Source organism: Danaus plexippus, assembly GCF_018135715.1.
Source record: "Danaus plexippus chromosome 16 unlocalized genomic scaffold, MEX_DaPlex mxdp_23, whole genome shotgun sequence".
Lineage (NCBI taxonomy): Eukaryota > Metazoa > Arthropoda > Insecta > Lepidoptera > Nymphalidae > Danaus > Danaus plexippus.
The window spans coordinates 392,248-503,185 of NW_026869851.1; the positions used below are offsets into that span (position 1 = coordinate 392,248).

General features: G+C 33.7%; 16 protein-coding genes and 3 long non-coding RNA genes across 24 annotated transcripts; 12 read left to right on the forward strand and 7 right to left on the reverse strand.

The window, feature by feature from the left end:
- Positions 1–914: 914 nt before the first annotated feature.
- Positions 915–1,529, forward strand: LOC116772072 (uncharacterized). Its single transcript, XR_004353627.2, has 2 exons — positions 915–980; positions 1,287–1,529. It is a non-coding gene; the product is annotated as an uncharacterized LOC116772072 (long non-coding RNA).
- A 5,873-nt stretch (positions 1,530–7,402) lies between these two features.
- Positions 7,403–8,270, reverse strand: LOC116771851 (uncharacterized). The gene is made up of 2 exons (XM_061528008.1): positions 7,986–8,270; positions 7,403–7,889 (listed from the first exon to the last, which is right to left on the reverse strand). The coding sequence occupies exons 1-2, from the start codon at positions 8,025–8,027 to the stop codon at positions 7,530–7,532; spliced, it is 402 nt and encodes a 133-aa protein (XP_061383992.1). The 5' UTR covers positions 8,028–8,270; the 3' UTR covers positions 7,403–7,529.
- Positions 8,271–10,237: 1,967 nt separating this feature from the next.
- Positions 10,238–12,730, reverse strand: LOC116771850 (uncharacterized). The gene is made up of 8 exons (XR_004353615.2): positions 12,582–12,730; positions 12,449–12,503; positions 12,003–12,029; positions 11,680–11,712; positions 11,053–11,079; positions 10,948–10,974; positions 10,683–10,738; positions 10,238–10,311 (listed from the first exon to the last, which is right to left on the reverse strand). It is a non-coding gene; the product is annotated as an uncharacterized LOC116771850 (long non-coding RNA).
- Positions 12,731–16,690: 3,960 nt separating this feature from the next.
- On the forward strand, positions 16,691–18,224 carry LOC116771848 (allergen Tha p 1-like). The gene is made up of 3 exons (XM_032663834.2): positions 16,691–16,841; positions 17,202–17,389; positions 17,880–18,224. The coding sequence occupies exons 2-3, from the start codon at positions 17,203–17,205 to the stop codon at positions 18,065–18,067; spliced, it is 375 nt and encodes a 124-aa protein (XP_032519725.1). The 5' UTR covers positions 16,691–16,841; position 17,202; the 3' UTR covers positions 18,068–18,224.
- A 4,761-nt stretch (positions 18,225–22,985) lies between these two features.
- On the reverse strand, positions 22,986–30,358 carry LOC116772103 (putative odorant-binding protein A10). Of its 3 annotated transcripts, none has more exons than XM_061528004.1 (3): positions 30,332–30,358; positions 23,990–24,119; positions 22,986–23,351 (listed from the first exon to the last, which is right to left on the reverse strand). In XM_061528004.1, exons 1-3 carry the CDS (start codon positions 30,341–30,343, stop codon positions 23,164–23,166), a joined length of 330 nt encoding a protein of 109 aa, XP_061383988.1. In that variant the 5' UTR covers positions 30,344–30,358; the 3' UTR covers positions 22,986–23,163. The 3 variants fall into 3 exon arrangements, with proteins under 3 accessions (XP_061383988.1, XP_061383991.1, XP_061383989.1); XM_061528007.1 differs by lacking the exon at positions 30,332–30,358 and adding an exon at positions 28,537–28,563; XM_061528005.1 differs by lacking the exon at positions 30,332–30,358 and adding an exon at positions 24,415–24,513.
- Positions 30,359–36,867: 6,509 nt separating this feature from the next.
- LOC133320276 (ejaculatory bulb-specific protein 3-like) lies at positions 36,868–37,720 on the forward strand. The gene is made up of 3 exons (XM_061528183.1): positions 36,868–36,886; positions 36,972–37,171; positions 37,460–37,720. Exons 2-3 carry the CDS (start codon positions 36,997–36,999, stop codon positions 37,654–37,656), a joined length of 372 nt encoding a protein of 123 aa, XP_061384167.1. The 5' UTR covers positions 36,868–36,886; positions 36,972–36,996; the 3' UTR covers positions 37,657–37,720.
- Positions 37,721–47,919: 10,199 nt separating this feature from the next.
- LOC133320273 (ejaculatory bulb-specific protein 3-like) lies at positions 47,920–48,806 on the forward strand. The gene is made up of 3 exons (XM_061528176.1): positions 47,920–47,938; positions 48,025–48,225; positions 48,528–48,806. The coding sequence occupies exons 2-3, from the start codon at positions 48,051–48,053 to the stop codon at positions 48,722–48,724; spliced, it is 372 nt and encodes a 123-aa protein (XP_061384160.1). The 5' UTR covers positions 47,920–47,938; positions 48,025–48,050; the 3' UTR covers positions 48,725–48,806.
- A 9,131-nt stretch (positions 48,807–57,937) lies between these two features.
- LOC133320277 (ejaculatory bulb-specific protein 3-like) lies at positions 57,938–63,129 on the forward strand. Its single transcript, XM_061528186.1, has 3 exons — positions 57,938–57,965; positions 62,424–62,624; positions 62,922–63,129. The coding sequence occupies exons 2-3, from the start codon at positions 62,450–62,452 to the stop codon at positions 63,116–63,118; spliced, it is 372 nt and encodes a 123-aa protein (XP_061384170.1). The 5' UTR covers positions 57,938–57,965; positions 62,424–62,449; the 3' UTR covers positions 63,119–63,129.
- LOC133320284 (ejaculatory bulb-specific protein 3-like) lies at positions 58,060–58,775 on the forward strand. Its single transcript, XM_061528209.1, has 2 exons — positions 58,060–58,255; positions 58,549–58,775. The coding sequence occupies exons 1-2, from the start codon at positions 58,081–58,083 to the stop codon at positions 58,743–58,745; spliced, it is 372 nt and encodes a 123-aa protein (XP_061384193.1). The 5' UTR covers positions 58,060–58,080; the 3' UTR covers positions 58,746–58,775.
- A 3,764-nt stretch (positions 63,130–66,893) lies between the features above and the next one.
- LOC133320282 (ejaculatory bulb-specific protein 3-like) lies at positions 66,894–67,716 on the forward strand. Its single transcript, XM_061528195.1, has 3 exons — positions 66,894–66,917; positions 67,012–67,211; positions 67,509–67,716. Exons 2-3 carry the CDS (start codon positions 67,037–67,039, stop codon positions 67,703–67,705), a joined length of 372 nt encoding a protein of 123 aa, XP_061384179.1. The 5' UTR covers positions 66,894–66,917; positions 67,012–67,036; the 3' UTR covers positions 67,706–67,716.
- A 3,756-nt stretch (positions 67,717–71,472) lies between these two features.
- Positions 71,473–72,364, forward strand: LOC116772063 (ejaculatory bulb-specific protein 3-like). Its single transcript, XM_032664095.2, has 3 exons — positions 71,473–71,496; positions 71,585–71,784; positions 72,088–72,364. Exons 2-3 carry the CDS (start codon positions 71,610–71,612, stop codon positions 72,282–72,284), a joined length of 372 nt encoding a protein of 123 aa, XP_032519986.2. The 5' UTR covers positions 71,473–71,496; positions 71,585–71,609; the 3' UTR covers positions 72,285–72,364.
- A 3,690-nt stretch (positions 72,365–76,054) lies between these two features.
- LOC133320274 (ejaculatory bulb-specific protein 3-like) lies at positions 76,055–76,964 on the forward strand. Its single transcript, XM_061528177.1, has 3 exons — positions 76,055–76,078; positions 76,173–76,372; positions 76,670–76,964. The coding sequence occupies exons 2-3, from the start codon at positions 76,198–76,200 to the stop codon at positions 76,864–76,866; spliced, it is 372 nt and encodes a 123-aa protein (XP_061384161.1). The 5' UTR covers positions 76,055–76,078; positions 76,173–76,197; the 3' UTR covers positions 76,867–76,964.
- A 3,666-nt stretch (positions 76,965–80,630) lies between these two features.
- Positions 80,631–81,522, forward strand: LOC133320275 (ejaculatory bulb-specific protein 3-like). The gene is made up of 3 exons (XM_061528179.1): positions 80,631–80,654; positions 80,749–80,948; positions 81,246–81,522. Exons 2-3 carry the CDS (start codon positions 80,774–80,776, stop codon positions 81,440–81,442), a joined length of 372 nt encoding a protein of 123 aa, XP_061384163.1. The 5' UTR covers positions 80,631–80,654; positions 80,749–80,773; the 3' UTR covers positions 81,443–81,522.
- A 3,065-nt stretch (positions 81,523–84,587) lies between these two features.
- LOC133320269 (allergen Tha p 1-like) lies at positions 84,588–85,527 on the forward strand. Its single transcript, XM_061528150.1, has 3 exons — positions 84,588–84,611; positions 84,706–84,905; positions 85,208–85,527. The coding sequence occupies exons 2-3, from the start codon at positions 84,731–84,733 to the stop codon at positions 85,402–85,404; spliced, it is 372 nt and encodes a 123-aa protein (XP_061384134.1). The 5' UTR covers positions 84,588–84,611; positions 84,706–84,730; the 3' UTR covers positions 85,405–85,527.
- A 3,649-nt stretch (positions 85,528–89,176) lies between these two features.
- Positions 89,177–90,795, reverse strand: LOC116772064 (ejaculatory bulb-specific protein 3-like). 2 transcript variants are annotated; one of them, XM_032664096.2, is made up of 3 exons: positions 90,687–90,795; positions 90,288–90,468; positions 89,177–89,428 (listed from the first exon to the last, which is right to left on the reverse strand). In XM_032664096.2, exons 2-3 carry the CDS (start codon positions 90,457–90,459, stop codon positions 89,235–89,237), a joined length of 366 nt encoding a protein of 121 aa, XP_032519987.1. In that variant the 5' UTR covers positions 90,460–90,468; positions 90,687–90,795; the 3' UTR covers positions 89,177–89,234. The 2 variants fall into 2 exon arrangements, with proteins under 2 accessions (XP_032519987.1, XP_032519988.1); XM_032664097.2 differs by having other exon boundaries at positions 90,288–90,480; positions 90,687–90,785.
- A 3,521-nt stretch (positions 90,796–94,316) lies between these two features.
- On the reverse strand, positions 94,317–95,515 carry LOC133320267 (allergen Tha p 1-like). The gene is made up of 3 exons (XM_061528149.1): positions 95,356–95,515; positions 95,025–95,215; positions 94,317–94,637 (listed from the first exon to the last, which is right to left on the reverse strand). Exons 2-3 carry the CDS (start codon positions 95,200–95,202, stop codon positions 94,447–94,449), a joined length of 369 nt encoding a protein of 122 aa, XP_061384133.1. The 5' UTR covers positions 95,203–95,215; positions 95,356–95,515; the 3' UTR covers positions 94,317–94,446.
- A 1,542-nt stretch (positions 95,516–97,057) lies between these two features.
- LOC116772062 (allergen Tha p 1-like) lies at positions 97,058–98,094 on the reverse strand. Its single transcript, XM_032664093.2, has 3 exons — positions 97,937–98,094; positions 97,653–97,852; positions 97,058–97,357 (listed from the first exon to the last, which is right to left on the reverse strand). The coding sequence occupies exons 2-3, from the start codon at positions 97,825–97,827 to the stop codon at positions 97,161–97,163; spliced, it is 372 nt and encodes a 123-aa protein (XP_032519984.2). The 5' UTR covers positions 97,828–97,852; positions 97,937–98,094; the 3' UTR covers positions 97,058–97,160.
- A 2,260-nt stretch (positions 98,095–100,354) lies between these two features.
- LOC133320268 (uncharacterized) lies at positions 100,355–101,823 on the reverse strand. Its single transcript, XR_009753687.1, has 2 exons — positions 101,274–101,823; positions 100,355–100,993 (listed from the first exon to the last, which is right to left on the reverse strand). It is a non-coding gene; the product is annotated as an uncharacterized LOC133320268 (long non-coding RNA).
- A 1,555-nt stretch (positions 101,824–103,378) lies between these two features.
- On the forward strand, positions 103,379–105,888 carry LOC116772065 (ejaculatory bulb-specific protein 3-like). Of its 3 annotated transcripts, none has more exons than XM_032664098.2 (4): positions 103,379–103,463; positions 103,810–103,874; positions 105,334–105,517; positions 105,629–105,888. In XM_032664098.2, exons 1-4 carry the CDS (start codon positions 103,394–103,396, stop codon positions 105,817–105,819), a joined length of 510 nt encoding a protein of 169 aa, XP_032519989.2. In that variant the 5' UTR covers positions 103,379–103,393; the 3' UTR covers positions 105,820–105,888. The 3 variants fall into 3 exon arrangements, with proteins under 3 accessions (XP_032519989.2, XP_061384135.1, XP_061384136.1); XM_061528151.1 differs by lacking the exon at positions 103,379–103,463 and adding an exon at positions 103,470–103,529; XM_061528152.1 differs by lacking the exon at positions 103,379–103,463 and adding an exon at positions 103,633–103,660.
- The last annotated feature ends 5,050 nt before the right edge of the window (positions 105,889–110,938 follow it).

A 110,938-nucleotide genomic window follows, 5' to 3' on the forward strand; every position in this document is an offset into this window, starting at 1 on the left:
TAAGATGTCAATGAACGTATTTACGAATAGTACTGAAGTTTTTACTCAATATTATCTCAGGATTTACTGCAACAGACAATACTAAAAGTCTTAACTGGTAGTAAAATTTTACATCAAGTATTAATGTTATGACATGAGTAAATTGGTGATATGGTCAACTTCCGTAGCTTTGCATCAAATAAAATTCAATTTACTTGTCATGAAAATGAGTTCCACGGTTTTAGACGTGATTAACGTATAATTTTGAATCTCGCTTTAAATCACAAATTTGTGTCTATGGTTACCGTTATAATTATATTGTAAAGATTTAAACGTTCTACTCTTTAATTTTATAAAATTTTATATAAGGTTTATACGTTAGACGTCATGTGGAGTCCAGAAATTTAGTTCCAGTTGGAACAGGTTATAACAGAATAAGTAAAATATACAGCATTTAAAGCAATTTTATTTATTTAGTTAGACCGTTAGACTTTCGTTTTTCACAAGAACAAACTTGCATATATATTTGCGTATATTTGAAATAAGTGTTTCGAGTGAAATATTGTAATAAGGTTTACTCAAAGCGGTCAAATCTGAAATAAAGTATTTGTTAGACGTATTTAATCTTAACTTATATTTAATAATATTACTAAATATCCATTTAAAGTTTATTTTTCAGGTATAGGAGACTTTTTTTTCCATAGAATCTAAATGGGGAATATTGTTTGTTTGAAGAATATTTATAGAATATTATTATTCATATATTTCATAGTATTCATGAAAATAAAGACGACAATTAAAACCATATTTTTTGCTCAGTCAGTCACTAACATAGTTATAAATTATAATTAGTGCAATTTAAATTTCATTGCATTTTATGTTATATGATTAGCACCATATAAATTTACATTTTACGATAATATTCTGTATATATTGAAGAATGTTAGACACATTGATTAATTATTGAAATAACTCACTATTTCTATATCATGGCAGCTAAGGTAAGCGTTTTATATTTGAATAGAAGTAAATTAAGTAAATTTAATATCTAATGAAACGGAGAGGAGTATTTTGACAAAAATATGTTTTTGGCATTAAATTCGACAAACCAAAATTTTACGAAAGTTTTAGTAAGCGATACGGGCTTTAACAACTTTAGAGGCCTTAAAGGATTGTACATAACTTGAAATTTTGGGATTGTCTATAATATGAATGGTGTGGGATTCAAGAACCAAATTGTTATATAATTTTTTTACAAACTCTTAAGGTAATAAAGTATCCAAACACATCGTTTTCTATGGTTTCAGGCAATAACGGTATGCATCTTCGTTCTCTTATGCATCAGCTCTATTAGTACCTCACCTGCTCCTGCATTTGCTGATAACACAAGTAATCAAATCATAGCCAGCGGGGAAGTTTCTTTAATTGCATTAAATGAAAACACTAATAACGGACACATAGAGCTTAATCACAATCAAAACAATATTGAAAAATAATTCAATTGTTTATGTTTCGGGCAATTAAATAAATTTGATGCTGTTTAATATTTACATTGTTGTTTTAATTTAAATATGAGTCTATTACCTACATAGATATGTACATTTATACCCTGTATACCCATACCCTTCATAAGGTTTCGAGTTCAGAAAAAATACGCGTTATGTGATTTCTTAATTCACAATGAGATTTACTCTACTGAAAAATTAAGTAATATCGTTAAATCTTTTTATAAATGTCGGAGCTTATATCATTGGCGTGTGAAGACAAATCTTTTTTCGTCAATACCTCTAGCATATTTTGAGTATTTATATAGATTTTTTTAGGAATTTTTGCATTTTAAAATACAGTTAGGTTGGATCTTTTCTCTTATGAAAAGATATTTACCTTAAGTTACCATTAGTTGATTCTTAATTGCAAGTAGGTACATATGTATGTAATTTTTAGTGATGTATCTTAAAATTTTAAAGTTTCTGTTACATAAAATAGATTTTTGCCAATGATCATCCCTGACTGTTTCTAATTGCAATCGTTAATATATGTAAAACAAAAAACAAATTATATGGAAATTGCGTCCACTTGACACTTTTTGAGTATAAAGATTAATATATAGATATGCGGGTAAAAAGCGACCTTGCAATGCTTAAATTTTTATTGTTTATGGTGTGGAAATTTCCAAATGTCTCTTTAGTTGTAATATGTACCGAATGTGTGCTTTGTGTATTATTTTGAATAGAACAATCTTAAGTTTAGCATCTATTTTGCCAAAAAATACTAGTTTTATTAAAATATTTTTTTATATTAGATATAAAATAAAATAACTAAGAGGAAATAAGTTTAATTTCATATTTACGGTCATGAGAATAAAGAAATTATCAATACAATGAACCTATGATATTATTATCTCTAAAACCACAATTAAAGGTAAGCCACAGCTAAGGAAGAAAATACTGAAATAATTTCATAAACAAGGAGAATTTAAGGTGGATTTTATATTTCAATGGAGAGGATAAAAATATCAAAGCCGCTCACAAAAACACCGTAAATATTTTGACTATGAGGAGGAAAAACTATTAATGATCATAGAAAGCAGGTACCACCTTAAAAAATTTGCTATCAACTAGGAGATCTATTGTCTCATAAAATTCCTACATTGACATATCAACGCGCACCGCTTTAAACGAAGTTATTGAAGTTATATTTTTTTGCAGGTGGGCATCCAACTACATGATTAAAAAATATCCTGTATTTTATAGTTATAATATAAGTATAGTACAATATAATAGGTATGAAACGTATTGACGTGTGTTACGTACGCGCTACATATTATAAAATAAATGAACATCGCCGGGGCAACATCGTTGTATGGATAAAACATCATATAACGAGTGACGCTGCTGACTCCGCGGAACGAACACCAAGCCGTGTGAACCAGAAGATTCCAAATAAGCTCTGGAATGGGATTGCTATCATAACATCGGGGCAATCATGTAGTGTTAGGTATAGGTTATAAGTTTTAATATGTAATTTTTATTATAATATACATATAAGTATGTTTCGTAGTTTTCCTAGAACCTCCGGTTGCCACCTTATATAATTCATGTGTAAAGTATTTTGAAGCTAAGTTTGTTTTATTGCAACTGATTTTATTTCAATAGTTTTATAGATATTTATAGATTTTAAAAGTAGTTTAGTGCGGAATCCCACTAGATTAATAATATTATAATCTTAACCATACAGTCGTACACAGCCTATTTATTTCTTTTTATTTTTCTGCTTTATTATAGTATATCAATGCGTCATACAAAATTGAATAATTGTATCGCTATTGGTCACACAACTTAAATTAAACTTGTCATCTCCGGTGTAGAACCATTGCTTTATTTAAATATCAAGGATATCAAAAGTTAAAATATATTATTTATATTTTTTTTTCAAAAGTAAAGTTTGTGAGTTAAATATGTATTTTAATGTGTTCATGTAAAATATACTTTAGGAAGTATAACAATAGTAGGAAAGCTTTCTTTCTGAGTGAAAATTCATAGTGGTTGTAAATGGATCTTGGTCGGACTTCTGTACTAACGAAGAATACGTATTGTTGATCTCTAGCCACTGTTTAAATGACCCATCAAACGTAGTGATAGAAAAAGTAGGAAATTTCGTTTTCTATTAAAATAACTTTATTAACAAGAATTGCAGGCGACCTCAGTTGCATATAGGTGGTTGAATAATACTGTTTTAGGTTTCTTAAACTTTCACTCCCCCCAGGATGGCTCGGCAGACGCTGGAAGAGGGCGACCGCGTTCCGCCCACCGTCACGGAGTCTGAAATGGAGGCGATTCTGGGTCTGGGTCGTCGACCGGTGGTCGTGCTGAACGAGGCCGGGAAGGCTTTTGAGAAGATCATAGCCACCCGTCTCGTTCGGCACCTGGAGGAAGGCTCGGGACCGGGACTTTCAGAGTCCCAGTTCGGGTTCCGAGCCCACCGGTCGACCGTCGATGCCCTCAAACGTCTGAGGGCGGTGACGGAAGAGGCGGAACGCAGAGGAGAGGTAGTGTTGGCGGTGTCGCTGGACATCGCCAACGCCTTCAATAGCCTCCCACACAGCGCGATACATACGGCACTCGAATACTTCGGAGTGCCCCAGTATCTAAGGAGGCTGTTAGGCACCTCCCTCTCCCAGAGGAGGGTGGCAGTCGAGAACCGGAGGGGGTCCATAGAGTGGTGGACAGTCGACAACGGCATTCCACAGGGTTCGGTAGTGGGACCTGTCCTGTGGAACGTCGGGTATGACTGGGTCCTGCGGAGTCGCCTCCTCCCCGGGATGGCTGTCATTTGCTATGCAGATGACACCCTCGTCTTATCCCGGGAACGGAGCTACAAGGAGGCGACGCGGCTGGCCGAGGTCGGAACTGACCTCGTGATCAGCCGCATAGAGAGGTTGGGGCTTCGGGTCGGAATCGACAAGACCGAAGCCCTCCTCTTCCGCGGGACTGGGCGGAAAGGACCCCCGCCGGGTGCCACCCTCCTCATAGGAGGAGGGAGGGTCAGGGTGAGCCCGACCATGAAATATTTGGGGCTCACTCTTGACGGAGGGTGAAACTTCGTGCCCCATTTCAGGGAGTTGGGGCCGAAGGTCATGAGGACGGTAGGTGCGCTGGTGAAATTCCTCCCGAACCTCGGAGGACCCAGCGCAGCTTGCAGGCGGCTATACTCTGGGGTCTGTCGGAGTATAGCCACGTACGGTGCTCCCGTTTGGGCTGATCGCCCGATGAGTCGCGGGGTCAAGGCCCTTCTGCGCTCTGCGCAAAGGGCTCCCGCGGTGAGGGTGGTTAGGGGGTACCGTACGGTCTCCTGGGCCGCAGCGACGGCTCTTGCCGGCGATCCGCCTTAGGATCTTGTGGCGTCGGTTCACGCCGAGGTGTTCTCTTACGTCTCGGGTAGGAGGGCTCTCGGAGAGAACCCTTCGTCTGAGGAGATCCGGGCGGTCCGCCGGCAGGGGGAGTCGCGCCTTATGCGGGTGTGGGGGGAGGACCTGGCGGGCCAGCCGTACGGTAAACGTACAATTTAAAAATCTTCCTCCAAAAATTTCACGTGTTTTAGGAAGTTCCCTAATGTATAGGATTATTACATAAACTGACTTTAGAAGTCAATTTCTTTCTTGATTACATACCGTTAGTTATCTCAGAGGAATAATTTTGCTCGTTTGGGTTTTCAAATTGCACCGTAACTTGAATTACAGTGAGATATTCGTAAATTTGGTGGTACAGACACACATAATTGAAATTGTAATCTCAAGTTATTACATTAAAAAGCACTTCATATAAGTTACAAAAGAAATCAAGAGTAAGTAGAAACGAACGGGATGACTATGCAAACCTGTTATTCAGGTTTTGCCAGTCGGGAATAGTGCCTCTTGCAAAGGACTGTACTTAAATAAAGTGAGTCGGAAATTTTCTGCGAATTACGGAAGGTGGTGAATTTTAAAGTGGAGGTTGATTTCTTAAGATGATGTCGTAAAAGATTCAATTCAAATTATATTGAATAAAAAACAATGTTTTACTACGATAAGTAACTATTATGGAACCAGTCTTAATAAATATAATATATAGAAACATTTTATCAAACATTTGTGATTATTGTGGGTTATTGAGAATAATAATTTGATAAAGATGTGATTGTTGTAATTTATTTTGACTGACAGCCCTGTGAGGTTAAGCTTATTATCCCTTGTCATTTTGTCTGCACGTCCATAAAACGTATTTGAACAAAGCAAATTCAAGGTTTCCTGTCGAGTTCTCACATCCAGCGGGACAGCGAGTTCTCAACGATCAATTTCAAAACCTAAAGAATTGATATCGGTTGCTTCAGGAACAAACGAAACATGGATTTTCGAGTTGCGCTGCTATTATGCCTTGTAAGTGTAATACGATTTAAAAAAATGTGGAAATTATTTTCATGCAAATTATTAGAGTTATAATATTTTAAGTTTTAATTTTTATTGGTGTATTTTAATATTTCCTTAAATTAAATCCGTATATATAATATATAAGGATTTTGTTCTCTTCTGATGAATAATCGTAATAATAGTGTATTGTATTGCAATAAGATATTCATTTATTAAAATTCAAATTACCTTCATAGCTTACGAGAAATAGTTATTTCTTAGGTAATATTAAATAATTATATGCCATGGTCTCTTGGTTAACAGAAGGTTTACAGAAAATTATATAACAGAAGCACAGATGTTTTCGATAACATATTTTGTGAATTAAAAAAAAGGAGGTATTGTAAAGATTAAACAAATGACATCTAACAGGGCCTACAAACTCACTAGTTGTTTTTTGGCCTCTTCGAATGATGATTGTATTCTCAAATAATATTGGAATAACAATTTATACTATTTAGATTAATAACTACTACCACTATTTTCATATTCAATCATTACAGTTTACCATTACAAGTGTATACTGACAATTGCTATACATCTAAATATCTTTGAGATTTTCCAATACGGGGTATTGTTAATTATACAAATGTGTTTATTTAAAAAAAAATGTATTCGCACGAAATCAGAAAAAATCTATTTATAAAAAAAGAAGTTTCTTAAAATACAAGACTTCTCTCATAATAAGCACAAGACTTTTACAGATATATAGTAAGTAACCCCGTGTGTACCTTCTTGAATTGATTTCATTTGCAGTGTTTAGCAGTATTAGTGACGGCAATTCCACTGGAATCTCAGGCACGTGAGAAACGTGATGTTTTGGAGACGTTGAAAGATACATGGAATGAAGGTGCAAAACTACTGACGAGCGCTGGTGAAGCTGTGTACGACTTAGCACACCCCACTGAGAAAAGTATTCTCAACAAAATGGCCGACATGACGAAAGTGTCAAGGTGATAAAGAACTGTGCAGTAACCAGTTTAACATGCGTCCATACTAGTACGCATTAACTCCTGCTAGGGTCTTATATAAATACAGGTGATACAAACACTATGTTTTTTATTTAAATTGTTTGTAAATTATTTTATATCAATTTATACTAGTCAAGTGAGATAAAATTACATTTGAATAATTTGATGTAGGTACAAGAAATGGGTACAATGTCTGGCTAAATTGGAATATAGGTGGACAATTGATTTAATTGTCTTAAAGATTAACAAACATATAAATTACTATAATAGAAAAAATAATAACAGGAAGTACACAAATACTTTTGCTTAAATTATAAAAAGCAGGTACTTACTATTTAAAAATAACAATTAGGCATAATAATTAGAACTTCACCTTAATGGCTTTTGATTTACACTTAATGATATTTTAATATTTTTTTATGTCGCAATGAAGACGCTATTAGGATATTGAAGAAAATTTTAATGAATATATTGTCTATTAGAGTAATAAGAAGTAAAAAAAAAGGGATTATGGCATAAAAATCTTTATTAAAAAATAAATATAAAAAAATCAACAATAGCGGTGCAACAAGCTACACGGTAATACAGGTATAATCGGTGTACTGTGTCTATAGAATAGTGATTGCATAACTATTTCATACGTCACTTTGGCCTTGAGCGTTTGACTCTATATTGAAATTGACACACCTTCGATCCTCATTGTCAGATCGACTGTCACTGATAATATCTATCAATTGTTCAGTCCTCGGCTGTAGATTTGAAACTGGTCCTTCCGGATAATCTGGCCTTTTTATATAGCTGTCATCTTTTTCTTTGTGTCGAGACGGAAGAATAAATATACCAGCTGTTACTTCTTTGCATTTCTTTTCCTCGTGATCTTGCGCAATTTCATAATTATACCGTCGCAAATCTGATATGTTATACTGATAGATCTCCGACTTGTGTTTCTCCTTGCAAAACATGCAGTACGTTATCCACACAACCAGTACGAGAGCCTGTAAAAATATTAACATTTTTTTTATTAAATGTAAGTCCTTAAAGTATATTAACTAAGTAACAAGTTATAGACTCAAACCTGATTTAAATCTTACCAATACTAATGCGCATATAAATCCAACGATGTAAGTTGTCATTCTGTTTTCAAACGTTTGTTACAATCTGGGACGTTTTAGTGACACGAGTGCTGCAATCGAGATTGGAACTGTCGCTGACGTTCGGTTCGCAGTCGTCGTACTCAATTAAAGCTGGTAGTAATTCTTTTAATGTGTGATGTCATTGGATTGATTAGCAGACCCATCTGCACTGTGTAATATTTCGTATATTCTTCGTAGTTTTAATAAGTTTTAATAGTATCTCCAACACACATACCTCGCTCTGAGGAAAGTTAATGACTGCCTTGAATTAACTGTTCTTGAATTTTTCCTTATAAATTTTATTTATTACTTGATTTTGAATATTCAATTACGATGTTGAATGTCTATTTTATATGTTTACAAATGTCATTGAATAAAAATATTAAAAATTGGAATGTCTGTCTAAATAATATTTACAATTACGGAAATTTATGATCAAATGTTTATTACCTTTGGTAGAAATATACAATCACGTTATGTCGATATCGTATTGTTCATTGTTGTCAACCGCAACCACTCAATTGTTACGCTAAGTTGGTAATAAAATTATTTATTAATCTGGGTTGTAGATTATATTTATTATAACGTAAATAAAATTAGTAAACTACGTCGCTATTCCCTAAATTTATGAACTTTTAGGTTTTGAAGGTTGTTGATTCAGTGTTATTATGTCTTATATAGTTAGTAGTTGCTTATAATATATTTTTAATACCAGAGATGACACCATTACATAAATAATTCAGTCATTTTACATCAACTAACACTATTATAAAACTGGCATATTATTGTAATTTTTATTCGTTCCCGACACAACATTAATAAAATTAAGATAAGGTAAGAAATGTATTCAAAAGATACAGCTCCTTAATAACAAAATATAATTATAAAATAGAAATTTATTCAAAGATGTGCATCCATTATGTTGTGTGGCATGTCGATTGGCCAGAATTAGTCGGAAAAGTTTGTTGAAAATTTAAAGAATGTCAAATAAAAAAGTGGTAGTAGGTATCTGTTATCTGATGGAGATTTCATAGTTCGATGAAAGTATTTTTTCTTATAAAATCTATAGAGTGTATTTCAGGTCATAAAAAATTATATTATAATATTGTGTACTTTTTCAAATATGGGTTCCTTCTAAAAAATTGGAGCAATGTTACAGACAAATATGATTGATAAAATATTAAATGAAATACTTAAGAAAATTATTGGCCAATATTAACAATACTATATTTTTTTTAGATAAAACATGATCTAAAAAGAATAAATGTAAAGGAATCAATTAACGAAACAACAATAAGATTGGTTTTTTTTTTATAAACAAGTAAAGATTTTACTTTTAAAATAGAGAGACACATAACAGAGAAATCGTGGCTCACAAAAGGTTCTGCAAAATTTAATAATTATACGTCTGTTAAAAAACTATAACAGACCTTTATATATTTTTTCATGGAATTAAGTCCTGACCTATAACAAAATGTAGTGCACCATTGAATTAATTAATTCTTAAGATACTGAATCTCTGATGATCCTTAAAATCAGCAAATTTTTCTCTGACAAATTAAGAAGAAGATTAGATTTCTGATTAAGAATAAATTTTTATATGTTGTCGATGCTGTTGCTTTTGAAGTTATTGTTGTTGTTGTTGGTACAGTTCACTTATACTACGACTTTTTAAGAAATACGTAGGTACTATACCCTTTTTTAAAGGCTTATTAAAAATAATTTTACTATAAGATTATGAATTAAATCATTATTTAAGTAGTTTTGTTGAATTTATATGTTATAGACAAAGAATGATAAGCAAAAATTAAGCCTAACATGGATTTCATGGACTAGGTGGAAGCATGCTCATTGCTTTTAGCCAATGAATGTTTTATACCTTATATTACAATAATTAGATAATCTTCATTTTTGTAATGAATATATTTAACTACTAAAAACGAACTATATGATACTAAGTAAACAATTACTTATTATTTAAAGTGTAGGTACATTACACATGGATTTTAAGTAATAATAGAATAAGAAATTACAAAGAAATTTTTGATTGTCTTTTTTTCAGCCAATATCAATTTAATCAACAAGGAAATATATTCGTCAAAAACTTTAAGTGGTCATTAATCAGACAGTCTCCGGGATGCTGCATGCTCGACCCATTTACCTAATATTTTAAAGGTCACTCCGTTGTCCGACTTATAAATGAAAATCACTTATCGGATAAAATTTTATATTCTTAAATATAACAGTAATTTCTTTAGTACGAGGGCTATTTTATAATTGTGTTCTGCAACAAAAAAAATATAAATTGAAATAAAATTGCCATTTTAGTTTCTATTTATCTCTATGTAAAATATATTCGTGAGTTTTTCGAAATTCTTAAATGTAAATAAATGAAATAACTTTTTAATTTATAGTCGTTTCAACCACAATGTAACAAACACTCTCTTCCGTAAAAAAATAATAAAAGCTAAATTTAAAAGTTTCTCTTTGAACCTACTTCAAATTAATTTTGAATTTCATTTTTATTTACTTTCATCTATTGTATTTAATCAAAAACATCTTAATTTATTATCAAGACACATGCTTTTGTTGATCTCAGCGGTTCAGCGGTACTAGTTGTAGTAGATTAAGACATCAACACATATTTATACTTACCATATTGTAATATAACATTGCCTCGTGTTACTAACTCTGTCAGTCTACTACGTTAACTGAAACAATAGATGTGAAAAGATATGAGTATCTCATAATCAATTGATTGTTTCAATGATAATAATCTCAGTCGGATGTTATAATTAAAGCAAACTAGAATTTTTTATATCAAGTCATACAGATAACCTATATTTTATACTGCTAGCGTGTTGTTCTGTATTACCAAAACAAATTAAATGACAGTTATTCTTAATATAAATATAATTACCTTGATCTCCAGAATCCACAATTTTCACTGAAATCATAAAAGATAACTAACTGTATAAAGAGTTACAAATTATAATATAAAACATACATTAGTAATTTTGCTAACCTTGACTATCTGGGTCGTTGATTTTGACTGTAATTAAAACATATAGGTTCATTAGTAAAAATTCCAACTGGATGGATATTTAGAATCACCTACGATTTTTCGTCTAAATATTTCTAAAACTTTAAATTCTTATATACAATTATGATAAATAATAAAAGTAAACATACTTAATATCTTTAATTCTTATCATCTTTAATATGAATTGTTTAAGGAATTTCAAATAAAACATATTATTTTAAATATTTACTTTAAATGAAATACATTTGTGCATGTGTAAAGCTGGCACTTATAGGTAATTATAGTTTCCATAACAAACTAGGCTTATTTAAAATATAAGTATAATATAATATTTTAGGCCAGCTATCCTCATAAACTAATACAAAATACGTACCTGTTTGCGATTTTACCTATGTACTTATGTTTACGTGTCAACTTTAAACTTTAAAGGCATAAGTACCAAATTATTTGATATAAATACTTATAAGAAAATAGGAGTGAAATATGTATATATCAAATTTTCATAGAGGATATGCACAGATGAAACTGTTTGATTGCTTCTTTTTGCTCTTTGGAGTCGTTTTTTTCATTGTCTTTGTAAATAATGTCTGTTGTTATGTTTATAATTACCTTGACTATCCGGATCCGAATCCACGACGTTCACTAAAATTGAAATAAATGTATAGATTGCAGTCAGTTTAAACACTTTATTTCGAATTAAAACTGCTTGTCATGCTAATATAAAAATATTTGCAAGAAACTTATCACTTACTCATAATATCCTAATACAATATTTTATTATTAATGTCATATTAGAACGCTGCATAAGATACATTCAGGCAAATAATAGAATGACATTTACATGGCATCTTAACAATAACTATCAAATATGTAAAATAAGACCTTCGAAAATTGAATTAATCAAATAATATGTTGTGATAATATGCTCCTACCTTGACTGCCATTATCGACGACTGACACTGAAAATAATAATTTTTAAGATGAATATTGATTTATTTTATTCGCAAACTTTATTTTTAAATTAAATAACTAAATGAATAAACTTATGCACTCGTAAAATCAAAGTCAGCTATGATGTGGCATAAGTAAAGTTTTATGTGATAAACGAAAAATATAATTTAAAGACGAAAATTTCCCAGCATTCCATGGATTTAAAGTGCGGGTGCTGGGATTATCGCGTTGCGGACTGAGGGGCTTTAACAGTCCCTGGGACTTGCGACCCAGCTGTAAGTTTAAGGAGCCCTTATCTAACGCGCGTTAAACGCTCTCCTCGACCGTCTAAGCTTCTCTCTCTGCCTAAGTTATAATAAAATTCACGAACGAAATATAAAAATACGCTATGCACAAGATTTGAGTTATGCGAGAAAATTTTACTCACCACCTTGAGGACGGGCGGCAACGATGGCGAACACGGCCAAAAACACAATGAGGATCTGTCAAGATATTTATATTAAGAACATTATATATCTAAAACAATCTATGTATATTTTTAAGTCTTTTTATATACTCACTGTAAACTTAGACATCGTTTGTCGTGTTCAGTATTTCAAACGGTAATGGTTTCCTTTTAATAAATAAATGTTTTGTATCAGATAACCTTTAACCGTAGAAACACATATCTATATTTATCTATAAAATAGTAATAAAAAAATAACTAAAGTGAATTCATTTTAATTCATGAGTAGTTTGATATTCATCGAAAAGTAATATCATGTCAAACTGTCTGAACACAAAAATGAAATATCTGTAAGAAGTATAATTACAAAAATTATTTATTTAGTAGAATCAATCATTTTCAGCTAGTAAAATCTTTGATAAATTAACAAACACACCATGTTTCAATCTAATTATAGATTTCTAAGGAATTGTATATCTGTCATGAACCAGTATATGGATGTTTGTCTTGTGCAACGATTCTTTTAATCACAATGAAGTTGATCATGGAATTTTTCCAATAATATTATTAGATTTATTAAAATATCATCCTGTCTGAACTAAGCTAACATAAAATTTTTTTCTTAATTCAATTATTCCAGAAGCTTACTCAATGTTAATTTCATATTATTTTCGTTACATTAATAAATGTTTGTTAAAGATATAGATCATATAGCCATCGCCATAAACACAAGGCAGTAAAATACAATTATCGCACTGTCGGAAACTAGGTGACCTTCATTCTAAGAATTCAATGGTTATTATTGTAAAATATTCATTGTTGTTCCTTCTAATTATTGTAGAATTTATGATTAATGTATATTTTTTTATAGGTAAACAGAATATCCAAACTAATTACTTTGTAACCGACTTTTATGAGTTAATAATGTTTAAAATTTATTTACATGTTTATGTCAAAGATACTTTCACAGCCTGGCTTTACTTGTAGTATCCAAAGTCTTATTACCTAGGTTAAACCGATTTCTAGACAACATTTAATTATTATTAAACATTGAATGGCTTTGAAAAAGTGTTATTCCAATTGAATTTATCAAATACATGGCTTTATGTGACAACTGAAACCCATAGATCTTAGATTTATAAGAAGTTAAGATTTCGCTGTGTAAAAATATGAAGTGCAGGTTACAATTTTAAGTGAAATATAAAAATCAATACATAGAAGTCATTTAATCAATATTATATAAAATTCTTGTCGCAGCAATGGATTTCCTCAGCAACTTGTTGTCTGTTCAAAGGGACAATTAAATTTTCCACTTATCCAGTATAATAGGAATGGAAGTTTTATGAGTGTTGACCCGTAATATATTGATTATTTCTGAGAATGTAAATTATTTTATTATTAGTTAAATTTACTGACCACAAATGTACAACAATGCATGCAATAAAATCTGAAACAAAGGTAGAAGAACGAGTAATTATCTCAAATATTATTTAAAGTTTATTACTAAAGAAATGTTTAATAAATCTCCTCCTTTCTCTTACCCTATTAAATAATTAATTTAAAGTCAGTTCAAAAGTATAGTAATTTTATATTTTCTGAAAACTCTATAGTTATAGAAGATCTATAGAGAAGATCTAATCATAGGCACAATTTGCTTAATTATATGTAGAAATTATATTAATTTATTTTTATTCTATTTATGTTTTAAATATATAACTTGATAAGTGGAAAGTATTTGTCTTTGTTTCCTTTATTAATAAACGATGACATATAAATTTTTAAAAATATACAATGATGACTGTACTTATTTCAGGTACTTTTTTTTATGTGGTTTTAAAATGATAATTTTCCATCATTTAAGATAATATGAGTAAAAAAGTGAAGAGTGAAGCAGGAATAAAGTTACCTTTGCTATTTTCAATGTAATGTAAGGAACAGATTTAGCAGATGCTAGTGCGGAGGTGCTTAAGAGTAATCTTACGTCTATAAAGCTAGAAAGGTGAAGTCGGCAGAATCACTATTTTTTTATAACAAAATTTAGTGCTCATTTAGGACTAATTTAGTGCTGAATGCAGATATTTGGTGCTGTGATAGGTAGATCAAAAATAAGAACACTGCTAACTTTTAATTAAGCTAGTAGTGTAACGGTCGTAACCGCGCTGTAATACAGTTGCAGCGAGAGGCACATAAGCTAAAAGTAATGATATATTTATTATTTTTAACAATTCCATTATTTCCCGTCGAAGTCTCATACTAGCGCTTAAGAGTGCTGGCGTTATTATAATAATTGTATTTGATTTGAAGTCGCTACCTATCACAGCACCAAATATCTGTAATCAGCACTAAATGAGCACTAAATTTTGAAATAAAAAACGAGTGATTCTGCCGTCTTGACCTTTTTAGCTTTACAGAGGTAGTAATCTTTGGTGTCAAGACCTACAACGGGGCTTGATAGATATGCAACAGCCAGCCTTGTTATGAGTGTCTTGAAATATAAGAGGATTGATTTTCTTATTACATTATAAAAAATATAATTCGTGTACTCAATGTCTGAACTTAAATATCTATCTCAGTATTACCTTCAGTCTGCATCTTTTTAATTTAATTTTAGGAAGTAAGTTTTGTAGTTTTATGAAGGCAAACTAATCGCAATGCGGTAATTTAACGGATATTTAAACTATAAAGCTGAAGATGATGATAGAGGATAACAACCGTGAATGGTGTATAAATAAGGGAATTAGTAATAAAATCACTCACGCTGAGAATTTTAATGGGCGTTTTACAGAAAGGCCGTTGCTGTCTTGTTAGATTTATGATAACAACTGTATATATTAATGATTGTGTTAGTTCGTCATTGTTTAAGGAAGTAAGATTTTGAATATCTTAAGTAAACAAAAATTTTTTCTTGTATTTTTTTTAGTTTCCATACTATTTAAGATTTGAATAACTTTTTTAACATGGGTGGAGTTGGTGAAAAATACAATTTTCATTTTTTCATTTATGCCCATAAGCAAATGAAAACTTACAAAGCTGCCTCTGTTTATAACTTTAAAGTGGACTTTACTATATATACATAAAATACATATATATACGTGTATCAAAAAAAATGGTCAATTGTATAAAAGCATTACTAACGTTTTAATAGAAAGATTTCTAATGTAAAAACATTTTCTATCTGGCATCACAGAACTCAGAAAGCTAAAATAGGTATTTGTACTTAAACACGTCTGTTAGGTTGTATTAGCTAATGTATTAGGGGATATCATTAATTTATTATTGTTTACCTAGTCGAAACTACAAACAACATTTTAGCCCTTTATGAATAAAAATACGAATTTTTAATGTACATTCTTAAAAACAAGATCAGAATTGACTATTTAAAAATTATATTCAATACAATTTCACTATTAATTTATTAAATTTACACAAAAGTAAAAAAAAATAAAATAATAACTTTCAACAATCTCGCTTTAAACTTATCGTGAAATAAAATGTGAATATAACACAAACGAAAGATTTAAACACACTTCGAAAAACTACGATTGATTAACTTATCACACTAACGCGCGTTACAATCGAAAGAGAGTCGTGATCTTTTCTGACAACTTCTTTCTGCTGTCCGAGCCTCTCATATTCCTACAACATAATACTTTAATTTTTTATTTATAATTTTATACATTTTTTATAATTTGTTATGATTTCTCAAAAAATCACTTTGTAATTGAAATGATGGAATAAAATTATCGAATAAGATGAGGACAATTTAATATTTACAGTGATTTGAACCAGATTATCCTGACCGTAATAAATTGAAAAGTCACTATTGTGTATAAATTTTCGCATCTCATAAAAATTTATTTTATTTTTTTATTTACACAATTAATTTTATTATATTCTATTAGTATTATTTCATTATATATTATTACAATATATTTTATTACTTAAATCTTTAAAGCATTATAAAATAAAAAAAATATTAATAATTTTCATAAAAGAAATAAAATGTATATAATAAGACACTTAAAACACAGTTAACCAATGAAAAGAGAAACAACACATTTGAATCACCATTTTTGTGATTAGACTTCATGATTTAAAACCTACAAATTTAATTCACACCTTTTGATGGTAACTTATTGAAAAACACTACTTTGGTTAATACAATCTAAACAGAATTCAATTATACGAGGCTATGTTTTTCTTAGATCAATTCTGAGTCATCAAACATGACATATAATGTTTACAATTATTCAATCCATTGAGTTTACCGACCAATTCGTATAGACATGTTTTCCTTCTGCAAGATCTATATAAAAGAATCTTGAACGATTATACACACAGTATTATCTCAACGAGGATACAAGATACTTGTAACGTAAGTAAGATATATTTTGGAATATACTTGCGAAGTCCATAACTAATCTTGAGTTATTAGAGATTATAAAGCAAGATTTATTCGCTACTTGCGACCATTTTTAACACTGGCAATAAAAAAATATGTAAAAGAAATATTTCTTCAACGTCATACTTAAGTTATAAATATTTTGATAGAGCTCATATAAGTTGTGAAAGTTAAGAGCCATCATTATTATTATCTGTAAGGTTTTTTTTGGATTCGTCCAAAATGCAAATTATTATAAAAAATATTTTAAGCTTTCTATTTTATAACATTTACCTGCATATTAAATTGTAAAGAACAAAACATTTATTCTAAAAGTTAAAACTGTTTAAACAGAATGAAAACTTTTGTCGTGTTCGCTATGTGCTTGGCTGCGGCGCTCGCCCTCCCAGCTGACACCTACAATCCTGAATACGATAACTTCAATGCTAAAGAGCTAGTGGAGAACCCACGACTTCTGAAAAACTATGGCAAATGCTTCCTTGATCAGGGCCCATGCACAGCTGAGGGTTCGGACTTTAAAAGTAAGTATGAGAAAAAATCGATTTCTTACTATAAATAATCTTATTTAACACTATGTAGCAACCCCGGCTTCGCACGGGCTCTTTACAAAAGATATAATTATAATAGCCTATTTAATTTTGAGAATTATTAAACTTAAATTATGATAACTTTCAAATCGTACGCCCGATTTAAATGATTTAAAAAGTAATTTACAGATACTGATGTAGGCTTGAAAACAAAGTAATTTATTTTGATAAGACTTAATACCGTATTTATCTAAATAGCTTTCCTATAAACGCTTTAGGAATGGCAATTTTTAAAAGTTGTAAAATGGATATAACAGTGTGTTATCCTTAAGGTATAGACATATGCCACCGCGAACTTTTCTGTACACCAATATAAGATACACAATTCCACCATATATTATTTTGTTATATCTCAAAGACTTTAGAAACCAAAATGATAATTTGTTAGATATAAATACACTTACAGTTTCTTTTTTTACTACAGAAACAATTCCTGAAGCCCTTCGTACCACATGCGCTAAATGTACGCCAAAACAACGCGAGCTAATTCGCACCGTAGTCCGCGGCTTCCAGAAGGACTTGCCAGAAATGTGGTCAGAGCTTGTCAAGAAGGAGGACCCTAAGGGAGAATACAAAGAATCCTTTGAAAAATTCCTCAACGGCTCAGATTAAGCAATTAGTTTTTATGTGATACACTCAAATATATCTCCAGTGAAATTTTAAATATGGTTTTCAAAAGTCCTTTTGTTATTTGTTTGGATTATAATTAACTACATATTTTACATTTAAATTGTCTTCAGCGTTTCAAATAAAAGTATTTTTATTTCTATATTCTTTTTTTGTCATAATATATACTCCTAACGTCTATAATGGAAGCCTTGAATACTAGGTGGAATTACTGTTAGTGGTGCTTTTCAATTGAACTGCATTTGCTTCTAACATCTTTATTAGTTCCAGATAGAAACTCACGAAACATCACAAGAGTAAAGTACATGCTGCCATGGTCTTTTATAACTTTTGGATCAGTAGGAAATTCGAAGATGGGAAAAATGCCAATGTAAACATATTTAAATCAATCACCTAGAGTGGGATTTTGACATTGGTGAAGGTTGGTAATTATTATAAGCATGAAATTCGTAAAAAAATTATAAAAATTCTTACTAATATGATAAAGTTTCTCATGATGACGATTTAATACTGGATAATCCAATGGATGAAATACAAATTTTTTGTCTGAATGTCAGTGTAATTTAAAAGTCAACAATAGGTAAAATTTACGTTACACTGCATTTATCTAATTTAGCGACAAAAAGGTGGTCGTCAGAAGAGGTCAAGAAATTAATATCAACATCCGAACTAGTGAGGAAAGAGCGATGATTTTTATTTTGTTAACTGCCTCTTCTTTAAGAGTTAATAATTTTTCTTACACATGCTCTTGACCATTAAAAGAGTATATATAATAAAAAATATATATTAATTATAAAAATATTTCTTATAAACTCAGATGAGAATATTTATTGCCAATTGCACGATATACAACTGACATCTTATCTACTTGCTGATACATTAATTAATTACATTCATATACTCTTTTTAACCAGAAGTAATATTGCGTAACTGCTAATTAAACCATCTTTGCGATACTTAATAGTTTAAAATTTATTTCAGTTAAATGTTATTTAAATGATGTTTTTATACTCAAATAAAAAGGATAATTAGTTTTCTACGTTCTGGTTTTGTAAGGTTCTTTTTGTGATGATTCTATTAAATATTATAAAATACAATCATTAGTTATAAATGATATAAAAGGGGAAGAGAAATATAAAAACCAAAAAGGTGGAAAGCCGGGATATAAATATAATGAGTTAATAAGGTTGTTAGGTAGGTGTCTGAGACGCTTTCTAAAAATTTGACTTCTTTTCAAAAAATCCAAACCAATAAAAAATAGCTATTAGTCTCCAAATACCATTTAGTAAACAACCACGACAAATTTTTCAAACTTCACACATTTTAGTGAATTTTCAAACTAAAACTTAACGTTTAATCTCGACTAAAACTCGTGATATTTAATTAGGTTGACGCTCGTGAAGCCAGCACCTATAAAACATTCTTTTAGATCTCCTCTATTAATAATATTCAAATCCGAAGGAAAATGTAGAACAAATCTTAATCTCAACGAATTAAAACATGAAGCCAAAACTTTCTATCTGTTTCATCAACACAAATAACTAATTTTCTTTAACAATTGCATAGTAAAACCGGGGTTAAATTAAGCTTATCATCACTTAACGGTAGAACATCAGATCAGAAGGTTTCTCTGGAACAGATTTCAAGAACAACTCTTGCAGATGACATGTAGTCCAGTCATTATAGGGGTTGACCTCGGGAAATTGCCATACTCAGTAAGCGACCACATAAAAAAATATATTTTGGCATCCTCAAAATTCACGTATAATTGTATGGTTGCAAGTTTTAAAATCAGGGATGAAAGGTCTCAAAAATATATTTTTTACTTTGTTTTTAGTTAGTTTATTATCAATATTGTAGAGAATTAAATTCTCTATTACTTTTCTATTTAACATTTTTTTATATGTTGAACTGTTTTCGAGATAGAAGGCATAGGGTTCGCTTTTAGAAATTTATCGGAAGTCAACTGGTAGTCCCGGTCAAAAACTTGTAATATTAATGTTATAATTTATAGCAAGACGTACAATTATCATTATATATATATTAACTTAAAGGAAAAAAAACGTTTTTAACAACATTTGATAAGCTCCCTAATTTGCATAAACTTGCTTCATTATTCGAAAAAGAAAACCAAACCTTATTTGTAGCTTATAATGCCGAAAAATCTGTGCATAGTGTCGACCACCTCCGTTGTGCCTAGGTTTATTCGACTTCCTTGACTTGCCAGCAACAACCTGGGCAGTTACCAAATATTTCACCAACGCATGGAGCAGCTCACCAACATTTCAATCACGTTTTTTATCAAATTCAAATTTGGTTAGCTAATGATTTCAATCCCCAAGGGTGGAGTTGGACTATGCGTAATGAATTCCTGGAACTTATCATGACTACTTTACCACGTATGCCAGGTAAATTATCTACTTAATACAATATTTTGTAACTTTAAAAGTGGCTGTGGCTCAAGATGTAGATGCAAGGAAGAAAGGGTTACAGTGCTCTTTTGCTTGCGGCCAGTGTAATGGACAAGCTAGTCTCAATGCTATACCATATCAGACCGATATTAATGATAATAGAACCTTTGACCCAGAACACATGAATGACTTGGAGACAAATGTTGTTGAAGGGGAACTTGCAATTCTACATCACAGGGACGATCGCAACGATGAAGAACAAGAAAAAGAAGAGATGAAGAAGAGAATTGAATTTAGAATTTTTTCTTGAAATTTTAATTAATTTGGACAATAGTTAATTTATAAAATGACAGATGAAGTAAAAACATAAATGAAAAATATATTTCTTCTCTTCCTTCTGTATATGTTACCGGAAATGTATGAAATCAAGGAATTGGATTCAAATCCTAGGAAATGTGTACAATTCCGATACTATTTAGGAAATTTATAAAATATTGTTTGAAAAATTATTTAATGAATATGATATCCTACGAAATGTATAAATTTTCTCGGAGTTGTATATAATTGCAATATTATGTAAGGAAATGTATAAAGTAAATGCTTTCTGTAATAATACACGTAGGTAATAATATTTTTTTTATTATAACACTTATTGAGACAATCGGGTAACAGTCATACCATAAAATAATAATAATATAACCTTATCTAACTAATAATCACGAGAAGTTTTTCTAGCATATGTTTTTGCCGTAGAAACTTCTTTAATTAACTCCTTATAACGTTCATTTTCAATAAAAAAAGTGTTTTTAGCGTTTGTTAATATTCTTAATGACGCCAAAGTCCTATAAAATGGCTCTTTCATAAGAGCGATGCGTGATTCTGAATACCCTTCCCTCGTCCCGCTGTCCCCACGTACCAACCAATATCTTAAATGTTACATTTTACATTTTCGATTGCTATTTAGGAAATTTGTAATGTGTAAGTATAGTATAATTTATTTCACACATTTACGTGCGATTTTAGGAATTACATACATTTCCTAGGAATTGTATACAATGACGGATTACATACATTTCCGTTAACATATAAATAAATTTCATACTTATTCGAGGTAACGAACTGGACCGCCGAAACACTTCGCAAGATAGGCCTACGGTTGGTAATTTATGTAAAGCTTATTTGATAGCCTATTAAGATAGAGATATACTCATAGCTCAGGTACAAATAGCAGAACGGTTTCCATCCAGTCTGGTTTAGTGGGTCAATGTGGTGGGACATCAATTACAAAACAGATTTTATCAAAAACAAAAAGCAAAATCCATGAAAATTTATATATAAAAAAAAACAAAAGGGACTAGAAAATAATAAACACTAATTGACATATGTCGTGAAACGTAACGCATAATATAAGAATTTCACCTTAATTCCTCCAGAATCTTACTAAAAAGCACATTAATTATTTCCAGAACCTTAACCTCGGCATCCCCGTGACCAGACACCCTTAATGTTCATAAAATTATAATTTTATTTGCGTTAAAGAATAAAAACGAATTATTGTACATATCGGCGCAAGCAGCTTCAATGACGGATGCAACATGAAAATAACTAAAGGCTGTCATCAATTCTTATAACAACTTATTGGTCTTCGTTACTATTGTTAAAAGTAAAACGAAATAAAAGAGAATAGAACTATGTTTGAATTCTGGTATAAATATGACGTCTGGACGCACGACAACGGACTACAGAGTTCAGCGAGTGCGGATCATAAAGAATGTGATTATGAAGAACCTTCGAGAAATACAAGAACATTTAGAAGAATTGAAGTTTCATTTTAAAATATCTGGAACGTACTGAAACAAGTGACATTAGTGACGTCGGCGAGGCTGGCGTCCTCTCTTTAAAATAATGAATTTGTAATAAATCCGATATATACAATACTTGAGTAATAAGTAAATAGCGTTCCCTAATTAGCGGAACATTTGTAGTCCTTCCAACCCCTTGTCAAACAAACATTGTAAATCTTAAGACGAAATTGACAATAATTATTTTTGAAACAGTTAACAAGTGAAAATTGTGTTGTTATGTGCAGACACTGAAATTGCAATTATTATAATTGTACAAAGCAACATAATTCCAATGTTATATTTTTATAGAATTGCATTTAAAATTACATGACTTCTAAAAGACCAAGATTCAAAATATTTCACATAATCAAGTTCGCTAACAATATTTAACACATATATTTATATATGATGAGCGATATGTCTTCGGTTTATGCACGGTTTTTAACCTAATAAAATTTTATTTTGACCAGCATCAATAAATTGGTACCTGTTTTGAGCTTGACGACATCCGCTTCGAAATTAAATGTGTAAGATTAATTTCAAACGAATGTTAACATTCAGTTGAACAAAAAAGCTTCTCAGGAGATAATCACAATTTGTTATAAATATTTTTATCAATAATAAATATAAATAATAATTTTCATGATATAAATCAAATATTACTTTTTTATTATGGTTCACAATAACTATTTTATTTTTATTATAAATGTGATGTTACAAAGTTGATTTTTTAATTACCTAATACAATTAAATGAAACATTGCTATTAAAATAATGAAGAAAAAGCTGTTTACTGTTAAAATTATAATGCAATAAAGTAAAGACTATTAATCGGATCTTTGAAGGAAATCTTCAAACTTTTGCTTGAACTCCCCTTTAGGATCTTCTTGTTTTACTAGCTCGTTCCATATTTTGGGCAGTTTAACATTAAGAGCTTTAGCTGCTTTTCGGACCATTTCACGTTGCTTCAGGGTGCATTTAAGACAATTTGTTCTAATTGCTTCTGGCATTAGTTCTGAAAACCGATAGACACCACCATGACAGTAAACGTTTATACAAGTAGGTAGCAAAAAATCTATGAATGTTAAATATTTTATGAAAGGCAGAAGTTATACCTTCCTAGATACATTATAAAAAAAAAAACTATTAAAGCAAATAAGTGGGTAAGGAGATATACGATAAATCTTTAAGTCCAACTGATGAAAGACTTGCTGAATTTCTTTAATGTAGAATAAAAAAATTGTGATATTTCTATTAGTCAAGTTTTAGTGTTATTAAATTCTTTAAAATATTATATAAGTGAAAATATTTACAGTACGCTTTTCACAGGTTGGTATGGTCGAACTACATAGAAAGAATTTTCTTTTTTTTAATTCTCTAACCGACGTTAATATGACAATGTGCGAAGATTTAATAAAAAAGGGAACACTCTCCGTATATAGATAGTCTATGTAAACTTGTGGTAAACACACAGATGATAATATTTATACATCTTTATTTTATAAAATTTATTTGAATTATACATAATTATAGTTTATATATCAACAGGAGAAATTGTGTAAATTAGCACATTAAGTATAAGCGAATCAAAATAATAATCTGTAATTTACAGGAACTTAAAATGTAATATATGTAATAGATATGCTCACTTACTTCGAAATTCCCTTCCTTGTGAAGTGCAAGGTCCTTTGTACTCAAGACATTTGCCATAAGATTCCAAAAGTCTATCGTTCTCCAATAATTCGTCAATGTCAAAATTTTCCAGATCAGAGCTATATGTGTCCTGCGTCAAGACCAGTGTTATTAGTGTCGCTAAAATTATAACGACCTTCATTTTGAACAAGAAATTAGTTTACTGTCAAATATTTTCTATGAATAACGCAAGTATTTGAGTTTTATATAGAAGTTGACTAATTAAAATTTTCTCCCCACTAACGTGTTACGAAATCAGTTATTGCAACAACTGCATTTTTAGCAAATGAATCAAATTAAGTACTTATTAAATTTAAGTACTTACTTAATTTGATTCGTTTGTTTAAAATCAAAGTTGTCAAAATGGTTTAAAGAAGTCTCGTTACTCGTATACTAATGAGGTACCGCTCAATGTTGGCAACAATTTTGCTTTGAAATTTATGATCTTTTTGAGGAAGCAGATTTGTCATATATGGTATATGTTACAGAATTAAAAACAGCACAGCACATTTAGCATGCTGACAGAATGTGTTTATTTTTAATAAACTAGCCCAAATTCAATGTTTACATTATTGTCACAAACATTTCCGTATATTTAATATATTTAACTGATATTCCTCACCATAAATATTATATTAAAATTTGCATTACGTGATTAATTATATTGTAATGTATTTTGCTGGCTTAGTTGAATGTGATATTTTATAATACGAATTATATAAAAAAGAATGTATAATATTTAAAATTCTATTTTAGTTTAACTTATTGTTAACTATTTTTGTTCAGGGATTTAACAACAGTAAGTTGAATTAATCTTATAATTTAAATGTGGAACAATAAATTTGCTTTAGTCATAATAATGTACACTTTTTATGTTTTTTTAAGTTTTAGAGAATCTTTGGATTTTAACACAACAGCCTAAACCTTCGCATTCATCTTTTACTCTTTTGCTTTTCCAAGCACAACCTCCCCAGCGGATTTTGATGAAACTTTATGGTAATGTAGCTTAGACATCAAAATATAAGACTATAATTTATCACAAAATGTTGTGTAGTTGCTGCAGGGTTAAGACATAAGAGTGGTATTGTATATATATACTCGTAACACAAAGTATGAATGCTCCTACCGGTTGGATGTCATACCTATAGTTTTTTAAATTGCTCTCTAAAAAAATTGTGGATGTGATAGAGCCTTGCTGTGGTAAAGTAACTACACCTCGAAAATGTTTTGGCGCGGCCGGAGAAGTATTATCCTGTCATAGAAGATCGCAGTGAAGTAGTCTATAATAGCTGCGTTTCGTCCGATAAGTGAGAGAACCGGTTGTCCTTTCCTTTTTCCCACCCTTTCCTATCCCGGGATGTTGATATTGAGAAGACCTCTCGTCATGCATCAATCTAAGTCTATTTTGAGGTGTTCAGTGTGTTTCACTCGTATAGGGTCCAACTGCGGGTTGAACGGGGTCCATACTAGCTAGGTACTAACGACTCACAGAACTCAACTCTCAATTCAGATCAACAGCAATGGTCTTTGACAAGACGGTTATTAGACTATTAGCATCCTTTCATTCTTCCCTTCACCTCAAGGCAGGCAACATATCTGCAACACCAGGTTGTAGATGTCCATGAGCGATATTAACTACCTCTCATAAGGTAGGCTGTCTGCTCATTTGCCACCTTTACCATAAAAAAAGTTACCCGGCCAAAGTAGCAGGGAAAAGTAATTGTATCTAGTGAAACTATGATGATACCTTTATTAATTTGAATTCATTGTTGAGTTGACACAATGAGTCTGCATAATATGAACTTTTAGGCATTTCCGTTATTATTCATGTAAAATTTTGATTACAATTTTAGATTCACGTCCTATTGTAAGCATTGTAAAATATTAATCATAATTGAATAATATCAACTGCTTGATTATTGTTACAGATTTCACAATGAAGACATTTATTCTTATTGCCCTCGGGGCACTAGCTGCTGCAGACCCAATAGATTATTACATCACAGATAATACTGGGCTGGATATAGAGGCGTTAGCAGCACAACCTCTCAAAATGATCAGCTACATTAATTGCTTTCTGGACAGAGGACCTTGCTGCAGGGTAGGAGCGAGTTATAAAAGTAATTAAACGTGCAACATCACTTTGTACTATTATTTTAACCTATGTTATTCCAATAACTAAATTCTATAACATCGCAAGGTTATAATAATTTATGATATATTTATGTCTATTCTTTTTGGGCTGTTACAGAAAATCTTGCAGAGGCGGTATCACAGGCTTGCAGAAGATGTAGTCCAGATCAAAAAAAATTGTTTTGGAGGTTCCTTCATATAATTAAACCTGTATTCCCACAGGAGTACAATGAATTTTGGAAGAAATATGATCCTGAACATATATATTACGACCTCTTGATGAAGGAACTAGAAAAATACAAACCAGTATCTTTACCAGTCTTACCAATACTGTAAAATGTATTAATGTAGCAAGTTTCAGTAACTCGATAAAATGTAACAAAACGAAATATTAAATATGCAATAGGCTATTAAAAATTATTAAAATTCTCTATTGAGTTTCTTTCAGAACAATTACACAGTGCAAGAGCTCACTTATAAATATAATTGATTCATTTGATTGAGGTCATTATAGTGAAATATTGTCGTCCTCGTACTTTCCCTTCACCTGCGGATCTGCACACGCACCTACAGCTAACAGTAAAATTTTATGATTTTTTTATTTTTAAAATATATAAGAGCTCTTCTGAGGTAAAACGTAGTAATGCTGTGTGATATGTATCCCATAGTTTAGGAACTAGTTAAATATAATTTAAGAGCGTCTGTCAGACTGGAGACCTTCACACTAGAATGCTAAGTGTGCAAAGCATCTTGTTTACAAATGATATCAAAATAGTTTAATTTAAAACAATTTTTGTCCTAATATTATTGAAAAAATATTCGGTTGAAGGATTCAATAGTTTGTAACAACTTTATTAATTAATTGGTTTATTTTTCTTTTTACTGTGATTTCATAAACGATTCTTATATTACTTAGACTTAATCAACAATCATATGTTTTCTTACTAGATTTCATAAATTTTTCCTTTCCAACAATTTATAGACGAATTTTAATAACATTATCAACAGTGTGCTTCCACAAAAGTCAATTATGCAAGTCAATCAAGTCAATCTGGTAATTTAAAATATTTTAGACATATGTTATGAAGGTGGATTAAGAATTTTATTTTTAATTAGTTGTATCCGCGACTTTCTACACAGGAAATAGTGACTATGCATTTATTGATTAAAAAATTTAATGACATTCTGACTAGTGAATTTTTGCTTTAAGTCAATGAACGCACATCTTTATATCACGAAATACAATTTATATGTAGTACTTTCTTAATTTTTAAATTCAATTTAAAATCGTAAAATGATAATTGTGATTCTTTACAATTTATAATGTATCTAATCAGATAAGTCTGATAATGGTAATTTAATCTGTACGACTCTCTATGACTACATACACAAGTATATCCTATATAAAATATATTGACTCTTTAACTAATTATTTACTATTTGTTTAATTTACTATACCTAAGAGAATAGGACATTTTAAAGATTTTAAATGTTTTTGACTAGATTTGTTTATTAACATCAATATTATATAATATTCGAGTTCAGTAATCACGAATGCAATTATTGTCTTTATTATGATGAAAAGTTTATATATATATATATATATATATATATATATATATATATGTGTTGGCGCGCTGATTTTGAATTAGTTTAATAATAAACCTAATAAGTAATTCAGTCGATTTGTTTCATAAAAATTATGAGCGGCCAATGCCGAATAGGGCAGCTATTGTCGCTGAGAGTGAGGACGGCCATCGTGCTATGGACAGCCGTCAAACGAAGTGCACAAGTCTAACCTTTTGGCTCATAATCCATTTTCCTCTTATTATTTGAGTGTGATTTTAAATACAATTGTAATGAAATCGAGTAATAAGACGTTGGACAGTACAAGTGTGTTTTTACAATACAAATTGTTACAATTTCAATCGTTACATCGCCTATGATGGATATTTATAGCCGAGACCACCATGAGGCACCACTCTGACGCTCTTAAATATATATACATATTATTAGTCTCTTTTGTATTAATTTCTTACCAATTAATGTCAAAATTCTATAATTTTGTTCATTGTTTTAGAAATTACCTCCATTTATAATTTGTTAGCAATAACAATTTATGATTATTGTTAATTTAAAAGACATTAACAGCCACAAAATTGAAAAATGATTATTTGTAAACGATGATAACTGTTATGAACGATTATTGTGGTTTAAATTGTGTTTCATGTCAAAAGATAGGTAACATTGTTATAAATCAATTATCATTTCTAACAACCGATTAGTTATTTTTTTTATATTACAAAAACTATGTTATTTGCGGTGGTTAAAATTAAATAGGTGTGCAAGTAGAAAATAGGCTCTAAGTTTCTTACACGATACAAAATACTTGAACGCATCGAACTCGTCCGCCGATTTGTATGCGTGTATAGTGACTATTGTAGCAGTTATATCAGTCGTTTTCAAGTAGTTATTTCCTGTATATAAATTGTATAAGATGTATTTCGATAGACATTTACGCAATTGCATCCTGTTCAGTTTTCAAACGAATAAAAGTGCTGCTAAAGCTATGGCAATATATCGATATTGGGCGAACATTCTATGAGCCATTTAACCTTGAAAAAGCGGTTTGCAAGAAATCGTGATGGAATTTTTAGTCCAGGAAGATCCATCAGGTGTTATCAAAAAAAATTGAGTATGAATAATTTCAAGTTTTATTACATGAAAATCCATATCAAACTCAATAGTAATTTCCTGAACAAATAGGAGCCACTTACCAAGCAATTTCAGTACAATTGCAGACATAAGTGAAATACAGAAGAAGAAGAAAGAAGAGAAGAAGAAAAAAAGAAGGAAAATGGGTTTCTCATAAACGGACAGAGGAAAACAAAAAACAAAAAGTTGCCATTTGCATGATTTTGCTTTCTCGATTAAAAAAATATAAATATATTTGATTTTATTTTATATATATATATATATATATATATATATATATATATATATATATATATATTTCTACATAAAAACATTACGGGTGATGAAAAATAGATTTGCACAACAATGCTAAATGTAGGCAAGCATTGGTTGATCCAGACCAGCCATCTCCATCCGTTGCAAAACCAAATATTCATGAAAAAACATTTAATCTGTGTCTGGCGGGAAGGAAAGAATCATTTATCACGAGCTTCTCTATCCTGAGCAAACTGTAATAGCTGAGCTTTACCAGACCCAACAGATCAAATTAAGTGGTGCTCTGGAGGAAAAAAGACCAAGGGACAAGTGATGTGGTTGTATGATAATGCTCGTCCACATGCAGCAAAATCAACCTAGGAAATCTTTTTCAATTAAGGCTGGAAAGTTGTAAATCATTCAGCAATATCATCAGACTGATCCCTTTCTGATTACTACTTATTAAAATCAATGTTGTCATTTTTAAGAGACGAAACCTCTCAGCATTCCATGGATTCACCATGCGGGTGCCGGGTCCATCGCGTTGCAGGGAGAGGAGCTTCAACAGCGTCTAGGACTTGCGACCAGGTGTAGGTTTAAGGGCCCCTATCTAACGCTAGGAGCACTTCACTTATGTCGAAGATGTCCGAAAATCGCTAGATAAATACTTTGCTTCAAAACCGCCAAAATATTTTCATTTTTGTAAGATATATTTCTTTAATAAAAATGAATTGGATAAGAAAAACCTAGTTTCTTCTTGCAATCCAATAAATTATTACTTATTAACCTATATACCTAATACCCCACGTCGTACCATGAATCAGCATATTAGTTAAGGAATAAAATCTTTTTAGTATGCTTTTCACCAGCTATGCTTATAAAAATCAATGCCTTAAAATTTTAGACATGTCAAATGTTTATGTGGCTCATATCACATTGAAGGGAGGAATAAGACGGTGAACCTTGAATATATTTAAATTTTGAAAAATACTTAATGTACATATTTTTAATTAAACTGTTTGAAATAAAAAAATTTAATTTATTATATGGAAATATTTATTTACTTTTTAAGGATCTTTTCATTTTTTTTTCCAAAGAGTATTTTAAGACTTAAACAATCTCCAAATATATATACTACGGTACTTCTATATTTTTTATTTGATCAGACGGTACGTTAGATGGTAAATGATTAAAGGTAAAGAAGGTACCTGAATATTATACCTGTAATCTCATTTTGTAATTCTCTGGGAAAGTGGTAGGTCCACATCCTGCAAGTGAATGAAAATAATGTTCGTGACGCACGTACATTCTTATGATGAAAGGTATATTTACATAAGTGATGTGGACGCATCCTAACCTACGGCCCTTAGTACGATTATGTGACGTAGACACTACGTCAATCAACATTCCAAAATTTTCCCCATAGTATATATGTAGATGTAGAAGAAAAAAAGAGAACTCACGTCCCGTCGAAGGCTTTACAGTTCTAATCCGTCTGTGATTCTGGGTTCGTCTACAATACGACTAAAATGTATTTAAAAATGCGATGATAACTATAAGAAGTAAAATGTAAGATAAGAAAAATATCTGTTATTATTGAAGAATCAAAGATATGTATTTTTATATCGCTCGTCCAGACAGTATATTTAATTCATAAAGTTAAAGAAATAATTTTACAAACAAAATTGTAATATAAACTTTATACTGTATATTAATTTTTTTTTATTATTGTTAGTCTGAACAATAATACTCATAAAAATGATTTGTAATCGATGTTAAAGATACTGACACAATAGTTAGAAAAAAAATCTTTAATTATATTTTGGAGATATATTATGAGGAGTAGTCGTTACATTTTTTAATATGAATCATTGAACTGACTCAATATTGACTCCAGAATGCCGAAATATTTATTATCGACATCGTACTTTTGTTTATACATGAGGTAATCATTCGGAGAGAAAGCTCTAAGTGCTTGCAAAAATTGCCAGAAAATGTGTTTTTGGTACGGGCTACATTTCATACACAGACTCTCAATAGCTTCCTTGGTGACAGCTGTGAAAAAAAATATTTTAAAATTTATAATAAAAAAGCACAGGCCCACAAAAATAAGTATTAATTGCTATGCGGACTAATAAAAACTATGAAATACTTATAACTCATTTTGTAAAAACTTCTAAATAAATGTGATTCCGCCTATTTTGTTTGATATTTTAATATTTTTATACCTTTATACGTGTCATAAACAGGTGTACAAGGTCCTCTGTCTAACAAACAGTCACTGAGTCTCCGCAATTCAAGAGGATCTTTACTTATATGGTCCATATCCAATTTAACGAGGTTGTAATAAGGGTATTCAGCAAACGCAATTGCAATAACCGCAAATAAAACTATAGACTTCATAATGAAGAAAAATCTAGAGAAATACCAACAAAAATACAATTTTAATGAGTAAAAATATTTTCCAATTTGGAAAAAGTATATAAAGACAGATTACATTACATTTTATTTTCTTACCTTATGATTTTATCGATGGTGATCTAGTATAATTATTGTAGAATATTCCAAAATCAGTCTATTTATAACTAGTTTGTAATTACAAAATAAATTACCATTACATTTAAAACAATTAACAGAAATAAGATTAAAAAAAGATTATTCGTAATAGCAATGACAATTTTTAATTACAATATGTGACAAAATGATATTACATCGACCTAATTGTTATACTTTTAATTTACTATTGGGCGCAAATCTTTGTTGCCATCAAACTGTTTTAAAGTAAAATTATTTTTTCTTTAGGAATTTGGGGATATAGCATAAAACAAATGACTATTTCGAAGAGTACTTTGTTAGGAATATTCGAAATAAATATTTAAAAAATCATATAGTGTCAAAACTGATATTAAACTATATTGTATAGGTTTTTATTTAATTTGCTAGTTCCTATATAATAATAATAATAATGTACCCTGTATTGTACACCCTTAAATTAACAATCATAAGAATTATAGTAGACTGAAATGTACAATCTTAGCGACGTTTTAAAGACAACAGACAATGTAGAGTAAAATATACATTAACTTTACCATTCATTATAAGATGTTAATCGGGTTTAGGTTATCTTATTATTTTGTTAAATCACCTATGATCAAATATGTGTTATGCGCAAGATCCATAACTTTATACAGATTTCAGATTAGATCATATTTAATAGTGCAACTCTATCAGAGACGCCGGTGAAGATTTCTATGTTTTTCTATTGATTTAAGTTTATTAGAAATCCTACTCCATACAGCCCTTTAGTTACGCCTGTGTGACAATATAAAAATTTTGTATTCTTCTAATTTAGTACCCAAACGTCTTGTTTCCGAAATTCCAATAACATCAAAGTTTACGTTCTTTAGTTCTTCCTGATAGTTCTATTATACGTTCATAAGACGATAAAGTTCTAACGTTGTATGTATATTTTATAAATAGTTTTAGTCATTCTGGGTGATTGAATAATTTTAGGTAAATTATTATTTGTTTTCTTTGGAGAGTTTTGGTCATAATCTTCCACGCTGACCAACCGGGTTGGGAGATGTTTCTTGTTTTTGCTTATTTGTGTCGTTTCCTTTTTATAATTTATAGTATTCTTCATTTAAATGAAACTAATATTTTCGGATATACTACGCGGATTTTATTATTATTAAACTAAATAATCCCGACGTTTCGGTTACTTTTCAGCAACCGTGATCACGGGCAGACAAGATGTGAATGTATGTCAGTCAGTCCTTGTTATTTATCATCTACCACCATCGATTTCTTAATTTTCTGGCGTACCGCTCTGGATGCTGGCACAATGCGCTTACGGTGTCACGAGGTCCTGCGGTGTGGTCACGGACATGGGTATTTATATTTTTAAGGAGGGGGTCCCAGGTGTTGGGTAGGTTCCAGCCATCTTCTCTATTGAAATGTGGATGTTTTTTAATTTCAATAGCCTCGCGGATTAACCTCGGTATGTACCTGTCTTCTAGAGCGAGGATTTGTGGTTTATGAAACCGAATGTAGTGGCCTGGTTGGTCCATTGCGTGTTCACACACTGCTGACTTCGACGCACGCCTATTTCTGATGTCTGAGATGTGTTCCTTCACCCTTGTACCGATGCTCCTCTTTGTTTGTCCAATGTATGATAAGCCACAATCACAATCAAGTTTGTATACACCCGCTTGTTACAAAGGAATGGTACTCTTGATAGGTCTCAAGAATTGGCTCACTTTCTTATGTGGTTTGTAAATAGTCTTGATCGAAACCTTCTTCAAGATGTAGCCTATTCTGTCAGTAGTATCTACCTATGGTACCTATGGTATAGTACCTATGGTACCTATGGTACCTATGGTAGTATAGTACCTATGGTAGTATCGCAGGTTGTCGCTCAACTGTGGGTGGCTTCAAGTGGTTCTTGCGATGCTGGCGAGGCACGGGCAGGTTGTTGGTGGTGAGAGCATGTTTTACATGCTGCAGCTCTGCCTCTAGGTGGTCAGCATCACAAAGGTATTGGGCTCTCTGTAACAAAGATTTGCCAACGGTAGCTAACTGGATAGGATGGTGGTATGAGTTGCCATTGAGATACCTATCCGTATGTGTGGGTTTCCTATAAACAGTATGTCCCAAAGTGCTGTCAGGGTTCCTAATGACAAGTATATCAAGGAAAGCTAAAGAATTATTTGCCTCTAATTCTATAGTAAACTGAATCTTGCTATTGGTAGAATTAAGGTGGTTAAGAATAGCAGATGTTTTATTTTTATTTCATATTGTGGTGTCATCTACAAACCTTTTATATATTAGAGGTTTTATTGGAGGAAAGCAAAGGGCTGGTAGGAATCCCTAATAAAATATAATTTTTATTATAAACTGGCTAAATTTCTTTCAAAGATATTATCACCACTCCGGGGCCACACAAAGTCATTTGTTAGGTTAGATTAGATAAAAATAAATATATGTGTTTTCGTGATTTTGTTATTTTTAACGGTTTGTGTACTATCTTGCTTTCTGGATGAGAATTATTATTTTCTGGTGAAGTGGAAAGCACCCTTTTGCTATTAGATTTAATGTTCTCAGTTCATCATATTTAATTGTAACTTTATTTCCTTTTTTTTGTCTCTAACTTTACTTGTTCTTACAATTCTCTCGTTTTAATCAATACTTGTTTTGGGTAATCTTTCCTGCAAATAATATTGAATGTCTCTTAAATTACTTTTTTGTTTAAGAATATTGATCTTTATGCCGAGGGTTAGAAAGGTCACAATTTGTGGTCGGGGCCTTTCTCCGGGTTTCCCAACTCTTCTTAACTCTTGTACTTCCCTTGGTTCTATATTAATAGAGAAGTGTTCTTTTATAAAATCAATGAAAAGGTTTGGTAGTCCTTCATATGAGGTTTCCTTTTCTTCAATTCCAAAGAAAACTAAGTTTCTTTGCCTGGCCTGTTTTTCCAAGAAGTATATTCTTTTCTCTTGATTTTCTATCTTTTCTTTCATATTTTCTTGATTTTCTTTAATGTTTAACAATTTTTCTTTCAATATTTTATTAACATTCTGTGTAACTTGTTTTGTTATAGTTTTCCCACTTTTTCTGATTTCCAATTTTTGGTCATCTAGATCTTTTTGTATTTTCCTAAGCGCATTCATAATTTCGTCCATGATTTTCCTTATTTTTACTAATGTTATTTTGTTAGGGTATGATTATAAATGTAAAAGTTGTGAATAGCGCCCTCTAGCGGTTTGACTACAAACTGAGTAAAGATCTACTATGTCGCGGTCGATTTCGTATGCTTTATGCGTATTTTATGCGTATCTTTCGTATTTCACGTTTGTTTCAACAGATGTTGCTGGCTACTTTCTGATTTATGGAATCTATACAAAATTGCAAATCATTCTCTTTGTGGTTGTTTCATGTCCAATTTTCACTATGCTATTTTTTAACTCAACACTTTCACTGTATGCGTTTATTGTAAATGAACACTGCAATAATTTTAGTCTCTGTTGGAAAAGTTTGTCAAAAGTACACAAAACCTAAAAACAGCGGTGATGAACAGTCTAATATTTTCTTAATTGTTTTCGCACTTTTTGATCACTGATGTCTTTGCCTACAATAGATGACGTTTATTGCATTATTTTTTATCGGTTTATATTATTACACTGTCGCAAATAGTATATTCAATAATTTAAAAACTTGTTAAACACGTAGTCAATGTTTACGGCCTTGCGTCCGAATACCCTCTCGTATATAATAATATTATTATATATAGAAAATGTTAAATTATATAAATTTATTTAGGATTCTATAATCAACCACAACAGTAAAAACCACTTCAAAAGATATTTAGATAGTAATACATTAATTATATTTAGTTAAGTATTAAATTAGATTATTGGAAAGTAAATTAAAAATAGTGTTCGTTTATCTACATTAGGTGTTTAGTCGATTTTTGTGCAGATATTAAGAATTTATTATTAGATAGGGTAAGTTAGGAAATAGTATTTAATTTATTTTTTCCTTCTTTGTACTTCCTGGTTTTCTATATTTTAAATGTAATTATTAAATAGGATAGGATAGACGTTTCAAGACGGAGAGACCTTCCTTACGTGCATCTTGTATGACAAAAGTCGAGCTCAGAAGTCTGAAATTGGTAAAAATGAGCATCTAAAGAAAGAAATACATTACGATGTTTTATCCTATAACCGTGAAGAACGACTTTTTCAAGTGAGCATTTATATACAAAGAATTGATTTCCCAATTATTATTTTTTTGATGTCTCTCAATTTTTGAAAGATCCCAATATAAAAACCTGATTTGGTGACTATGAGATCACCTGAGGTATGCAACCTTATAGATAAAAAATGAATTTCTTAAATCAGTCCCAGAGTATTCGAATAATCGCGGAACACATATAAAAAAAGATTCCGACGCATTGAGAAAATAATCTTATTTTTAAGTAGGTTAATAACAAAATTACAAAATCTATCTTGTTCAAACATTATACACCTTAATTCCCCACAAATATACAAGTCGATACACCTCCACCGGAACCTGGGCTACCAGCTCCCAGGGAGAATTTCCAGCTAGCATGCAAACCGCCTCGTGGGAGACAGTGCGGTATCAACGTACAACCCTCAACGCCTTGACTCACTGCGCTCTCTGTGGCGACACCACGTTCGGCTTCGAGAAGCTCCGGTCCACACTGGAACTCCAGGTTCCAGTTTCCAATATGTCGCGCTCGGACAGCCCCCAATTCTAATCCTTGTGTTTTAAGTATGACGTCGATATCTCTCTGAGAGTCATTTAAAAGCCGGTTTCCTTGAGGCAGGTCTAAGCTTTGTTTTGTTAAATCATGTTTTCCAAGACGATGTAACGAATTTTTCGCGTTTTGTTACTTAGTTAAGTGTTTCAGATTTGCTATACGTTCAATGAGATCAAATCCTTAAATTTTGTTTTGAAATATAAAATATAAATAATCATTCATAGAAACAATACCTTCAATCTTCATATATATATAAAAGGTATATTTGAATTATTGATCTGTTTGGTATATAAATATGTATTTGACTAACACATTTCCTGTTTAATGTTCTTTATGATTATTATCGATTCTAAATCAACTTTTTTTACATAAATAAACTATTTATGAATTTCAAATTAATAATTACTATAAATTGTTGTTACTGATCCGAGTATAAATACGAATTACTTTACAACATTTTTACAGAATCCAAACAGTTGGGCTTTGATAGATCGGTAAGGATTTTCTAAAAATCTAAAAATCTAATAAAAATACTAAAATTATTTATAACTATCTTCTATTTATAAAATACATTTTCAGGTGACTCTTCGGATTTTTCATCATAATGAAGACAATAATATTCTTAGCTGTAATCGCGTTTGCGGTTGCTGATCCCGAGTTGTATGATGTTGTTAAATTGGATATGGATAAGATGGAAAAAGACCCTCAGGAATTTAAGAGCTTAATAGACTGCTTATTGGACAGGGGACCGTGCACGCCTGTCTATAAAACCTATCGAGGTATTTATACAGCTATAATTATTGAACATGATTTGCGCAGATTCGTAACATACTATCACTGTATTGGCAACCCGAGAGCATATCCGATTATCAAACACTTTCCCAAGAAGGTGCTTTCACTGTAAAAAGTTATTTATTGTTGAAATAGAAACATAATAATAATAATAATTATTATTATTTTTATTTGATTGTTTGAACAATTCATTTGAAAATTTCAAACTAAATGCCAATTTTAACATAAAATACATTCTCATTGGTATAACTGTTGAAATGTGAAATGTATTTCAGGTATAGTTCAAGAAGCCACTGAAAATATTTGCAAGAAATGCAACCCGTACCAAAAACGTGCTTACTGGCATTTTCTGAGGGTACTCAGAACTACCAACCCAGTGGACTACGAAAACTTTAGACAGAAATTCGATGCCGACAATGTTTATGTCGACATTTTAGAATCGGTATTGAGGGGATTTGCAAATCTGAAGTAAAACTAAAATTATTATGGATTTTTCAAAACTGTTTTTGTTCCTATTATAAATTATATTTTAATGTCCACTGGCAAATGGCAAACGGCAAACCAACAATTTGAAACTATGTTGTGACAATAAACTTTCAGTATCACAATTTATTTGATTTACTGAGTCCTGTTATATAATATTTGTGTATATAGGATTAACATACATTTAAATAATAAGATACCGGGTTATTCAGTGACATGTTCAGTGTCACAACAAAATTTTGGTTCTTAAAAGTTTGCACATGTTCTCAACAGTAATATTTTAATTCAAATTATTTTCAACTCCGATGTATGTTCCATAAACTACTAACGTTTCTCTTGTGGCGCCTCTTATTAAAGAGACAAGGAAAGAACTCATTAATGTTATGCATTACGTTCGATCCTTCTGTAACATGTTTCGAGGTTTCATTCAACCTCAGCTGTTATGGGATGAAGTCAACCTGCCGATTATGGTGAGGTGAGGCTTTCCAATGCTCTCATTGTCCTAGAAGCTAGTTATTATATATTGAATAGCACAATAACTTGTTTTCGAAGGTATCCGTAGCCTAAGATACACATACATATGTATGTGTGTATCAGCTAGAGGATAAAAATAATTCATAGTCTAATTTTCTAATTAAATTTTTCCAGTCAAATTATATTAACAATTTATAAACTTATAAATTCAATGGCTAAGAAGTTACAATTAATTCTATACATATGGATATTAAGAAAAATAGGAATTTGTAAAAGTTGACATGATATTAGTTGAATTTGATTGTTTAATATGTTTACCGATTACTGCATAAAATTTGAAGAATCCAATTGCTATAAATTATAAAATGTGGATAATGTCCCTGATATTTCTAATTCTGGATGCATTGTGAGATTGGCTTTTCTCGTTTTAGGATACACGAACCTATTAATATTCGTCATTTATGTTATACTTATCTAGTTAAAATTCACCTTAAGCTTCTGTCTAGTAGCATTAGATGATAATTGTTTTTTTTTGACTTTCCCGTTGGGTTTTATTACTAGGATAAATCCCAGTACGGTACAAATGATTCAAGGTAAATTAATAAATGATAACTAACTATAATATTACATTTCTACATTATTCGATAATTGATATTGAATATTGTAAACAGTTAGTAACGAAACCAATTCTTAAGTTCTTTGGTGTTTCCGTCAATATTACAATTCGACAGGTAATAAAATCTTTAAACTAAGGTCTATAACAATGATTGACACAAATATTGTAGAAATGAATACTGAGAAAAAATAATAGCAAAAATGTACAGGACACCTTTGGGTAATGTCTTAGTGCACTTGTGTTGAGTATGAAAACATTACTCAAATTGAATATAAAGGTATCATTGCCAACTTAATTGGTGGTTCGGTTGCAATTATAAATTATACTCTTCCTTTTAGAAATATTAGTTTACATCATGTCAGTCTCAAGGAATACAAGAAAATGCAGTATTCATAATAAATGGCGTCAAATTGGCATTTTTTTTACGTCTATAATTGCTATACAAATGCGAGCAAGGTCCCTTACCCAGTGAACAGTCAACGAGTATCTCGAATTCCTAAGGATCTTTACTAGATTTGGGCTCACCCAGTTTATCCGAGTGATACTAATCGAGTTCAGCTTTGCAGTCACATATTATACAATCGTGATTAGGAATATTAAGGTATTCATGATGTTAGATTATCTGAAATTAGAAGAGATGAAACCTCTCAGCATTCCATGGATTCAGCGTACGGGTGCCGGGTCCATCGCGTTGCAGAGAGAGGAGCTTCAACAGTGCCTGGGACTTGCGACCCAGGTGTAGGTTTAAGGGGCCCCTATCTAACGCGCGTGAAAAACTCACCTCCTCTGTCCAAGCTCCTCTCTCTACCTAACCAAATTTGAAACGAACCTGCTAGGGGTCTATATTATCATAGAGAAAACGTTAAATGATATAAGTTTATTTTTGATTCTATAATCAACCACAACAGTAAAAACTACGTCAAAAGATGTTAAGATAATAAAAGATCGTTTTTATTTAGTTAAGTATTAAATTTGATTATTGGAAAGTAAATAAAAAGTAGTGTTCGTTTATCAACATAATGTGTTTAGTCGATTTTGGTGCAGATATTTAGAATTTATTATTAGACTTTTTCAAATGAGCATTTATATACAAAGAATTGATTTCCAAATTTCGTTTCGATTTATTTTAATTTTTAAAAGATCCCAATATAAAAACCTGATTGGATGACTATGAGACCACCTGAAGTATGCAACCTTATAGATAAAAAATGAATTTCTTAAATCGGTCCAGGAGTATTCAAATAATCGCGGAATACACATAAATAAAGAAACCTAATCCTATTTGGAAGTGGGTAAATAAAAAGATTACAAAATCTGTCTTCTAACACTTAAATTCAAACATAATACACCTTACGTAACTTAATGTGTATTTTGTATGCCTACACATGTTAAGAATTTTCCTCCATTTTCGCAAGATGACATTATCAGGCCTTGTTATATACATCATTGAACCATTTGTGAAGTCTACCCTTATATATAAATAAATCAAAATCCTCTCGCGTTCAAGTTACTCGTTCGTTTGTCACACGCATACTTAATGCTAATATTAGACTTATTGGTTTTCTCATAGTTGCCATTGTTAGAACTAGATTAAACTGAAATGGGAACATAGAAAGCACCAGTTTTAAAATGAAACAAAAAACATTGAAATCGCTTGACATAGTCGAAAATTATGAGGTAACGAACATAAAAAGATACAGACGAATTGATAACCTCTTCCATTTTTTAAGTAGGTTAAAAATATTACTTGTTACTTATTTTTGATTTTCATTTTACACTGAATGGAAGTCTACTAGTCAAAAATGGATTTTTAAGAAAGAATTTTAAGTTTGTTCTTATTTTTGGGGTAGAAAAGAGGACGGCAACAGGAAAGGACAGAAAAGGGTGGGAAAAGGGCTTTCCCTTTTTCAGTGAAAGAGCTTTGCCCTTTGGCAACCAGCTCTCTCACTCATCTCGCTTCTATGAGAGAATGGTACTTCCCCGGTCGAGCCAGCCCATGTTCGAGTTGTAGTAATTTGACCACATCTACGCTCTTCACCAACAAAATATTAATGAAATTGAAATCATACAGGGTTGACCTAAAATTGAAAGATTTATAACTTGATCTTTATTAAGACAGATAAAATATTGTCTTTTTAAATGCAATCGTTTCTGAATTGCAATGCATTGATAAGTTAAAATGAAATATTATTTTTCAAAAAAATTTAAGTTATTTTTTTTCATATATATAAAAGGTATATTTGAATTATTTATCGGTTTGGTATATACATATGTTTTTTTTTTTTTTTTTTTTTTTCAGAGTTTTATTATTTAATGGAAACTCTTATGAGGGAAACTAGCGCCCTCTGTTTGATATTGTAACTTACCCTCACCTTAATATTATAAATAGTGCTAGACAGGGGATTCCGTTACGAGCTAAAGCAATAAACATCTAAGTAAAAGTACTGCCTAATTTATTTCTAACAGTAGTTATACAATAATGGAAAGGCTTAGTATCCGAAAACCCTACTTTCATTTAAATGAGTACACGCGAAAATATTAGATTACAAAAACTATATTAAACACAAATACTGAACTTACCATATTAAATGGTGCATGAAATTGAAATTACTATAATGGAATTAACAGAGTCTTTTATTGTTTTTAGCTCATTTATCAATTAATTAACACCATATTAATTTAAGCCAACCACTATTCCTTTCTTTTTTTTTTTTTTTTTTGGTTTCGGGTTGGAAAATCCTCATGGAGCCCCGTCGCACTCGGGGAAGGGCGAAGGGGACTGTCAGACTCTTACTGACTAAAAACCAACCCGTGTTCCTCATGTACCCGTATGTCAAAGGGGCGGGTATCGCCAAAGCATTCGTCGCCACCCCCCCGACAAGTATTGACCCACCAGATGGTCAGGTGGGCCCCGTCAGCCGCTCTGCGGCCGTCACCCGGCCACAGGACTCAACTATGAGGCGCGCGCGGGACACACGCCGCCGCCTCGAAGCCTGCAACTGTTCGGACGACACGATGCCCCGAATCTGTCGTCCACAGGCCGCGCTCTACGGTGGCCGGAATTCGGCCACCCTTCGGCGCCCAATGCGTCTGCTGCGGGAGGGGAGAGAGAAGGCAGCCTCTCTCTCTCTTTCCGCCGCCTCCTTTGCGAGCATCACAGCCTCGCAAAAGGTGGCGACGGCAGACCACCCTGACTCGCTCCCTACCATAGCAGACACTACAGTCGGAAGCGAGAGATTTCCCGCATCACCTATAGCCGCGACCAAGTCACGGCGCTGCTCGGCCCAAGCTGGGCACTCCGCCAACGTATGCAGCGCCGTATCATTGCGGCCGTCACCACAATGGTGACACTGGGACGTCTGCTCCCGGCCTATACGACAAAGGTACTTCCCGAAACACCCGTGTCCGGTGAGTACCTGCGTCAGCCGGAAGCTGAGGGCGCCGTGGCTCCTATTGAGCCACCTCTCGAGAACAGGCCTTACCGCCGCTACAGCGGCGTGACCGGCCGTGGGTTGCGCTAAGCGCGTCTGCCACTCTGCCACTAGGACCTGGCGGAGCTCCGCCCTCCGTGCTTCAATTTGTCGAGGCATCAGGCGTTCGCCTCGCTCGACCGCCTCTACGCGCCACCAATAGAGCGACGTGAGGAGCTTTGGTTCGAGGTCCCAGGGGGGGGATCCGGCTAGGAGGCTCGCTGCCTCAAAGGAGGTTGTACGGTACCCTCTTATGACCCTAATAGCCATCACGCGCTGCGGCCTTCGCAGCGCAGCGACGTTGCGGGCCGTCAGGGCCTCTGCCCACACGGGCGCAGCGTATAGAGCCATCGACCGTAAGACCCCCATGTAGAGTCTCCGGCATGAGCATTCGGGCCCCCCCAGGTTGGGCAGCAAGCGCGAGAGTGCAGAAGCGGTGACCAACAACCTAGGGACAAGCCGTGTAAAGTGCGGCCCGAAGTTCCACCGACTATCGAGGATTAGTCCAAGGTACTTCATTGTCGACTCGACAGCGATGGAGACTCCGCCTACTGTGATGCTTGACCTCGAAGGCGGCTTCATCCTTGGCCCATGGAAACAGATGGCCTCAGACTTGTGCAATGCCACCTCTAAGCCCAGCCGCCGTATTCTTCCCACGACATGCGCGACACCAGCAGTTGCACGTATGGCCGCTTGACGGTACGACTTTCCACGCGCTGTAACTAGCGTATCGTCGGCATAACAAATGACGCCGACACCGTGAAGAAGCGCACCGCGTAGAGCCCAGTCGTACCCTACATTCCACAGTAGCGGCCCCAACACCGAACCCTGCGGAACGCCGCACGACCCCATTCTTCTCGACCCGGGTACACCACAGATCGTTCTGACAAATATGCCTCGACAATGCGTTGTAGGTAACGCGGCACCGCATGGTACCGCAGTGCCTCTCGTATGGTGTTCCAGGGCAAAGTGTTAAAAGCATTGGCGATGTCGAGCGACACCGCCATGACCACCTCACCTCGAGCGACTGCCTCCTCCGTGAGGGTCTTCACGCGCATGATCGCATCCACTGTGGAGCGCCCCTGGCGAAAACCATATTGGTTGTCCGCCAAATCCGGTCCCACCCTTGTCATGTGCTGGACGAGGCGACTGGCGATGATTCGCTCAAAGATCTTACACACTTCATCCAGCAACACGATTGGCCTATACGCAGATGGTGAGTCTGCGGGGCGCCCCTCCTTTTAAGTAGGACCAGCTTTCCTGTCTTCCACCGGCTGGGCAACTGGCCCCGCTCCAAACATGCGGTTAAGAGCCTCGCTAGACGGGGCCCGAGAGCCTTCATGACTAGGACCCAAGCACGGCCTGGAATGCCGTCGGGTCCTGGGGCGGTGTTCCTGATGCGGGACACCGCCACTCTCAACTCTACCCGGGTCACTTCGGGCACGTCATGCTCAATACCATCTTCCGCGTCGGGCTGATTGTGAGGTGAAACCATAACCGGTGGTGTGTGTTCTGGTCTCGACGGAAACAACGCAGAAATCACCTCCTCCAGAAGCTGTGGTTGGAGACTTCGGGACAATGGGGGAGCCCATCGACGCAACTTGCCCCGTACCATGAGGTAGGGGCGTCCCCACGGCTCTCGATCCAGAGTCTCCAACAGCACTTTGTTGGCCTGGGTCTTTGCCTGGACAATGGCTAGCTGAAGGGCTTTCTTCGCCTCTCTATAGCGGTTGTATAGTTCCGCCTCTTCCTGTTCTGCCGTCGCTGTAAAGGGACCACGGCGTCTTCTTCTTCGGAACCTCGCGTACCGACGTCTTACCTGCGTACAAGCGATGCGCAACTGTGCAATCGACTGCGACCACCAGTACACTTGACGCCTGGATGGTAAAGGCCGAACTCGGGGCATACCAGCGTCGCAGATATGCGACATGCTCTCCCGGAACCACTCCGCCTCCTCGTTGATGTTGGTTGGCCTGTCTGGATAGTCCAGCCAAGCCTTCACGATAGAAGCCTCGAGAAGAGCCTCCCTGTCCAGCCGCTTCAACGCCCAACGCGGACCATCTCCAATGCCCACCGGAGCCGCTTGAACCGGCCCAACCGAGGTCTGGGTGGAGACGCTAAATCGAATATATCGATGATCGGACAGCGTTTCTACCTCCTCTAGGACGCGCCAGTCGTGGACAGTGCGCGCAAGATCGGGGCTAGCGAATGAAAGATCCACTATAGACCCACCCCGCTGTCGCACGCACGTCTGCACGGAGCCTCGGTTCAAGAGAAGCAGGCCCTGCTCCACTGCCCACTCTTCCACTAACTCACCCCGCGCATTCGTAGCTGGGGAACCCCAAGCCGTAGATTTGGCATTGAAGTCCCCTAGGACAATCACGGGACAAGGACGGCTGCGATTGATTACCGTGCCCAACTCCAGGATGATATCCTCCATGTCGGCGAGAGAATGGCTGGGGGCAAAGTACACCCCCACAACCATAACTTTTTCCCACATTGCCGCGACATAACCCCGTCCTCGGGTGACCGCCTCGAAAGGAGAGGTGTTGGCGGCAGACCTCATAATCAGCGCCACCGAACAGTTCGTATCGCACACCCAGTCATCCCTAGATGGTACAATATAAGGTTCAGCGACAACTGCCACATCGATCGACCACTGCGCCATACTCTGGAGCAAGAGATCCTGAGCCCTGGCACAGTGGTTTATGTTGGCTTGGAGGAGATGACGTAGGGCCATTATTGTGTGTCCATGGCGGTTGTCTCCTCCCTGACTCTCGGCGAATGTACTGCCGCAACCGGCGGGTGAACCGGTTGGGAGGAGCTGGTTGCCTTCTTGGTCCTATCCGTGATACTAGCCGGTGGATGAGCCGGTTGACTCCTAGTATTGTTCTTCTTGGGCCGGGCACAGGCCTTTGACCCAGTCTGGTGGTCGGCTGGCTTGCCAGATGCCGCACAGATGACACAGTGCGGCGTGGCAGTGCAAGTGCCAGCTTTATGACCGGGCTGACCGCAGCGGAAGCACATTTGGCTGCGGTCTACCCCAGCGGTACAGCGTGCCCCTGCATGTCCTTCTTCTAAACAGCGATAACACCGGTATGGCTTTGGAGCTAGGAGCACGACCTGCGCCGAGACCCATCCAACTAGAAGCCGTTTTTCTTTTATCTTTTTGGCCGCCGCTACGGGACAGCTGACAAGAATTGTCCCGAGACCGGATACACCCCGGCGTATCATGCCCGTTTTTATTTGATCCGGCGGGCATCCTCCCAGCTTGGAGACGGCAGCGGTGACCTCTTCTTGCGTGACAGAATCATCCAGGCCTGAAATGCGCAGATCTGCGCACTTGGTTGGCCTGGACACTCTTACATCATCCGAGCCTAGAGACACCCTAAGTCTATCAGCGAGGGCATCTGCTTTGGGACCACTAGAAGATCCCGATATCTCCAGTAGGCGACCGCCGGTAGCAGTTGTTTTGTACCGGAGACCCGTTATACCGAGATCGCTAAGCGAAATCTCAGCTTTCGCTTTTGCCAGGATCCCGGCATATGTGAGGCCCCTCTCCTCCGCCCCTGGCTTCAGAGTGAGAACCACTGCTGTAGAGCGGGGTATACTGAGCCTCGCGGTCTGGCACTTGTCCGCCGCTTTTTCCTTCTGGCCTGCTTTTTGGCCCTCTGGCGAGCCGTTTTACGTTTTTTGGCGGCGCCCGCAACTGTCCACTCCGCCTCAGCTCTAGTGGAGGGTTCGCGCGTTCCTGACCTAACAGTTTGTACACGCGGAGCCGTATCACCTGCCTTTTTGGCCAGTTTGGCCTCTTTTTTTAACTGCCTATTCGATTTAGGCCCCGCAGTTTCCTTTTGCGAGGCGGCAGTTGGAGCAGTCATCTTTTGTGTGGCAGCAGTCACTTGGTCAGCACGGGGCACTGCGGCTTTGGCCGCATATATCGTCGCCGACGTGCTACGTTGGTCTGCAGCTATGGGGGGACGTAAAATCCTCCCCTCAAGCACCGAGAAGCGCGCGTTGAAACTCGCCATCTCCTGACGGATCAGGCGAATCAATTCCATCTCCTGTGACGTCTGTTGCTTCGACGGCTGTGACGGCAACTGCGGTAGCGGTGTTGCGTGTGGAAGACCCACCTCCCGCCTCAGCTGCTCGCGACGGAAGTTGGCCATCTCTGCCTTGAGCTCTTCGTGCTCCTTTCGGAGCTCCGCCATTTGCGCTGTGAGCTTTTCATTCTGGGCCCGCAGCAGCACCGTCTCCTCCGTTGTAGTGCGAGTTAAAAGCACCTGAGCACTTTCCAGAATGGAGGCCGTGGCCTCTTTAAGTGCTTTCTGGCTGCAGCCGCTAAGGCCCTTGGAGACCTTGCTCACCCTTTTTATTGCTGCAACCGCGTCGGCCATTCTTTGATTAAGATCGGACGCAGGTAGCTCTTCTGCCTCAACTCCTATGTCAGAGACGGCAGACGACGATTCCAACAGGCGAGTGACTCTCCCTTCCATCACCTTTTTCGTCAGAGCCGCAATCTGTCGCTCATCCTCCTCTAACTTTTCGGCGACTGCTGCGGCTTTCATTGCAGCTGCAGCCTCACGCCTGGTTTGACCGATACCAACATATTTGCCCGTAGTAGCGGGCCTACCTCTCCCTCTTTTTTTGGTACCGACCTTAGGGGCTGGCATTACTGTGTCACTTAAGACCGAGTCTGTCCCTGAATCTGCACCCTCCCTCGGGCGTTTGCGTAAGCGTTTTGAATTTACGCTCGCCACACTCATACGGCTTGACGCGCTATCGGAATCCGGCAGCACGCCCATTTGCTCAATTAGTACCAGAGGTACTTTTCCACCCACAACGTCATTTTTTGTGTTTGTTTTATTTAATAAGTTCTCCATTTTGGTCCCACGAGTATAAAGCAAAACAGGTCACCCCGGGCAGAGGCTTAAATACCCGGGTAAGCCTACATACTGCTGGGGGCGGCAGGTACCAGCAGGTGGGAGCGCTAACGACCGTATGCCCAACGACCATTCATCCCCTCGCCGCGCTCCCGAAACTTAGGATTGGGTGGTTTTTTATCTTAGAGGTGTCCTTCCTCTGAGGCCGGGCAGTTAAGCCAAGCCCCTCGACAGCGGCATTAAACATGCCTCCGTCCGCTGTCCGGCCAACCCGAATCAGCGGACCTGCCGAAAGATTTGCTCTTTAATGAATAAGGAGACAAAACAAAGCCAGCTAAGATGCGCCTACACCTAAGCGGGTGTGGTCGCGTCCTCGCCTAATCGACGACTTCGATAGGGCAGGAGCGACCCATCCTGCAGAGCTCCGAACAATAATACTCCTCTAGTCCACCCCCCGAGAAGAGATTATTGGCCGTGACTTACAGTGCACTAGGGCCAGCGACTGCTCCTCTGGGGGATTTTCCGTTAACCTGGACCCAAGGAGGTCAAGCTCCCTCCCCTATTGACTGACTGCACCGGTTACCCGGTGGGCGATGGGGTCGTCACGTCCCGACGCCGGGATATACATATGTATTTGACTAACACATTTCCTGTTTAATGTTCTTTATGATTATTACCGATTCTAAATCAACTTTTTTTTACATAATATAGCTATTTATGAATTTCAAATTAATAATTACTATAAATTGTTATTACTGATCCGAGTATAAATACGAATTACTTTTCAACATTTTTACAGAATCAAAACTGTTGGGCTTTGATAGATCGGTAAGGATTTTCTAAAAATCTAAAAATCTAATAAAAATACTAAAATTATTTATAACTACCTTCTATTTATTAAATAAATTTTTCAGTGAACTCTCCGGATTTTTTCATCATAATGAAGACAATAATATTCTTAGCTGTAATCGCGTTTGCGGTTGCTGATCCCGAGTTGTATGATGTTGTTACATTGGATATGGATAAGATGGAAAAAGATCCTCAGGAATTTAATAGCTTAATAGACTGCTTGTTGGACAGGGGACCGTGCACGCCTGTCTTTCAAACCTATCGAGGTATTTATACAGCTATTATTATTGAACATGATTTGCGCAGATTAGTAACATACTATCACTGTATTGGCAACCAGAGAGTATATCCGATTATCAAACACTTTCTCAAGAAGGTGCGTTCACTGTAAAAGGTTATTTATTGTTGAAATAGAATAAACATAATAATAATAATAATTACTATTATTTAATCGATATTTTTATTTGATTGTTTGAACAATTCATTTGAAAATTTCAAACTAAATGCCAATTTTATAATAAAATACATTCTCATTGGTATAACTGGTGAAAGGTGAAATGTATTTCAGGTATAGTTCAAGAAGCCACTGAAAATATTTGCAAGAAATGCAACCCGTACCAAAAACGTGCTTACTGGCATTTCCTGAGGATACTGAGAACTACCAACCCAGTGGACTACGAAAACTTTAGACAGAAGTTCGATGCCGACAATGTTTATGTCGACATTTTAGAATCGGTACTGAGGGGATTTGCAAATCTGAAGTAAAAGTAAATTTATTATGGATTTTTCAAAACTGTTTTTGTTCCTATTATAAATTATATTTTAATGTCCACTGGCAAATGGCAAATGGCAAACCAACAATTTGAAACTATGTTGTGACAATAAACTTTCAGTATCGCAATTTATTTGTTTTACTGAGTCCTGTTCATAGGATAAAACATACATTTAAATAATAACATACCGGGTTATTCAGTGACATGTTCAGTGTCACAACAAAATTTTGGTTCTTAAAATTGTGCACATGTTCTTGACAGTAATATTTTAATTCAAATTATTTTCAAGTCAGATGTATGTTCCCTCTCTTCCCGCGGGTGTCGTAGAAAGCGACTAAGGGATATATTTACTAGGAAGATGGGCAGTAGCATCTTTCCGGAACAGATCACCTATACTGCGCTTGCCAACCCGTCTGCTAAGCGTGGCGAGTATTTTCAACTCCTCCTTCATGATGACCAATTGCAACGAACGGCCCCGAGTCTCCGGCAGGCCCACTAGCCCGGACTACGGTAGCGGTCTCGGTAACGGTGGGGCTAGGGGTGCGAAGAATCCCCAGCAGATGCCCGGCTACCAATTCACACGACCACTGACCCTGGCAACGCACAGCATACTCACTTTGAGGAATGAAGAGAAGATTGTTGAGCTGGAGGAAGAATTGTGTAAATTACGGTGGGATATTTTGGCGTGGTCTGAAGTTCGTAGAGAGGGCCAGGATACGATAACCCTGAAATCTGGTAATCTGCTCTTCTACCGGAGGGTGACTAACAATCCCAAGGTGGCGTCGGATTTCTCGTCCACCAGTCTCTCGTTAACAACATCATATCCATCGACAGTGTCTCGAGCAGGAACGCATACCTAACATTCAGAGTATCTAGGAGGCACTCATTGAAGGTCGTTCAGGTGTATGCGCCGACTTCGTTACACCCAGATGAGGAAGTAGAGTCTATGGAGTCTATGTATGAGGACATTAGTAGGACCATACATACAAACACACTTCAATGTTGTTATGGGAGACTTTAATGCAAAGCTAGGCAAGAGAAGTGCTTACGAGTAGAAGATGGTGGAATTCGGGCATGGGCAACGGAACCTTAGAGGATAGAGACTGGCGGATTTTCTGGAGAAAGAAGCACTCTTTGTGATGAATTCTTTTTTTCAGAAACCATCTCAACGAAAGTGGACTTGGATGAGCCCCCATGGTTCCACGAGAAATGACATAGACTACATTATGACCGATTAGAGAGGAATATTCAATGATGTCTCAGTCATTCACAAGATGAAAACCGGTAGTGATCACGGAATTGTGAGAGGCACGTTTAATATAAACGTTAAACTGGAACGGTCCCGTTTAATGAAGTCTACGCTCCAACCTACTCGCAGTCAGATCGAAAACCCTCAGAGCTTTCAACTCGAGCTTTCAAACGCTTTGATTGCCTGGAAGATCACGCATCGGTGGACGAGATCAACATCAGGTTCGTAGAAACCGTCCATACGGTTGGGTCTCAGTTCTTCAAGACTCCCCGTAACACTAGACCTCAGAGGCTCTCCGACTGCACCCTTAATGAACGAAGCTTGTATAGATTGCAGTCTCCTGATGCTACTGAGTCACATGGCCAGCTTAATAGACGTATCTGGAAATCCTTGCGACACGACATTCATAACTTCAATACGCGAAACAAAGGTTCCAAAGTGTTCGCAAGAGATATGTCTATTGGGCAAAGCCAGGTGACAAAGTGGAAGCGGGATGATGGCAGCGTAGTGGCTACAAAAGCGGAAGTCTTAAGGGAAGTTGAGAACTTCTATGGACGACTCTACGATTCGGTCGCAAAGCCTGTTTCTAGTACGGCTACAGACCCGAGAGCCAAACTGACCCGATACTACCGAGGATATCCCGGACATCAGCCTGTTTGAGATTGAGATGGCCTTAAAACAGCTAAAGAACAACAAGGCACCAGGGGAGGACGGAATTACTTCTGAACTTCTGAAAGCGGGTGGATCACCGGTACTTAAAGTCCTTCAGAAGCTCTATAATTCTGTCTTGTTTGAAGCTACCACGCCTGAGACATGAAACAAGAGCGTAGTGGTGTTTTTCTTCAAAAAAGGTGATAGCACCCTATTGAAGAACTACAGACCCATCTCGCTCTTGAGCCACGTTTACAAGCTGTTTTCTAGAGACATTGTAAATCGTCTCAAACGCGGTTTTGATGACTTTCAGCCTCCCAAACAAGCCGGGTTCCGAAAAGGCTATAGTATCGTAGACCACATACATACGCTACGCCAGGTTTCACAGAAGACCGAGGAGTATAACTTGCCGCTCTGTCTAGCGTTTGTAGACTACGAAAAAGTCTTTGATTCGGTCGAAACATGAACGGTACTGGAGTCTCTCCAGCGATGCCATATTGACTATCGGTATATCGATGTCCTGAAGTATTTGTATAGAAACGCAACTATGTCGGTCCGACTCCAGAAACAGAGTTCGAGGGCAATTCCCTTAAAAAGAGGCGTAAGACAGAGAGAAGCCATATCTCCGAAACTGTTTACGGTCGCTTTGGAAGACGCCTTCAAGCTTCTGGAATGGGAAGGACTGGGCATCAATATTAACGGCGAATACATTACTCACCTTCGTTTTGCCGACGATATCGTAGTCATGGCAAAGTCGATGGAGGAACTCAGTGCGATGCTCGAAGGCCTCAATCGAGTCTCCCAACGGGTAGGTCTTAAAAATAACATGGCCAAGACGAAACTCATGTCTAATGTCCATGTTGCACCTACCGCTGTTATGGTTGAGAAGTCAGTACTTGAAGTTGTTGACGCGTATGTATACCTGGGACAGACAGTCCAGTTAGGAAGGTTCAATTTCGAGAAAGAGGTCAATCGCCGAATCCAGCTCGGATGGGCTGCGTTCGGGAAGCTTCGTAACGTCTTTTCGTTCAAAATACTTCAGTGCCTTAAAATGAAGGTATTTGATCAATGTGTGTTGCCAGTGATGACGTACGGATCCGAAACGTGGTGCTTCACCAAAGGGCTTATGAACAGACTCAGAGTCGCTCAAAGAGCTATGGAGAGATTTATGCTCGGAGTTTGACTACGGGATCGAATCAGAAATGATGAGATACGTAGATGAACGAGAGTCACCGACATAGCTAAACTGATTAGCTCTTTGAGGTGGCAGTGGGCAGGTCATATAGACCGGAGAACAGATGGATGTGTGTATCAGCTAGAGGATAGAAATAATTCATATTAGAATTTTTAAATTAAAATTAATCCAGTCAAATTATATTAACAATTTATAAACTTATAAATTCAATGACTAAAAAGTTACAATTAAGTCTATACATATGGGTATTAAGAAAAATAGGAATTTGTAAAAGTTGACATGATATTAGTTGAATTTGATTGTTTAATATGTTTACCGATTACTGCATAAAATTTTAAGAATCCAATTGCTATAAATTATAAAATGTGGATAATGTCCCTGATATTTCTAATTCTGGATGCATTGTGAGATTGGCTTTTCTCGTTTTAGGATACACGAACCTATTAATATTCGTCATTTATGTTATACTTATCTAGTTAAAATTCACCTTAAGCTTCTGTCTAGTAGCATTAGATGATGATTGAATTTTTTTACTTTCCTTTTAGGTGTTATTACCAGGATAAATCCCGGTTTAAATGATTCAAGGCTTAATGATTATGATTAAATGATTCAAATTAATAACTGATAACTAACTATAATATTACATTTCTAAATTATTCGATAATTGATATTGAATATAGTAAACAGTTAGTACCGAAACTCAATTCTTAAGTTCTTTGGTGTTTCCGTCAATATTACAATTGGATAGGTCTATGGAAATTATTGACACAAATATTTTACAAATGGATATTGAGAAAAAATAGTAGGAAAAATGTACAGATCACCTTTGGGTAATTTTTTTTTTTTTTTTTTGATGACGCAGGGAAACTCTTTTTACGAGCCGTCTCACCGGCCGGAGAGGATGTGTGAGACTCGACCTGGGCAGGTCCCTAATCACTAAAACCACTGCGAGAGCCATGGGCCGCTATGTTGGTGCACCCCGGATCTGTCAGCGACAGGGCACACCAGCGACCGGCCGGTCCTGGCAAAGGCCGGACTTACTCCCTCGGAGAAAGGGGGTGATCCCGGCAATTAGGACCGCCCCGACGACGCCGGGCTTTCACAGGAGCCGGGTTACCAGCCCGACCCCAGCCCGGGGCGCAGGGGCGCTATTGGAGGAGGCGTTGATATCGCCCCCGGCGCGCCCCCGTCCGTCGTCTGCGGAGGGAGGGTGCATCAGCCGCAACCTCCCGTTCCCGCTCAGATGCCTCCTTCGTGGACCTTTGGGTAATGACTTAGTGCACTTGTGTTGAGTATGAAAACATTACTCAAATTGAATATAAAGGTATCATTGCCAAACTTAATAGGTAATTCGGTTGCAAGTATAAATTATAATCTTCCTTTTAGAAATAGTAGTTTACATCATGTCAGTCTCAAGGAATACAAGAAAATACAGTATTCATAATAAATGGCGTCAACTTGGCAATTTTTTTTACATCTATAATTGTAATACAAATGCGAGCAAGGTCCAGTAAACAGTCAACGAATATCTCAAATTCCTAAGGATCTTTAGTAGACTTGGGCTCAGCCAGTTTAACCGAGTGATAGTAATGGAGCTCAGCTTTGCAGTCACATACTCGTATTATGCAATGGCGATTAGGAATATTACGGTATTCATGATGTTAGATTATCTGAAATTACAAAAATATATTATAATATAGAAAACGTTAAAGAAATAAATTTATTTTTGATTCTATAATCAACCAAAACAGTAAAAACCACTTCAAGAGATATTTAGATAGTAATACATTAATTATATTTGGTTAAGTAATAAATTAGATTATTGGAAAGTAAATTAAAACTAGTGTTCGTTTATCTACATTAGTTGTTTAGTCGATTTTTGTGCGAAATTTATAATTAGATAAGATAGGTTAGGAAGTAGTATTTTATAATATAAAATTATTCTTTCTTTTTACTTCCTGGATTTCTATGTTTTAAATGTAATTATTAAATTAGATAGGATAGACCTTTCAAGACGGAGAGACCTTCGTTACGTGCATCTTGTATGAGAAAAGTCGAGCTCAGGAGTCTGAAATTGGTAAAAATGAGCATCTAAAGAAAGAAATACAGTACGATGTTTCCAAGAGTCATCCAATAACCGTGAAGAAAGACTTTTGCAAATGAGCATTTATATAAAAAAAATAATTTCCCAATTTTTTTTTTGATTTCATTCAATTTTTAAAGGATCCCAATATAAAAACCTGGCTGGAAGATCATAAGACCACCTGAAGTATGCAACCTTATAGAAAAAAAAAATTAATTTCTGAAATCGGTCCAGGAATATTCGAGTTATCGCGCAACATACATAAAAAGATTCCGACGAATTGGAAATCCAATCCTATTTTGAAGTGGGTAAATAAAAAGATTACAAAATTTGTCTTTTTCCACTTAAATTCAAACATAATACACCTTACGTAACCATTACTTAATGTGTATTTTGTATGCCTACACATGTTAAGAATTTTCGTCCATTTTCTCAGGATGCCATGATCAGGCCTTGTTATATACATCATTGAACCATTTGTGAAGTCTACCCTTATATATAAATAAATCAAAATCCTTTCGCGTTCAAGTTACTCGTTCGTTTTTCACACGCATCCTTAATGCTAATATTAGACTTATTGGTTTTCCAATAGTTGCCATTGTTAGAACTAGATTAAACTAAAATGGGAACATAGAAAGCATCAGTTTTGAAATGAAACAAAAAACATTTAAATCGCTTGGCATAGTCGAAAATTATGAGGCAACGAACATAAAAAGATATAGACGAATTGATAACCTCTTCCATTTTTGAAGTAGGTTAAAAATATTATTTGTTACTTATTTTTCATTTTCATTTTAAACTGAATGGAAGTCTAATTGTCAAAAATGTATTTTAAAGAAAGAATTTTAAGAGTTTGTTCCTATTTTTGAGGGAGAAAAGAGAAAGGCAACAGGAAAGGACAGAAAAGGGTGGGAAAAGGGCTTTCCCTTTAAGTGAAAGAGCTTTGCTTTTTGGCAACCTGCTCTCTTACTCATCTCGCTTCTGTGAGAGGGTAGTACTTCCCCGGTCGAGCCAGCCCATGTTCCAGCTGTAGTAATTTGACCACAGCTACGCTCTTCACCAACAAAATATTAATGAAATTGAAATCATACAGGGTTGACCTAAAATTGAAAGATTTATAACTTGATCTTCATTAAGACAGATAAAATTTTGCCTTTTTTAAATGCAATCGATTGTGAATTGTAATGTATTGATAAGTTAAAATGAAATATTATTTTTCAATAAATTTTAAGTTATTTTTAATTCCCAATTTTAAGCTTTTTTTTAACGAGGAAGATCTCTCAAAGACATCAGACTTTGGGGAACAAAGCCAGGGTATGTGGGATTTCCCCCCACAAAAACTCCTAACGTTATGTGCGGGGTGCGTAACCTTTTTTTTCGTATGCCGGGGAATGTGCTCAACACATATCAGGCCCCACGGGGGCAGGGTGTTGATTATGTGGGGATGGTGAAAACCACCTCAGAAGGAGGCAGCCCGACCCACTAAACCCCGGTGAGTCCCTGGGCTCCGCGAAACGAACGAGGCTGCGAGATCGAAAAACGCACCGTAGCCTCGTCAGCGGCTGTCCGTACTTAGACCCACTGCTGTAGAAGAGATATTTTACTTTACATATTTTCACCTACGGAACCCAATAGAGGCGCACAACAGCCGAGGACCTTAAATTAAACTTTGGTGGCAGAAACCCCCGTCCGCCACGCATCAGTCTAGACCTAAGACTCTAAGAGGCTACTGACGCTACCATGTAGGCTCTACGTCGTCGACCCACTCGACTACGACGGATAGGGAAAGCATTACGGTTTTGCTCCCTCTCCCTCTCTGCCGCCTCCTTTACAAGCATTATCCTTTAGGCGAATACCAATACGGCTTGCCAACTCTCTTCATTGCCGACCATCGAAGCAACGAGAGCTGGTAAAGAGAGATCGGGCCTAACGATTTGTACAAGACCCGCTCGAAACTCATTTCAGGCAGGACATACCTGTTGTATATGTTGTGCTGTGTGTTCTTCGACTCTGCAGTGATGGCAAGTGGTCGTAGGCTCTTTTTGTACCACTTGACACAAATACCGACGGCAGCAACCGTGCCCTGTCAGCAATTGTGTCAAACGGTAGGTGAGAGAGCCAAATTTACGGTCAACCCACTCTTTCAGCACCAGGCGTATAGCTGAGATTAGTTCCCGGCTCACGCGTGGTTTCATCAACCGCATCTGCCATTCATCCAGGACCTCCGCATGCGCCGCTTGCCTCCACTGAGCAATGGTCTGCAGCGACGGATCACAGACATAATTTTATCGCGCTAAAGAACGTCTCCTACATACCGCCGCAAGAGCCTCGACCTTCAGGTCCCACGGCGGTACACCAGCAAGGACGCAGGCACCATGATAAGATAGCGTTCGATACGCCCGAGCTCCTCTAAGCGCTAGGATTCGTTGCGGACGTCGCGGTATAGCCAAGCTGCGAGATCCCAGAGAGTCCACCCATATCGGTGCACCGTAGAGCGCCATCGAGCGCACGACGTTTACGTGTAGTCGTTGACATGTACCATCAGGACCGCCAATATTTGGCAGGATCCGCTCGAGACCACCAGCTGCAGCCACTAGTCTTGGGGCCAAGCGCTTGAAAATGTTCCAAAAACGTCAATCGACTGTCCAAGACAAGCCCCAGATATTTGATACAGGGCCCAATGACAATGGAGGAACCATCCACAACAATCTTATTATTTGATGGGGGCTGGTTCCGAGGCCCATGAAAAGCAAGTGCCTCAGATTTATGAAGGGCTACACTGAGCCCCAGAGCCCTTGTTCGGTGCACTATCTGCAACACTCGATTCCGTGGCCAATACCGTTGCCACTCGGTGATTTGGGCCACGTGCTGTCACCAATGTGTCATCAGCGTAGCAAATAACGTTCAAGCCCGGCAGTAAGGACCCACGCAACATCCAATCGTATCCATTGTTCCATAGTAGGGACCCAAGGACCGAGCCCTGTGGAACACCACATGACATTGCTCGTTTATGCCAGGTGCCGTCTTTAATTGGGTAAGTCACCTCCCGTTCAAAAAAGTAGTCGGCAACCATGTCACATAGATAGCGTGGAACATGGTGGTGATCAGGGGATGCTTTAATAGTCTCCCACGAGCGTGTTGAAGGCGTTTGAAATGTCTAAGGAGACCGCCAGCAGCATTTCACCACGAGAGATTGCCTCCTCGGGCGGTGCGTAACCTAGTGTAACTGGGACGTCATGCCATTCATACCTTCACGACCTATGAGTCTCTGAGGACTCCTCCTTCGGTGAGAGTGGTGGGCTCCACCCCACACCTTCCTATCCTTCTCTAGAGTGAAGTACCGGCACATGCCGCTCTCAACTTGATCTCGATCACCAGGAGTCGGATTTCGCCCTCCAACACCCGCAGGCTCCTCTAACTGGGAGGCATTCAGTGGGCATAAGCCTGCTGCCTACGACCAGGCCTTCACCTTCCATTTCTCCTTCGGTGACCTCCTTCCGCAAGATGACAACCTCACAGAAGGAGATCTCCATCGTCCAGACTCTCTAACCGACCATAATCTGAACTACTGCCCGCAGCGAAAGGTCCGCGCCAATCACGAAGGACAATTGGCGATGCTTCGTTTCCCCCGCTGGGCACTCTGGTAATATGTGGACAGAAATTTCCAAGATGATGTTAGGAATTTTTTGCGTTTTATTACCAAGTTAAGTGTTTCAGATTTGGTATCTGTTTAATGAAAGTTAATCCTTCAATTTGTTTTGAAATATTAAATATAAATAATAATCCATAGAAACAATACCTCTTCAATCTTCATATATAGAAAAGGTATATTTGAATTATTTATTTGTTTGGTATATAAATATATTACTAAAACATTTCTTGTTTAATGTTTTTTATGATTATTACCGTTTCTAAATCATCGTTTTTACATAATATAGCTATTTATGAATTTCAAATTAATAATTATTAAAAATTGTTATTACTGATCCGAGTATAAATACGAATTACTTATCAACATTTTTACAGAATCAAAACAGTTGGGCTTTGATAGATCGGTAAGGAATTTCTAAAAATCTAAATTAATAATAATAAATATACTAAAATTATTTATAACTACCTTCTATTTATTAAATAAATTTTTCAGTGAAATCTCCGGATTTTTTCATCATAATGAAGACAATAATATTCTTAGCTGTAATCGCGTTTGCGGTTGCTGATTCCGAGTTCTATGATGTTGTTAAATTGGATATGGATAAGATGGAAAAAGACCCTCAGCAATTTAAGAGCTTGGTAGACTGCTTATTGGACAGGGGACCCTGCACGCCTTTCTTTAGAATCCATCGAGGTAATTATACAGCTATTATTATTGAACATGATTCGTAACATACTATCACTGTATTGGCAACCAGAGAGTATATCCGATTATCAAACACTTTCTCAAGAAGGTGCGTTCACTGTAAAAAGGTTATTTATTGTTGAAATAGAATAAACATAATAATAATTATTATAATTATTATTTAATCAATATTTTTATTTGATTGTTTGAACAATTCATTTGAAGATTTCAAACTAAATGCCAATTTCGTAATAAAATACATCCTCATTGGTATAACTGGTGAAAGGTGAAATGTATTTCAGGTATAGTTCAAGAAGCCACTGAAAATATTTGCAAGAAATGCAACCCGCAACAAAAACGTGCTTACTGGCATTTCCTGAGGATACTCAGAACTACCAACCCAGTGGACTACGAAAACTTTAGACAGAAGTTCGATGCCGACAATGTTTATATCGACACTTTAGAATCGGTACTGAGGGGATTTGCAAATCTAAATTAAAAGTAAAATTATTATGGATTTTTCAAAACTATTTTTGTGCCTATTATTAATTATATTTTAATGTCCACTGGCAAATGGCAAACCAACTATTTGAAACTATGTTGTGACAATAAACTTTCATTATCGCAATTTATTTGTTTTACTGAGTCCTGTTATATAATATTTGTGTATATAGGATTAACATAAATTTCAATAAAAGATACCGGGTTATTCAGTGACATGTTCAGTGTCACAACAAAATTTTGGTTCTTAAAAGTGTGCACATGTTCTCAACAGTAATATTTTAATTCAAATTATTTTCAAGTCAGATGCATGTTCCACAAACTACTAACGTTTCTCTTGTGGCACCTCTTATTAAAGAGACAAGGAAAGAACTCATTAATGTTATGCATTACGTTCGATTCTTCTGTAACATGTTTCGAGGTTTCATTCTACCTCAGCTTTTATAGGATGAAGTCAACCTGCCGATTGTGGTGAGGCTTTCCAATGCTCTTATTGTCCTACAATCTAGTTATAAGATGTTGAAATGCACAATAACTTGTTTTCGAAGGTATCCGTAGCCTAAGATACACATACAAATCCTCTAGGATAAAAAGAATTTACAGTCAAATTTTCTAATGAAAAATTGTCCAGTCAAATTATATTAAAAATTTATAAACTTATAAATTCAATGACTAAGAAGTTACAATTAAGTCTATACATATGGGTATTAAGAAAAATAGGAATTTGTAAAAGTTGGCATGATATTAGTTGAATTTGATTGTTTAATATGTTTACCGATTACTGCATAAAATTTGAAGAATCCAATGGCTATAAATTATAAAATGTGGATAATGTCCCTGATATTTCTAATTCTGGATGCATTGTGAGATTGGCTTTTCTCGTTTTAGGATACACGAACCTATTAATATTCGTCATTTATGTTATACTTATCTAGTTAAAATTCATCTTAAGCTTCTGTCTAGTAGCATTAGATGATAATTGATTTTTTTTGACTTTCCCGTTGGGTTTTATTACTAGGATAAATCCCAGTACGGTACAAATGATTCAAGGTAAATTAATAAATGATAACTAACTATAATATTACATTTCTACATTATTCGATAATTGATATTGAATATTGTAAACAGTTAGTAACGAAACCAATTCTTAAGTTCTTTGGTGTTTCCGTCATATTGACATATTACAATTCCACAGGTAATAAAATCTTTAAACTAAGTTCTATAACAATGATTGACACAAATATTGTAGAAATGAATACTGAGAAAAAATAATAGCAAAAATGTACAGGATCTTTACTAGAATTGGGCTCAGCCAGTTTATCCGAGTGATACTAATACGCGATTAGGAATATTACGGTTTTCATGATGTTAGATTATCTGAAATTAGAAGAGACGAAACCTCTCAGCATTCCATGGATTCACCGTGCGGGTGCCGGGTCCACCGCGTTGCAGGGAGAGGAGGCTCAACAGTGCCTGGGACTTGCGGCCCAGGTGTAAGTTTGAGGGGCCACTATCTAACGCTCGTTAAACGCTCACCTCCTCTGTCCAAGTTCCTCTCTCTACCTAACCAAATTTGAAACGAACCTGCTCGGGGTCTATGTTATCATAAAGAAAACGTTAAATGATATAAATTTATTTTTGATTCTATAATCAACCACAACAGTAAAAAACACTTCAAAAGATGTTTAGATAATAAAAGATTGTTTATATTTAGTTAAGTATTAAATTAGATTATTGGAAAGTAAAGAAAAAGTAGTGTTCGTTTATCTACATTAGGTGTTTAGTCGATTTTTATGCAGATATTTAGAATTTATTATAAGACTTTTTCAAATGAGCATTTATATACAAAGAATTGATTTCCCAATTTTTGTTCAATTTCTTTCAATTTTTAAAAGATCCCAATATAAAAACCTGACTGGATTACTCTATGAGACCACCTCAAATATGCAACCTTATAGATAAAAAATGAATTTCTTGAATCGGTCCAGGAGTATTCGAATAATCGCGGAACACACATAAATACACACCTTCTCCATGCGAGAAGAGGCTTATGCTCAGTAGTGGGCTTCCGATAGGCTGATGATGATGATGATGATGACACATAAATAAAGATTCCGACGAATATGAAACCTAATCCTATTTTGAAGTGGGTAAATCCATAGATTACAAAATCTGTCTTCTAAGATTTAAATTCAAACATAATACACCTTACGTAACCATTACTTAATGTGTTTTTTGTATGCCTACACATGTTAAGAATTTTCCTCCATTTTCGCGGGATGCCATTATCAGGCCCTGTTATAGACATCATTGAACCATTTGTGAAGTCTACCCTTATATATAAATAAATTAAAATCCTTTCGCGTTCAAGTTACTCTTTCGTTTGTCACACGCATACTTAATGCTAATATTAGACTTATTGGTTTTATCATAGTTGCCATTGTTAGAACTAGATTAAACTGAAATGGGAACATAGAAAGCACCAGTTTTAAAATTAAAACAAAAAAGATACAGACGTATTGAGCATCAAAAATGGATTTTTGAAGTAGGTTAAAAATATTACTTGTTACTTAGTTTTCATTTTCGTTTTAAACTGAATGGAAGTCTACTTGTCAAAAATGTACTTTTTAAGAAAGAATTTGGCGACGCTCCGTTTCCCACGCAGGGCACTCCGGTAATTTGTGGTCAGGAATGTCATCCGAGCAAGTGCAAAAGTGACACGCAATGTGGCACAAATACCTTCCGAAACTGTAATTATGTCCCAAGAGAAACTGCACCAACCAGAAAGTCAAGGAACAGTGTCGTCGGTCCACCCACAAATATACAGGTCGATACACCTCCACCAGAACCTGGGCTACCAACTCCCAGGAAGACTATCCAGCTAGCATGCAAACCGCCTCGTGGGAGACAATGCGATATTCACGACCTACAACCCTCAACGCCTTAACTCACTGCGCTCACTGAAGCGACACCACGTTCGGCTTCGAGAAGGCACTGGCCCACACTGGAACTCCGTACAACGGGATCGAAAACGACACGCTGGCATACCATTCTAGGTTCCAATATGTCGCGCTCGGACAGCCCCCAATTCTAATCCCTGTGTTTTAAGTGTGACGTCGGTATCTCTCCTAAGAGTCATTTGAGAGCCGGTTTCCTTGAGGCAGGTCTAAGATTTGTTTTGTTTAATCATCTTTTCCAAGATGATGTTTGGAAATTTTGGCATTTTGTTACTTAGTTAAGTGTTTCAGATTTGCTATCCGTTTAATGACAGTTAATCCTTAAATTTTGGATTGAAATATAAAATAGAAATCATAATTCATAGAAACAATACCTTCAATCTTCATATATATATAAAAGGTATATTGGAATTATTTATCTGTTTGGTATATAAATATATGACTAACACATTTCTTGTTTAATGTTTTTTATGCTTATTACCGTTTCTAAATCATCTTTTTTACATAATATAGCTATTTATGAATTTCAAATTAATAGTTATTAAATATTGTTATTACTGATCCGAGTATAAATACGAATTACTTTTCAACATTTTTACAGAATCAAGACAGTTGGGCTTTAATAGATCGGTAAGGATTTGCTAAAAATCGAATTTATTAATAATAAATATACTAAACTTATTTATAACTACCTTCTATTTATTAAATAATTTTTTAAGTGAACTCTCCAGATTTTTTCATCATAATGAAGACAATAATATTCTTAGCTGTAATCGCGTTTGCGGTTGCTGATCCCGAGTTGTATGATGTTGTTACATTGGATATGGATAAGATGGAAAAAGACCCTCAGGAATTTAATAGCTTAATAGACTGCCTATTGGACAGGGGACCCTGCACGCCTGTCTTTCAAACCTATCGAGGTAACTTTACTGCAATTATTATTCAACGTGATTTGCACAGACTCGTAATACAATGACTGTATTGGCAACCAGAGAGTGTATCCGATTATGAAACACTTCCTCAAGGAGGTGCGTTCACTGTAAAAAGTTATTTATTGTTGAAATAGAATAATAATAATCATAATAATAATAAATTTTTAGTCAATATTTTTATTTGATTGTTTGAACAATTCATTTGAAAATTTCAAATTAAATGCCAATTTTATTATTAAATACTTTCTCATTGGTATAACTGTTGAAATGTGAAATGTATTTCAGGTATAGTTCAAGAAGCCACTGAAAATATTTGCAAGAAATGCAACCCGTACCAAAAACGTGCTTACTGGCATTTCCTGAGGATACTCAGAACTACCAACCCAGTGGACTACGAAAACTTTAGACAGAAGTTCGACGCCGACAATGTTTATGTCGACATTTTAGAATCGGTACTGAGGGGATTTGCAAATCTGAAGTAAAAGTAAATTTATTATGGATTTTCCAAAACTGTTTTTGTTCCTATTATAAATTATAAAATATTTTAATGACCACTGGCAAATGGCAAATGGCAAACCAACAATTTGAAAATATGTTGTGACAATAAACTTTCAGTATCGCAATTTATTTGTTTTACTGAGTCCTGTTATATAATATTTGTGTATATAGGATTAACATAAATTTCAATAAAAGATACCGGGTTATTCAGTGACATGTTCAGTGTCACAACAAAATTTTGGTTCTTAAAAGTGTGCACATGTTCTCAACAGTAATATTTTAATTCAAATTATTTTCAAGTCAGATGCATGTTCCACAAACTACTAACGTTTCTCTTGTGGCACCTCTTATTAAAGAGACAAGGAAAGAACTCATTAATGTTATGCATTACGTTCGATCCTTCTGTAACATGTTTCGAGGTTTCATTCAACCTCAGCTTATATGGGATGAAGTCAACCTGCCGATTGTGGTGAGGCTTTCCAATGCTCTTATTGTCCTACAACCTAGTTATAATATATTGAACAGCACAATAACTTTTTTCGAAGGTATCCGTAGCCTAAGATACACATACATATGTATGTGTGTATCAGCTAGAGGATAAAAATAATTCATAGTCTAATTTTCTAATGAAAAATTTTCCAGTCAAATTATATTAACAATTTATAAACTTATAAATTCAATGACTAAAAAGTTACAATTAAGTCTATACATATGGGTATTAAGAAAAATAGGAATTTGTATAAGTTGGCATGATATTAGTTGAATTTGATTGTTTAATATGTTTACCGATTACTGCATAAAATTTGAAGAATCCAATGGCTATAAATTATAAAATGTGGATAAAATGTCCTTGATATTTCTAATTCTGGATGCATTGTGAGATTGGCTTTTCTCGTTTTACGATACACGAACCTATTAATATTCGTCATTTATGTTATACTTATCTAGTTAAAATTCATCTTAAGCTTTTGTCCAGTAGCATTAGATGATAATTGATTTTTTTTGACTTTCCTGTCAGGCGCTATTACCAGGATAAATCCCAGTACGGTACAAATGATTCAAGGTAAATTAATAAATGATAACTAACTATAATATTACATTTCTACATTATTCGATAATTGATATTGAATATTGTAAACAGTTAGTAACGAAACCAATTTTTAAGTTCTTTGGTGTTTCCGTCAATATTACAATTGGACAGGTAATAAAAACTTTATACTAAGGTCTATAACAATTATTGACACAAATATTTTAGAAATGAATACTGAGAAAAAATAATAGCAAAACTGTACAGGACACCTTTGGGTAATGTCTTAGTGCACTTGTGTTGAGTATGAAAACATTACTCAAATTGAATATAAAGGTATCATTGCCAAACTTAATTGGTGGTTCGGTTGCAATTATAAAGTATACTCTTCCTTTTAGAAATATTAGTTTACATCATGTCAGTCTCAAGGAATACAAGAAAATGCAGTATTCATAATAAATGGCGTCAACTTGGCAATTTTTTTTTTACATCTATAATTGTTATACAAATGCGAGCAAGGTCCCTTATCCAGTAAACAGTCAACGAGTATGTCAAATTCCTTAGGATCTTTACTAGACTTGGCCTCATCCAGTCTAACCGAGTGATACTAATACGCGATTAGGAATATTGCGGTATTCATGATGTTAGATTATCTGAAATTAGAAGAGACGAAACCTCTCAGCATTCCATGGATTCAACGTGCGGGTGCCGGGTCCACCGCGTTGCAGGGAGAGGAGCTTCAACAGTGCCTGGGACTTGCGACCCAGGTGTAGGTTTGAGGGGCCCCTATCTAACGCGCGTTTAACGCTCACCTCCCCTGTCCAAGCTCCTCTCTCTACCTAACCAAATTTGAAACGAACCTGCTGCTTGTCTATATTATCATATAGAAAACGGTAAATGATATAAATTTATTTTTGATTCTATAATCAACCACAACAGTAAATACCACTTCAAAAGATACTTAGATAATAAAAGATTGTTTATATTGAGTTAAGTATTAAGTTAAATTATTGGAAAGAAAAGAAAAAGTAGTGTTCGTTTATCTACATTAGGTGTTTAGTCGATTTTTATGCAGATATTTAGAATTTATTATTAGACTTTTTCAAATGAGCATTTATATACAAAGAATTGATTTCCAAATTTCGTTTCGATTTATTTTAATTTTTAAAAGATCCCAATATAAAAACCTGATTGGATGACTATGAGACCATCTGAAGTATGCAACGTTATAGATAAAAAATGAATTTCTTGAATCAGTCCAGGAGTAATCGAATAATCGCGGAACACACATAAATAAAGATTCCGACGAATATGAAACCTAACCCTATTTTGAAGTGGGTAAAGAAAAAGATTACAAAATCTGTCTTCTAACACTTAAATTCAAACATAATACACCTTACGTAACCATTACTTAATGTGTATTTTGTATGCCTACACATGTTAAGAATTTTCCTCCATTTTCGCAAGATGACATTATCAGGCCTTGTTATATACATCATTGAACCATTTGTGAAGTCTACCCTTATATATAAATAAATCAAAATCCTCTCGCGTTCAAGTTACTCGTTCGTTTGTCACACGCATACTTAATGCTAATATTAGACTTATTGGTTTTCTCATAGTTGCCATTGTTAGAACTAGATTAAACTGAAATGGGAACAAAGAAAGCACCAGTTTTAAAATGAAACAAAAAACTTTTAAATCGCTTGACATAGTCGAAAATTATGAGGTAACGAACATAAAAAGATACAGACGTATTGAGCGCCAAAAATGGATTTTTGAAGTAGGTTAAAAATATTACTTGTTACTTAGTTTTCATTTTTGTCTTAAACTGAATGGAAGTCTACTTGTCAAAAATGTACTTTTAAAGAAAGAGTTTGGCGACGCTCCGTTTCCAACGGAGGGTACTCCGTTAATTTGTGGTCAGTCCCCAGAGAAACTGCACCAACCGGAAAGTCAAGAAACCTTGTCGTCAGTCCACCCACACATATACACGTCGATACACCTCCACCAGATCCTGGGCTACCAACTCCCAAGAAGACTTTCCAGCTAGCATGCTAACGGCCTCGTGGGAGACAATGCGATATTAACGACGTACAACCCTCCACCCCTTAATCACTGCGCTCACTGTAGCGACATCACGTTCGGCTTCGAGAAGGCACTGGCCCACACTGGAACTCCGTACAACGGGATCGAACACGACACGCTGGCATACCATTCTCGGTTCCAATATGTCGCGCTCGGACAGCCCCCAATTCTAATCCCTGTGTTTTAAGTATGACGTCGGTATCTCTCTCTGAGAGTCATTTGAGAGCCGGTTTCCTTGAGGCAGGTCTAAGATTTGTATTGTTAAATCATCTTTTCCAAGATGATGTTTGGAATTTTTGGCGTTTTGTTACTTAGTTAAGTGTTTCAGATTTGCTATCCGTTTAATGACAGCAAATCCTTAAATTTTGTTTTGAAATATAAAATATAAATCATAATTCATAGAAACAATACCTTCAATCTTCATATATATATAAAAGGTATATTGGAATTATTTATCTGTTTAGTATATAAATATATGACTAACACATTTCTTGTTTAATATTTTTTATGCTTATTACCGTTTCTAAATCATCTTTTTTTACATAATATAGCTATTTATGAATTTCAAATTAATAGTTATTAAATATTGTTATTACTGATCCGAGTATAAATACGAATTACTTTTCAACATTTTTACAGAATCAAGACAGTTGGGCTTTGATAGATCGGTAAGGATTTTCTAAAAATCTAAATTAATAATAATTATAATAAATATACTTTAATTATTTATAACTATCTTCAATTTATAAAATACATTTTCAGGTGACTCTTCGGATTTTTCATCATAATGAAGACAATAATATTCTTAGCTGTAATCGCGTTTGCGGTTGCTGATCCCGAGTTGTATGATGTTGTTACATTGGATATGGATAAGATGGAAAAAGACCCTCAGGAATTTAATAGCTTAATAGACTGCCTATTGGACAGGGGACCCTGCACGCCTGTCTTTCAAACCTATCGAGGTAACTTTACTGCAATTATTATTCAACGTGATTTGCACAGACTCGTAATACAATGACTGTATTGGCAACCAGAGAGTGTATCCGATTATGAAACACTTCCTCAAGGAGGTGCGTTCACTGTAAAAAGTTATTTATTGTTGAAATAGAATAATAATAATCATAATAATAATAAATTTTTAGTCAATATTTTTATTTGATTGTTTGAACAATTCATTTGAAAATTTCAAATTAAATGCCAATTTTATTATTAAATACTTTCTCATTGGTATAACTGTTGAAATGTGAAATGTATTTCAGGTATAGTTCAAGAAGCCACTGAAAATATTTGCAAGAAATGCAACCCGTACCAAAAACGTGCTTACTGGCATTTCCTGAGGATACTCAGAACTACCAACCCAGTGGACTACGAAAACTTTAGACAGAAGTTCGACGCCGACAATGTTTATGTCGACATTTTAGAATCGGTACTGAGGGGATTTGCAAATCTGAAGTAAAAGTAAATTTATTATGGATTTTCCAAAACTGTTTTTGTTCCTATTATAAATTATAAAATATTTTAATGACCACTGGCAAATGGCAAATGGCAAACCAACAATTTGAAAATATGTTGTGACAATAAACTTTCAGTATCGCAATTTATTTGTTTTACTGAGTCCTGTTATATAATATTTGTGTATATAGGATTAACATAAATTTCAATAAAAGATACCGGGTTATTCAGTGACATGTTCAGTGTCACAACAAAATTTTGGTTCTTAAAAGTGTGCACATGTTCTCAACAGTAATATTTTAATTCAAATTATTTTCAAGTCAGATGCATGTTCCACAAACTACTAACGTTTCTCTTGTGGCACCTCTTATTAAAGAGACAAGGAAAGAACTCATTAATGTTATGCATTACGTTCGATCCTTCTGTAACATGTTTCGAGGTTTCATTCAACCTCAGCTTATATGGGATGAAGTCAACCTGCCGATTGTGGTGAGGCTTTCCAATGCTCTTATTGTCCTACAACCTAGTTATAATATATTGAACAGCACAATAACTTTTTTCGAAGGTATCCGTAGCCTAAGATACACATACATATGTATGTGTGTATCAGCTAGAGGATAAAAATAATTCATAGTCTAATTTTCTAATGAAAAATTTTCCAGTCAAATTATATTAACAATTTATAAACTTATAAATTCAATGACTAAAAAGTTACAATTAAGTCTATACATATGGGTATTAAGAAAAATAGGAATTTGTATAAGTTGGCATGATATTAGTTGAATTTGATTGTTTAATATGTTTACCGATTACTGCATAAAATTTGAAGAATCCAATGGCTATAAATTATAAAATGTGGATAAAATGTCCTTGATATTTCTAATTCTGGATGCATTGTGAGATTGGCTTTTCTCGTTTTACGATACACGAACCTATTAATATTCGTCATTTATGTTATACTTATCTAGTTAAAATTCATCTTAAGCTTTTGTCCAGTAGCATTAGATGATAATTGATTTTTTTTGACTTTCCTGTCAGGCGCTATTACCAGGATAAATCCCAGTACGGTACAAATGATTCAAGGTAAATTAATAAATGATAACTAACTATAATATTACATTTCTACATTATTCGATAATGGATATTGAATATTGTAAACAGTTAGTAACGAAACCATTTCTTAAGTTCTTTGGTGTTTCCGTCAATATTACAATTGGACAGGTAATAAAAACTTTAAACTAAGGTCTATAACAATTATTGACACAAATATTTTAGAAATGAATACTGAGAAAAAATAATAGCAAAACTGTACAGGACACCTTTGGGTAATGTCTTAGTGCACTTGTGTTGAGTATGAAAACATTACTCAAATTGAATATAAAGGTATCATTGCCAACTTAATGGGTGGTTCGGTTGCAATTATAAAGTATACTCTTCCTTTTAGAAATATTAGTTTACATCATGTCAGTCTCAAGGAATACAAGAAAATGCAGTATTCATAATAAATGGCGTCAACTTGGCAATTTTTTTTTTTACATCTATAATTGTTATACAAATGCGAGCAAGGTCCCTTATCCAGTAAACAGTCAACGAGTATGTCGAATTCCTTAGGATCTTTACTAGACTTGGCCTCATCCAATCTAACCGAGTGATACTAATACGCGATTAGGAATATTGCGGTATTCATGATGTTAGATTATCTGAAATTAGAAGAGACGAAACCTCTCAGCATTCCATGGATTCAACGTGCGGGTGCCGGGTCCACCGCGTTGCAGGGAGAGGAGCTTCAACAGTGCCTGGGACTTGCGACCCAGGTGTAGGTTTGAGGGGCCCCTATCTAACGCGCGTTTAACGCTCACCTCCCCTGTCCAAGCTCCTCTCTCTACCTAACCAAATTTGAAACGAACCTGCTGCTTGTCTATATTATCATATAGAAAACGGTAAATGATATAAATTTATTTTTGATTCTATAATCAACCACAACAGTAAAGACCACTTCAAAAGATACTTAGATAATAAAAGATTGTTTATATTGAGTTAAGTATTAAGTTAAATTATTGGAAAGAAAAGAAAAAGTAGTGTTCGTTTATCTACATTAGGTGTTTAGTCGATTTTTGTGCAGATATTTAGAAATTATTATTAGACTTTTTCAAATGAGCATTTATATACAAAGAATTGATTTCCCAATTTCTTTTAGATTTATTTTAATTTTTAAAAGATCCCAATATAAAAACCTGATTGGATGACTATGAGACCATCTGAAGTATGCAACCTTATAGATAAAAAATGAATTTCTTGAATCAGTCCAGGAGTAATCGAATAATCGCGGAACACACATAAATAAAGATTCCGACGAATATGAAACCTAACCCTATTTTGAAGTGGGTAAAGAAAAAGATTACAAAATCTGTCTTCTAACACTTAAATGCAAACATAATACACCTTACGTAACTTAATGTGTATTTTGTATGCCTACACATGTTAAGAATTTTCCTCCATTTTCGCAAGATGACATTATCAGGCCTTGTTATATACATCATTGAACCATTTGTGAAGTCTACCCTTATATATAAATAAATCAAAATCCTCTCGCGTTCAAGTTACTCGTTCGTTTGTCACACGCATACTTAATGCTAATATTAGACTTATTGGTTTTCTCATAGTTGCCATTGTTAGAACTAGATTAAACTGAAATGGGAACAAAGAAAGCACCAGTTTTAAAATGAAACAAAAAACTTTTAAATCGCTTGGCATAGTCGAAAATTATGAGGTAACGAACATAAAAAGATACAGACGTATTGAGCACCAAAAATGGATTTTTGAAGTAGGTTAAAAATATTACTTGTTACTTAGTTTTCATTTTTGTCTTAAACTGAATGGAAGTCTACTTGTCAAAAATGTACTTTTAAAGAAAGAATTTGGCGACGCTCCGTTTCCAACGCAGGGTACTCCGTTAATTTGTGGTCAGTCCCCAGAGAAACTGCACCAACCGGAAAGTCAAGAAACCGTGTCGTCAGTCCACCCACACATATACACGTCGATACACCTCCACCAGATCCTGGGCTACCAACTCCCAAGAAGACTTTCCAGCTAGCATGCTAACGGCCTCGTGGGAGACAATGCGATATTAACGACGTACAACCCTCCACCCCTTAATCACTGCGCTCACTGTAGCGACATCACGTTCGGCTTCGAGAAGGCACTGGCCCACACTGGAACTCCGTACAACGGGATCGAATACGACACGCTGGCATACCATTCTAGGTTCCAATATGTCGCGCTCGGACAGCCCCCAATTCTAATCCCTGTGTTTTAAGTATGACGTCGGTATCTCTCCTAAGAGTCATTCGAGAGCCGGTTTCCTTGAGACAGGTCTAAGATTTGTTTCGTTTAATCATCTTTTCCAAGATGATGTCTGGAATTTTTGGCGTTTTGTTACTTAGTTAAGTGTTTCAGATTTGCTATCCGTTTAATGACAGGTAATCCTTAAATTTTGGATTGAAATATAAAATATAAATCATAATTCATAGAAACAATACCTTCAATCTTCATATATATATAAAAGGTATATTGGAATTATTTATCTGTTTAGTATATAAATATATGACTAACACATTTCTTGTTTAATGTTTTTTATGCTTATTACCGTTTCTAAATCATCTTTTTTACATAATATAGCTATTTATGAATTTCAAATTAATAGTTATTAAATATTGTTATTACTGATCCGAGTATAAATACGAATTACTTTTCAACATTTTTACAGAATCAAGACAGTTGGGCTTTGATAGATCGGTAAGGATTTTTTAAAAATCTAAATTAAAAATAATAAATATACTAAAATTATTTATAAATATCTTCTATTTATAAAATACATTTTCAGGTGACTCTTCGGATTTTTCATCATAATGAAGACAATAATATTCTTAGCTGTAATCGCGTTTGCGGTTGCTGATCCCGAGTTGTATGATGTTGTTACATTGGATATGGATAAGATGGAAAAAGACCCTCAGGAATTTAATAGCTTAATAGACTGCCTATTGGACAGGTTACCCTGCACGCCTGTCTTTCAAACCTATCGAGGTAACTTTACTGCAATTAATATTCAACGTGATTTGCACAGACTCGTAATACAATGACTGTATTGGCAACCAGAGAGTATATCCGATTATCAAACACTTTCTCAAGAAGGTGCGTTCACTGTAAAAGGTTATTTATTGTTGAAATAGAATAAACATAATAATAATAATAATAATTACTATTATTTAATCAATATTTTTATTTGATTGTTTGAACAATTCATTTGAAAATTTCAAACTAAATGCCAATTTTGTTATTAAATACATCCTCATTGGTATAACTGTTGAAATGTGAAATGTATTTCAGGTATAGTTCAAGAAGCCACTGAAAATATTTGCAAGAAATGCAACCCGTACCAAAAACGTGCTTACTGGCATTTCCTGAGGATACTCAGAACTACCAACCCAGTGGACTACGAAAACTTCAGACAGAAGTTCGATGCCGACAATGTTTATGTCGACATTTTAGAATCGGTACTGAGGGGATTTGCAAATCTGAAGTAAAAGTAAAATTATTATGGATTTTTCAAAACTGTTTTTGTTACTATTATAAATTATATTTTAATGTCCACTGGCAAATGACAAATGGCAAACCAACAATTTGAAACTATGTTGTGACAATAAACTTTCATTATCGCAATTTATTTGTTTTACTGAGTCCTTTTATATAATATTTGTGTATATAGGATTAACATACATTTAAATAATAAGATACCGGGTTATTCAGTGACATGTTCAGTGTCAGAACAAAATTTTGGTTCTTAAAAGTGCGCACATGTTCTTGACAGTAATATTTTAATTCAAATTATTTTCAAGTCAGATGTATGTTCCACAAACTACTAACGTTTCTCTTGTGGCACCTCTTATTAAAGAGACAAGGAAAGAACTCATTAATGTTATGCATTACGTTCGATCCTACTGTAACATGTTTCGAGGTTTCATTCTACCTCAGCTTTTATGGGATGAAGTCAACCTGCCGATTGTGGTGAGGCTTTCCAATGCTCTTATTGTCCTACAACCTAGTTATAATATATTGAACAGCACAATAACTTTTTTCGAAGGTATCGTAGCCTAAGATACACATACATATGTATGTGTGTATCAGCTAGAGGATAAAAATAATTCATAGTCTAATTTTCTAATGAAAAATTTTCCAGTCAAATTATATTAACAATTTATAAACTTATAAATTCAATGACTAAAAAGTTACAATTAAGTCTATACATATGGGTATTAAGAAAAATAGGAATTTGTATAAGTTGGCATGATATTAGTTGAATTTGATTGTTTAATATGTTTACCGATTACTGCATAAAATTTGAAGAATCCAATGGCTATAAATTATAAAATGTGGATAAAATGTCCTTGATATTTCTAATTCTGGATGCATTGTGAGATTGGCTTTTCTCGTTTTACGATACACGAACCTATTAATATTCGTCATTTATGTTATACTTATCTAGTTAAAATTCATCTTAAGCTTTTGTCCAGTAGCATTAGATGATAATTGATTTTTTTTGACTTTCCTGTCAGGCGCTATTACCAGGATAAATCCCAGTACGGTACAAATGATTCAAGGTAAATTAATAAATGATAACTAACTATAATATTACATTTCTACATTATTCGATAATGGATATTGAATATTGTAAACAGTTAGTAACGAAACCATTTCTTAAGTTCTTTGGTGTTTCCGTCAATATTACAATTGGACAGGTAATAAAAACTTTAAACTAAGGTCTATAACAATTATTGACACAAATATTTTAGAAATGAATACTGAGAAAAAATAATAGCAAAACTGTACAGGACACCTTTGGGTAATGTCTTAGTGCACTTGTGTTGAGTATGAAAACATTACTCAAATTGAATATAAAGGTATCATTGCCAACTTAATGGGTGGTTCGGTTGCAATTATAAAGTATACTCTTCCTTTTAGAAATATTAGTTTACATCATGTCAGTCTCAAGGAATACAAGAAAATGCAGTATTCATAATAAATGGCGTCAACTTGGCAATTTTTTTTTTTACATCTATAATTGTTATACAAATGCGAGCAAGGTCCCTTATCCAGTAAACAGTCAACGAGTATGTCGAATTCCTTAGGATCTTTACTAGACTTGGCCTCATCCAATCTAACCGAGTGATACTAATACGCGATTAGGAATATTGCGGTATTCATGATGTTAGATTATCTGAAATTAGAAGAGACGAAACCTCTCAGCATTCCATGGATTCAACGTGCGGGTGCCGGGTCCACCGCGTTGCAGGGAGAGGAGCTTCAACAGTGCCTGGGACTTGCGACCCAGGTGTAGGTTTGAGGGGCCCCTATCTAACGCGCGTTTAACGCTCACCTCCCCTGTCCAAGCTCCTCTCTCTACCTAACCAAATTTGAAACGAACCTGCTGCTTGTCTATATTATCATATAGAAAACGGTAAATGATATAAATTTATTTTTGATTCTATAATCAACCACAACAGTAAAGACCACTTCAAAAGATACTTAGATAATAAAAGATTGTTTATATTGAGTTAAGTATTAAGTTAAATTATTGGAAAGAAAAGAAAAAGTAGTGTTCGTTTATCTACATTAGGTGTTTAGTCGATTTTTGTGCAGATATTTAGAAATTATTATTAGACTTTTTCAAATGAGCATTTATATACAAAGAATTGATTTCCAAATTTCGTTTCGATTTATTTTAATTTTTAAAAGATCCCAATATAAAAACCTGATTGGATGACTATGAGACCATCTGAAGTATGCAACGTTATAGATAAAAAATGAATTTCTTGAATCAGTCCAGGAGTAATCGAATAATCGCGGAACACACATAAATAAAGATTCCGACGAATATGAAACCTAACCCTATTTTGAAGTGGGTAAAGAAAAAGATTACAAAATCTGTCTTCTAACACTTAAATTCAAACATAATACACCTTACGTAACCATTACTTAATGTGTATTTTGTATGCCTACACATGTTAAGAATTTTCCTCCATTTTCGCAAGATGACATTATCAGGCCTTGTTATATACATCATTGAACCATTTGTGAAGTCTACCCTTATATATAAATAAATCAAAATCCTCTCGCGTTCAAGTTACTCGTTCGTTTGTCACACGCATACTTAATGCTAATATTAGACTTATTGGTTTTCTCATAGTTGCCATTGTTAGAACTAGATTAAACTGAAATGGGAACAAAGAAAGCACCAGTTTTAAAATGAAACAAAAAACTTTTAAATCGCTTGACATAGTCGAAAATTATGAGGTAACGAACATAAAAAGATACAGACGTATTGAGCGCCAAAAATGGATTTTTGAAGTAGGTTAAAAATATTACTTGTTACTTAGTTTTCATTTTTGTCTTAAACTGAATGGAAGTCTACTTGTCAAAAATGTACTTTTAAAGAAAGAGTTTGGCGACGCTCCGTTTCCAACGGAGGGTACTCCGTTAATTTGTGGTCAGTCCCCAGAGAAACTGCACCAACCGGAAAGTCAAGAAACCTTGTCGTCAGTCCACCCACACATATACACGTCGATACACCTCCACCAGATCCTGGGCTACCAACTCCCAAGAAGACTTTCCAGCTAGCATGCTAACGGCCTCGTGGGAGACAATGCGATATTAACGACGTACAACCCTCCACCCCTTAATCACTGCGCTCACTGTAGCGACATCACGTTCGGCTTCGAGAAGGCACTGGCCCACACTGGAACTCCGTACAACGGGATCGAACACGACACGCTGGCATACCATTCTCGGTTCCAATATGTCGCGCTCGGACAGCCCCCAATTCTAATCCCTGTGTTTTAAGTATGACGTCGGTATCTCTCTCTGAGAGTCATTTGAGAGCCGGTTTCCTTGAGGCAGGTCTAAGATTTGTATTGTTAAATCATCTTTTCCAAGATGATGTTTGGAATTTTTGGCGTTTTGTTACTTAGTTAAGTGTTTCAGATTTGCTATCCGTTTAATGACAGCAAATCCTTAAATTTTGTTTTGAAATATAAAATATAAATCATAATTCATAGAAACAATACCTTCAATCTTCATATATATATAAAAGGTATATTGGAATTATTTATCTGTTTAGTATATAAATATATGACTAACACATTTCTTGTTTAATATTTTTTATGCTTATTACCGTTTCTAAATCATCTTTTTTTACATAATATAGCTATTTATGAATTTCAAATTAATAGTTATTAAATATTGTTATTACTGATCCGAGTATAAATACGAATTACTTTTCAACATTTTTACAGAATCAAGACAGTTGGGCTTTGATAGATCGGTAAGGATTTTCTAAAAATCTAAATTAATAATAATTATAATAAATATACTAAAATTATTTATAACTATCTTCAATTTATAAAATACATTTTCAGGTGACTCTTCGGATTTTTCATCATAATGAAGACAATAATATTCTTAGCTGTAATCGCGTTTGCGGTTGCTGATCCCGAGTTGTATGATGTTGTTACATTGGATATGGATAAGATGGAAAAAGACCCTCAGGAATTTAATAGCTTAATAGACTGCCTATTGGACAGGGGACCCTGCACGCCTGTCTTTCAAACCTATCGAGGTAACTTTACTGCAATTATTATTCAACGTGATTTGCACAGACTCGTAATACAATGACTGTATTGGCAACCAGAGAGTGTATCCGATTATGAAACACTTCCTCAAGGAGGTGCGTTCACTGTAAAAAGTTATTTATTGTTGAAATAGAATAATAATAATCATAATAATAATAAATTTTTAATCAATATTTTTATTTGATTGTTTGAACAATTCATTTGAAAATTTCAAATTAAATGCCAATTTTATTATTAAATACTTTCTCATTGGTATAACTGTTGAAATGTGAAATGTATTTCAGGTATAGTTCAAGAAGCCACTGAAAATATTTGCAAGAAATGCAACCCGTACCAAAAACGTGCTTACTGGCATTTCCTGAGGATACTCAGAACTACCAACCCAGTGGACTACGAAAACTTTAGACAGAAGTTCGATGCCGACAATGTTTATGTCGATATTTTAGAATCGGTACTGAGGGGATTTGCAAATCTGAAGTAAAAGTAAATTTATTATGGATTTTTCAAAACTGTTTTTGTTTCTATTATAAATTATATTTTAATGTCCACTGGCAAATGACAAATGGCAAACCAACAATTTGAAACTATGTTGTGACAATAAACTTTCATTATCGCAATTTATTTGTTTTACTGAGTCCTTTTATATAATATTTGTGTATATAGGATTAACATACATTTAAATAATAAGATACCGGGTTATTCAGTGACATGTTCAGTGTCAGAACAAAATTTTGGTTCTTAAAAGTGCGCACATGTTCTTGACAGTAATATTTTAATTCAAATTATTTTCAAGTCAGATGTATGTTCCACAAACTACTAACGTTTCTCTTGTGGCACCTCTTATTAAAGAGACAAGGAAAGAACTCATTAATGTTATGCATTACGTTCGATCCTACTGTAACATGTTTCGAGGTTTCATTCTACCTCAGCTTTTATGGGATGAAGTCAACCTGCCGATTGTGGTGAGGCTTTCCAATGCTCTTATTGTCCTACAACCTAGTTATAATATATTGAACAGCACAATAACTTTTTTCGAAGGTATCGTTGCCTAAGATACACATACATATGTATGTGTGTATCAGCTAGAGGATAAAAATAATTCATAGTCAAATTTTCTAATGAAAAATTTTCCAGTCAAATTATATTAACAATTTATAAACTTATAAATTCAATGACTAAAAAGTTACAATTAAGTCTATACATATGGGTATTAAGAAAAATAGGAATTTGTAAAATTGGCATGTTATTAGTTGAATTTGATTGTTTAATATGTTTACCGATTACTGCATAAAATTTTAAGAATCCAATTGCTATAAATTATAAAATGTGGATAATGTCCCTGATATTTCTAATTCTGGATGCATTGTGAGATTGGCTTTTCTCGTTTTACGATACACGAACCTATTAATATTCGTCATTTATGTTATACTTATCTAGTTAAAATTCATCTTAAGCTTCTGTCTAGTAGCATTAGATGATAATTGATTTTTCTTGACTTTCCCGTTGGGTTTTATTACTAGGATAAATCCCAGTACGGTACAAATGATTCAAGGTAAATTAATAAATGATAACTAACTATAATATTACATTTCTACATTATTCGATAATGGATATTGAATATTGTAAACAGTTAGTAACGAAACCATTTCTTAAGTTCTTTGGTGTTTCCGTCAATATTACAATTGGACAGGTAATAAAAACTTTAAACTAAGGTCTATAACAATTATTGACACAAATATTTTAGAAATGAATACTGAGAAAAAATAATAGCAAAACTGTACAGGACACCTTTGGGTAATGTCTTAGTGCACTTGTGTTGAGTATGAAAACATTACTCAAATTGAATATAAAGGTATCATTGCCAACTTAATGGGTGGTTCGGTTGCAATTATAAAGTATACTCTTCCTTTTAGAAATATTAGTTTACATCATGTCAGTCTCAAGGAATACAAGAAAATGCAGTATTCATAATAAATGGCGTCAATTTGGCAATTTTTTTTTACATCTATAATTGTTATACAAATGCGAGCAAGGTCCCTTATCCAGTAAACAGTCAACGAGTATGTCGAATTCCTTAGGATCTTTACTAGACTTGGCCTCATCCAATCTAACCGAGTGATACTAATACGCGATTAGGAATATTGCGGTATTCATGATGTTAGATTATCTGAAATTAGAAGAGACGAAACCTCTCAGCATTCCATGGATTCAACGTGCGGGTGCCGGGTCCACCGCGTTGCAGGGAGAGGAGCTTCAACAGTGCCTGGGACTTGCGACCCAGGTGTAGGTTTGAGGGGCCCCTATCTAACGCGCGTTTAACGCTCACCTCCCCTGCCCAAGCTCCTCTCTCTACCTAACCAAATTTGAAACGAACCTGCTGCTTGTCTATATTATCATATAGAAAACGGTAAATGATATAAATTTATTTTTGATTCTATAATCAACCACAACAGTAAAGACCACTTCAAAAGATACTTAGATAATAAAAGATTGTTTATATTGAGTTAAGTATTGAGTTAAATTATTGGAAAGAAAAGAAAAAGTAGTGTTCGTTTATCTACATTAGGTGTTTAGTCGATTTTTGTGCAGATATTTAGAAATTATTATTAGACTTTTTCAAATGAGCATTTATATACAAAGAATTGATTTCCAAATTTCGTTTCGATTTATTTTAATTTTTAAAAGATCCCAATATAAAAACCTGATTGGATGACTATGAGACCATCTGAAGTATGCAACGTTATAGATAAAAAATGAATTTCTTGAATCAGTCCAGGAGTAATCGAATAATCGCGGAACACACATAAATAAAGATTCCGACGAATATGAAACCTAACCCTATTTTGAAGTGGGTAAAGAAAAAGATTACAAAATCTGTCTTCTAACACTTAAATTCAAACATAATACACCTTACGTAACCATTACTTAATGTGTATTTTGTATGCCTACACATGTTAAGAATTTTCCTCCATTTTCGCAAGATGACATTATCAGGCCTTGTTATATACATCATTGAACCATTTGTGAAGTCTACCCTTATATATAAATAAATCAAAATCCTCTCGCGTTCAAGTTACTCGTTCGTTTGTCACACGCATACTTAATGCTAATATTAGACTTATTGGTTTTCTCATAGTTGCCATTGTTAGAACTAGATTAAACTGAAATGGGAACAAAGAAAGCACCAGTTTTAAAATGAAACAAAAAACTTTTAAATCGCTTGACATAGTCGAAAATTATGAGGTAACGAACATAAAAAGATACAGACGTATTGAGCGCCAAAAATGGATTTTTGAAGTAGGTTAAAAATATTACTTGTTACTTAGTTTTCATTTTTGTCTTAAACTGAATGGAAGTCTACTTGTCAAAATGTACTTTTAAAGAAAGAGTTTGGCGACGCTCCGTTTCCAACGGAGGGTACTCCGTTAATTTGTGGTCAGTCCCCAGAGAAACTGCACCAACCGGAAAGTCAAGAAACCTTGTCGTCAGTCCACCCACACATATACACGTCGATACACCTCCACCAGATCCTGGGCTACCAACTCCCAAGAAGACTTTCCAGCTAGCATGCTAACGGCCTCGTGGGAGACAATGCGATATTAACGACGTACAACCCTCCACCCCTTAATCACTGCGCTCACTGTAGCGACATCACGTTCGGCTTCGAGAAGGCACTGGCCCACACTGGAACTCCGTACAACGGGATCGAACACGACACGCTGGCATACCATTCTCGGTTCCAATATGTCGCGCTCGGACAGCCCCCAATTCTAATCCCTGTGTTTTAAGTATGACGTCGGTATCTCTCTCTGAGAGTCATTTGAGAGCCGGTTTCCTTGAGGCAGGTCTAAGATTTGTATTGTTAAATCATCTTTTCCAAGATGATGTTTGGAATTTTTGGCGTTTTGTTACTTAGTTAAGTGTTTCAGATTTGCTATCCGTTTAATGACAGCAAATCCTTAAATTTTGTTTTGAAATATAAAATATAAATCATAATTCATAGAAACAATACCTTCAATCTTCATATATATATAAAAGGTATATTGGAATTATTTATCTGTTTAGTATATAAATATATGACTAACACATTTCTTGTTTAATATTTTTTATGCTTATTACCGTTTCTAAATCATCTTTTTTTACATAATATAGCTATTTATGAATTTCAAATTAATAGTTATTAAATATTGTTATTACTGATCCGAGTATAAATACGAATTACTTTTCAACATTTTTACAGAATCAAGACAGTTGGGCTTTGATAGATCGGTAAGGATTTTCTAAAAATCTAAATTAATAATAATTATAATAAATATACTAAAATTATTTATAACTATCTTCAATTTATAAAATACATTTTCAGGTGACTCTTCGGATTTTTCATCATAATGAAGACAATAATATTCTTAGCTGTAATCGCGTTTGCGGTTGCTGATCCCGAGTTGTATGATGTTGTTACATTGGATATGGATAAGATGGAAAAAGACCCTCAGGAATTTAATAGCTTAATAGACTGCCTATTGGACAGGGGACCCTGCACGCCTGTCTTTCAAACCTATCGAGGTAACTTTACTGCAATTATTATTCAACGTGATTTGCACAGACTCGTAATACAATGACTGTATTGGCAACCAGAGAGTGTATCCGATTATGAAACACTTCCTCAAGGAGGTGCGTTCACTGTAAAAAGTTATTTATTGTTGAAATAGAATAATAATAATCATAATAATAATAAATTTTTAGTCAATATTTTTATTTGATTGTTTGAACAATTCATTTGAAAATTTCAAATTAAATGCCAATTTTATTATTAAATACTTTCTCATTGGTATAACTGTTGAAATGTGAAATGTATTTCAGGTATAGTTCAAGAAGCCACTGAAAATATTTGCAAGAAATGCAACCCGTACCAAAAACGTGCTTACTGGCATTTCCTGAGGATACTCAGAACTACCAACCCAGTGGACTACGAAAACTTCAGACAGAAATTCGATGCCGACAATGTTTATGTCGACATTTTAGAATCGGTACTGAGGGGATTTGCAAATCTGAAGTAAAACTAAAATTATTATGGATTTTTCAAAACTGTTTTTGTTCCTATTATAAATTATATTTTAATGTCCACTGGCAAATGGCAAATGGCAAACCAACAATTTGAAACTATGTTGTGACAATACACTTTCATTATCGCAATTTATTTGTTTTACTGAGTCCTTTTATATAATATTTGTGTATATAGGATTAACATACATTTAAATAATAAGATACCGGGTTATTCAGTGACATGTTCAGTGTCACAACAAAATTTTGGTTCTTAAAAGTGTGCACATGTTCTCAACAGTAATATTTTAATTCAAATTATTTTCAACTCCGATGTATGTTCCACAAACTACTAACGTTTCTCTTGTGGCACCTCTTATTAAAGAGACAAGGAAAGAACTCATTAATGTTATGCATTACGTTCGATTCTTCTGTAACATGTTTCGAGGTTTCATTCTACCTCAGCTTTTATGGGATGGAGTCAACCTGCCAATTGTGGTGAGGCTTTCCAATGCTCTTATTGTCCTACAACCTAGTTATAATATATTGAACAGCACAATAACTTTTTTTCGAAGGTATCCGTAGCCTAAGATACACATACATATGTATGTGTGTATCAGCTAGAGGATAAAAATAATTCATAGTCAAATTTTCTAATGAAAAATTTTCCAGTCAAATTATATTAACAATTTATAAACTTATAAATTCAATGGCTAAAAAGTTACAATTAAGTCTATACATATGGGTATTAAGAAAAATAGGAATTTGTAAAAGTTGGCATGATATTAGTTGAATTTGATTGTTTAATATGTTTACCGATTACTGCATAAAATTTGAAGAATCCAATGGCTATAAATTATAAAATGTGGATAAAATGTCCTTGATATTTCTAATTCTGGATGCATTGTGAGATTGGCTTTTCTCGTTTTACGATACACGAACCTATTAATATTCGTCATTTATGTTATACTTATCTAGTTAAAATTCATCTTAAGCTTTTGTCCAGTAGCATTAGATGATAATTGATTTTTTTTTACTTTCCCGTTAGGCGCTATTACCAGGATAAATCCCAGTACGGTACAAATGATTCAAGGTAAATTAATAAATGATAACTAACTATAATAGTACGTTTCTACATTATTCGATAATTGATATTGAATATTGTAAACAGTTAGTAACGAAACCAATTTTTAAGTTCTTTGGTGTTTCCGTCAATATTACAATTCGACAGGTAATAAAATCTTTCAACTAAGTTCTATAACAATTATTGACACAAATATTGTAGAAATGAATACTGAGAAAAAATAATAGCAAAACTGTACAGGACACCTTTGGGTAATGTCTTAGTGCACTTGTGTTGAGTATGAAAACATTACTCAAATTGAATATAAAGGTATCATTGCCAACTTAATTGGTAATTCGGTTGCAATTATAAAGTATACTCTTCCTTTTAGAAATATTAGTTTACATCATGTCAGTCTCAAGGAATACAAGAAAATGCAGTATTCATAATAAATGGCGTCAACTTGGCAATATTTTTTCTTACATCTATAATTGTTATACAAATGCGAGCAAGGTCCCTTATCCAGTAAACAGTCAACGAGTATGTCAAATTCCTTAGGATCTTTAGTAGACTTGGGCTCAGCCAGTTTAACCGAGTGATACTAATACGCGATTAGGAATATTACGGTATTCATGATGTTAGATTATCTGAAATTAGAAGAGACGAAACCTCTCAGCATTCCATGGATTCAACGTGCGGGTGCCGGGTCCACCGCGTTGCAGGGAGAGGAGCTTCAACAGTGCCTGGGACTTGCGACCCAGGTGTAGGTTTGAGGGGCCCCTATCTAACGCGCGTTTAACGCTCACCTCCCCTGTCCAAGCTCCTCTCTCTACCTAACCAAATTTGAAACGAACCTGCTGCTTGTCTATATTATCATATAGAAAACGGTTAATGATATAAATTTATTTTTGATTCTATAATCAACCACAACAGTAAAGACCACTTCAAAAGATACTTAGATAATAAAAGATTGTTTATATTGAGTTAAGTATTAAGTTAAATTATTGGAAAGAAAAGAAAAAGTAGTGTTCGTTTATCTACATTAGGTGTTTAGTCGATTTTTGTGCAGATATTTAGAAATTATTATTAGACTTTTTCAAATGAGCATTTATATACAAAGAATTGATTTCCCAATTTCTTTTCGATTTATTTTAATTTTTAAAAGATCCCAATATAAAAACCTGATTGGATGACTATGAGACCATCTGAAGTATGCAACCTTATAGATAAAAAATGAATTTCTTGAATCAGTCCAGGAGTAATAGAATAATCGCGGAACACACATAAATAAAGATTCCGACGAATATGAAACCTAACCCTATTTTGAAGTGGGTTAATAACAAAATTACAAAATCTGTCTTGTTCAAACATAATACACCTTAAGTCCCCACAAATATACACATCGATACACCGCCACCGGAACCTGGGCTACCAACTCCCAGGGAGACTTTCCAGCTAGCATGCAAACCGCCTCGTGGGAGACAATGCGATATCCACGTACAACTCTCAACGCCTTGACTCACTGCGCTCTCTGTGGCGACACCACGTTCGGCTTCAAGAAGCACCGGTCCACACTGGAACTCCAGGTTTCAGTTTCCAATATGTCGCGCTCGGACAGCCCCCAATTCTAATCCTTGTGTTTTAAGTATTACGTCGATATCTCTCTCTGAGAGTCATTTGAGAGCCGGTTTCCTTGAGGCAGGTCTAAGATTTGTATTGTTAAATCATCTTTTCCAAGATGATGTTTGGAATTTTTGGCGTTTTGTTACTTTGTTAAGTGTTTCAGATTTGCTATCCGTTTAATGACAGCAAATCCTTAAATTTTGTTTTGAAATATAAAATATAAATCATAATTCATAGAAACAATACCTTCAATCTTCATATATATAAAAGGTATATTGGAATTATTTATCTGTTTAGTATATAAATATATGACTAACACATTTCTTGTTTAATATTTTTTATGATTATTACCGATTCTAAATCATCTTTTTTACATAAATTAGCTATTTATGAATTTCAAATTAATAATTATTATAAATTGTTATTACTGATCCGAGTATAAATACGAATTACTTTTCAACATTTTTACAGAATCAAGACAGTTGGGCTTTGATAGATCGGTAAGGATTTTCTAAAAATCTAAATTAATAATAATTATAATAAATATACTTTAATTATTTATAACTATCTTCAATTTATAAAATACATTTTCAGGTGACTCTTCGGATTTTTCATCATAATGAAGACAATAATATTCTTAGCTGTAATCGCGTTTGCGGTTGCTGATCCCGAGTTGTATGATGTTGTTACATTGGATATGGATAAGATGGAAAAAGACCCTCAGGAATTTAAGAGCTTAATAGACTGCTTATTGGACAGGGGACCGTGCACGCCTGTCTTTCAAACCTATCGAGGTATTTATACAGCTATTATTATTGAACATGATTTGCGCAGATTCGTAACATACTATCACTGTATTGGCAACCAGAGAGTATATCCGATTATCAAACACTTTCTCAAGAAGGTGCGTTCACTGTAAAAGGTTATTTATTGTTGAAATAAAATAAACATAATAATAATAATAATAACTATTATTTAATCAATATTTTTATTTGATTGTTTGAACAATTTATTTGAAAATTTCAAACTAAATGCCAATTTTGTTATTAAATACATCCTCATTGGTATAACTGGTGAAAGGTGAAATGTATTTCAGGTATAGTTCAAGAAGCCACTGAAAATATTTGCAAGAAATGCAATCCGTACCAAAAACGTGCTTACTGGCATTTCCTGAGGATACTCAGAACTACCAACCCAGTGGACTACGAAAACTTCAGACAGAAGTTCGATGCCGACAATGTTTATGTCGACATTTTAGAATCGGTACTGAGGGGATTTGCAAATCTGAAGTAAAAGTAAATTTATTATGGATTTTTCAAAACTGTTTTTGTTACTATTATAAATTATATTTTGATGACCACTGGCAAATGGCAAATGGCAAACCAACAATTTGAAACTATGTTGTGACAATAAACTTTCAGTATCGCAATTTATTTGTTTTACTGAGTCCTGTTATATAATATTTGTGTATATAGGATTAACATACATTTAAATAATAAGATACCGGGTTATTCAGTGACATGTTCAGTGTCACAACAAAATTTTGGTTCTTAAAAGTGTGCACATGTTCTCAACAGTAATATTTTAATTCAAATTATTTTCAACTCCGATGTATGTTCCATAAACTACTAACGTTTCTCTTGTGGCACCTCTTATTAAAGAGACAAGGAAAGAACTCATTAATGTTATGCATTACGTTCGATCCTTCTGTAACATGTTTCGAGGTTTCATTCTACCTCAGCTTTTATGGGATGAAGTCAACCTGCCGATTGTGGTGAGGCTTTCCAATGCTCTTATTGTCCTAGAACCTAGTTATAATATATTGAATAGCACAATAACTTTTTTTCGAAGGTATCCGTAGCCTAAGATACACATACATATGTATGTGTGTATCAGCTAGAGGATAAAAATAATTCATAGTCAAATTTTCTAATGAAAAATTTTCCAGTCAAATTATATTAAGTAATAAAATCTTTAAACTAAGGTCTATAACAATTATTGACACAAATATTGTAGAAATGAATACTGAGAAAAAATAATAGCAAAAATGTACAGGACTCCTTTGGGTAATGTCTTAGTGCACTTGTGTTGAGTATGAAAGCATTACTCAAATTGAATATAAAGGTTTCATTGCCAAACTTAATAGGTAATTCGGTTGCAATTATAAAATTATACTCTTCTTTTTAGAAATATTAGTTTACATCATGTCAGTCTCAAGGAATACAAGAAAATGCAGTATTACTCAATAGGCGATTAGATATTATGAAATCGGTTATATTAAGGTAGGTATCTAATTCAAATATTGGAAAGTAAATAAAAATAAGTCATGGTGCCCTGGAGGTTAAAAGCCCGCCTCTCATACGTGAGGGCACTGTTTCGAAACCAGGCAAGTACCAATGTAATCTTTTCCGTGGCATACGTACTTTTTAAGAGTATTTAGACACCACTCACAGCCGGTGAAGAAGAACATCGTGAGGAATTCTGGTCTTATAATTTCAAATTATTAGATTGTAATCGCCAACCCGTCTTGAGCAAGCGTGGTGATTAATGCTCTAACCTTCTCCATGTGAGAAGAGGCCTTTGTTCAGCAGGGAAGAAATAAAAATAGTGTTCGTTTATCTACATCAGGCATCGAAGGTAACGTCGTAGACGGTTTGACGAACCCCTTACTTCGAAGAGGTCCGATCCCTGCAACGGCTCAAACGAGTCTATCTGTACTTTGTACTCTCGCCTCTATTTATACCTACATTATACTTGCACAGGTGGCTACGCAGGTGGTTATGCGGCTGAGATCTGATAATTTCAACTACCCTCAATTATTATTTATTTAAATAATAACAATTGCGCCGATATATATCTCAAAAAATTGTTATGATTTACGTATTTTGTCTGAGGTGTTTTCATAAAAAAATCATATTTCATAAATCCAAACTGTAATATTATTTTCTATACAGAGGAAAGACGTGGAACTTTAAGATTTTATTTATAATTATATTTTAAACGATCTGACTAATTCTCAGCTTGTTGTAAATTTATGTAACTTCACACTTATTTTTTTGTTCTAATTTGATCGGACTAGCATGTATTTCTCCTATTGTACTTTTTATAAAATAGACAAGGAAGGAACTTTTAAACTTCATGCATTAAGTTTGATCCTTCTATAACATGTATCCAGGTTTCATTCTACATTAGCTTTTATAGGGTGAATTCAACCTGCGGATTCTGACAACACTTTTCAATGACCTTATTGTCCTAGCGCCTAGTTGTAATATGTTTAATTGTACATTAACTAATGTCTGTACATGTGTTTAAGCTACGTTTCTTTATTGCCACCCTCATATTCATAAGTCGTTATATCTTGTTTAATATCTTGAAGCGATAACAAAATGGTTTCCAGTTATTTAAATAGTATAATTTATATGACAGTCAATTGCAGAAGGACTTGCGGAAAGGTCGACGAACAGAATTTTAAAATCGACGTAAGCATTCCAAGGATCGTATATAAAATAAAAAATATATCTGAACACGAAGTATTATTTTATTGTAATTATCAATTTGATACGTTTACATTAACGAAAGATACTGAGAATGAAAAATAAAAAGTATACTATTAAAACCTACCTAATAATAAACAACATAAGCAATTTTTAACAGGTTTGTTATATTTGTATTGCCTAAGACTTATGACTTTAAGGCCCAGTTTCACCAATCAATGTTAAATGTCTTAACAAGACATTTATATTATTTCCTGCTCGAGAGGTCCGTCAAATGGCTAACGGACTGTTAATCTATTGTATTGCCAAAACTGAAATGTCCAATCAGAACCCTCATTTTTTGTAGCCACCGTAACAGCATCCTTTTTTTAATTTTCGACTATCAATTTGTATTCATTAATAACGTGAATAAAAACTTTCTTTTCATATGATGAAAAATCTTTCCTGTGATATTGCAAATAAGGTACTTTTTTCATCACTTTTAACTTGAACACAATTTATGCCAATAAATTGACAACACAATTTTGACAGGTTACATCTAATAACTGAAAAGAAAGCTTTTTGTGTGTCAAAGCAATCAACGATATATACAATAGCTAACAAGTGACGTATCGATCAAGGGATAAAGTGGTGCATCGTAGCAAACATGTCGTATTAAAAGATATAACTTCAATTTGGTCGTCTTACGATAAGAACGAATAATTTGGTAGTCGGTCAATTAACGTGACATTTAATAATTCGTTGTTAATTTTTCATCGTGGAACGTAAATATTTCTATAGACATTTATATTTTTGAAGGTTTGTTAGTAAATGCCTAGTTTAGATTTAACAAAGAGAGCTTGGTGAAACTGGGTGTAAGACATTTAAACAGACATTAGTGCGTTGTGGGACGCTCGATACCTCTAACAGATCATCAAACGACTCAACAAGACATCATTCATTTAAGATTGTTTGGTGAAACTGGTTCTACGAAAATTAAAATTATCAGAGTAAAGTTGACGATACAAATGCATACTGTTGGAATCAAATATTCCTATAACTATTTTTCTTTTTAGGTGATGTAAAAACGACGTTTTTTATCCACAAAAAATATATATCTCTGTATATTATGCTTTTATCAGGTAGGTATAACACAATTATTTTTATTAAAAAAATAGAAGTTGAATAGAGTATATAATTTATTTCTTGCTAAACACACTTTCTGCTTGATCTTGAACTTGATCTTTAAGAGTTTTTCTACTGTAACTTGTTTTAAATGTTATTCCATAATAAAAGTATATTATTGATTTCACAGAGGGTCAGAATACTCATAAAATAGATACGATCATTTTATTTACAATAAAAGACAACTTCAAAGGGAATAAATTATTAATAAATGCAAATAGCATATATCAATATGTGGGTTTTTATTAAGAGTAACGATCAGATAGTCCACCTGATGCAAATGAGTTGCACAGTGGATAGGAAGGAATAGCATAAATGATGGAATAAATTGAGATATTTAATTTTTATATATGTACATATTTTTATAAGCATATTTTTAAGGCGAGCATAAAAATGAAAACTCTAGATATATTTACAAACAATGTATTTGTTTTCAAATTAAGTCGTTATTATTGAATTCGGTGTTTATTCAATCGCGTATTTACTTATTTCAGCCTCATGGATATCGAAGTATTTATTGTCGGGGTCATATTTGTGTCTGAACTCGATGTACTCTTTGGGTAAATCTGCTTTAAGAGCTTGAAGGTATTCCCAGAACATGTGTTTCGTGTGAGGGTTACATTTCTTGCATGCTTCTTGTACGGCTTCTAATGTTTTGACTGTAAATAAAATAAAAAAATGACATTTAAAATATCAGTTAATAATCCTTAATAAGAAATCTTTCACGAGGAAAATACTATCAACTTGTTAAAATAATTTTGTAATGCCAATATGGGTATTTTTAGTGTATCCTTCAACTCATTCTATTTTCATTATTTTATCGAGAAATCCAACATATATAAAACACATACTATAATAATTAAAAAATATATATGAATAAGTAATCTTATAATAAACTAGGTATCAGCCCCGGCTTCGCACGGGCTCTTTACAAAAAATATAAAACAGCCTATTTAATTTTTAGAATTATTAAACTTATGATCAAATTATCAAATAGTACGCCCAATTTAAATGATTTAAAAAGAAATTTACAGATAGTGATGTAGGCTTGAAAACGAAGTAATTTATTTTGATAAGACTTAATACTGTATTTGTGTAGTTTTCCAAAAAACGCTTTAGGAATGCCAATTTTTAAAAGTTGTAATATTGATATAGTATGTTATCCTAGAAGTATAGACATATGCTATCCCGGACTTTTTTGTAGACCTATATAAAATACACAATTCTACTATATATTATTTTGTTATATCTCAAATATTTTAGGCAGCGTTTTCGTTAAAAGCTCTCAGACGCCTCATGTTTTCCCGACATCTTCAACAAATGTCGTTAATATACACACATTTAAATACAAAAACTTAACAAATTATATACAAAAACCGTTCTCAAGAATCACGCTATCGAGTTTTGATAACTGTTTCATAATCGGTGCAGCAGTTTTTCCGTTTATCGCGAACAGACAGAGGAGAGGGACTTTATTTTACAATATGTATTGATGATGATTGATGATTCTTATATTACCTCTATAGCTTTCGTGCACCTTGTTGCAAGGAATCTTTTCAAGCAGGCAATTCGTAAATATCTTCAACTCGTCCAAATTTTTCACTAATAAATCCATGTCTAACTTTTCCAATACATAATACTGCGAATTGGCAGCTGCGAAGGCAACTAAAGCCAGAATTAAAGTCCTCATATTGAAGATCTGTAAAAAATACTAAGATAAATAAGTATATATTTTTATTAACATTAAATGTAACTAAAATTTATACTATTAATATTTTTTTTGTAATAATTTTTACAAAAGGATTATTGAAAGATGTTCGGAATACTTTTAAGGTAATTAAGTTTCTTTTATACTATTCTGATATAATAAATATATATTATTGGAATATATTTTAAAGCAATTTTGTTTTCCTATACCTGTCGTAAAAATAAAAAGGGACTCCCGTTAAAGATCACTCTAATACTCTTTAAAGAGACAAGTCTCCGCCGGATCCGACACAACTATGTCGATTTACAGAACCACAGCCAACGTTTTATACGGCGATTTTTTTTTACATTTATATTATTATACATTTAAAATAACCCTGTTTGTGCTAGGCTATAGAAACTTATAGGTTTTTTTTTTATTATTTTATTATAACGAGATGTGCTGTATTATTATGGACATATTAACTTTTCCAAACTGGTTACAAAAAGTATGCTGTTATAAATTCGTTTGATTTTCTAGTATTATTTTATTATTTTCTTAGCATAATGTTTGTCATATTTGACTTGCAAGCGTAGTCATCAAATTGTTTGCAAGGCTAATTAAAGTGCTGAAAGTAGTAAATCATAAAAATATACAATAAAATTTGCATTTATAAACCAGTGCAATAAATTATGATGATTCATTAATTTTTTCCTTTGTTGTTGACCGGATATTTTTAATTTAATATTCATACAAGTGGATACATTGAAAGGTCGTGTTATTGTAGAGATAGCCACGAAATTTATGTCAGTTGGAGTCAAGTTTTGTTTGCCATGGCTCTTGAATGATTACTAATACTTTAAAATAATATGTGTCACAACTAGTAGAGTCCGATTATTTTTTTGTTATATAGAAAATATATATATTTTTATGTCGAACTCACAATATTTTATTTCCAAGATCTTTTTGTACCCACTTATAATTTTATCTTTGTTTATCAATTCAAAACACAATTATTTTTTTTTATTTTACATTTTAAAATGAAAGTGGTATAAATTAATTTCTCCTTTAAATTCATATATGTATAATAATATGATAGAATAATATGTTTTATTCTCTTTCAAAAATTAAATTTGCAAACCCATCAAATATTTAAATAACAAAGTAATATAGTTATGTATAATATAGTTAGTTACATATAATATTTCTAAATATCTTATGAAATTGCTTTTAAGTTATTTTTTTATCAAAGTCGATATATTCTAATTATATATATAATTCGGAAAAGAAAAATAAACAAATAAATCCATGTTACATGTAAAAAGATTGAAATTTTGATTCTACGCCCAGGTGCCAGAGCGCGCTGATCGACCTTCCAACCCGTACGAGATGATAAACGTTTAAGTATTGCAACGTTCTGCCAGAAGTCCAAACTTTTGTTAATGTTTGGAAACAAACTATCTCAATATAAAAACAGATATCGCTTCAATGTTTTATTTGCAATTAAAATATTACAAACAATTTGTGGGTGTATATATTTGTGTATTATTATAATATGTCAATATGCCTGTCTTCATTATATGTATTTTATCACCAATACTTCATTTTATCTGCTAGGCTAACAAACAATGTCTCTTAAGACATTTGGAGTCATCAAATTCAAGTTGGCTTCTTCCGAATCTAATTATTATAAGCTTTATGCCAAGAAATTATTTTCTGTTATTATATATTTTCTAAGCTGTTACCTGGGGCTTTACCTATGTATTAAACCATTAATAGGATAATTTCTGGCAACGGAATAACCTCAGTAACCATGACCTTCCCATAAATTTCTTATTGAAAATAAGTCTTATATTGCAGGAATAATAGCCTAAAAACAGTAAAATGAATTAAAAACTTCCTTTTGTTGGAGTAATTTATTTTAAGTTAAAGTTAGTCCTTTTGGTCCACAGATTAATCAGATCAAACATACGTCTGCGTGTTTTAAAATACTAGTAACCCAGTACGAGTTTAATGAGAGTAATATCATAATTTTTACTAATCAATATGAATATCAGCCCCGTAAAACAACACAACACAACTGTTATCAGATTTTAATATATAAAGAATATTTGTTATCGTACGTGCACATAAAGTTAAGGCATTTGATACCTTGAAGCGTGATAATTTTTTATAGTCATCTCATCCTCAGTAACACAGTCAAGTAAACAATTCAGTAAAGTTGTTAAATAGCGTCTCCCCAATCAGGTCTGCAAATATTTTATTTTAGCTTTTGATATTAGACGTATGGCCATTGGGCATCAAAGCACTCATGTATCATCGCTATATCTGGTTCGAAGTGTGCGATACAACTCTAACTTCTAGGAAAAATGCAAGAGCCACTAACCCGGTCCAGTCCGGTCCTCAGTCGTCGTGGAAGAAACTCGACAGAGAAATGCTCCTGGAAGTCGTCTTAGTTCAGTCGTGGTTGTCAGCATCGGAAGATGTAGAGGTAGAGGTGGAAGCTCTTTGGTTCCGGATATCGATGGTTTGCTAAGCGTCGATCACTCGGGTTTCAGCAGTGTCTATAAAACGTTAAGTGTGACTGTCTCGGAAGTGGTGTTCGTGTTGGCTGGATCTCTGCCATGGGATTTGGAGGCGAGCTTCCTCACGTTACTTTATCGGTAGCGCGTGGAGCCGAAAGCTCGTGGAAAAATGCCAACTCCAAACAAGGTAGAGGCGCAAAAGAAGGAGTTCCGTTGCGCCATGAGGATGGAGTAGATTTCTAGGCTAGCATAGCTAAGAGCAGGCATCCGTACAGTTGAAGTGATCCGTCCGATTCTACTTGAGTGGCTAAATCGTGATCACGGGACGCTTATTTTTAGAATAACCCAAGGATGCCAGCTTCAGTGTGCCATGGGTATGGTTGCAATGAAGACACGGTGCAACATACCTCAAGGAGTGTTCATCCTGGGCCTGCGGACAAGCAAGTCTCGTCGCTAAAATAGGACCTATCATTACAGGCCGTAGTTAAATCCATAGTCGATATTTTTAGGTCGTGGCAAGCGATCCTCTCCTTTTGCGAAACCGTTATGGCGCAAAAAAAGACAATAGAACGGCTGAGAGAAGAAGACCGGACATCGAGCCAACAAGACCGAAGGAGAGTAAGACGTCGGCGGCTCGCTCATGACCACCGCCTTTCTCTATAAGGAGAATCCAAGGCGGCAGACATGGGGAGTCTGCCATCCTGCTTCGACGAGGTCCTCGAGTCGGATGGCATGCCGCACCTTACTGGCACGCCTCTTATAGCTTCTGCGGCTTCAAATCAATCTTGAGTTGAACTTGTGAAGGGATATCTCATAGTGGAAAGCCGCTGGCTGAGCAAAAGCGTTACCGTAGCCTCCCCCACCTGTGGAGAGAAGGAATGACGCTGGTTTTTTAGTGAGTAGACTGGACGCTTTATACCCACAGACCCAGGAGTCCCACATAATCACAGTTGCCCTCCCCGAGCCGAGTTGTATGCGAAGAGCATTTTTTCAAAGTCAACAAAAAAAAAGGTGCGCTAATGAGGGACAAAGCCACATAAATGTATTTTGTGTGATTAATTATATATATAGACCTCAGGTTATATTTTCGACAATTATGAATTTTATTTGCTGTTTTTCATTGCAATTCATAATTATAATGTTATACGGTGTAAAGTTTCAGTCGATGCTATTGAACAGAGAAATAAAAGATATATAGAAAGGTGTCAATAAATTTATTAAATTTTCAAAGTTATTTTTAAATTGGCATGTTTTTTTATTTATTAGCCCAGTGACATGAAATAAATGTAAAATGTTAAGTAAAACTTAGCACAGAATATAAGTGAAAACCACATCTTTATCGAATAAGCCATTTAATTTATTATAAAAAATCCAAGAACGATTAAAAAACAATTTTTCAATTGAATTCAAGTGTGAAAACACAAAAAATAACAAATAGCTCTGTCCAAAAATTAAACTTTTGTCGTTAATTTGCGTAATTGTTCAATAAAGATTCGAGATCGTTGAAATATTTATTCTCGGGATCGTACTTTGCTTTAAAGCTGATGTAGTCTTGGGGAAACAGAGCCTTGAGGCCCTGCAAGAACTGCCAGTAACAATGTCTCTGATAATCACTGCATCTTTTGCACTTATGATCAAAAGTATCTTGAACGATTGCTGTAAACAAAAATACATATCACTTAATTTCTAAATAAGAATTTTATAATTGTCTTAAACTTTATATAAAAAAACATGTCACTAACAACTAATACCAAACTTAACGAAAATATGAAATTTCCTTTACATAAAGTAACTAAAATTATATAAAATGTTGAAATTGTGCTATGGATAACTAAAATTATATAAAATGTTGAAATTGTGCTATGGACAAAACAAAGCTCTGTTCTTGTTTTATATCATTAAAAATTTAAGAGGAAATTCTGTTTTTATTATTAGTTATATTCATGTTTTTGGATATATTAGTCTTTAATAATGTCAGTCTCATGAAATACAAGAAAATGCTGTATTCATAATTAATGGTGTGAACATAGCAAAATTATTTACCTCTATAAGTCTTATACAAAGGCGAGCAAGGTCCTTTATCCAGTATACAGTCAACGAATATCTTAAACTCTTTAGGATCTTTACTCAACTTGGGCATATCTAGTTTTACCAAGTCATAGTAATCAGGCACAGCTGCAGTCACATATGCAATCGCGGCTAGGAATATAACTGTCTTCATTGTGCTAGATAGTCTGAAATTACAAAAATATATTATCAAATAGTGAACATGAAAATATGACATAAATTTATTTTTAATTCTTGGAGTAATTTGAAATGGTATTGTAATTTTTATTTTTATCTTACATACAATTGTAATAATTATTTTACATACCCTATAGTTACGTTGCGTTCACCTCTTGTTATTATGATATAGCTATATATCTTAAGACACTGCCCTTTTTATACTATGATTTACTAATTAAATGTTTAATAACTATAATTTTAAAACGATTAGAAACTAATAAGCAAGGAAAATTAATAGTGTTCTCTGACTATTAGGTAACTTCTGTCTTATTTTGTATCATTTAAATCAGAAATCGTCCGCACGACATTTTTATATTATAAGAGACATGTTGTAGCCATATAGTTATTCAATCGTATATTTTGCCATGTTTACACTATAAATTATGAATAGTGGACTTTCTTGTATTCCATGACATCGACATGGCGTATATTTCTAAAAAGAGGTATTTAACTAATAACAGCAACAAAATTACCTCTTAAGTTGTTCCATTATATTCAATTTTAATAATGTTTTATAGCTAACACAAGTACACTGCGACGTTATCAAATGTGTTCTTTGCGTTTTTGCTATTATTTTTTCTCAATATCTATTTCTAAAATATATGCGTCAGTTATGTTGATAGGCCTCAGTTTAAAGATTTTTTCAGTAGTTAATTTGGAATATAGACAAATTACCTAAGAACTAAGTTTTGGTACTAACATTTTTAGCATAGAGTTTATAATTTGATAGTTGCTTTCAATTATTAATTTACCTTAAATCAGTTATACAGTATTGGGATTTATTTTTGTAAAAACACAAAACAGGAGAGAAAAATTATTATATCACCATCCAATGATACTAGACAGATTAAGATAAGATAATTTTTAACTAGGTAAATAAACTTAAATGATGATTATAGGTAGATTCAAGTAATGTTATTAATTTATTACTTTTCTTACTACACCTATGTACAGAGTTACACAAAACGTATTAAATGTATTTGAAATACAAGAGTAAAACGGTCTACATTTTCTAATCCTAACATTTTAACCATTCAGTTATATAAGTTTACTTGAAAAGTTTTCATTAAAAAATTTCACCAGAATTATTTTAATCCTCTAGCGGATCCATATGTGTGTCTTAGCCTAAAGACACTAAGGAAATAAGCTATTGTTCAATTCAATCTATTATAAATAGGTGCTAGGACATTCATGATTTTAGGTAAGGCAAAGGTAAGGTAAAATTTTAGGTGAAGGTAAAGGTATTAAGATCTTAATAAATAAATACAGTTCTAAAACTTAATTCAGATATCAAATCACTCGTACCATCGTGTGCAAAACCACGGAAATTGTATGGGTTACCTAAAATCCATATTAAGCAAGATGTTTCCTTACGCCCAATTGTAAGTCAGATTGACGCACCAACTTATAAAGTGGCCTAATTTCTTTCAAAGATATTATCACCAGTGCGGGGCCTCACAAAGTCAAGAATTCCTACCAGTTTGTTAATGATATAAAACACTTAAAATTGACAAACTATGACAGTATGGTCAGTTTCGATGAAAAGTCATTATTCGCTAGTCTACCTGTTCTTGACTGCATCGAGGTTGTAAGAGGTAAGTTAAAGGATAAAAATATGCCTATAGAATATGCAGATCATTACCTTACATCTGGCTACCTCATGTGGAAGGATGAATTCTACATATAAGTATGTAGATGGAGTTGCAATGGGTTCACCGGTATATGATGACAAATTTGCCATATAAACATAGATATTATAATATATAACAGGACTAGGTAAAACAAATAAGTCGAGTTACTTTAAGTTTATTCTCAAATTGTTGGTTTGACATTTGACTGTGGACATTAAAACATCATTAATAATTGATTAATTGAAACAAAAATTGTATATTTTTAATGCCAGTCTGCATAACCACTTAATATCAATTCTAGAATGTCGAAATATCTGTTATCGGCATCGTACTTTTGTCTAAAATGGTCGTAATCTTTAGGAGCGATTGTTCTGAGTGCCTGCAGGAACTGCCAGAAAGCTTTCTTTTGGATCGGGCTACATTTCATGCAAGTTCTTTCGATGGCTTCTTGGACAATAGCTGTAAAAACATTCAACATTTAAATTAGAATACGAAATACAAATACACTTCAGAATAAGATAGGCATTTTTACGAATAATTCAAATTAACGTTACGGACATTGATATAAATGATTCATTAAAAAATGACTATTTTCATTTTACTCTTCTTCAACCAAAAAAATTTTTCTTAACATAATATTATAAAGTCACAAGTCATCTCCAAACTGACGTAATATAATTTCATAAGAAACATTTCATAAAAACTAACAATATGTTATAGGTGAATCATGTTTAATAATAATGACTATAATTACCTCGATAGGTGCTATAAACGGGCGTGCAGGGTTGCCTGTCCAATAAACAATCTACGAGTCTTTTAAATTCCAGAGGGTCTTTTTTCATCTTATCCATATCCAACGTAGCAACGTTATAAAACTCGGGATCAGCAACCGCGAATGCGATTACAGCCAAGAAAATTATTGTCTTCATTGTAATGCAAAATCCGGAGTGTTTGCTGAAATGTTTTTAATAATAAAAAGAAACTACTAAATAAATTTAATGTTTATTATTATTGCTTTAGATTGTAAAAATTCCTTACCGATATGTCAAATCCCAACTATTTTGCTTCCGTAAGAATGTTTAAAAGTCATTCTTATTTATACTTTACTTCATAATAACTATTCATTTAAAATCCATTAACAACAACATAATTTAAATAAATATTATGTTGTAACGATTAAAAGTATTAAGAATAATTGCTTCGTTAAATACGTAATGTCTCAGTCAAATATTAGAAAATAATAATAAATAAAAAATTATAATTCACAATCGATGTATTATAAAATGCCAATATTTATTTGTATCAATGAAGATTTTTTTCAATTCCACACTTAGACTTTTGCAACGTAACGGGTATACACACACAACTAAATGCCATCCATTGTGATCTAGGGAAACTGGCCTTGTTATTTTAGACTGAGACACAAATATTTAATCCTGGTGATACATGAAATCTGCATCACCCCTGTTACAGACTTGATCATCTATTTCCCCCGCGGGCCGAGGTGTGCTTATCTGTCAAGGAGTATATTTAATGTCCATGTCTTGACAGCCTCGAACATACTTTTGGTCGCTCGCTAAAGCGGTGCAAGGAAATTTCTGTAGGTCCTTATTACCGTCTTTGCATAACCTTGATGGATCGCTGGCCCATTCGGCTTAAGAGGAGCCTGAGCGTCTGTGCACTCTTTCTGCGTTGAATTCAACTGTTAATGTTGTGGGAAAAATACAGATTACCGCGGCGGTGCAGAGAGACTGTGTGCAATGTGTGGCTTACGCAAGGTGCTGTGCTTGTCTCTTGTCACAAAAGTCACAAGTTTACGGGTTGATCACTAAATTGTCGCCATTTATTCTAGCTTCAACATTCCAGCACATTCCCCTTTAGATCAACCACAGTATTGGAATCATTGGGGTTGACATAGCAAACGAAGTTCAATTCCGGAGACATTTGGGGGATGAGGTTAAACTGGCTTTTAAAGAACTAGTAGATCGAGGTAGTACTTTTCATGAGGACACTTGCTTTTATAAAGCACAGATTCGTTCCCACACGGTTCTCGCCTCTGGTTTGTTACACCATATTACCAGATTCTTTCACTTAACTCCATACAACATCCTATGCTCACAGACTATCGAGAACTCTTGTGTCTCGGAGGGGATGTGAGCACGCTCTATGTGTTCTATCATCTGTACAACGGGGAATATTCCGAGGAGTTATTTCACTTAGTGCTATGGTCACCCTATTGACGTTAGTCTACTCGCAGTAGGGTCGGATTTCAACCACTTCACCTGGATGCCTTTAGTTGCAAAACTGTAAATAAAATTTATTTTATTTGTTGTTCTTAAAAGTAGAAGGTATGCTGACTGAATCATTCTACCAAAAACTGATCGCTAAGGAACTAGTTATAAATTTCAAAATGGCGATGTAACGATACAGCTTATGGCGCCATTATTAGAGGCGGTTTTATTAGTTCCAGGTAAAATCTTATGCAGTTTAACTGTAGTTTATCTAACTTTTTTTTTAATCGCTCCATAACCTGAGAACAGTCCCAAGTAACCATGACGTATGTATATAATTAATACATTATACAGTTAGTTGTTTATAAGATTTAGAATTTTATCATAATTCTAGTAACTTAATTTAAATTAAATATTCGACAAATGAACATCTATTCAGTCTTAGATGAAAAGAAGAAATAAATATCCAAAAGAATATTTTCATAAAGTTTAATTTTTTGAAATAAATAGTCATATTGAATAAAATTTGTGGTGTCGAAAAGGTCAATTTTATATTTTTATGAGGTAGATCAAGATCCCAGGGTGTGGGGGACACCTAACTTATTTTCTGAAGGACAAAACATTCATAATAGGTATTAGTGTCTACAATAAAAGTAAACATATCTGCTAATTTATACCTGCGGGCAATTCTCAGGTACCAGGTGCTAGAGGTAAATAAAAATTGTATTCACATTACTTATAGTCTAAAGTCAGATTTACTTTACTTATTTTTTACGTATGTTGTAGGAAATATTGTAAATAATTAATTGAATATAAATACTGTTGGCATAATTTTTCCCGGCGTACGATAACATCTTTATATTCCATTTGAGTCAGTTTTCGTAGTCAACACAAATGTCACTTAGACATCAAAGGCGTCCTGTGCGTTTATCCAAAAAATAAAAGTTAATTTGTTTTTTTAGATATTCTTGTGTACTTTAATTTTCGTCAGTTTTGGTTTTCATATTTTTAAATAATATATATTTTAGATACCAATAATTATAATTAAAATATTTGTGTTAGGAATATGTGACTACTTTTTATGACCTACGATTTTTTGAATTGATTGTCCCGGTATTTTATTAAGTAAATTTATTTTATTCCTTAAACTTTTGTATAACATCGAATTTGACGTATAGATACAGTTATTATAATATATAACAGGACTAGGTTAAACAAAAAAAAATCCAGTTACTTTAAGTTTATTGTCAAATTGTTGGTTTGACAGTGGACATTAAATTATCATTAATAATTAATTAATAGGATTTATTGGAGTTGGTTGACACACGTGTGATGGAAACTTTGGTGTTGTTAATCCATCATTTTTCTATATTTTCGCGGGTTGCCTTAAGTCAGAATAGTGTTTAGTTTTAGTTTGTGTGTATTATTATCTCGTAGTTGGTTGGTTGTTTTACTAACCTATTGCATCCTTTTTGTAAGTACTTATCTGTTTTGTATTTGTAAATTTTTATATCTACAGTTGTATAAAATGGATGGTGATCCTCCCCCGTTACCTTCTAATCCCAGTGATCCTATGAATATTAATTTACAATTATCCTCTTATACCAAACGGGAAACTCCAAATGTATCACGTAAGTGTCATGGTGATGAGGATTCTTTAACTTCTTCAAGTGGACCTAAAAATACGGTCATTAATCTTTCACTATCCTCTTCGTCAGTTCGGGTTGTGTAACCCCTCGACGCACTGTGATTGTCGCCAGTTCTTCGTCCTGGAGCTCTCGTCTTATATAGCGCGCGTAACCTTCCTTGCACTTTCTCCACATCATGTAACGGCTCCATATATTTCTTTGCTCTGTGACGAAATCTAAAATGATAAAAACATAATCATTCCGGATTGTTTTGCATCGTATTACGAACACGAGACGCTGATCGAGTTCGCGAACGTATTTTCCACATCTATTCCTTTATCTCTCGAGATTACGAATATTTAGACTTAGTTTTGGTATCTCGGCAATAATGAAAGCGGTATCACTGATGGTGCTGGTGACAGAACTCGACATGGCTTGAACTTCAGGTACTTGCAAAGGTCGTGTTGTTTCCATAACGTTGTCGGCAGTGGCTGCTAAATTTTCAAGATCCCTCACCTCACTGACTGCTAGAACACCTCTAACTGATAGAGGCAGATGCTTTGCAGGCCTTTGCTACATTATACTTAATGTCTCGTCCGAAATTGTATCACGTGCCAGATCTCTCATTCGCCGTAGAAGCTGAGATGGTTTCTGATCCCCAAGTTCCATTTCACTTAATAGTTTTTGACACGGTCTAATTTCCGATTCTTCGTAGGTCTTTAATAATGGCTCTTTCAGGGTATCACATTTCTTGACTTCTGGCGGTATAAGCAATATGTCACTGACCTACTGTATAACGTCTTTAGCTAATTTAGTGACAATTTAGCAAAATCGCGCTTCATCCGATATTTTTTAAGAAACAAAGATGGCATCGCTATGAAAAAACCAAAGTCGTGGTTGTTCGCACCAAAATTCTGGTATTCTGGATAACTAATGTTGGTTCCTGCTATTTTTGAGACGTCATTTTTAAACTTTAAAAGTAAGATTCACAGATAGGTATTCACGATGATATCGGGTCACCACTGGGCTTACTGTATAGCAGCTTATTTAGTAGGCGTGAAATAACAAGACTTTTTAGTCTATTATAGTTTATAGCAAGAGTCTGTTTAATTGAGTATTTATTACAGTAATGAATAAGAAAATCATGCGACATAGTATTTATACTAGGCACAACAGGTAAGAATTTTTTTGTCTTCATTGTGCTGAAAAAGCCGGAGAGGTAGCTAAAAACTGCAACATGCGTAGAATACATATAGTTCTAAATAATTTTAGTATATTTATTATTATTACTTTGACTAAAAAATTGTAAACGATTTATCAAAAGCCACCTAATTTGATTTTGTAAAAGTTTAAAATGTTTACAAGTAACTTGTATTTATACTCGGTTCCTTCTTACATAATATAATTTATGATATTTATCAATTTAAATAAAAATAAAATTGTCTTATAGAAAGAATATTGATGATGAGATCTAAGTAAGATATATTTTTTATACTGTAATCAATAAATTATTTAATAACATAAAAACGTTAATAAATATGTACATGACTTATTTGAAAGACCAAATCATCGACTATCATATAGTTGTAAATGAACACGAACAGGTGACGATTTTTTACCAAAGACAAAAAGAGTCTTTAGTTAAACAAAATACTTTTCATATTATGTTTTATAATCTACTTGCTTTTGCTTTTGGTTGAATCGGCAGTGGCCATATAATTTATTATGAAGCACATTTTATATACATTTCATTTTTTTGAAAATTTTACCTCTATTGCTTATACAGAATAACCGAAAAGCATAAAAATGGAAAAAATTTTCTTTAAAAGCATTTATCATTTTAAAAAAAAGGACAGTTTTTTGACATAAAATAAACCTTAGCAATTGTATAAGTTGTTACTGTATAGAAATTGATATAAGATCTCAATGATTATTAACCATTCATTTTTTTTTTAATTTGATAGATGTCAGAGAATAGCTGTAGTCAAGTTACTACAGCTCTCCTTATTCCCACCCTTTCCTCCTTACTGAACAATCAAGGCCAGCAACGCATCCGCAACATCTCCCATGTTACAGTTGTCATAAAAAATACTTAGCCTATACAATACATTAAAATACATGGATAGTTTATTTAAAACTTTATTTTCATTGTGTTCATGTTTAGTGACTCTCTGATTGTTTTAAAATTAATGTACACATATTGGAATTTTAGCTAATAATATTGGAATGTTAATTAATATCAAAAAATGAAATAACACAATCATTGAGAAAAATTTGCAGTGGTTTATTTAACAAATAAAAAATATACACTGGTACATTCATATTGAAAGAAAAAATTAAAGATTTAGATATTGAACTTATACGTTTGCCCGAGGATTATATGTGGAATAATTTGTAGGCAGAAAGAAATATATGATTAGTCATCATTTTGATGATTCTCAATAATAATCGATGGTCATCATTATTTACAAATATCGCACGTCCCACGAGTCCGCGTCAGCAAATTTATTTTGTAAAAACTTGTAAATCGTTAAGTATAACCATAAGCAAAAACTCATTTAAGTTCTAACTTATATCATTCTAACAATATATATGTATATACTTACTTTATTTAACAGCTCATATATGATGAGGTAATGGTGATAAATAATTATATAAAGAAATCCTGTGCATCTGATTCAAAGTTGTTAATTTTTTTTTTAAATGGTAGGACATGTAAGGTCTCGAAAAACTAACTTCGGTTCATGAATTCACTCGCGGAAATTAAGAATCGTATGATTCATAAAAGAAAATCCAATTTTAATTATACTTTTAAGAAAGTTGCTTAAAACCTGGATTTTAATACTCTGTTTCCATAAGTAATATAAGTCCAACACATAATAAAATTACTATGCGGGTTTTAAGTAAGTAGTAAGCTTAAATTTTCATATTTCAAGGCATTGTTAAAGTAAGAAACACGGTGTTTGCTATAAACATTAGTACCTAAGAAAAAAATAAATATTTATTTACTGAGTTATCAATTATTATTATTAATGTACTATAAATATCTCAGAAGAAGCTCTTCGTGCCACATTAATGTCCAAGCAGCGATTGAATGTGGAATTGCTGTTGAATCTAGTAAGTGTACTTTTAATTTTTTATTGCTAACTTCATAACAGCTACAAGCACTAAATCATATTTAAAAATAACAATCAATCATCTTGTATCTGCGCAACAGTTCGTAAAACTGTTTAAACTAATATGCTATTTTAAAAATAATATATTTTATAAATTTTTGCTCTCCCTTAGTCTATGTCATAAAGCCGCGTTTTTTTTAAAGCCTCTGTTGTCTTCTACCTCAAATGTTGTTAGTATATAATTGAAGTTACGTTTTAAGTTTAAGTCCCAATAAATATTTTTTCTTTTTAGAAACAATAGGTATGAATCTAACTACAGATATCAATAAAGCAATAAATTCATAGATCTTTACATTCCTAGTTGATAAGATTGTTTTGAAAACTTGTAAATTATTTCTATTCAAAAGAGGGAAAATATGATCATACACCGTATATATTTCGATGCTAAGTGATTTCCTACATAACACTTTACATTAATTTATTAGCCACGCCTAAGAATTTCTTAAAAATGAAGCAGCCATTTAATTTCCATGACATATTTAATTAACATGACATGACATGTTCAATTGTTTTTTAACCATTATTCATATATATCTTTTTGCTATTAAGCCTCACAACTTTCTTTTCTATGCCAAATTCTTACCCTTATGTTTATGGACCTCCAAATTAAGCTAATATAACTTTGGTAATCACCAAAATCGTAACTTTATGATAAAAATTAAATAAAATAACATTAACCATGTTTGATAAATCTTATTCAACATTATATATAGAAATGGAGCTACTACAAATACATATAAATATATAAGTCGTCTCTTATTACAAAGGTAATTTAAAACAGTACAGGAGTTAATTAAATATAAGTACATTGTTTCAATCTGATAGTTGTAAATCTAGGAACTTATATTATAATTTTTTTATCCAATCATTGGTGCATTACTACGTTCATTAAAAATATAAGAATGTGTTCCGATTCTGAATGTTAAAGGTCGTATAAAAAAAATCGTATTCTTTTTTATATTTTCTTAAGTGTAAAATATTTCTGTGTGTATTAAAATTTAATTGCATTTATTTACTACCCAATGGCCTTGATATCACTTTTATGCCCCAAACAGTATGAACAGTACTAATTCACCAGTATTAATATTGATACATATTTGCCTATCCTTTACTAAAGATAGACTCTTTTAACCTACCTTATATTTTATTTGTTGTGACAAAAAACGTTTCAATGCCATTTTTCAATACATAGATTTACTAATGCAATTTGAAAAGATTTTTGTGGCAATCATAAAAAACATAGTTTATGGAATGTTTCTCATCTTCTAACTTTTAAACAACAAAAAATAGCATTATACATATATTAATTTTATCTTTAAAAAAATATTTGTTTTCGGTTGGAACATATTTGTATGCATATACAAAAATTTTCCAGCTTCTAAGTATTTTTTTTTTGGCAGATGTTCAAAATGAAGAGTGTAATGATTTTGGCTTTATTTGCCTTTGTGGCTGCTGATAAAGACTATTACGTCTTGGATAAAATAGATTTATCAAAAATCGAAAACAACATTGAAGAGCTAAAAATTTTTATGGACTGCGTCTTAGATAAAGGAACTTGTTCTGATTTATATAACAGTTACAAAGGTCTGTATTTATTTATTGTATTAAAAGGAATAAGACACCTATTTAATTCCAGTTTAATAAAAATATTAACATTTATTCGATAATCATCTTAATGGTTGTGTTATTTTACAGTGCACATTGACGAATCTTTTAAGACAGCTTGCGGCAAATGTACTCCAGAACAGAAGCAATTCGTTTCACAATTCTTCAAGTTATACAGAAAAGTTTTACCCCAAGACATTGAGGACTTCATTAATAAATATGATCCAGAAAGAAAATACATCGATGATTTGTTAGCTGAAGTCGACAAATATAATGTTTAAAGTTATATTGTAAACTGAATTATACCTTTCAACAGTTTTTGCTTATAAAATCATTTGAAATTATTGTAACCAATTGTTTTATTTTTTTTTTCATACAAAAAATTATATTATTCGATTATTATTTGCAACACTTAAGTATAAAATTTACAAATGTTCCTTGCATTTAAAATTAGTTCCGATGAAAAGTTTGTGTTAAATCACCATTTCTTGCTGATGTCTTTTAGAAGTATAAATATAAATTGTTAGAAATGAAACATTACTTTTGATCACTCGTATATTTACTCGATTTCGAGCTCAATTAATACAAAACTCAAAGTGCTTAAATATCTAACAGTTAGTTATTGACTAGCGTGATCTATAATATTACTAGGAGCCATCTGTTGGCGGCGAATGGTAAATAATAATACATAAATTTGTTCAGACATAAATTTTAGTATCGTCTCTGTAATACCATAAGGCAAATACAATTGTAGTTAACATTGCAAATGATGTATTTAATTTAAAAAACACAACTTCACATTGTAAATAATTTATCATCGAGGCAGATGGTTATTCTTGTATGTTATATTTATTTCAATTCAATTTCCTGAGCATCAAAGTATTTATTGTCAATATCATATTTCTTTCGAAACTCGACATAATAATCGGTTAGTTTAGTTTTAATAGCCAGAACATGTGTTTAATATGTTTACTGCATTTTCTACACGATTGTTCAACCGCTCCTAAAGTCTTCACTGTGTAAAGCAAAAAGTTTAAATAAGTACTAGTTACTTTTGTTACATTTGTCGTAATTTTTTCGTAATTTTATATTACTTATAAGTAACTTTATTTCTACACTGTCTGTTTTTACTTTTTTTGTATGCTAAAAGGGGCAAACTGGCAGCCTGCCTATCTGATGGTAGTACCGTCGCCCATGGACTCCTTGATTGGCGAAGAGGGGGAAAGGAGGAAAAGGTGGGAAAGGGAGGGAAAAGTAAAGGGGGAAAAGGGAAAGGGCAACCGGCTCTCACACTCATCGGACGAAACGAAGCTATCAAAAACTTCTTCACGCCGATCTTCTGTGAGAGGGTGGTACTTCCCCGGTCGAGCCAGCCCATGTTCGAGCTGCAGCAACTTGACCACAGCTAGGCTCTATGACCTCACAAAATAATAAGTTCTTGTGTTCATTAAAACCTGCCCATTCTCCTGATTCTAGCACCAAAATACCTTCAACAAGTGGCAGTAATGTGAAGTCAGACAGCGAACAAATGTCTTTAGTTGCGACGTTTATTGAAATTAAGCATGCATAAAATTAAACTCAGATCCAGCCTTATAGGAAATAAACGATTTAATGAAAGATATTTCAATTCTTGCCTTTTGGAGGACACAAGGTTCAAGAAATGTTTGATGCCATTATTATAGAGTTCGAAAAGTTAAACATTAATTTCAAAGATTGCCGTGGTCAGTCTTATGATAATGCTTCCAACATGTCAGAGATTTACAATGGTTTACAAGCCAAAATTCAAGAACAAGCTGAATTTGCTATGTTTGTTCCCTGTGCAGCTCATTCATTAAATTTGATGGGAACATCCGCTGCTGAATCCGTTGCTAGAGGAGGTATATATTTTCTTCGTGAAGTCAACTAAAAGTTGGAAAAAATTGACGATCGAGATAGGAAGAGGAAAAACACTCAAAAGAGTGAACCTAACTCGTTGGTCAGCTAGAGCAGATGCTTGTAAGAGTTTAAACGATTCTTGGGATGGAATAATATTACAGTTTTAAAAACGATTGAAAATGACAGTACAGAGAAAATGGTCCTCCAAAATGAGGCAAAATAAATTCGCATTAAATCAGAAAAACTTGAAACGGCGTTCATGTTTGTATTTTGGAAAGATTGACTAATGTAAGTGTTCAGATTCAAAGCTCATCTGCATACGTATTAACGATATCTGATATCTATGGATCTCTAGTAGCTTTTACAAAAGCAGAACGAGAAACCTTTGATTATTTTGAAAAAAAAAGCAATTGAGATAGGCGCACTTAAACAGTATCAAGGTGAAATAAAGAGACAACCTAAAAGAAAAAAAATGATGAAACAATAATTGTAGAACTTGAAATACCTTCCGGCTCCAGAGATTATTTCAGAGTTAATACCTTTTTGGTCATTCCTAATAAAATGAGAGCTGGAATAAAGAGAAGGCATAATGCTTATTTAAACTTTAAAGAAAAAAATCATTTTTATCACAACTGACTGAATCATCAACACAAACACTTACTAAAAAACACTTAGTCTCTCGTGAAATATTATAGAAATAACTTAGAGGAAGAATTGATTCAACAATGAGTGTATTTTAACAGTCACATTTCGTCTAATAGAGCTGCAGTGTGCAGTAAAGCCAGCATGAAACACACTACTGAAATTTTATAAGAAATCAATATCTATCTAATATTTACCCTTACTTATTATTTAAATTTAACACCTTTATTACAAACGGAAAATTATTATTTTAGAAATGTGTGGGGTTATTTACGAGTATATACATACAATACATGAGCAGAAATAAAATGGCCTACACTCATAAAAAATCTAAATCCGGCACTGTAATAAAAGCAGAAAATACTACAGCTATGTAAATAAATAAAAAAATCACAGTTTCGAAGAATGTATAAAATAGTTGGGTGGTAAAAAATAAAGTATCTGTACAGAGTTATCGTTAAAATGACCTTAATTTAGGCATCTCAAACATTACAAAAGATTTATTTAATCTTTCTTTAAAAAAGAGGACAATATTTTATGATGTTATATATTTTGTATTTTGTTAATTTAACAATGAAGATTGTACTAACCTACTCTTATCTGCTAAATCGTTTAAATTTGTATTTATTCTTTTTAATATTGATAAGAGTATAGATGATTTATATGACTGATAACTATAATTAAAATAAAATCTGATCTATACTTGTAAAACAGCATTTTTTAATTTATAAAGTTAATATATACACAAAACCCGAATTAAATCAAAAAGAAAACTAAATTTTAAGTGATACAGAGATAGTCCAACAATCTATAAAATACATTATGTTCGAACTGTGACTTTTATATGATAATAACAATGAAATTTCTGGAAACAAAAGTACACTTACTAATACTACTAATTTCCTACCAATTTCCAAATTTGTTTTATACTTATTTGGTGTTATAAAAAAAGTAATTGTTGTATTTTTATAACCTCAAAAAAGGTATCTGAATAATTACCTGAATAACTTAATTCGTCTTAAACTTGTGATAAAAATGATTTTATTTTCTTGATAACTATCAAAGTGTCTGAATTCATTCTTAGACATTGTTAATGAAGTTTTACATTTTTAAATTGCTTGTTTTGTTGTTGTTGTAATTTAATTTAGAAGTAAAGTAAGTTTTCCTGAGAGTTAAAATTTTTTTTTTATTAGAGAAAAAAAAAACATCCGCTTAAATAACAAATAATGAACTTAATGTTTAATGAGTTGCAATCCGTTTATCACGAGTTTTGAATATGACTGTACATTTTGTTATCTTGACTAAAAAAAAACTTGTAATATAAGTATAAAAAGGAGAGAGGATTGAAATACCGGCACACGAGGTTATACCAGGCGCATTATATAAAAGGTAAGTAGTGACTTATCCAATAACAATATTACTTATCTCATTTAATATAGCAGCCACTTTATAATATAAGTTATATTAATAATAGAAGTGAGAAACAAACTCGATCTGTACTTAAAGATTTTATTTTTGTTTCGTAAATTATTTGCTTCATACGTTTGTGTAACTGGTGTTTTATAAGCGGTCTCTTAATTAAATTAAATAAAATTTTACTAGTGGTTCTTTTTTAATCAAACTATTGAATCTTTTTGAGTTTAAAATTTTAGAGTTTAAAATTTATCACATTCAATCATATACTTTTTAATTACCTGTAAATTTTGGGATATAATAACATTGTCTTTTATCGGAGAAATCTAGTTCGAATAGTGTACTAGAAAAACATATCAACTACTTCATCATTAATAAAAGTATTTTGAATGACCTTTTGTCTAATTAAAATTTTATTTCACTGTGACTGGCCCAAATAATGGTGCCTTTGAATATACATATACAATGAAGAAATCTGTTCTTTATTTTGTATTGTAAAAGCAACATATGTATATATATATAAATTAATTTTTATTATAATGATGGAAATTGAAATACATGGAAAACCCTTAAAAAAAATCTATATTTAGAAATAAACATATTTTTAAGGAGAAGTATTACAAATGATTTCTTTTAATACTAAAAAAAATACCAGTTGCTAGTAAGAAATCATTTTTGTGGTTATATATTTTATTTAATCGTGATTATTATATCACACTGCATGCGGGTGTATCAAAATAATGTTTCACCTCTCACCTTTTTATTTCGATAAGTAGGTACATCAGTCTAATATGGTAGCTACATTGGATCTTATTTACTTGTCGGTTTCTTTTAACATGTAATATTTGAAGTTCATTTACAATGAAGAATGTAGAATTAAAAGTAAATTAGTTAAAACAATTAAGTGAATTGAAACCTCGATTGAACTTTAACAAATTATATTGTAGAAATTTATTCGCAACTTATTGACAGAACGACCGATTTTTAACGCAGTGATACTTCTGTCAGACATTTTTAATTATTCTGTCTTTAAATGAGATTATTGCTAGTTAAAAACTTTTGGAAGGTTGTTGCTACAAGTTACAATATACTGATTTCGAATAATAGAACCACAATAACCAACTAGTCCAATGAAATGTTTAATTTTTAGGAGTTAAAGATCGTTTTTCAGGGAAGTAATTTTTTTTAATATGTAAGGGTTACTATAAGTTTAAATTCAAGATTTTCGGATCATCGCTTTAGTTCCAAGACTGTATCTTGATTAATCGGATGCAATATTTTCAAACTATATCCTAATTTTTTTATCAAACGTTAGAAATTCTATAGAAAAGATTATTTGTAGACCAACAAATAATCTACAACGTTATTTTTATAACTTTCTATGGGTTTTGACAATTTTACAAAAACAAAATTTAAAATTATATCAAGTCTAGTAGTCTGTCTAATTTATTTTTTCTGAGTTTTCATATT

Excerpts from the sequence above, each read along its gene's own strand:
- LOC116771851 (XM_061528008.1), bottom strand. The coding sequence starts at position 8,027 with ATGACAACTTACATCGTTGGATTTATATGCGCATTAGTATTG. Across the intron at positions 7,890-7,985 it reads TTATATGCGCATTAGTATTG|GCTCTCGTACTGGTTGTGTG; the intron begins GTAAGATTTAAA and ends ATATTTTTACAG.
- LOC116771848 (XM_032663834.2), top strand. The coding sequence starts at position 17,203 with ATGAAAACTTTTGTCGTGTTCGCTATGTGCTTGGCTGCGGCGCTCGCC. Across the intron at positions 17,390-17,879 it reads TGAGGGTTCGGACTTTAAAA|AAACAATTCCTGAAGCCCTT; the intron begins GTAAGTATGAGA and ends TTTTTACTACAG.
- LOC116772103 (XM_061528005.1), bottom strand. The coding sequence starts at position 24,498 with ATGACAAATCTGCTTCCTCAAAAAGATCATAAATTTCAAAGCAAAATT. Across the intron at positions 24,120-24,414 it reads GGTACCTCATTAGTATACGA|GACACATATAGCTCTGATCT; the intron begins GTAACGAGACTT and ends GTCTTGACGCAG. Across the intron at positions 23,352-23,989 it reads ACAAGGAAGGGAATTTCGAA|AACTAATGCCAGAAGCAATT; the intron begins GTAAGTGAGCAT and ends ATCGGTTTTCAG.
- LOC133320276 (XM_061528183.1), top strand. The coding sequence starts at position 36,997 with ATGAAGACAATAATATTCTTAGCTGTAATCGCGTTTGCGGTTGCTGAT. Across the intron at positions 37,172-37,459 it reads TGTCTATAAAACCTATCGAG|GTATAGTTCAAGAAGCCACT; the intron begins GTATTTATACAG and ends AATGTATTTCAG.
- LOC133320273 (XM_061528176.1), top strand. The coding sequence starts at position 48,051 with ATGAAGACAATAATATTCTTAGCTGTAATCGCGTTTGCGGTTGCTGAT. Across the intron at positions 48,226-48,527 it reads TGTCTTTCAAACCTATCGAG|GTATAGTTCAAGAAGCCACT; the intron begins GTATTTATACAG and ends AATGTATTTCAG.
- LOC133320284 (XM_061528209.1), top strand. The coding sequence starts at position 58,081 with ATGAAGACAATAATATTCTTAGCTGTAATCGCGTTTGCGGTTGCTGAT. Across the intron at positions 58,256-58,548 it reads TTTCTTTAGAATCCATCGAG|GTATAGTTCAAGAAGCCACT; the intron begins GTAATTATACAG and ends AATGTATTTCAG.
- LOC133320277 (XM_061528186.1), top strand. The coding sequence starts at position 62,450 with ATGAAGACAATAATATTCTTAGCTGTAATCGCGTTTGCGGTTGCTGAT. Across the intron at positions 62,625-62,921 it reads TGTCTTTCAAACCTATCGAG|GTATAGTTCAAGAAGCCACT; the intron begins GTAACTTTACTG and ends AATGTATTTCAG.
- LOC133320282 (XM_061528195.1), top strand. The coding sequence starts at position 67,037 with ATGAAGACAATAATATTCTTAGCTGTAATCGCGTTTGCGGTTGCTGAT. Across the intron at positions 67,212-67,508 it reads TGTCTTTCAAACCTATCGAG|GTATAGTTCAAGAAGCCACT; the intron begins GTAACTTTACTG and ends AATGTATTTCAG.
- LOC116772063 (XM_032664095.2), top strand. The coding sequence starts at position 71,610 with ATGAAGACAATAATATTCTTAGCTGTAATCGCGTTTGCGGTTGCTGAT. Across the intron at positions 71,785-72,087 it reads TGTCTTTCAAACCTATCGAG|GTATAGTTCAAGAAGCCACT; the intron begins GTAACTTTACTG and ends AATGTATTTCAG.
- LOC133320274 (XM_061528177.1), top strand. The coding sequence starts at position 76,198 with ATGAAGACAATAATATTCTTAGCTGTAATCGCGTTTGCGGTTGCTGAT. Across the intron at positions 76,373-76,669 it reads TGTCTTTCAAACCTATCGAG|GTATAGTTCAAGAAGCCACT; the intron begins GTAACTTTACTG and ends AATGTATTTCAG.
- LOC133320275 (XM_061528179.1), top strand. The coding sequence starts at position 80,774 with ATGAAGACAATAATATTCTTAGCTGTAATCGCGTTTGCGGTTGCTGAT. Across the intron at positions 80,949-81,245 it reads TGTCTTTCAAACCTATCGAG|GTATAGTTCAAGAAGCCACT; the intron begins GTAACTTTACTG and ends AATGTATTTCAG.
- LOC133320269 (XM_061528150.1), top strand. The coding sequence starts at position 84,731 with ATGAAGACAATAATATTCTTAGCTGTAATCGCGTTTGCGGTTGCTGAT. Across the intron at positions 84,906-85,207 it reads TGTCTTTCAAACCTATCGAG|GTATAGTTCAAGAAGCCACT; the intron begins GTATTTATACAG and ends AATGTATTTCAG.
- LOC116772064 (XM_032664096.2), bottom strand. The coding sequence starts at position 90,459 with ATGAGGACTTTAATTCTGGCTTTAGTTGCCTTCGCAGCTGCCAATTCG. Across the intron at positions 89,429-90,287 it reads GGTGCACGAAAGCTATAGAG|TCAAAACATTAGAAGCCGTA; the intron begins GTAATATAAGAA and ends TTTTATTTACAG.
- LOC133320267 (XM_061528149.1), bottom strand. The coding sequence starts at position 95,202 with ATGAAGACAGTTATATTCCTAGCCGCGATTGCATATGTGACTGCAGCT. Across the intron at positions 94,638-95,024 it reads TTTGTATAAGACTTATAGAG|CAATCGTTCAAGATACTTTT; the intron begins GTAAATAATTTT and ends TTTTGTTTACAG.
- LOC116772062 (XM_032664093.2), bottom strand. The coding sequence starts at position 97,827 with ATGAAGACAATAATTTTCTTGGCTGTAATCGCATTCGCGGTTGCTGAT. Across the intron at positions 97,358-97,652 it reads CGTTTATAGCACCTATCGAG|CTATTGTCCAAGAAGCCATC; the intron begins GTAATTATAGTC and ends ATGTTTTTACAG.
- LOC116772065 (XM_032664098.2), top strand. The coding sequence starts at position 103,394 with ATGGTGATAAATAATTATATAAAGAAATCCTGTGCATCTGATTCAAAG. Across the intron at positions 103,464-103,809 it reads GTTAATTTTTTTTTTAAATG|AAGAAGCTCTTCGTGCCACA; the intron begins GTAGGACATGTA and ends TAAATATCTCAG. Across the intron at positions 105,518-105,628 it reads TTTATATAACAGTTACAAAG|TGCACATTGACGAATCTTTT; the intron begins GTCTGTATTTAT and ends GTTATTTTACAG.